General features: G+C 33.6%; 1 protein-coding gene across 1 annotated transcript; it reads left to right on the top strand.

The window, feature by feature from the left end:
- Window positions 1-44,465: 44,465 nt before the first annotated feature.
- Window positions 44,466-131,121, top strand: LOC108911668. Its single transcript, XM_018716657.2, has 2 exons — window positions 44,466-44,731; window positions 125,787-131,121. Exon 2 carries the CDS (start codon window positions 125,863-125,865, stop codon window positions 129,373-129,375), a length of 3,513 nt encoding a protein of 1,170 aa, XP_018572173.1. The 5' UTR covers window positions 44,466-44,731; window positions 125,787-125,862; the 3' UTR covers window positions 129,376-131,121.
- The last annotated feature ends 13,058 nt before the right edge of the window (window positions 131,122-144,179 follow it).

Genomic DNA, 144,179 nt, shown 5'->3' with positions numbered 1-144,179 from the left:
AGAAGTGCTCTTTCGATCCACAGTTTGCTCAAGTAAATTATCAGTTTTAATCTCCAAAAGACGTAGTATTCGAACATGACATTTCTGACATCAAAGTAGCCCCCTCCCCGTTTTAAAAGGGGCTCCTTAGTTAGATATTTAATTACATAACTCTTAATCCTATATTCTTTAATCTCGCAGCAGCAGTAAACTTTTTCCAAACGTAATCTTTCTAGCTCCAGACTTGTATTCGTCGACCCAGATCCCATTTTCCTGCGTTCCCATCTGAGAAAAAATTATGCGAAAGTCAAATGAATGCGGGCGCCCCTCGTCTACAAAAAACGACTAGCGTATCCAGATTTTCTCTCCGACGAAACCCTGCTCGTTATCCGAGGGTTAGAATTTCCAGACGCATGAGAATTTAAATTCCTCCAAATTGGGCACAGAACATTTATACGCGACGTGTGGACGCACAATCGTTATTATTTGGGGTGGATGCGGGGATGAAGCTCACGCGACGTCGTAAGGAGATTCCGTCGCGACTCTCGTGGGATATTCCACGTTTTGTGGATTTGTTTTGTGTTTCCTTATCGAATCGGGGGTTGCATTTTGCGAAAAGCGCACACATTCGGGACATCTTTAAAGCCGGAGTTATGTACGCGTGAATATCCGAGCTAGTCGCGGGGGAAGGTGGCGTTACTGTTGAAATTCGCATTTTTGATGCTAGTATGGCGGTGCGGCGCTAGATGTCGACAGTTATGGCTCACCGACGGTGATTTAAGAGGCTGTAACTAGATGTCTCGTGTGTTGTCTACTAATACCACATTCAAGCCGAGCCCCACGTTGGGCGCCATGGCGTCTAAATACATAATTCTCTCACGAATTAACCTCTAATCTAATATGAGGAGAATCCGGCATGCCGAGGCTCCTCGTATAAAGAGGAAGAGGCAAACGGAATGTTGAATGTTCATCTAATATAACGAGCGTTCAAATAAAAACGTGGTCGAAGTTGGCTCTGACACATTGGACGTAGGGAGTAGCTTATAGCGACCAACTTAACCTCATTTCTCAACGAGCTGTATAGCATCTGTCAGTTTCAATAACGTTAATGACTATATAACTTTATTTTAAAGAATAATCGTGATAACAATAACAAACAATTAAAGGAGCTGCGGAAAGTGTCCCCCTCCTTGTTATAACAATAAATTAAAGCAGCTGCTGAAAGTGTCCCCCTCCTTGTTCCAAGCACTTTTCACACCTGTTCCTCAAAGAATTAAAGACATTTTCTAAGATGCTCGGGGTATTGTTAATTTCACGAATCTTGTCTATAAGTCGAGCCTGCAGATGGTTTAAATCAGAAATAGGCAGTTCAAAAATAGTGTTTTTAAGGTAAGGCCACAAAAAGAAATCACACGGCGTAATATCACATGACCTCGGTGGAAATTCATGTTCATCATTGAGACTTATTAGTCGATTTTGGAAAACTTCCCTCAACATATTGTTCATCGTCTCGCCTGCCGTATGTGCCCTTGCGCCATCTTGTTGAAAGTAAAAGTTTGTAATTTCGTTTTCTTCCAGCTGGTTAACAAAAGAAACGATAATTTCTTCTCTATACCTTTGCGCAGTAAGAGTACCATTAAAAAAAATAGGTCCATAAATCCTCTTTCGATTGAGAGCACACCAAACTCAAATTTTTTGAGCGTGTAGAGGGCCCTCGACAAAAAAGTTATCTGGTTTTTCAGAAGACCACATTCTCATATTCTGTGAGTTTACGTAACCACTTAAATGAAACCAGGCTTCATCAGAAAAAAAGGTGATATTATGAAGTTCACCGTAGTTGTTTAAAAACCATTCACAAAATACAGCCTGTCGAGGAAAATCAACTTCATGAAGTTCTTGCTGACAAGTTAAACGATAGAAGAACAAACGCAAATCTTTTTTAACACTGTGTTGCAGGTACCGACTGATACTCCCACCATTTGTGATAAATCACGTACAGAAGTTCTTGGCGCATTTTCCATTAATTTTCTTTTAATTCTTCAGTCCGCTTTTTAGGTCGGCCGCTTCCTTCTTTTCTTGTTACACTGCCTGTTTCACGAAAAACATTAACACAACGCTGAACTGCACTTTTGTACTCAACAACGCCGGGAAATTGATTTTGAAATTCTATGAAACATTCCTCAATAGAATACTTCCATATTCCATCAATCTTGCGTCCATTTCTAAAGTAGGACTCTATGATACACTTTTTGTTCTTGAGAAAACACCATTTTAAACGCTTTTTAAAACGAAATTATTCAAATTGATAGCGGCGATATAGCGCTTTGACATATGACGTTTAAGTTCATTTGCTATACGCTACGCCCTACGTCCAAATTTTCAGAACCAACTTGACCACGTTTTTATTTGAACGCTCGTTATTTCGTTTTTTTTTCACTCTTTCTGAATGCAGTGAATGCACTAAATATGACAATGCCAGGGTAAATAGGGACTAGAACTGAACTCTAGACCGATAGTAACGTTTCCGCAAAACTTTGTGAAAATTTTTAACAATCTTTCGAATTGCAAAAATTCGTGCCGTATAGATAAAACTATTTACAATAAATGAATATAGTCTTTGCAAAGTCAGTTGAACATGTATAAAAACGCCTAGCAATAAAATTTAATGAGTTTCATGGGCGTCCCTAAAAAGTTTTCTGCTAAAGGTAAAAAATAATAAAAACTAATATATTATAATGCCATGGGTTGATTAATAAACGAATTATAAATAAAGCTGTAAACAATATTACTGCACTGCACTGCTAGGCAATTTGTCGACAACTGAAATTTATGGCTGGTCGCCCAGTCCGGCTGTGTTTATGCTCCGTTTACCCACGCGCGCATTCTTGTATATTGGTGTGGCTAAATAAATATGGGAACAAGTTTTTCAAAAGTTTCAATGCGAATTGTTGCGTAGCGACCGAACCTGATACATACCGCCAAGCTCTTTGGTCTTCAATTAAGATCGGAATGACTATACTAAAATTGTTAAATAATGTAATCGTGTTTCTAAAATACTGAATTATTTCTTTGATTTAAAAAAAATACAATTCTTATAATGCCGTCCCGCTCCTTCCACGAAACGCCCTTTGTCACCAGAAAAAGAAACCCCTATAAATATTACCTATTATGCAACCAAGCCCCCCCCCATTATTTATCCGCGCTTTACCAGGGTCGACGTTCTATCTCAGGCCTCGATAGATCTGCAGAGATCCCTTAACGAAGTCCGCCTGAGTTATAATAATTGGCCTGTTTGGATTTTACGCAGTAGTGTAGTTTTGTATTGCGGTTTCCCAATTCGAAATTCGTATTTTTCGGAGTTTTTATTTTCCGAATTTCGAATATGGGGTGAATTTTCTATTTCTGCACTGCGCTTGGCGGCTGCTCCGCCGACAGTATCAGCCTCCGGTGGTGTCGTCTGCTGTGGCTCCTGTATCTGTCGAGTTCGGGGCAAATTTTCGAAACAGTCGAAAATGTTATCGAAAGTTGGGCGAAATTTGGAACAGGACACATGCCAGTAAGTCCCAAAATTAAGCTTGCACACTGCGGTACTGTTATGAAAAAAGGTTTTCCGTTTCAACCTGAGTCAGCCTGCTGCTTATTCTTCTCCCGCAAGCGTCAGCGAAATACATTTCGAAACTATTTGTTTAAGCAGGCGCGCTCCTTAAAACAGATCCTGACGTTAGATATATGTGAGCGCACAGTGAAAGGAATATAATTTATTGCCCTCCCGCCCGAGAAGGTGCTACAAATATGTTACGTAAGTATTAATAATGCAGAAATGATAAATCGTCCGTGTATGTTTCCGGTGGTTAATGCGAGGTATAGCGTTCGAGGAGGCTTTATTTTAATGGCCCCAAATAACTGTTATTAGCGAGGTATTGGTTTTCGAGAGAGCACGCGATTGGCTTGTGCCCGTTTTAAAGCCGTGCGAGATATAGTTCGCTCCGCGACTACAAGAAATACGGAATCGATGCGGAATCGGTAACAGGCGCGATTCGAAAGAGAAGAGGAATACGTATTGCCAATTGCGGTTCGAATAGGAATAAACTCACAAATTATTATAATTTGAGATGTAAATCATATCAATTTTCGAATAAAATGGAACATACAGGGTGAGTCATTAATAATGGTACACAACTTAATGGCAGATTGTTAATATCAAAATATAGCGATTGAGCCAAACATGCCTTAGTCAATTGTTGCTCCTCCTTTTCGTTCTACAGGGCGTTAAAGGCGTTAGTAAAATATTTTCAATTTTTTGCTATATTTTAAGTATGTTTGGGCCGATTGTTTTGAAAATTTGTAGTTTTACGTTTTTTGAGGTGGCAAATACGAATATGCAAACAGTGTTGGGGTCACGTCTAGGGGGCGCTAGTTATACTGTCCTATCACTGTAAAAATATGTCTAACTTTTTGTATTTTACAATTTTGAATTTTTTAACTAGAAATTATTGAACTCTGTTCAATTATAAATAAAAAAGGTATACTTGTTACAAATCGATAAACTCGGCCGGTTTCGAGATACAGACATTTTAAGTTATTGAGATTCGGCGGGAATTAAATTAAAAAAGTATTTTTTCCAAAGTAGTTAAGCATTGACATAATACATTGACAGCACATTACTCAAGAAGTAAGAGAATATCTTAATAGAAATTTCTAGCACCGTTGGATTGGACGCGGTAGCGAAGTATGTACCTTAGCCTGCGCGTAACTCTGATTTAAATCCGCTGGATTTTTTTTTGGAGCTATCTTAAATCTCTAATTTACAAATACATTATTATAGTCAAGAACAACTGTGGACAAATATTCAAGAATCAGTTCATGTTATCAAACAGAACTTTTTTTAACAGACAAAATTTAAATATGTAAGTGTAAAAAATCGAAAATATTTTCTCAACTTTAACACCCTGTAGAACGAAAAGGAGCAACAGTTGACTAAGGCATGTTTGGCTCAATCGCTGCATTTTGACGTCAACAATCTGCCATTAAGCTGTGTACCATTATGACTCACCCTGTATAGGATGTCCCACTAATAGACCGTGAGCTAGCGCACATGGGTGTGGCGTCATCGAAAAATGTCTGGCATTTTGAGGTCTGAAAAAGGAAAGTTAGTTAATGAAAATAAGGGAGGTTTTAAGGGCTGACCCGTGTTAAAAAAATTGGGAAATTAATTTCCTTTTGCATAAAATAATTAGTTTTTCACTCATCTTAAAGTGCCTGGCAGTTGATGTAAAAATAGACATTAATAAGTACCTAACAATTTTCAAATACCAGACAGTTTTAAATAGCCGAAAGGGTGGTTCATAAGGGTGAACTTGCAAGAAGAAAAAAAAATCTTCGTTTACTTTTTGTCTGGCAATCGAAACAGTGAAAATTTTTATTACGACGGTTTCCAATGTTCGGAGTCGAGTATCTCTGCGGAAAATTATGTGAAAATTTTTAACGTTTTTCAGTGATCTTAATGATGTACAAAAAAAGGACCTTTGTGTTTGCGGTATTATAAAATTTCAATTAGAAATACGCGTATAAACACAATATATAAATGCCACACAAGTTGAGATGTTCGAAAATGTATAAATGAATTGAAAAGTTACAAAAAACTTAAAAGGAAAACTTGATTTTCTTTTTTTCTAATATAAACGATTTATTTTTGTCTGGCATTTTGCATTACTATTGAAAATACATATTTATACTTCAGGTTAAATTCAGGTTAAAACGCCAGACAAATTGGGTTGTTCGAAAATTAAAAAAAAAATAAATTAAATAGTTGTCAAAAAATTAATGAAAATTCAGTGTCTTATTTTTTCTGGCAATTCGTTTTATAATAAAAAAATACACTTACAAACTCAAATTAAAAATGCCAGACAAGTTGGGCTGTTCGAAAATATATAAATAAATAAACAAAGTTGTAAAAAAATACAATGTATCATTTTTTCGACTTTTTCTCTTTGTTGTAATTACTCGGGAAACATACTCGAATTAATATTCCCAACGTAAAATTTCCTACTGAATTTGATGCTGTCAACGGAAGTAAATAATTGATGACATCGTGCCTTTTAGTAGGGACACTAGAATGGGCCAAAAATATCGACTATTTTTATTTTTTTTTTTTTTGAAAAATATATCTAGAAAATCATTCAGAACGACGAATAAAAAAATATCGTGAGAGTTTGAACCCTTAATAATAGTTTTAATAGGTCTATGATCGCTAGTTTTGATTTTTTATTCCTGATCCCATTTTGTGTCAAAACTGCCAAACCGTCGAGGTAAAAAAATGCATTTACATATATTTTTGAAGGAAATGGAATGCCCTACAAAAAAGGTCTGAAAATTTCGGCAGACGAGCCGTTTTCATGTAATCAAGCCTTGAAATTTGATGTTTTTCGATTTGACTTTTTAACTTTGGAATTTTGTAAATAACGAACAAATTAATATCTGAGAACAAACAGAAAGCAAATTTAATACTCTACAAAAAAGGTCTATTAACATTTTTGCATAAATTTACTCCTTCAAAAGTTATTCACGATTGAAGTTGAAGTAAAAATAAAATTTTTGTTTTTTTCATTTTGGACCCCATTTTTTTCACTCAATAAGGATATTTACAATGATTTTTTTCTATATTTCATTGATACTATTATTTTATGAGCCATAATCATTTTTCTTTCATATAAATGTATACAATATTGTAAATACATAATTTTCAACGGTAAAACTACATAATTGTTATTTTTTAAATTATTTTGATACAGTAAAACTACGTTCTTGTAAAAAAAATAGCTATGGAGCGAGAATAAATTTGAATATATTAGGAATTTTGGATATTTTTGGTGATTATATTGATAGAATAATAATTGTCGATGATGTATAATATCAATTTGTTCCACTGAGTGAAAAAATTGGGCCCAAAACTAAAAAAACAAATATTTAATTTTTACTTCAACTTCAATCGTGAATAATTTTTGAATGGGTAAATTTATGCAAAAATGTTAAAAGACCTTTTTTGTAGAGCATTAAATTTCTTTTGAAAATCTGTATTGCTCTTTTTCAGATTTTAATTTGTTCGTTATTTACAAAATTCCAAAGTTAAAAAGTCAAATCGAAAAAACATTAATTTACAAGGATTGATTACGTCTGCCGAAAATTTTCAATCAGACCTTTTTTGTAAGGTATTCAATTTCCTTCAAAAATAAAGGTAGATAATTTTTTTTACCTCTATGGTTTGGCAATTATGACGCAAAAATGGAATCAGGAATAAAAAATCGAAACTAGCGACGATAGACCTCTTAAAACTAATATCAAGGGCCAAACTCCCACGATATTTTTTTTTTTCGTCATTCCGAATGACTCTTTGCGCACTTTTCTGAAACGAGCTATACCAGATCGACGTCGGCCTGCGCCGAACTTCCGTCGAAACTTTGGCGGATTAACATGCCACTCCGAAAAACGTCTTTCCAGCCGAATAGAGATGAGAAGCGTCAGTGTTTGGTTGAAACGAAAGTTTTCGGGTAAAAAATCAAGGCGCTGGTATGGAGATGTATCCAAACAAATCTGTAACTTATTTGAATTTCATGATTTCCCTTCGCCGGCGTGTTTCCCGGGAATTATTCGGGGCTCCTCTTGGAAGTTGCTGCGAGCGATCCACGGGTAGTCGCTTAAGTTCCGAGCAGGCCGGAACTTGGAAAGCTTTTCGTTTTCGGCTGAAGTGAAATAAGACCTTTTCAGTTCACTATGTTTAGCTTTGATTTTCGAGATACTGGGTGTTGAATCTAAAGAAGAAATATTTTAATAAAGTGAAAGATATTTCTATACTTAAATAATCGATATACAGGGTGTCCCTATATACATTCTGGGATATTCTAGGACTCTACTTATTTTTTAATACTTTCGGAGAAGCCATTCTATTTAAAAAATATTGCTTTATTGAAAAACAGATACACAAGTTTGTATATTAATAATTTATTTTTTATACAGGGGGATCAAAAACCTCAAAACATCAATCCAACATTTATTTTTAGAACACAGCAGAATCAGTATGTACGCGCCAGTACAAAACTATTCTACATGAAGTCCACCAAGTTCAACACACCTCCAGTCTTTTTCTAAATGCAGCGTAGGTCGAATGTATCATTTCTTCATTTAATATAAAAAATAAATTATTAATATGCAAACATGTGTATCTGTTTTTCAATAAAGCAATATTTTTTAAATAGAATGGCTTCTCCGAAAGTATTAAAAAATAAGTAGAGTCCTAGAATATCCCAGAATGTCGAGTATTAACTAGAAGGCCATGTTTTCATATTTAAACATAAAATTTATTTCCAAGGAACTTTTTCACATAGCGTTAAGATTTAAGGTACTTTACTGTTCTTCACTGTTTTTACCTTTTCCAAATTTTTGAACACCCTGTACATTAAATTGAACAAATGACTATCAAGGACAAGCAAAAATTTTTATGAAGAATGATTTTTTTTGACAATTGAAATTTTGTATCCATTTCAGGTATAGGCAACCCGAATTGGGGACACCCTGTATACTTCTGTTTTTCATGACTTATCATTAAAGCCCGGACAATAGTACAGGGTGTCCCAAAGTTCGCGTCTCGGGCCCATAACAGACAAACGAAAAACGACGGTAAAAATCTGTTTAGATGGCGTGAAGGGACTCGCTAAGGTCCGTTTTGCACTTGAAAATCATTTTTTCAAAATTCGGTAAATAAAAAAAAATATTTCATCAAATTTTTTCCACGAACATAGTATGTAGTATGAGTATGATACCCATTTTTTATGATAGCTAAAATCGTCTACTTTTTATGAACATTTTTTGTGCAGAAATTTTGTCTCTATCTCTTCTCCTAAAAAAGTTACAATAACAAACATTATACAAAAATGTATCCTATTGTATTTGAATTAGTCACGATTTAATCAACATTGCTATGAAAACAATGGCTGCAACTGCTGTCACAAGTCTGTTTACATATTAGTTTGTCAAACGCCATTTATTGCATGATAAACAAACTAGTAAGTGGTTGCCAAAAAAGTTGATATGATTTTAATTTATTTCACTTTTTACGATAATTATTTGGGTAATTTTACTCAAATTTTGGAAAAATAGATTTTTTGTTTTATAAACATATTTGCTTGTTTTTTGCGAAAAATATACAGGGTATTCTGAATGCACAATCCACTACATTGTTTCTGCAGATTTTTTTGAGGATCGATGATATTTTTGGAAAATGATCAGTCATTTTAACAGCATTCAATATTCTTTAAAAAAAGTATCCTTGTCGCATATGTGTAATCTACCGTTTTTGAAAAATTGAAATCGGTTGATTAGGACGGTCACAGTAAGTTTTTAAAGCTAACAGTCTTTTTTTATTTTTAAACAATTAGATTACATTTATCAATTTGCAATTCAGTTTTTTTCAAAAATTATAAATTTTAAAGTACCCGGAACGACTTCTTTAAAAAAAAAGTTAAATTCAGTTTATTGATTCTCGAAATATGGGCGGTCAAAGTTTATCGGCATTTACCGTTAATTTATAAACAATTTAGTAATAATCTTTGATCCAGTGGCTTCGTTTTTCCGAGTTTTAAGCTGAACAAAATGTTCATATCCATAAGTTATCGGCAACATAGATAAATCAGCGGAAAAGCCCACGCGAAAAGTGACTCAAAACACAGAAAGTGGGGGAGGGGGCTTTCACTTCGAGACTGAATTGGGAGGTTCAAAATGCGAAGGTACGAAAAAAATACTTTCTTGGTTGTGAAAATTCGAAATATTTGGAATTATTCAAATTTCGTGGCTGAAAACATGTATAGGTATTGTATTTTTGAAACCGAGAGAGTTACACGAAACTAAATTTGTACAGGACATAGCTAATACGATGCGAAACATCGCCTTAATGTTAAAAATGTTGTCACCGCCGTTCTTGGTCGTGAAAATTCGAAATATTTGGAATTATTCACCTGATTTTTACGGCATATGACATACATAAAATCTTGTACTGGTAACAAGGATCTTCTTCAGCTGCGTTTAAAATTTCTGGTCGGTCTGATATCGTTTTCTTGCAACAGCATCGTTTTGTCCTGACAAAAGTAGGCTCTAACCATATCACTTCTTTCTTGATTTGTATATGTACACGCTTTTTCATACGTATTTTTTTGCCTTGTTAAAAACAAAACATACAGACCCGTTAAAAGAATTATTCCCGCACCCCCGCCTATGGTTTCTGACGATCGTTTTATCCTGAAAGCTTCTGGAGACAAGACAACTCACCTTCAAGGGCCAGTGACCAAATTTTCTCTTATTCTCAGGTCATAGAATGGTCTGGTAAAATATTGCACTCTAGCTCCGTGACTTTATTTTCTACTTGACGGAAGATATTTTCTATGCACGTCTGTTTCATTATTTATCGCACACAGAAATTTAGATAAATAAATGTAAGTCAGCGATATTATAATTCATACTCGTGTGAACAAGCAGAACTGAGCAAAGCCAATCGCCTTATATCGACCAAGCAGTCTTATGCCTTTCCGGTTTGTATCTATAAGGAAGCGGCGGAATCAATACAGGCCAGATTTTGTTAATAAAAGCATCGTCGCCATCGGGTCTGGAGAAAGTTATTTGCTAGTGAGATCTTAAAATTAATGACTGAAAAGAAATTAATCATCCGCGGGAATACAGGGTAAAAATAGAAACCCTTCGGTGAAAAACCATAGTGCCGATTGGAATAATGAAATGTCGATCAAAATGATCTTGAAGGGGCTAGGATTACTGAACAGTTGCACTTTCTGTTACATTTCCATTTTTATATCATTAGAGATAAAAAAAACCTGGTCTACAAATGAACACTTTTTATAGTAAGCAGAGTGATACATTTTTTTTTGGCAAATAATGATCGATGATACCCACATCTCCGCCACTGGTAAGTTTCTAACGCTGGTAATTTTTTATTTAATACCTACTGTCATACTAAACATGCACACCGAATTTGGTTAAATTATCTCGAGCGTAGGGTTTCTGGTCGAGACTTCTCGAAGCGAGAATTCCCGGGAAATCTAGCCTTACTCGAGATGAGGAAAAATGTGTCGAGAAATCGAGAAATTTAAAAATCACGCGCGTCTTAAGTTCTTGACTGGAGTTCGTTTCGTTCATGCGTTCAATTCGTTTCTCGATAAATAACTGAGCGGTTAAAGTGGTTTCTCTACCAGCTCATGATTTATTTATTTTAAGTTTTTAAGGCTTTAGTTTACTTTGATGATTCTTTTTTTTTAATGTACATGGTGAATCACTATATTTTGACCCCCCTTTAACTTTTTTGTTTTAAGAGTTATAAAAAAATGTGAAATACAAAAGTTGCACGATTTTTTATGAAGTTTTCGAAAATGATAGTAGAAAAACAAATGAAGTTCAAACAAAATGGCCGCGGATGTTAACTTTGTTAATTTAAATGGAACACCCTGTATATTTTTACATATTTGGATAGAACGTTCCTTGTCGAGCATAGTCATATAGGGTTTGTTGGGTCCATCTCTAATAATAGGCGAGATAATATTAAAAAACGAAATGATGTTTTTTTATTAAGAAAATAAGACATCTTGTAATTGTTAGACCTCTTTCAGGCATTTCTGCCTTTTTTCCAATTACGTAAGGATTTAGATTTAGTTGTAATATATTTTGACATATCGGACATTGATATAGTCCAAAATGCGTATAGGTATTTTAAGTAAATCTCACTAATTAGACCGTGTGAGGCCAATTACTCATGGACAATCTTATATATGGTAGGTCGTGACAGTGACAGGTAGTAATGTCATGATAACATTGTTATTGTTTGACAGTTTGTATTAGTATTTAATTAAAATGGGTTACACAGAAGTAGAAAATTGAAATATTATTAGGAATTAAAATAAACTATGGAGAATATCTTAACTACTCTATCTTAATTCCTATAATATTTAAATTTTCTACTTCTGTGTAACCCATTTTAAATAAATAATAATACAAACTGTCAAACAATAACAATGTTGTCATAATATTACCTGTCACTGTCACGGCCTACCATATAACATTGTCCATGAGTAAATAAGCCCCTCACGGACTAATTAGTGCGATTTAGTTAAAATACTTATACCCATTTTGGACTATATCAATGTTCGATATGTCAAAATATATTGCAAATAAATCTAAATCCTTACGTAATTGGAAAAAAGGCAGAAATGCCCGAAAAACGTCCAACAATTACAAAATATTTTATTTTCTTAATAAAAAACGTTCTTTTCGTTTTTTAATATTATCTCGCTTATTGTTAGAGATGGACCCAACAAACCATATATGACTGTGCTCGACAGGGAACGTTCTATCCAAATGTGTAAAAATATACAGGGTGTTCCATTTAAATTAACAAAGTTAACATCCGCGGCCATTTTGTTTGAACTTCATTTGTTTTTCTACTATCATATTCGAAAATTTCATAAAAAATCGTGCAACTTTTGTATTTCACATTTTTTTATAACTCTTAAAACAAAAAAGTTAAAGGGGGGTCAAAATATAGTGAATCACCCTGTACCTAGTTATAAGTCTGTGTAGAAATTTTATTATAAGCAGATACCTAATGTTGAAGTGATAAATTAATAGGAAGAACGCTTCTGTATCTTTAAATTAAAGCTTGTTTTTTTTTAAGATTTCGGTTAAATTCCTTATTTACTATTTATTTAATTAAAAAACTGCGTGATTAATGATTATTAATAATTATTATTGGAAGAAACCTACGATTCAAAAACATTGAAATAAACATAAGTATATTGAAAGTGTTTAATAAAAAATCAAGTTAAAGGTTTTTAATAAGAAACTCAACGTTTAATTTAGTTTTGTTAGTAGAAGTAGAAATATAAGTAATTAATATAAATAAGTAATAAATACTGAATAAAAAATAAATGTTAATGATGATTGTTAAGTATAATAGCATGTTTATATTTCGCATTGCAATACCAAAATTATTACTTTTTAAGTTTTAGAAATTTCTCGAGAATTCGAGAATTCCCGGGAATTCCTAGTCGAGAATTCTCAAGACCCGAGGAAAAAAATTGGCCGAGAAATCAGAAACCCTACTCGAGCGGTTTAGAAATAAAAAATTTAAAACAATTTATTTTTTTTTTTTCATTTTTGACACGCTGTAGCTGGACAATGGCTGTCCTAAGACCCCACATTTACATAACAACAAACCCTTATTTTTGGCCACAAAATACGCCCCTAGATTTTTGACCTCTACTTAAGAAACACCCTGTATAAATAAACTATTATAAACGCAATTACTGTAGTTTATTTAAATTATTGATAGACGCTGGTTCATTAATTTTCTTGTTGTATTCGATGAATTGCTGATGAGAATTTTTCTTCTGTTCAATGAAATTTTCACATTTTCAGCGACTGTTTCCTAACCTTTGTGTCGTTTCGCTGTGGACAAATAGCATAAGATCTGCTTTATTGTGGCGAAACACTCGTATCGAAAACTAATCCAGTATTTGTATCAAGGAAGGAGCAAAGCATAGAAGTTCGAACACGTATCTATATTTCTTTCATTTGTTCCAAATCACGTTTATAATTTACTGCATTGCTTGCAGTTTGTGCCGAAAATGGCCATCTCTACCAGCTAGTGTCAGCTTGACGGTCATATAATTTCGATATTATTTATTTTGTTGTCCTAGACAGAAGCACACAGAATTTTCAGTGCAGATTTTTCCAGTTGTTTAAGTAAAATTGCTGTCCAAACACTTGCGCTTTGTCGTGCTTTGTTTATATAATTGTCACAGGTGCAAGAAGCCGATGCTCCTTAATTTAGATATGCGGATTGTTTCTATATTTGTGCAACTGTACTTATCGTCTGCCATGCTTTGTTTACGCAAATCTCGCAGGTGCAAGAAGCCGATGCTTCTTATGGGTGCAGGGTGTTTCTAGATGTATGCAAGTTCTGCAACAAATCCTAGCGTAATTAAAATTGTTATACTAGGTGTCCGGGAATATGTGGGAAATCTCTCGAGTACAGATAGAATTTGAAAAAATAAATAATAAATAATATGAAATAATAAGATAAGATAAAATAAATAATACAGGGCCCCCTACGGTGATATGTGTCCCTGAAGGACGGTCCTGGAAATCGGTTTTTCTTGAATAACTTTTAAAATACTTAATATAATTTAATAAAAATTTTATGTGATGGACACTAGTAAATTCCTCTTAAAATAGCGTCCTTGAAACACATTTAGTTTTTTTAGTTTACCAGGGGTGGGCTAAGTTTTACAACTTAATGCCTAAATTTTTTACACCCTGTATGATAAAGAGTTTAAAATAATAAATCTGGGTAGCTTCAACCTTAGACTAAAAAAATTGTACTCTTGTTTATTCTCGATAAAATGGACCGTTTACGAAAAAAAAGAATAATAAACGAGTGCGATACGAATGTCATTCAAACAACAGAGAAGTTTCATTTTAAGATGTTTAATCCGAAAATATACGAAATTAAAAAAAACGCAGTGGTGTCCCAGGAGGCACCTTAACGAAATTATTGAAATGCTTTCAGAGGTTTCAACATGGGCTCGGTGAAATCTAATACACTCGCGGGCTTGACGAATTGAGGACTGCTGTACCCGCCACAATAACCCAGCATTGTTCCTTATCACATCACAATGAAACGTGATTCTCTGTAGAAGTTGTACCCTAGTGTTGACCGAGTGGAATACACCAATTGTTTGAGGTGTCCCCACCGGTAAAAATCCAAAGGCGTTAGGTCGGGAGATCGAGGAGGCCAGGCAATAGGTCCTCCTCTACCCATCCAACGGATTGGATAGACGTTATTCAGGTGCTCCCGCACACCAACGCTGAAATGAGGTGGTGACCCATCGTGCATCAAGTACATGTTTCGGTGGGTTTCAATTGGTAAGGGTTCTATTAAATCTTGAAAAGCGTTCTGAAAGGAACTCCAAATAAAGTTGTCCATTCAACCGTAAGGTTCAGTAAAAAAATTACCAATGATTCCTGCCCAAATGTTAATTGATTGGAACTGATGTTGATGATGTGAAACAATAGTGGCATGAGGATTTTCATCAGCCCATAGGTGCATGTGTGTTGTGTAAATTGGTGATACCGTTTTTGATACACCTTGCTTCATCCGTGAAAAGAATAATGCTAATGAAGTTTACATTATTTCGTTGCTGATCCAATAGCCAGTTTGCAAACTGCTTTCTGCTAGGAAAATCTTCAGGAATCAGTTCATGTATTTTTTGCAAATGGTATGGATATAACGGCTGTTCTTGAAGAACTTCATGTACTATTGTTTTCCATGTATTAAACTGTGCTGATAATTTTCGAGTGCTCGTTGATGGAGTGTCTTCTACAGCAATTAAAATATTTTCCTCTAAATGCAACGTAGTACGGTTCTTCTAAGACCAGCATCAGTACTATTTTTTCCAAATTTTCCTACAAATATGAAGGAAGTCAATAATATGTAGTACCTTATTAACTGGATTCGCCCACCATTCTTCCTTAGACGTTGGTCAACTCGTTGAAATGTCTTCTGGTTTGGCAAAGCACGATTAGGAAATCTGTCGTGATATAACCTGGTTTGTAAAACATGATATGTATATCTTCATATTCAATAAACGTGTATTCCATATTTCGAATTAATTCACAATTAAATTCACCACGAAATCCAAAAATCAGTAAATTAATAACGAAGTAAAGGATCAATTGTGTCATCTATGTCACTTTATTGTCGAGAAAAAAAATAGAAATCATGGCCCTTTTTATTAAAAATAAAACATGAATTCGTTTATTATTCTTTTTCTTGTAAACGGTTCATTTTATCGACAATAAACAAGGGTACCTTTTTTTGTCTAAGGTTGAAGCTACCCAGATTTATTTTTTTAAAGTCTTTATCATACAGGGTGTTAAAAAATTTAGGCATTAAGTGAACCCCTGGTAAACTAAAAAAGCTAAATATGTTTCAAGGATACTACTTTAAATGAAATTTACTAGTGTACATCACATAAAATTTTTATTAAATTGTATTAAGGAGGTATGTCGGGTTTACTCAAATGTACAGATGTACTTGAAATTTATATAGCGTATTAGCCTCCCTCTGTGCGGCATATTTTTTTGAAATTTTTTGAATCTAGATTTTGAGATATTGTTGTTGAAAGTTGTTCATTTTAACATAGGTTTATATGGCGAAGATGGACGGTGCGGCTCTTCTTTTGCCAATAACTGAGAAAAAATGTAAAAATTGTGAACAAAACTTTTCTATAGATAGTACACAGTATTACCTTATTTTTGATGTAAAACTACTGTATATTTTGAACATAGTGCAGCTGTATTAATTAGAAACAGAAACCAATAATTGCATTTCTGTCTGACTTGAGGATTAATGTGACAACATCGCAATCAGCTGACAGCAAGGAGGGAATACATTTGAAAGACTTGATAAAAACGAAATTGATTTCAAACATATACATTTTTCCTAAATCCCATGTACATTGTTATCAACAATAAATTATCCACAACAGATGATTTTTTGTAATGTTTTTAAAAAACTAGATTAATTAAAAAAGACTAGGAAGCTGTGATATATTTATTGGAATAAAAAATACAGTTGATAAATCCTTTTAATATATTTAATGGTTTATAAAAACATCGTAATCATTACCCAGCAATATTTAGGGTTACATAAAGTTTTCTTTACTTGATTAATATAATTAGTAATACTTGAGATAAAAGCATTTGTACGGAATAACAAAGGAACATAAATATTTCTCAGCAAACTTTATATCTAAAAAATTAGTTATAGTTGCAAAACTTTTGTAACATTACTAAAATAGAGATTAAAAACACGAACAGTGAGTAATAATGTAATTTCTATCACAGAACCTTCAAAATTGCATCCAACATTTTCTTTGACTTGGACGAGAGATGGGCGCGAGTGTCATTTCATTTCTTTAGAACTAAATTAACATAATTCTCGTTGTTTTACCAGTTCACATGATTTACGGATTTTAAATAAAGGATACAAATCTTCGCGAGGATAATACGATATATTTGCTATATATAATAATTATATTGTACATAGTTTACACACAATACATTTTTGAACGCGTACGCATCTTTACCCGAATTTGACGCGCAATATCTCCGATGTCCGAGGTCTGTAGGTTCGCAGTGTGTACAACTGCTAGTCAATTATTAGCGCTGTTGCCACATCTACATAGTCTTTATGCGTTCATTAAATATAATTTAAAACTACTTAAATATGATATTTTTATGTTGTTAATTAGTCAATATGTATGCTATGTGCATATGAGTAGATTTCTTTGCTATATAGATAATGTTTATCGCAAATAATTTCAATAGGATTTAATTTTTTCAAATTGGCAGCGGGTTTTAGTCCCATAAGAAAAGCATAGGACCCCCCCTGCGCTCCTCACTTCCCTCGGACCCCAATAAAAAAGTTATTCAAGAAAAACCGATTTCCAACGGCGTCGTTTAGGGACATAATTATATCTCCGTAGGGAGGACCTGTGCAAAAAAAAATTATAGGAACTTGTCATCTTATTTTTTCTATTGGCCTATTTGCACCGGAGAGATTTCCCACATTTTTCCGGACACCCTGTATATTGTACTATTTCTCGGTTGAATTTTTATTTAAGTCATAAAATTGAATGCTGTTATGGTCATAGAAAACCGTGAAAATTATGAAAATAAACTAACAGCTGCGCAAGTACCGGCTATGCTTTGTTAAAATTAAAAATGAATTATATTTCGCCCAGCATCGCCGCCTCTACCCTCTAAAATAATCGCATCGTGCTTTTTGCAATTTGTAAAACTACTTGTAATTTCCTCCGCGTTTTCCGCGGCTCTGTCGTCTATTGTGCCACGCACGGTCTACAAAAACGACCATCCGAGTATCTCGGCTCACTAAATGCCATAATTAATAACCCCTCTAGCGTGAAATTATAATAATTTTTACGTCGTAAACTCGAAAGAATGTCCTTCCATTGTGTCGCCGGAAAAAATAGTTCGTGGAGCGATTCGAATGCCTCTATCATTGTACTCTAATTATCGGGTAGATACACGGCTAAGTAAGTAATGAGGCTAGGACTGATATACGGTGGACGTTTTTATTATAAAATTACTCCGGAGCGGAACCGAGGAAGAATAGATAAACGCCGAATGAAAGAGACGGCGATATCAAAGGCCAATCCTGGAAATGAGGGCCGGCTCCTTTAGTTCCCCTCTGATTTTCCCAACTATAAGCAATTGGAATTCTTATTACCGTGGTGATATCCTCAGTGAGCAGCGATTATTATTATTTTGCAAACGTAAAGAAACATTATTTTAGTTGGGACAGATTATTATTTATACAGGGTGATTTCACTTTAAATACAGAAACTGCAGGAATAGATTAGTTGCTAATAAATAATAAGAATTTGCTCTATAATAGGCTATTGATTATTAGACCACGCAAATTAAATTTTTACTCGAAAAAAGTCCTATCCGCGAGATTATTGTAAAATTGTCTAAAGGAACATAATACAAGACATCTCTCGTCTCGTGAGTCAAAAACTTTTATTAGCTAACTTTTCTATTTAAACAAATAAGTGAGGAAAACAGTTTTTTCACTTTGCAGGGAAAACCATCAATTTTAGCGAAAAGTGACTCTCAGACAGCTTATAGGGAGTAAAATTATCTACAAAATGAGACTGGTTAAATTAAAATCGGTTAATAAACAAAAAAGTTATTGCAAAAAAACAAGAAAAGTGCCCATTTTTTCATTTGTTTATAACTATCGCATTTATTGTTAAAATTTTATAAAACCTATGACAAGTTGAGGGTTTTGTCATACTTCAAAAGTGTGCCAAAAGTGGGCGCTGTAGGTGCGATAGTTTTCGCACAATTCTATTTGTTTATAGCGGAGGCTCCAAAAGTTATGAACTTTATGCCTCTGTACAGGCCTTAATTTTCAATCAAACATGATTCTGAAAGCGTCATTGTAGTCTTAAAGACGCAATTAAGCGACCTATTAAAAAATATCGCCGCTTTTTTGACATTAACATTCTCAAATTGTGCATTAAAAAACCGTGCGTTTTTCGCTTATAAACAATTTGAATAACATTGTTGCTATTTATGCTATCTCACCGAAAATAGGTGCAATGGATAGCTGGAAAAAAAATACAGTTTTAAAATAAAAAAAGTGCCCTCTACGACCAACAGGAGCCAAGATAAGAATCTTTTTTTAAAAAATCGTAGCGCAATTGTTTATAAATATTAAGACTTGAATTTTTCGCAACATGAAGTTTACGACGTAAACTACGATTTCCCGTGAATTGCATTGAAAAATGTGGAAAATTAAGGACTCACGAGCCCTTTAAAGAGAAGATACTCGCTAAATAAACTGTCCGGCGGCCGGCGGCGTGGTGGTTCAAAATTCATTCAAGTTCAAAAGTTCAAATTGATGCGCGCTGTAAATTTTGCAATACCTCCGGTTCTATTAATCGTAGAAACTTATTATTTTTTAAAACTGAGGTAGCTCGACGAGGAAATAACAATGGGCATATTTACGAATTCGTTGAATAGCCCTGAACCCCAGAAAAAATGCATCCTTTATACTAAATTTTTTTTAATTTACAAAAATGTCAAAAATTATTGTTAAACGAAATATTAATTATAATTTCAATTTCGGAATTATGTTATTATGGAAACATGTTTTTTCAATATTTTGTTAGCTATTTAATTACGATTTAAATGTAAAATTTTATGCAAAAAATCGTTAATAAACAATTTAAAAAAAAGCAAAAAATTCGATTTTTTTATTTTTTTACTTTTTTACCTCTAGTTTTTTTTTGAGTAAAAATAGGTATAGGTATTGCTTCATAAAAAAAGTAGATCAAATTTCCTTCAAAATAAGAGGTAAAGTATTTTTGGATAAAAATTGACTGATATATGGCCTCTCAAACTTAGCCAATTTTTCGATTTTCATCGAGTTTACCTTATACGTTTTAATTCTCATTTTTATAAATAATCTAATATTTAATAATAATCTAATAATCTTTAAAATAAGATTTTTTATTTCTTTTACGTTTTTGACTCTTATTTTTTTTTTAAGTAGAATAGGGCAAAGAAAATTGCTGTACAAAAAAAAACTAGATGAGATTCCCTTCAAAATGAAGCGTTTTCAAAAGTTTTAGGACTAATATAGACTTAGTTATAACCGGTCAAACTTAAATATTTTTTAGGTTTTCGTCGTTTTTAACATAATAATGATTATAATTCTTATTATTTGTACAACAAATTGGTTATTTACTTAATAAAAAAATATTTCAAAAGTTTTATTTGTTAATAATAAATAAATATAATTACAACTTAGAGTTGGACTTGTTGTAGAACTCGTTTCCTAATTACTTACTCTACCTATTTGCTAATGGTATTTTATTATTTGGTTCTGATATTTTTTTCAGAAATAAAATAATTTCTACAAAAAACCGCCAGTGGCGTATTCTTTTCTTCCTGGCTAAAACCAGGAGGTTTTCATCGAATAAAAGAATTAATTTATAAGGAAAATTCAATAAAATGTAAAAATGGATGTAATCATATTTTATTGGTTTGGTGGCAGGAAATATTAACCTACGTTCATAAAACTTTTATGCAAGATCACATAGGTCTTAGGTTAATTTGACGCAANTACTCGACCTATTTGCTAATGTTATTTTATTATTTGGTTCTGATATTTTTTTCAGAAATAAAATTATTTCTACAAAAAACCGCCAGTGACGTATTCTTTTGTTCCTGGCTAAAACCAGGAGGTTTTCATCGAATAAAAGAATTAATTTATAAGGAAAATTCAATAAAACGTAAAAATGGATGTAATCATATTTTATTCGTGGCAGGAAATATTAACCTACGTTCACAAAACTTTTATGCAAGATCACATAGGTCTTAGGTTAATTTGACGCAACACTAGGTAATGCAGAATCAGTATTTATTAGTTCAAACACTATACTATATTACTACGCGACAAATTTAATCGAAACATGTGGTCTCTCTCTAAACACACATATACACAATAAGACAACGCTACTGGTCGATGTCGCTACGACTTTTATCGCTCATGATATCACAGTGTAAACTAGGCTTAAGAAGAAGATAAATTCCACGCATTTTTGCGAGTTGGTAAACAGTATTGTTTATTTTTCAGATTGACTGCTCAACTAGTCACCTCATCAGGTTATCTTAGGATTAAACGGTATGTAAATGCTGTTATTTTTAAATTTAAAGAGTATTACTTCATAGAGACAAATGATTTTTTTAAATATTCTGATATAGCGTTAATATAACTTGATAATGCTTTCACGAATTTTTTGTTAATGTTCATGTTAATGTTAATCAGATGGTTATCTAAGGCTCAAAAAGTCAGGGTTAAAATAAAGAACACAATTTACTACCCCAAGAGTTTTAATGAAAAGCTCAGCTACCCTACACTGTTAACCCTCGTTATTTGCTGCAACTTTCATAATTTAATATTTTGGGTTATTTTAATGCTGGGAACTTTTTAGCCGCCCCTCTAAGAACTCTCGCACAGATTTCATTGCGCGTTCTTTTGTTTAGGCCCTTTTATTCGATTATTATTATTTCAAATATACAGGGTGTTTGGAAAAGTTAGTACAAAATATAAGGTGGTGAAAATAGAGCCAAAAATAGTAAAATAAATTTCTATAAACATTGGTCCTCTGGAGCACCGTTACTGAGATATGGCCCTCCAAAGGGATCTTATCATTTGGATACTTTTTAAAATGAAATTTTTCGAATTTTTTTTATTCCTTTGAATTATCAAGCAAATAATGTTATTTTTAATGAATTAGACTTTTTTGAAGAAAAAATGTCACTACTATTTTTCAAATTCTGCGTAGTTTAGTCAGAAATAATTACTCGTATGTTTTAAGTAATGTATGGCTCGGAACAGTAACTTTTTTGTAACATTTTCACATAGTAGGCATCTTTTATAGTGTCAGTTTCTACTATGATTTAAATTCTTATGTTTCTTTATTATCTTAGTTGTGATCTTTGTGCTCAACTTTGCATTTCATTCGATTTTTTTACTTTGCTTTTAGCAAAGCTTTTACTAACCGTGAATATACCGATATGCATTTTATTTATGGTTTCTGTAATGGAAATGGTCTGGCGGCTCAAAAAGAGTCAGCTCTATGTTTTAGTAGATTGCGCCCCCTAGCGACCTAGCTACGAACTTGAAAACTATTTCCAGCGATTTCTATTGGTCGATCAATTTTTTTTCCCGAAGTTCTAATGCCTATACTTTTTCTAGTATATACTCGTAGTATAAATACAATTTTACGCATTTGTCATGTACTGTTTGAATAAGCAATTTTTATTCTGACGATTATTGAGGAAACTGTTAGCTAGAACTGTTTTTTTTTACCTTGGGTGATTTATATAAATGTAGGATTTCCATTATAAGTAGCAGTGCAAAAGAACTAAAGGCCTGCAAAAGAACTAAAATATGTTCAAGATTTCCGACGTATTCCATTGTTTAATGGCGAAGTTGTCCTGCTAACAGGACTATACGTTATGATATATACGCACGATATGTTCATATACGTACCTATTTCCTTTTCCTTGAACGCTTTTCCTATATTAGCGCTGCTTCTACTGTGAAATTGGGTCAAGAAAAATTTGAGTCGTCTACGGGGGCGGATGTAACCAAAATTTAAGTAACTTTGTCCATATTTCGCCAAGAAAATCCACGTTTTATTACTTTACACCGTATTTTTTTAATTTCCCCAATCAATGATTCGTCAAAATCAGCTTATAAGCTTCAAAGATTTATAAACAATTGGGAAAAAGTATCAGTGGAATTTAAATACGACCTAGGTCAGAATTCCATTTTATCACCAGAAATTAATTAGTTATATTTCCCATGGTCATATTACTCTCATACTTGGAAATAAGACGATTTAATATGACTTTGGTACTTTTACTAGAATGAAAGCTTGTCCACACTTATTTTCCTCGCATACACCTAAAAATTTAGTCATAAAGTTCATATTTATAGCGAAACATATGGTCATATTACCCCGTGTTTTCTCAGTCACTTTCAAATTGTCCCTCTAGCCACCTCGTATATAAAACAAACGACCTCCCGCTGAAAAACATTACATTGCAGAAATGTAAAATAAAAGGTACCTAATCGGTGGCGTGCGTGAGCGGAGCCACTTCCAACATAGAGGGCAACAAATAACCGTCGTGGTAGCAAAATGGCGGTACACAAGTTTTGATTAGGAGGGTCATTATTTACCGGGAATTATAGCCTATCGTTTGCAGGGTTGGATAATATTTAATATTATATTAACATTAACGCAATTGATTAGTAAAACATACACTAGAATGCATGTAAAATTAGTTTCCGGTAGTAAAATTACAGTAAATAATGTAATATTTATCATTCAGAATGTAAATTTATATCTTTGGTTGAGCTGAGACAGTTCACTTTTAATATATATTTACAATACATTAGAAATTGCAAAGGATTACGACTAATGTCTTCCACAAGTAAGATTACATTAGGTATGTAACTGTAAAATTACATTTGGTATATAATTTTAAATTTTTGCATGCATAATTTAAAATGTATATGAAAGCATGCAATCTAGTTGGTTGGGTCGAGGTAATTCACTGTAAATTTACACTTACGCATGCATATTTACAATACATTAGAAATATTAAAAGCAGAAAAAAGATTAGGATTAATAGAAGTATTTTAAAATGTAATATTTACTCACATATTACAATATATTTTGAAGCCGTAGGATATTGGTGTAAAATTATTTTGCACTTCTAAAATTGCATTAGTTATGTAATTTCACACTGTATATTTACAATACATTGGAAAAGCGTACAAAGGATTACGACTACATTAGAATATTTTGAAGTCACATAGTATATTCGTGTAAAATATCTACCACGAGTAAAATTACATTGGGTATTTAATTGTAAAATTACAGTAGATTACATTAATACGACTACATTAGAATATTTTAAAGCCACATAGTATATTCGTGTAAAATCTCTTTCACGAGTAAAATTACATTAGTTATGTAATAGTAAAATTGCAGTAGATTACATTAATCAATTTTACACAACAATTTAAAACCTAAACTTCCATGAGAATATATAACCCAGTTGGTTGAGTCGAAATAATTCGCTGTAAATTTACACCTATGTATGTATATTCACACTATACTCGAAAAATGTAATGTTTACCCCCGCATTAGAATATTTTGAAGCCACAAAGGTTTGTTCGTGTAAAGTTATCTTACGCAAGGTATGTAATTGTAAAGTTGCATAATGTATAGATTTGTAAAATTACATTTGGTATGTAATTTTTCTCCTTTGCGAATCAATTTAAATGTAAAACATATGTATCTAGTTCAAGATCTGATTCGTTGGGATAAAAGAAGCATTAAATATTAGACTAATACATTTTACAATGTAGTGATATCTGTAAAAAGTAACCGCACACCATTAGAATTACATGGACTTGAATATACGAGGTAGTATGTTTGCTTTATTTTATTTATATCGTTTTGGTGTTTAAAATGTAAAGTATACTTCCATAATTTTTATCAGTAGCTTTGACACAGCACGTTCTGTAAATACCCAATTTATAAAATACAAGAGTATCAATTTCCATGTATTTTATAAGTGTTAGTTAAGTATATAATAAATTATGTAGTTCGAAATATGATATTCCGTTGGAGTCGGGATCATGTTTTATCACCTTTCTGCATGTCTTCTAGATTTCAACCGCCAATATGGTCGTATGCTAATAGAAGAAAGTGCCATTTTGTAATGTTCAGTAATAAATACTCACTCGTACGTTATTAAATATTGTAAGAACACGGTACATACTTTGCTGTATTATATTTGTACATAGTTGATAAGTTTCTATATTGCGTAATCCTTGCATATTTTAATCTCACCCAGCCCAAATGTTTACGCTGAGAGAACAGTTTATTTGTTAATAATAAAATTCAAAACATGGTTGTTATTTAAATGAACACAAATCTATTACTTGTATGTTCCTCGTCTGCCTGAGGTTTTTTGTACAAATTCGTACTCCGTTGTAATAATTATCATCAATAAGATAGCATTTCACTGTGAACTTTTTTATATAAAAAATGGCGACGTTACTGTGTACAGAACCTGTTCAAGGATCTTGCGAGACAATATGTTCGGGTGTAATGTCTGCTACTCATCACTCGTTAACACTCGTTGTAAACAAGACGACTTTTGTATGGATAGTGATGAAAATACCAGCAGAAATAGCACGCCAGATTGTCTTCTCTTTTAACGCGAACATTAAATACTGCCTTCGTATATTTCTCCTACAACAAACACATGGACAAGTGAACGCTACGGCCGAGAAAGTAATTGTTTCTGTTACGTGGAAAGTCTGGCGATTGTACTAAAATCAGGGTACCTCACAGTTCATCCAAAAATGTCCATAATTATCTGCACGCAAAACATTTGATTTTAAGGTGTCGCACGTTTATACATGGGCCATAATACAGAAAAAAAGTTTATATAAAAGTTGTACAGAATCAAGAAACCTAAACTACAAAATTAATTTGAAACATACAGGGCGATGAGTAAAAACGGGACACGCCAAATATTACATTTTTTAAATGGAACACCCTATATATTTCTAAACATATGGATTTCCGAGAAAATTCTATATATGGCAATATAAACAGTTTATCATTTTAGTGCGGGGTTGCCAAGTTATGTAGAAAATTCTTCGAATTTTGGAAAAAACATGACGTCAAAGAAGTTGCATTAACTTTCAGCTACTAACACTTGGAACAAAATAATTAGACAGAGTTATAGGCAAATGTTAGACAGAGGCTCCTATACTAGCTAATATCGATATTTTGTACAGGGCATTTTTTATAATACGATCATTTTTTGAAAGTTTTAACTTGGTTTTTTAAAATTTTTCAAATGGAATGGACATATCGGTCTACTTCAACTTTTATTAAACATGTACTATATGTAAAATTGTTAGTTTTTAAGATATAGCAACATTTCTGAAAAAACTTAATTATTATTATTTTATAGGATACCACAAATAAATATTAAATAATAAAATTAACTCACAATGGAATAATAAATTATTAACTGACAAGTTGACACAATGTGACAGTTTTTTCCAAAGCGATTTCGTGCAACCGAAAATAATAAAAATTAGGTTTTTCCAGAAATGTTGCTATATCTTAAAAAATAACAACTTTAGATGTAGAACATACTTAATAAAAGTTTGTGGACTGATATGTGAATAAAATAGGACAATAAAATACAAGGTGTTCCATTTGAAAAATTTTCGAAAATCAAGTTTGAACTTTCTAAATATGATCGAATTATAAAAAATGCCCTGTATAAAATATCGATATTACCTAATATCTTTGCCTAACATTTGTCTATAACTGTCAAATATTTTTAATCCAAGTATTAGCAGTTGAAAGTTAATACAACTTCTTCGAGGTCATGTTTTTTTCCAAAATTCGAAGAATTTTCTACATAACATGGCAACCCCGCACTAAAATGTTTAAACTGTTTATAGTGCCATATTTAGAATTTTCTCGGAAATCCATATGTTTAAAAATATACAGGGTGTCCCATTTAAAAAATGTATTATGTTGTGTGTACCGTTTTTACTAATCGCCCTGTATGTTTCAAAATTAATTTTGTCCTTTAGGTTTTTTGATTCTGTACAACTTCTATATAAACTTTTTTTCTGTATTATGAACAACAAGAGAGTTATTTTACTGTGTGTACGCAAGAAAATATTTTGTTCGTTCAAGAAAATTATTTATTTACATATTTAAATACTTTAAATTTCCACCCAGAAATATAATTTCTTACTTAAAAAATAGGCAGCATTTAAAATAAATATTTGATACTTACGGTTAAACGAATTCTATTCTTAATTTTAAGATCTACACGTAGATTTTATAGAAACATGTTTTGTATTGTATATTAATGTATCGTTTGTTTAATACAAAATTGAATTAGTTTCGGTCAAATGATTTTATATACTTATTCTAAGAATATATTTGGATATAAATATTTCTCAGTAAGTGTCGTTACTCACAAGGATATACAGAGCGTAAGTGTTACTTCCCACCTACGCCATTGTGTGACCTACAATTTTCTTTCAAGAAAATATAAGTTTGATTATAATATGCTACATTTGTCTTGAATAATTCTTACATTAATACTAAATTTTAAATATATGTATATATGTATTTTAAGGAACTGGTAGTTTTGAAACAAATATGTTTGAAGTTTATCATGAAAATTTCGTACTTGGGATTTGGGCCCTTGGAATAATGAGCAGAGCTTTTCGAGAACAAGTTTATTGCGTGCTTGATACAGACTGGCGCACGTGAAGCACACAGTTGGTTTTATACCTGCGGTGTGCTTCCGTTGCATTTTCTTTTGATAAAACATTACAGAAGCTACGTTACTTATATTACGTGATAAAATATAATAGGAAGCAAAAAAATAGAAAAGCATAATATTAAATCGGTCACATGATTTGAACTTTAAGAGATATTGTAGCTAAGTCCGAGATAATAAATTTCAAAACTATAAAAGATTCGAATTAAATTATATATATTTACAAATAATATAAATTCTTAGAAAAATTATAGATTACAGCAAATATTTCACATAGTTTGACGAAAGTATATACATTAGACTGGAATAAAATAAAATTCTGCTCATTTGATCCAAATACTTTTTTTCAGTGTGTCTGCATTAAAACGTAGCTTCTAAATGCTTATTTACTCAGTATCATTGTGATTTGCGTAGTGCTCGTATTATCATGGTTTATTGTTTACATGAGCCTTACAAGTGCTCTAAGCTATGTATATAGCAATTGATATTATTTTAATTTAAGGCGAAGCAATACAAAATGCACTAGCAGCGTCTTTCCGAGGAACAAATTTTCAATATCGTGGAAGAAAATAACCGTTATATCCCGTATATTTTCTATAATTTGTGAATCGTTCTGTATATTTCACGTAACGTTTTTTTTAATGGAAAAAATGCAATCTGTGCATGCGAATGGATGCGAAAATTGCATAATAGCAATTCTGGCGGATAAAAAGTATTGTGCGCCGTGCGCATTTCCATTTTCCATCGGAAAATGTTATTATCTCCCGGCTTGATTACACAGAGAATTAAAAAAATGGTTTTGTAGCAAGTGTATTTGTTCCGAAATGAGGTCGCGGAGCTTAGCGCGGAAATTATCTGGTCTGGAGTCGAAAACATCGCAATGAAACCGTTTTTCTTTGCCTGAGACATTCGTAAAAGTTTTCTGTGAAATTACGGGTTTTTAACACCGCATATAATGTATATAATATAATAATTGTAAAATTATATACTTTATACATATTCGGAAAATTTATGAAAAAAGTTTTAAGTTAAAAAAAATATCGTCAAGATTCGTTGAAAAACAACGGAGTTATAGACTGTCAAAATTGACGGCCTATTGTTAAACAAATTACGTTGGTAGCGGCAAAAATAATACTGTCATAACCGGCAACCCGAGTACTTTCCCAGATAGAAATATTTTACTTGTGGAAGTATGTTAAGTGCATAAGAAATATTGTCAAAAGTCAGTGGGTCGCTTGATTTTCGGCGAGCTGTGGCGCGGCGGAATGGTTGGGGAAGCGAACGACAGCGAGTCCGAAGAAAATGACGATAATATTCATAGTCCTGCCGTTAAAAAAGCGAAATTCGCTTGAAAATAATATATTTGACAGTCTGTAACTCAGTTGTTTTTCAACGAATCTTGACGATTTTTTTTTAACTTAAAGTTCTTTTCATAAGCTTTCTGAATATGTAATAATATATAACTATATAACGCTCGTGCGTCGTATATTTCATTTTGCAACTAAGGAATAAAAAAATATTCCAGGTTGCAAATTTGAAATTAAAAATAAAATGATAGATTTTAATGTATTATTATGAAATCTATCATGAAAAAATCAGTGCGATTGTGGAAGGTCCTCGGGATCGTCCAGACTAATAATTAGTTAATTTGTTTATAAGGCCATAACTTGTAAACTATTCAAATTACCGATTCCAGATTTCGTGTGAGTTACTAGACAGTGATAAGGAATGAGAGGATGCGATGCGAAAACGTTCTGGTAATAATAACGCACTTATAAATGTTTAAATCAAAAGTCATAAATAAACTTCTTCTGTTTATAACTTTTGATTTAATCAATATTTTTTGACGCTCGAGGGCTAGTTTTGTAGCTCTTTTGAAGACGAAAAAAGTACTCTACTGTTTTCTCGTGGAAATTTCTTTTTTTGTAGCGTTGAGGTTGATGAAGTTATAAATGTAATACAGAAACTGAAAAACACAAACTCTGTAGGCGTCGATTGTATTCCTACAAAGATTATTAAAAATATACGAAATGAAATTGCTCCAACATTATCTTATATTATAAATCTATCTGTCCAATGTGGAATATTTCCCGATAATCTAAAAATTGGTGTAGTTACTCCTATTTACAAAAAAAATGATCCTTTCTCGATTGAAAATTATAGAGGTATTACTGTCCCATCTGTTTTAAGTAAAGTGATAGAGAAAGTGATTTATGATAGGATGCTCTTATACTTGCATAAATATAACATAATATCAAAATGTCACAATGGTTTCTGCCCGAATAAGTCAACTGAAACTGCGTCTTTTGATTTTACCAATTTTATATATAAACACTTAGACCAAGGTAAATATGTGGGAGCATTATTTTTCGATCTATCGAAAGCTTTTGACTGTTTGGACTTTAGTTTTATAGCAGAAAAATTGTCTGCTGTTGGTTTTCGTGACAATTTCTTAGCATGGTTAATATCATATCTGCAATATAGGAAAATATATGTGAAATTAAATAATAAAATGTCTCCTATAAAAGATATTGAATTGGGAGTACCTCAGGGTTCAATACTTGGCCCACTTATTTTCCTGATATTTATGAATGATCTCCCATTGCATGTTAATGCAGACTGTACAATATTATATGCAGATGATGTCACCTTTGCAGCGGCGGCAAATAGTCTTGTGGAGCTTAAAAATCAGTTAAATACATTATCTTTAGAATTTATTAATTGGTGTTATAAAAATGCACTGATATTAAATGCAGAAAAAACTGTTTGTATGCAGTTTTCTTCTCGCAGAAAAATCATTGATCCTCTCCAGATAATTGTAGGTAATACGACAATCGTAGCCTCACAGTCCTGTAAATTTTTAGGAACTTTTATACATTATAACATGACCTGGATCAGTCAAACCGATTACATTTGCAAAAAATTAAATTATGGTTATTACACTTTACTGCAATTGAAAACAATATTTAACACTAAGCAATTACTTAACATATATCACTCCATAATTTACTCACACTTAACCTACAACGTTACAGTCTGGGGTAACGCATGTAACAACAGCGTTAAAAGAATTTTAATCTCCCAGAAAAGGATAATCCGCCTCATATTTGGTATTTCCCAAATTGATTCCTGTAAGCCATACTTTATTAGTAACAATATATTAACTTTTCCTTGCATCTATATATATAAATGTATTCTACAAATTGCCAAAAATAAAAGTTATTATGAACGTAATTCTGATAGTCACAATTACCCAACCAGATATGGTAATCTCTTGCGCATTCCTAACCATACCTCAAGTTTGTTTGAAAAAGCGCCTTATTATATGGGCATTAAGTTAATAAACATCTTACCAGTCGATATTAAACAAGAAAGCAATTTTAACTCATTCAAATTCAAAGTAAAAAAATACCTTATAAACAAATGTTTCTATAGTGTATCAGAAATGACTGATCAATAATTCAAAATTTTTTATCTTTACTGTTATTTTTTACCCATGTTTTATATCTTGTTAGTTACCCTGTTTTTATTTTTGTTTTCTGTTTATTTAGTTTATACATATGTATGTGTACCTCATTATGTTTTAATGTATTATATGTATAATACTATACTGTGATAATGTAATCGTGTAGACTGTAGAATATGATATATGTCTATTAGCATAGGCGTGTACAACTAAACTTGTACACATGACTTATCCAATATCATTTGTTGATCTAAATGGACTAATAAATTATTATTATTATTATTATTATTATTATTATTATTAATGAACGGAAAAAAGTTATATGCGAAAAATTATACAATTAACCACCCTGTAAACAATGTTCCCCCCATTTTTATGACTGTGGAAGCTAATATGTTATTGTACATAATATTTAGCATCTATAGTGATAAATTCAGCTTGTCGAAACAAAAAGTCGCGTCCAACTCTATATTTCCTGGTCTAGTACTCGTGTCCCTGTTGCAGAGCTTCTTTTTTTGTGGAGCTGTGTTATTTAAATTGGATACACTCCCATTGCCATCTAGGATTCTGTTCTAATTTGTAAAATCTTTTATTTATTTTTCCACAACTTCAAAGACCTGTGCATTATAGAAATATAGTTGCAATGCAGCTTTCTTACTCGATTCACTTTGCTGAAATCCAAACTCGCAATAACGGGTAATCTGACGTGGCGTTTCAATTTTAACGAAACGTTCATCTCGCAGTAATCTACCTTTTTGGCAAACGGAGCCGTAGTGCATCCCGAAAGCTGCCAAGTGCAATTATTTTGCTCTAGTACGGCTCTTCTGGTGCAGATAATATGCTCCGGATTAAATTCTCTTAGGTTCTCCGAGTTCTAGGTGGATATCTGCCGTTTAGCCTTTAATAGACCTATAGTGTTGAGTTATTAGTTGGAGTTTAATATGTCGGTATTTGCCTTACTAGAAGGACGGTAAATATTCAAAATCGTCGACGACTTTCTATTCATACTCGTATTAGTCCAGACGGTTATAAATATTTACTTATTTTACCCATTGCTGTTGCCAAATCCAACTTTTTTTATTTGCAGTTGTTGTAACTTTATAGAAAATCGTCAAATAAACCAAAAATAAAAATGACTTTTTTCTATTTAGGGCTTATTTTCAATGTTATAGGGAAAAAAATGTCGAAAAACCGGTAATTTTTCGGTCTTTTTGTATGTTTGTTGTTATTGCTACATTAATTTTTTAATGTCACTTGTAAAATAGAAAACTTCTAGTTTTCCCTTACTTGATCTGCACCTTTTCCAAATATTTCAAAATTCATTAACTTTAATTAAAAAAAAAAAAATAATAAGTGGTTGATAGTTAAAATGCGATTTTTGTCAAAAAGTCGAAAGTGTCGATCGATGTGATGGCGCATTATCGTGCAACAAATAACAACGTCTTTCTGCGCGATATTGTGGCCGAATACGAGAAATTCGAAAAATTTTCGAAATTGAAGTTTTTTTGTTTATTTGGAAAACAAACTACTTAATTTTTGTGCAGTCTGTAATCACTTTAAAAACAGTTTTCCTCTGAAAAAAAATAAATTTTTTTTCATCAATTTAAACGTTATTTGCGGTAAAAATGCGAGAAAACTTCAGAAAATATTTTTTTCCATTTTAATTATGATCATGAAGTGTTTAAGCTCAAAAAACATGACCCCTTAATTTTTTCGAAAGTTTGACTGTTTGAAACAAAGAAACGAACCCTGTGAAGTTTCATCGAGATGAAACTTCACAGAGTTCTTCTGGGTATATCGAAAATATGTTTTTGGTCGCAAATTACTTGTAAAAAACTGAAATGAGCACAGCTTTTAGTATTTTGAAAATTTTAAAAATCGCCCCTACTTAGGGGTTGAAAAAATCCCAAATATGAAGAATTTGAATATAACCAATTGATATAAAATCATTAGCATGTGAATATATATTTTTTGGAATCTGTACAATTATTTCTGATATTATCTATTGTTGGGGATGATTCCACCCCCTGAGCGCGCTTAAGGGTGGGTTTTCTAATTCAACATGCTTATTTCAGTCATGAGAATAAATCTTTCTTTGTATCAAGAATCATTCAATACAAAAATTCACATGCTAGTAGTTTTTATATTTATTCATAATATTCAATTCTTCATTTTGGGCGTCTTTTCAAGCCCTAAATAGGGGTGATTTTTGAAAATTTTCAAAAAACTAAATGCCATGCTCAGTTTAATTTTCTACGACGAGTAATTTGAGACCAAAATCATATTTCTATCTATTTTCTTTAGTTCTCTGCGAATTGTGAAAAAATAGGCGATTTTTGCGGTCACTCTTTCGACCAAAAGCTCTAAAAACTAGAATCTAAGAGCTACAAAATGCTTTTTTTTTAATTCCCGATACGACCATTTTTCACCTAAATACAGTCTCAAAAATCATGAAAAGATTTCGGAAATTCTTTTGATTCTTTAACTTTCTGCATTAGTTTATATATTTTTAAATTTACTTGAATCAGTTTAATACCATTGCAATAAAATAAACTAATAATAGAATATGTTGTTTTTTTTTTCTAATATTTATACACAGGGCAACTTGTCAGAACAACTGCAGTTTGCAAATGAACATTTTAAGACCACTTTAAGGCTAAACAAATATTTTGTGTTTATACAGTAGGGTGGCCCAAAAAAACGAATATTTTTTTCTTGTCTTGTGAAAATATGTTAGTTTATCATGTTTTATCAGTCCCTCAAAAAAAAAGGTCGTTCAAGACTTAAAAATTTCTAAAATCGTCAAAAATTGAATTTAAAAAAATTTTTTTTTCGTTATATCATTTTTTTTCAACCTACAAAAATGATAAAATAACGAGAAAAAAAAATTAAAAAAAAATCAATTTTTGAAGATTTTGGAAATTTTTAAAAATCTTGAGCGACCTCTAAAATTTTTTTTTTGAGCTGATTTTTTGAGGGGGATCTTAAAACATGATAAACTAACATATTTTCGCAAGAAACACGAAAAGAAATATTCGTTTTTTTTTGGCCATCCTGCTATACAGGGTGTTTTTTATATCCATGTGACGACTCCAAGAGGTTGGACCACTTTAGTATCTCAAAAGGGCCTCGTTAATCACTGTGGTGTCTTTTTACAAAATGGATAGATGAGAAATTCCAACAAAACTTAGTTTATTGTTTATTCACTACAAAAATTAAAAAAAAATCCACGTAAAACCCCAGCATTGTCTTAATAAAACTAAATATGATAAGAACGTTAAATTATTTCAGGTATGCGCGCTTATAGAAAATAACATTTTAATATTCCCCAGGCGCGACACTTAAAAGTACGTTTTTTAAACGTTTTATCGTGCTATATAACCCATACTAAAAGATATTTATACAGGGCCTAAGCATTAGACAGAAATAAAAAATGACGTGTTTATAATAATAAAAGGGATATAAACGCGGTGAAAATTATACTCCCTAACGGTTCGTAGCCTTGTAGGAAACGCCGCTTTATCGGAACTGTCAAACCGTTCCACAGGTCGGTTCTAATCCCGGCTATTGAATTTCAACAACATAATCGAGTTGGTAAGTGCCCTTTCACCGACTATTTAGTATTTCTCGGTTGATCACGTCGCCGATAAGTTTATGAATTTAGTGTGCCGAGGTATACCTACACCGTTTTATGTAAATTAAATAGGTAGTTTTACCGTAGCTGTTCGAAAGATTCCTAAAAATTTCGCGGTGGGTAGAAGCGGGTTAGGCGCTATTGAACTGTGATTAGTTTTCCGTTTCGTAATTGTAAATATTTAAGGATTTCAAGAAAATGTTTAAAGCTGCTGTAGCTAAAAGCAAAAGGATGTAGTGTGTGATTCTTGACAAATGTCCACTTATTTAGTATTACTGTGGTTTTCATGGTGCTCTTATTACCGTGGTTTATTGTTTACATCAGCCTTACAAGTGTTAAACATGATTAATGCAGAATAATATATGCGTTCCAAAATAAAGTTTTCAAAAATAGGTATTTGTAGTGATGCCATCTATTGGCAATTACTTGCATTGGAAGTGTAGATTCTTCACTGATGTACTGTCAAAACTTTATATGACAGCGACACTTTGTAAAGAGTTACTACGTGATCCATAAAAAACTTCAGGCATTTCGAAAAACTAAATTTGATAACGTTTTTGCTTTATTTTAATTGATTTGGTGTTTCTCACATTCAATCGTCATTTACTCGAAAACTTACCTATGTAAGGTGGCAATAGAAATATTTGATGAACATCATTTTATTAATTATTATGAATGAATATTTATAGTAATTGTACAGTTATTACATTTAGTAACATTTATAAAATGGATCTGACTGATCCATTAAAACAGCATGATGCGACGTACTACTAGAACATGGAGTTGAGGTGTCATTGTACTTGTTGGCTATTTCATTTTTGTTACTTAAACTGTCAGCAACATAACTTTCTGCAATTGTGGCTGATTTCCACCTACCATGTCTCTTGATTGCTAATACATCAACTCCTGCATTAGCCAGTAACGTTGCCGATGTTCTTCGGAATGAATGGCCTGTATATGTTTCAGGATGTTCTAGTTTCAAAAACTGTGCAATCTTATTAGGAATTATGGAAAGGGTATTCTGTACCATTAAGGTAATCGAATTTCAGATACCTACGATCGAATTTTATTGAAATATTCGGTTTTATACCAAATACAAACTTGATATAGAACGGACTACTGTTAATAACATAGAATTACATCGGTGGCAACGCCCCTTTAATTCCATTCAATTCACTCTTCCTCTTCCATTCGATTCGGTCTAGGAATATACGAAACGAGCTAATTAGATTATTTAAATTCTTAATTCGTGAGCGACACTTTAATGTCGGCACATAACAAACAAGCTTCCCGTGGCAAATCAAAAAAGGGGTCTTCTGGGGTCAGGGCTCATATTTTCCATATTTTCGATTACCCGACCCGCTCAGGTGTGATCCGATTTGGGTTTTTGTGCACGCGTCCCTCGTTTAAAGGCGGCGGTTAATTTTTTTTAAGCACGCCGGTGCCCCGGGTGAATGAAGACGTCGAACCCGGGAGTTTGAGGTGTCCTTTCAAAAAAAACATTCTTGTGATATACATTCTGTCAAAAAAGTATCCTGAATTTGTTAATAAAACACAATATATTCAAATAATCGTAAAAATTTATTTTATCCACGATCACCTTAGAATCGGACTTTTATCCAACACATACGAACCGTCTCAATTGATACTTTCTTCACATGTGGAATAAAGTAACTTTATTTCACTATAGTCTGTTTAGAAATGAAAGAGAGTAATAAAAGCTCATTATGTATGCAAATCGTAAATAAATGTAGTACTGGTGCTTATATTCAATATTTTTATATTATGTATTTTCCGTATAGATGAGGTCTACTTTTAACAAAACTTTGTGCGATCGGACTGTACTAAATTGTAGCAGGTAGCTAAAATTTAATCCCCGACAATCCGTCTTTGTCTATGCCGCTTCAATTTCTCGGTCCATTTCTTTTATAAGTAAACAATATAAAAACAGCATTTCAAAACATGAGGCTACTTTAAGCATCATAACCGGGTTAAGAGGGTTTTTAGTAATTCAAATAAAATTATTCAATATTATTATCAAAATATTTATTTAAATTTAATGAATAGACTTTTATTCAACACAAAAATATATGTATTTTGAAAATTCAAATTATGGTGAGTAAATGTAGTGTTGTATAAATGTACAATAAAGAAAATAAAAAAGTAGGTATATTAAAATTCATCCTCTGAATATTCTGATGAATTATCTTCGTCTCCTAGATTGATAACGATAGGTTTCACAGTAACGTCAATTAAATTATCGAGTTCCCACATTTTCTCCTCTTCTTTTTGTACATGATGTATACATCTTTGCCAGTTATCTGCAGTTACTCGTTCCAAGGATTTTTTTAACAAAAATTTCACGTCACTTAATTTAAACGTCATATTATTTCGCGCTACATCTCCTTTTACCTGCGCCCAGACTAATTCGATTGGGTTAAGTTCACAGTGATAAAGGTGGTAACCGTAGTACCGTTATTTGGCGATTTGTTGCCATTTCATCGATAACATATTTTTTCTGATCTTTATTAAGACAACAAGTGTCAAAAGTTCCTTTTTCACCATATTTGTTTCAAAAGAAATGTTTTTTCCGGATAACCATTGAATTATATCGGCTTTCCTCCAAGCAGTCGTAGGCGTCCGCTCGGTCTGCCGTGAATGGTATTATCCATAACAATTACAGACCCCGGAGCAATAAGATCCTACAACTGTGTAAAATACTCTTCGAAAACATCTGCGTTCATGTCTTCGTGATAGTCACCTGTATTTTTAGATTCAAATAAAAGTAAACCGATACGAAACCAGTGGCACTACCTATATGTGTCACTATTAATCTTCGCCCTTTACCTGAAGGTGCCTTGAACCCTGTTGAAAGTCCATCCAAAAATGCTTGTCGAAAACTTTTAACATTTTTATCTTGCCATACTTTTGTTACAGTATATCCCTCGTTGACCCAAGTTTCGTCTAGATAATAAATATTCCTCCCTTCGTCACGGAATGTTCTAATTGATCTTAAGTAGGATCTTCGCCAACAAATAATTTCATCTTTATCGATAAGAACTGAATTTCTGTTCTGTTTTTCCCAGCAAAAATTCAACTCTCGTAAGACGGCCCATAATTTTCTTTTACTGACTTTTGGCAAATCGTTGTCCTCTGAAAGTTCACTTAAAATTTTGTTTAGCGTTGGTATTTCTTTTTTAAAATAAAATGAGTGTACTTTAGTCACTAAACACAAGTCGATTTTACTCTACTGCACTAGCACATCTTCGTATATTCAGCTCTAAGACTGGATTGATCTGTCACAATACACTGGCTCCTGCCCTATGATGTATCCATTAAAATATACTAATATACACCCATTACCTGTTACCATTAGTGTTACCCGATAATTACCTGAAACGAAATATTAGCACGCCCATGGCCGGTTCTTATCTCGGGGTTTTATTACTCTCTTTCATTTCCAAACAGAGTATAGTAGAATAATGAAAAAATAATAATGCTATAATAAATCAAATTTAATTTATTTACTTATTAACATTAACATTTACGTTTATAGTAATAGACATTTCGGTTTTTGTTTTATCACATTTAACTTCCTTTCCGTTGATAACAACCCTTGTAGCATTGTTGCCAAAAAATTGTTAAAATCGATAAAATAATTTCATTGAAATGTCATGAAAAATATATAATCTATTCCATTTCAATCAAAAAGCCATTTGCAGCTGTTAAAAATGTAACGAATAATTTATTTTATCGTTTTTAACTTAAACAAACAAACATTTTGTATTATTGCTGTGTATGAACGCATCTTTTTCTGTATACAGAGTGTTAAAAATTAATGGAAAATTGTGGTTTATTTTAGATTACAAAATAAAAACAGTAAATAATACTTAATTCTGTTGATGGATGTCATAATTACTTGAATAGTGATTATTTTTATTTGAACAGTAACCCGATGTTTCGACGTTTTTAGCAATTTATCTCGGAAAAACATTTTTGGAAAACGTTTCGTACTCTGTTGTGATTGGGATTTAATTTGAAATAACTTGGAAGAAAAAAAATAAAGCGATTACTAAGTCCACCCCTAGAATGTTTGTGGATAATCAAAAATTAAAATTGTATGCTAAAGAACTAAATTGCTTCAACTGTTTGTTTGAAATTTGAAAATCGATTATTTTCTTCAAACTTTAACCCTTTATCTCGAAATCGAATCTTTTCCGTACAAAAATAATATTTTTTAAATTGTGGCATAGAATCCGTCATTAAAGTTCGACCAATCATTTTAATTACGCCCTGTATATAAACTTGGAGGGATATTTGAAAAGTAAATAAATCACAACAACAAATCTGCAGCGACTCTATTATAAATGGAATCATGTGTTTGTGTTATATAATACCTACTGGATTACCTCAACAATACGAAAAAAACATTTTTGAAACCGCTGACTCCATCGATAACTCTGCTGGTTACAGTTAACGAAGTGTATGTTCATAAAAGGAAAAGTAGTTAAAAGTAAACATTCAGAAAAATGATCTTTCACTAATAATTTTGCTTGAAACTTAAATGTTTCTATAATAAAAACTAAAGAAGAACTTATGATAACCTAAAATCGACCTAAAAAAACGTCGCAAAAAAGGTAATAGCCTTCTGTTCGTTACCATCACTATTGACATCTTTTTTTGTAGCATGTAAGTCGAGGGCGATACCTGAAGTTCTCAATAAGTTCTCAACAATTGCGATTTTATTAATGAATTCAACTTGCCACTAAAAAAAAATCACCTTTTTAGACAATATGCGCAAATAAACGTATTATCGATTCAATAAAGAAGAATTTACAAATTCCTGGCAGACGTGGCGCAGCGGTGATATTTTTTCATCGGATTACTCCTGTCGAACAAAATATCAGAGGTTAGCTTGTGTGATTTATCCAGACGATTTAACTTGGAAGTTAATACAAAACTGGTAATTTTTCATGCGTAAAAGTAATAATGAAACGGCGGCTCGCGGAGTTATATTTTTATTTTCCACCCTAAATATAGGCCTGGGGAATAAAGAGGGATATTATGCAGATGCCGTCTTTTTATTTTTATTGTCTTGGGCCCACGCCCTTTCGTGTACTTTTAAAAATGTAGGTGTAGGCTATACGTTTTCGTTACTGGTTAAATATGGACATTATTCCAACTAAATAGATAATCTCAAGGGAATTGTGGTAATTTACATCTTCAAACTGTAAATAAAAAAATTCCAGCAGAAAAAACAACTTTTAGACAAAAGTTCATTACATTCACAATTACTCAAATTTGAAAAGTTAACAACACGAAATTTATTCAATTTTATACTTGTTCTTCCTGAAAACTATTATGATTCTCTATCTGCATTCCTGAATGGTCTTGAATTGCCACTAGTTCTTGCTGAGGAAATATACTTTTTGAAATTTTCAACTTTTTGACGATGCTTTCCTTGATATACCCTTCAGCCACACTAGTTTACTGCCATCTTCCATGTCTTTTAAGTGTTTGATCACATAGTCGCACACAGAAAAAGTTGTCGGTACTTTTCATGCGACATATGTTATCCGTAGTATTTTTGCCTCCCTCCTGATCACGAATCCGGTGTCAGAATTGAGCTATCACATCACAGTATTTTCCTAACCTCAAAAAATAAGTCTAAATAGCAAAAATTCACGAAAAAGTGCTAGGAAAAATACAAAAAAATTTTTTTTCTATATTCAAATGTTCATTTATATGGTAAAGACCCCGCCGAACGTGAATCCGCGATCAAAATTAATGTTTTTTTTTCTAAACTCAAAAAAACGGGTCAAGATATCACGAATTTTCAAATATAACACATTCGCGCCAAATTTGGTTTACGGGGGTTTTCAGGGCCGCTGATCACGGATCCGAGGTCAATTTTGCAATATTCAAGATGGCGGATCCAAGATGGCCGAGCAAATTTTCAAAAAATAAGAGATTCGCGCCAAATTTGGTATACGGGGGTTTCCGGAGTTGATGATCTCGAATTCGAGGTCAATTTTGCAAAATTCAAGATGGCGGATCCAAAATAACCGACGAAATTTTCAAAAAAATGTTATTTTAAAATCTGACTTATCTCAACATTGCAAGGAGACACCTTTTGGGAACTGTTGATTTTCGTAGAAGATGTTCGATGTACCCACCATTTGCTTGCACACAAGCTTCAGCGCGACGTATCCAATTCGCTCGCACTCGTTGCAACATTGTCACGTTTTGTAAGTACTCTGCGATAAAATACATGTATTTCAGCAGTTCCAAGACAGTTTTAAACATATTAGCTATTTTCTTTATGACCTTAAAGTTCCGATACAAGTTTGTTAACTCAGTTCTTGCCCCTTTAAATTTTTGACATAAGTTCATTAACACCCTGTATCCGTTTAGTAAAATTTTGCTTTTCTAAGCTTGTTTAATATACTACTCTGGAGCGACAGCAGAAAATAGCTTATTGTTATATTAGAATTAAAAGTGTTGCTTTTGTGCGATGCAAAAATGGGAGAAAAAAAGGACACTTTTAATCCGAATAAAACATGTTATTTTTTCTCCAAGCGAAATCCTCCATTTAATATTAATTTGTGTTTTGAATTAACACTTTTAATATAAGGATTAAAAGTGTCGACTTTAGCTCCTACTATTAAAAGTGAATACCATTTTTTTTCTCAGAATGGAAAATGTCAACCTTAGATCGAAATTTTTCCACTAGAAGCCGTGATGATGCAATTTTTTTCGTACCTTCCCATTTTTAGCCTCCGAATTCAGTCTCGGAGCGAAAGCCCCCTCCCCCACTTTTCGTGTTTCGAATCACCTTTCGCGCGTGCGAGCGACAGCTTTTCCGCTGATTTATCTATGTTGACGATAACTTATGGATATGAAAATTTTTTCCAGCTTAGAACTCGGAAAGACTAATCCACTGGATCTTAGATTATTGCTAAATTGTTTATAAATTAACGGTAAATGCCGATAAATTTTGACAGTTTATATCTCGAGAACCAATAAACGGAATTTAACTTTTTTTTTTAAAGAAGCGTCTTTCCGAGTACTTTAAAATAATAATTTTTGAAAAAAACTGAATTGCAAATTGATAAATGTAAAAAAAATGTTTAAAAATAAAAAAAAGAGTGTAACTTTAAAAATTTTCTGTGGCCGTCCTAATCAAGCGATTTCAATTTTTGAAACACCATTTGAAAGGTTGAGCGGTCTTTTCTATGTGAAAAAATTTTCAAGTATCTAGATGCTTTATTTGAGGCTGTGCAACATTTTGAAAATTCGAAATTTTTTTTTTCAACATTTTTTTAAGAAATTATTTTGGGAAAACTATCGAACCGATTTTAATGAAATTTGGTGTGTTGTTTCATTATACTCTAAAGTTTTTTTTACCAAAATTAGAATGCCCTCGGAGCAATTAAAATATAAAAAAATATTAAAAAAAACTTGATTATTGTTTTTTGTTCATCAATTATTGTAAATTTGCAACATCGGTAATAAATTTAAACATTTTTAACTTCAGTATATTCAATTCTAAAACATTTTTCCTCTTCAATATTCTTTCAAAATGCATAGGTTCGAAGATATGTCAAAAACTCAGATAAAATAGGTATTTTTTAAACATTTTTGCAATTTTGAAAATGTTCCGGACCTCTAATACCTATCCAAGAAGTGGGATATTTCGACAGATCCACCCCGGTCTATATAATAGGCCCATTCAGTGATATATAATTTTAAACTTTTTCTTTCATTTTCTGATAGTATTTAACCACCTAAATATATCTTAAAAAAATTAGGTCAATAGGATTAATAATAAGTGATATATTTAATTTTGAATTTGTAAGACCCTTAAAAAGGTCAACACTGCGGGAGAACAGGTAATGACGTCACGATACCGGCCACTCGACGATCAAGTCGCGAGCAGTCGGAGAGATGTGTAGATATTTGCTATACTTTTACCTATATTATATACCTATATTTTTAAGTGTATAAATAGAGAGTGTATAAGAGATATACATCAAGTCTTGTTGAAATGCATTTTCCACACAACATATTTATTATAAACATAGAATGTCTTGGAATATCTAAATACATTTTCGGATTTTTCTCAATGACGTAAACATTAATTTCTACATTTTCTGTTGCTTTCCATTTTTGTACAAATGTACCCAGCGTACTAGACTCGGTACTTGTGGATGTATGCGACGACGTGTATGTGCGAGCAACTCAGAACCACCCTCGTTTTTCTTTGATTGCCCGTCTATATTATTATTTAAATAAATTACTTATAGGTGCCTCTCGCAACGTATTTCGAAATTTTTGTGGACGGGAACGTTTAGATGGGGTAGAATTTATTTTTTCGACATAAATTTGAAAATTCTGCTCTAAATGTTTAAATAATAATATTTATAACCTCTTAGACGGGCAACCAAAGAAAAACGAGGGTGGTTCTGAGTTGCTTATAGGTCCCTCTCGCCGACGTATTTCGAAATTTTTGTGAACGGGTACGTTTAGATGGGGCAGAAATTTTTTCCAGCATAAATTTTATAATTCTGCTCTAAATGTTCAAATAATAATATTTAAAACCCTCTAGATGGAAAACCAAAGAAAAACTAGAGTGGTTCTTAACTGCTTATAGGTCCCTGTCGCCGTCGTATTTCGAATTTTTTGTGAACACGAACATTTAGATGGGGCAGAATTTATTTCCGGCATAAAGTTGAGAATTGTGCTCTAAATGTTCAAATAATAATATTTTACAACCCCCTAGACGTGCATCCAAAGAAAAACGAAGGTGGTTTTGAGTTGCATACCGTGGCTGGGGAAACCGTGGATAACATCACACAAACTTTTCATTTTTCGGTAATGAAATAAATATTTTATTCGGAGTCGATCCTGAGGTACTTTTGCAGCCTGGAACTATACAATATTTGTACAATCCTCGGTTTCGACCCATTTAGACATAAAAACAATAATTAACGAAACTGCGAATCGATCCACATATCGTATGTATTAACACAGAATGGGAAGAGAGCGAGCGTGAGCGGAGTGCTCTATTATGACGTCAGGCAATGGTTGCTCAACGTTTTTCCGCGCTCTGTTTTCATTAATTTATTTCACACATTTCTCGTTGAAACAAAAAATTAATTTGTGGCATACTAACTAATTAAAGGGTAAACTTTTGAAATATGCAATAAAAAAATTTTACTGAATGGGCCTATTACGTCAATTTGACATTAACTGGTTAATTATGAAAATTTATTACGTATTTGCATACCCCGTAAAATCATGGGGATGTACTGATGTCTGATAACCATAAAATACTTTCCATCTGCTAATTTTTAAAGAAACACGTCACTCCTCAGACAGACAAACTACCCAGCGACGACAAATTCGAAAAGATCTCGCCCGCACCCAGACCGTCTGCGAGCAATAGTCGAAAGCGAGGCAATTTTTCAGAATGCCCCAGCCGCCTCGTCCACCCCCTGACGCTAGACGTCTTTCCCACCCCACCGTAGGCCCTAACGCCCCAGCGGCCGGAGAGATTCCCGAACCTCGGCGCATCACAAAATTCGAAAGCCAAACCGAGTTAAAATCGGATAAAAGTATTTACCTAACGCTTGGTGTTTACAGTCGAACAGCGCGCTGGGCACGACAGGGTCGCCCGCCGACGGATATACCGAGTGATAGTTTATCGTCGCTATCGCCTCTCTGCGCTGGTATTTTTTTTTTTAAATGGGTCGACCCGGTCTGTCAGTGTCGGTGATTACGAGTGTTTCGCTGTGCGCCTCGTTGGATATTTTCGAGTGTGTTTCGAATGTTAATCTTCGCCCGGTTCTAAAATGATTGGGATATTCGGGAGAGTGCATTTTTAAGTGTGTACGAGTGTGTGTGTGGCCTGTGGTTTTTTGCCCTGACGGTGATTAGTTCTGTGCTTGTCGAGAGTTACCGGGGGTTGACAGTTTGTGGAATAATAGCCCTCTTGGAGGATCCGTTGTTGTCTTTGGCGCCTTTAATGGATTACACTTGCTGCATGGGGTCGTTTTGACTTGCGGGGAATTAGCCAGGTTTTAGAAAGGGTAGGTATTCGCTTGTGGATCGAGAAAAAAAAAATACGGGTGCTATGATGCTGTTAGTTTAACAACTCAAAATACTTATAGGAATGAAGGAAAATTGCCAATAGCAGTGACGTGGATGCGGGTAGTTTGACGGGTGTAATTGAGGGAAAAATACGTTAGTCACGAAAATGAGAGCATGGAAAAAATATACACTGTGTCTACTTAAGTTGGAACCATATGGAAAACTTTTTTATTATTGGTTTTATGAAAAAAAGTTATTCTTCATAAAAAGTTCTGCATGGTCTAAAACCTAAGATGCAACCTTCAGTTATCAAAATTTCCCAGTCATATACGAGGCATATCAGAAATTATGAATTTTGCTCAAGAGTAAAGTACCTTTATTTTTGACAATACAGAAGAATATTATAAAGAAAAGTTATTTGAATTAAAAGTTATTTTCAAATATGCAAAATTATGTTTGTTTTTGTATAAATATGTATGATCTTTGTATGGATTTTCCTATTTCTTAAATAAATAATTATTATGCATTCGTTACGTATTTAAATTGCAAGGTTGTTCATAAACATTAACAAATTTAAAGGCTATCATATTTTTAACAGATAAGAGAGATAAATACAAATAATTTATAATGTAAAACGTAAATAATCACAAAACCATCTCCATGCTGAATGGCTGTAATTGCATATTTGAAAATAACTTAATTCAAAATAACTTCTTTATAACATTCTTCTGTATTATCAAAAATAAAGATACTTTACTCTTGAGCAAAATTCATAATTTCTGATATACCTCGTATATGGCTGGGAAATTTTGATCACTGAAGGTTGCATTTTAGTTTTTAGACCACGCAAAACTTTTTATGAAGAATAACTATTTTTCATAAAACCAATAATAAAAAAGTTTTCATTAAAAACAATCTTTAATAATTTTTGGGTATAAACAGTAGGAAATAAACAAATAAATTATAATTTAATGTTGCAAATCATAAAACATTTATTGTATTGAATTCATTGGTTTGTCAGTGCATCCTAGATTTAATGTCGATTTTTAGAATAGAAAAAATAGAAATCAAGGCAATTTTTATTAAAAATAAAACATGAACTCGTTTATTATTCTTTTTCTCATAAACGGTCCATTTCGTCGACAATAAACAAGAGTACCTTTTTTTAGTTTAAGGTTGAAGCTACCCAGATTTATTATTTTAAAGTCTTTATCATACAGGGCGTTAAAAATTTAGGCAGTAAGTTGTAAAGCTTAGCCCGCCCCAGGTAAACTAAAAAAGCTAAATATGTCCAAGGACACTATTTTAAGAGGTCCTTACTAGTGTCCATCACATAAAATTTTTATTAAATTATATTAAGGAGGTTTATCGGGTACGGGAGTACATCTAAAGTCTAACGAGAGTTTCTGTAGATTCGCTAGTGACTAAAGTAGTAAGCCTTTAGATTCGTCAACGTTGCACTTGGCTGGCTCGCTCGCCTCGGCCATCGCTCGCTCGCGTTCGATCATTCTGTTTGCTTGGACACCTGCAAATTTCAAATAATACGCTACGTCGAGACCGAGAAACAAATCTTGTAAGATAAAATCTCAGTTTTTGTTTTACGTACATGATTTCAGGATCCCGCTTTTTTAAATTAATCAAAGACAACTTCGAGACTCACGAATTTTTCATTTTAGAAGAACACGTAGATACGAATGCAATTTTGCTACAGATTCGAATGATGCGAGTAAGCAATTTTTCGTCAGTCGCTTCTGTTTTAAACGTGAAGGTAAATTAAATCTCCCTCTTCGGTAAATGTCGCGTATGCTGGGCATATTAACTCGCATCAACTTGTATAAACAGTGTATTTTCCTTTGATTTAAACTCATAATCTTGAAAATTGAGTTGTAACCCCGAGAATATCGCGCTATGTACCATATTAAATTTGTTAAAAATCGCAACGTTCCTTTCACTTAAAGTCCCTGTTTTTTAAACCATTTCACAAGACAGAAATTTTTATTTCCTTAACCGTTCTACATTTAATATTGGGAATTAACTTGTAAGTCCAAGAAACCTACCTGCTTTCCATTCTCGTTGAAATATAAACATTGGGCCTTAAGATGCTGACAAAGTCCCTTAACGCAAGAATTTCCATAACTTATTGACGTTGGGGAAACGGATCATGTTTTTTGATATTTGCAATGCAGAAGACGTTACTGGGACTTGTAATTTAAAGTAAAATATATTTTAATGTAGGAAAGCTACATTTTCGTTGCCTAAATGTATTGGGGTATAAATGTAGCCAGTATTATTCGAGTCATTACCATATTAGTCATTCTATTCTAGCTGACAGTCATCACAAAAAAACAGTAACCTCGCCCAATTCAATATACCCGTTAGTTTGCGTTACAACAACACTTTGAAGACGATTATAATAACGTTTGGCATTATTCCGGTGTCCGTAGGTCATATTTTGGTAATTCGGTATGTGCCAAAACAATAGGAATATTATACCCATTCACAAAAAGGCACTGACAATAGGAGCATCATCAATAGCACTTATCTCGATGTGGAAAACAACCGAATGCAAATCATGTATAATTTCATGAATAGAAAGAATAATGGAAGAGGGTCATTTCTTTTTGTTATGATTACAAGCGGAGTCTCGTACGAAACAAGAGGTTATCAAAACAACTATAAAAGTATCATAAAAGGAATAGCTTATAGTTGACTGGCTGGATTGTGAAACATACCTTGCAGTTTTTTGTGGGCACGTTTGTCAGTTGTATTGTGATGAAATAGAATGTAGTAAGCGCACAGAACTTTTCGACGTTCATTCTTCTTCATAAAATCATCAGTGACGACAATAAAAAATTTTCTGTAGGTAAAATCTCGGAAAACGTACGAATTTACGACTAATGTGACAGAAATTCCCCACGCTAAAGTCACACTAGTGCAAATTCGCACCGATTGGATTTTTCAGGCTCTTTAGTTTGGCCGACAATAATAGACTGATGCCAGGTGTGGTACGGCTCGATTATTTGGTACACATACACCGGGTTCGATCCCCGGTGTCGGCAGTGGCAATGTCGATGGATAATGGGTGTTTGTCCGCGTTTTTTCAAGTGTAGTCCCCTTCCGCACAAGCCTTTGGCTTTTGGATTTGGGGGTTGTCTCATTTCTGTGGTGTGTTTTATGTTTTTTTTATAGAAGGTGGGAGGTGCTCTCGGCACCTGAGAAATGCCAGCTGTTAAAAAAGAGGTGGTGCGAATTCGCACTAGTGTGACTTTTGAGGGTTGAGGTAACATTAAATGTAGTTAATAATGTTAATATTGCAAATTATACTGAATTAATAGCACTACTTATTTGAAGGACTAGCTTTTCAAGAAATAATAAGTTGTAGCAGACTAAGAAATTAACAATTTTCTCCAAAATGATTCAGACAGCACACACAGGATATCCTAGAAATAAGTGTCAAAATTTTAGCTGCAATTGTAACCATAAGTAACAATCAACATGATGCGCAATCACAACTGCTAATACCTCCTCGTGCTTCTTACATTTGACACGTAGTGTAGTAAAACACTTGTAAAGATATTGAATCATTCATAAGAAATGACAAAAAAGTTGTTGCTTTTTGACTTAAATATGTTTAACTTACTTTTGATGCAATTATATTTACATTTTATTTTAACTGACGCTCATGATGCCTGTAGCTAACAAAATCTGAGAAATATTAAATGTACCTAAGTGCATAGAAGGTACAGATTCACCCTGTATAAAAGTTGTTTAGGTCATGGAGTGTCTCTTTCTAATACCAAATGGCAGAAATAAAGGATACACCCTGTATAAAAGTTGTTTAGGTCACGGGGTGTCTCTTTCCAACACCAAATGGCAGAAATAAGGTGAAATCTGAATAAAAAAAGCGCAAATGCTGGTTTGAATTTCGTCATAGAAAAGCTAGATCGGATTTCAGGTGTCAATTTTGGTGGGAAACCGAAAAAATGTCCACCGCACCACACAAATTCGAAGTTTTCTAATACCCCCTGCTGAGAAATCGCGATACACACGACCGTAGCTACATTATTCCCTTTTAATTGTGAGCATTTTCCGCTGCAGCAAGCGCAATTTAATCCGCAACTCCACCACCGTAAAACAAGCTGCGCTGCCTGTGTCATTTGCCAACAAAGTTAAAGTTTACTGCCTCGAGTTTATAACAAACTCGGTAAGTTAAAGCATGCAAAAGAATGGCCGCTTGTCGGGTCGACAGACGACCAAGACGTATTAAAACTACAATAAACTTCGACTTCGCATTTGAATAGGAGCAGCAAATCTTCCGTGCGGAATTAATTGAAACAAACAGCTAGATTTATTGGATGATTTATAGTCGCGGCGGTTTTTCTCGGCGCGAAATTTGCGGGGTAAGATTTACTAACCCGAATTTTTTTATGTTTATGTCTCCTACAAATATGTATAGTCTACATTGATATACAGTATTCTGTCGTTTTTGTAACCAGGGTTACGTCATGTGATGTACACTAATAAAAGTTGTATGTAAAATTACGTACGATATAGATCATTGGTTATTCTGATACCACAAACGTATCTTGTATGTTTAATTATGCAAAAAAAAACATTGCAAATATACAGGGTGATCCGTTAACGGTACGGAAAGGCTGTATACAGGTCTGGCCAGGTAATTCTTTCGTATAGACTAAGTAAATTACACCAAGTTCGGGTGGAAGGGGTCGCACATGACATATATCATCAAGACTGCGACTCGGACTCTCGCAATTGGCTGGCTGTGGGAGCGCACGTGCCCCGTTGCATTTTTTGTGAACCGACCGAATACCTAAAGCGCTTTGCTGTTTGTTTAGTTTTATTTTTATTAATATAATTCCACACAAACCTTTGGTAAGAAGTAGAATATTACAAAATAAAAATGGTGTACAGTGTCGAACAAAAAATTAATATTATTAAGTGGTATTGTCGTGCAGAATCGTTGGTCGATTTATATTTTTATACCCCGACGAACCAGTCCTCACTGCTAGAACTGTTTTGGATATTTTTCATAAATTTGAGGAGTGTGGATGTGTTAATGGGTGTACGAAATGTAGCAATCAGGAACCTCGTCAAATTCCTGAAGCAGGGAGAGAAAAAGAGGTTAATGTCTGTGCTTTCGTGGAAGTAAGTGAGCCGTGTTCTTCCTCCCAAATCTCCGAAGAACTTGACATTCCAAGTCGTACAGTTCGTCGTATCTTAAAAAAGAATGGTTACAAAGCCTATACAATGCAAACTTCTCAAGAAATTATTCCTGGTGATCAAATAAGGCGTTTGGACTTTTGTGGATCCATTAGGGAAAAAATAGATGAAAATAATGAATTTGATTATTTGGAACAAACTTTTCCTGAAAGGTTTATTTCCACAAGAGGTATCATACCTTGGCCTCCTCAATCTCCAGATCTGACTTTTTTTATGGGGTCATTTAACTTCTCTACAAACATCGACACGAAAGAGCCGAATTATGGCTTAAAATTAGAAATATTTTAGAATCAGTTACTCCTGAAATTTTGTCAAATGTTCGTCAAGATTTTACGACAGTATAGTTTTACAATTTAATTTTGGCTTGGACTATGTCGATGTTATTTAGAGAACGAAATAAAGGAGGATGTTCTTAACACAACTTCATTGAAAAAAACCTATATCGGTTCATTTAGTTTTTTTAGTAAACGGAGACAATTACAAAACTTTTCTGATTAGTGTCGTCTACCGTTGCGCAGGAAAATAATATTTTTATTCCCATATCGTAAATATAAATTGTATTAATGGTTCTTCAAAATAAGCCGTCGTTGCTTGAAATTGATTAAGGCATTCAGAAGTTATGACAATTTAAAAATTTCAAGATGGCGCCCTTCATACTGGCGTTGCTATGGTAATAACAAAAAAAAAGTTCTTACAAAACTTGTGAAGGATTTAACAGTGTATCTAAAAAGTGTATTTTCGACTTAGGTTATATAAGCAAAATTTCGAAAAAAACAATTTTCTGTAGCACTATAACAGTAGCGCCCTCTAGCGGTGAAGTTACAAACTTTTTGGATGTTCTTGTTAAACTAGTCTAGTTTCCTAGCTGCTGCGTACGGTTAATGGATCACCCTGTATATAAATGTTTATTAAAATTTTTTCCAGGGTAAATTTCTGTGAATGTTTTTTTTTACACTTAATTGATTGACTATAAAGGGCGTATAAATTGTTTACTAGTTGAAAATCAAAGAACCCAATGTAAATGGACGATATATAACACGCAACATGTACAGGGTGTCCTTATTTCAAGTCGCATCATTGGCATCTCGGTTATCTTAAAGGCTACGAGGTCGTTCAATTTTTACTCTAGTCTTAATTTTTTCATATTCGTCGAAATACCAAATCAATCTCTTTTAGAAATAGTTCTTAATTCCAAACTTATCGATTAATTAATAATTTTTCGAGAACACCCTGTTACGTAGAGTTGCTCGTACCGAAAGAACCCAATTCCTGTCGTATTTCCGAAACACGTCACGAATATGTCATATACGGTTTTATTAATTAACTAATAACCCGATATGTACGATGATCCGTACATTCGGAGCATTGGGCTAATGCAAATTTCATATGTAACACTAGAAATGTGTAGTTTTCGCCATCGCTTTTGATCCGACCTGGATCATCCCAGTTCTCGGCCTGGGAACAGTCCACATTTATAATTAGAATGTATTTTACCATCGATTAAACCGAGCAGACGGTCCCTAGCGAACGTGCATTCTTGGGTCACGTCATACGAGGGAATTGACCCTCAAAAAAATTAAATTTAAAAACAGGCCTTATTGCTTAAGAGTTGCTATAACAGATATGGTTTTGTAAAATGTAATGATAAGGTTCTAATTTCATTTTTTTTTTGAGGAATTTCTGTGAAACATATAGACCAGGGATATGAAGAAAATTCTGTGACTGTTAAGTAGCCTGGGATCTGGAGTTTTTCATAAAATTTGGGTGAATTTTAGTATAAAATGTGCAAAACCCACACACCATCAGGTCAGGTTTTTTAATAATTAACACTTTATAGATTTAAAATAACCTGAAATATCACTTTTTTGCCTACCAAAAAAAAACGATAATTATTATTATAAGAAAGTAACCAACTTGTAGGGAATAAAAAAACCTTTAAAATGGCGATTTTTAAAATCCGATACGATAATTTATTGCTCGGGAAATTGCAAAAAACTGTCAAAATTCGATTATTACTAAATAAACAATAAGTTTTGCAAAAGTCAACCTACGACTTTGATATTGCACAAATAGTTGGCTTTTATAGTATTTGCCCCAAATTAAGTTAAGTTAATTTGTGTAAAAATACCAGCTTTATGAATTTGGAAAAGTAATCTTTCTAAAAAGCAACTAGCAACAAATTTATTCTAATTGTTTATAAGACAAAAATGACAGTGTTTTTGTGGTACGTTTTTGCAGTGGTAAAAAACAATTTTTTGCAATAAAATAATTTTTTCCAATAAAAGAAGTCTTTCTCTTTCATATGACACCCGCAGAATTAAAATATCTTAGTATTGTAATTTTGCATCTCAAGTTATTGCAAAAATAATGCCTCTGGGACTAACATTTAGAGTTTTGCAAAAACTATTGGATGAATCGGTCTAAAATTTTAATCATATATTAAGGACTATAAAAGCCAACTATTTGTGCAATATCAAAATCGTAGGTTAACTTTTGACAGTTTTTTGAAACCTGAGCAACAAATTATCGTATCTGATTTTAAAAACCGTCATTTTAAAGGTTTTTTATTCCTTACAAGTTGGTTACTTTCACATTATAATAAAAATTATCGACTTTTTTTGGTGGGCAAAAAAGTGATATTTTGGGTTATTTTAAATCTTTTAGTGTTAATTATTAAAAAACCTGACCTGATGGTGTGTGGATTTTGCACATATTATACTAAAATTCATCCAAATTGTATGAAAAACTTTACAGATCCCTGGCTACTCAACAGTTACCACCAGGTCATTTATTTTCCTCATATCCCTGGTCTAATAATGGACAAAGTAATTAAATAAAAGCTTTCTATAGTGTAACGCATTTTGGCACTATTATCTTCAGGGGAGTTTTGCAGAGGACATACATGGTGATAAAATGGTTACAAATAAATGTTGTAATGTAAAGATAAACCAAAGGGGACAGTTTCCTATTTTTTACTCTATTTTATGGACATTAAGTTAATTCCAATAATTTAAAAAATATATTCTAGTCATAAAATGAGTCAAATACTGCTCTTCAATATCATACAGTTTATCACAATGTTTGTCGTTTCATTTAATCTTATACTAGCAGATAGAATAACATATAACAACTTCCGTACTACACCAGATATCCCAATGAAAAATAAAAATTAATTTAAAGAAATGTGACTTTACAACAAATGTTCAATGTGACCACCATTTATTTCAATACATTTGTCTATTTTTTTCTAAACGATTTTCTAATTTAAACAAATATGTTTGGCTTATTGGCAATGAAATTAGTAGAGTTGACGATTTGTTCATCATTTAAATGAAACACCCGTTAACTCCGTAAGGATCTAAGCGTGATGTGTCAATTCTTAATATTTTCAGCCCAGGGTTATCCAGTTAGCGTATGTACAACTATTAATGAATCACCCTGTCTATCCCAGCCTATCTTTGGGTGAAGGCCTATTAGAATATTTCAGTGACCACTTCGATTTGAATTTTGAAATTTTGGTCCTTGGGGGTTTTCGGGGGTGCTGTCTTTAAATAAAATAATGTCATTGTCAACAATTATTTGTAAGTTGGCAGTCCTTGTCATGTATATACAAAGGTATACAGGGTGTAACTAAATAAGTGTAAAACATTTAAGGGGGTTTAATTTTTAAGAAACTTCATTGGAGCATCCCTTGTTAAGATGTTAGAAGCTTCTACAAGATATGCTGAAATGTATCCTCAACGGCAGCATCCTTCACATAGAATATTTGCCCGACTTCATCAACGATTACGTGAATATGGTTCATTCAACAAAAGAACGCAGGATTGTGGTCGCCATCGAGAAGTAAGAACACCACAGCTTGAGGAAGCAGTACTTAATTTGATAGAAGAACAACCTACTACCAGTACTAGAAAGATTGCTTTCCAGCTAAATGTTGATCATATGACGGTATTTCGAATTTTAAAGGAACATCTCTTATACCCTTACCATCTGCAACGAGTACAGGCACTGTTACCGCGAGACTTTCCGAACCGTCTTGAATTTTGCAATTGGATGCTGGAAATGATTAGAAGAAATCGTGACTTTCTGAAGACGATCGAATTCACAGACGAATGTAGTTTTTCTCGGGACAAGATTATTAATTTTCATAATTACCACATATGGGCTGATGAAAACCCTCACGCTATTGTCGAAACTAACCATCAAGAACAGTTTTCTCTTAACGTGTGGGTCGGAGTTATTGGGGATTATTTAATTGGGCCTCATTTTCTACCTCCTCGATTAAATGGTGAGGCATACGTTCAATTTTTAAGAGAAGTGCATCCCGTACTGCTGGAGGAAGTTCCTTTGGGCGTCAGAAGGGATATGGTTTTTATGCATGATGGGGCTCCCGCCCATTTTAGTCAAGTAGCACGTCAGCATTTAACTGAAACATATGCAAATCAGTGGATAGGTCGAGGAGGACCACAGAATTGGCCCGCTCGATCCCCGGATCTCAATCCTCTGGATTTGTCTACTTGGGGCCATTTGCAGCATTTGGTTTATCGTACTCCTGTTCGCGATGTAGAGGACTTAAGAAACCGCATTATCGATGCGTGCAGGGTAATTAGAGAGACTCCAGGAATATTTGAGCGAATACGTGGCTCAATGCGCCGACGTCTAGACGCATGCGTAATGTCTGAAGGTAGACATATTGAACATTTACTATGATTTCTACATGTTGTATGTTTTGTTATTATTAAATTAGTTTTGATTATTCCCCTTTAATCATTTAATGCAGGTAGTAACTACAAAATAACAGTAAATCCAGTCCGCATTTATGACGATGTATCTCTGTAGTTGTTCGTAAAATAATTTTTTACTGCGAACTGGTTTAATTTGGGCAAAAAATTCAAGAGACATTTTTTTTTAGAATGAAACAGGCTATCGGAAATAATTTTTTAAATGGTAAAAAAATAATAAGACAAAAAATTACGTTGGAAATAAATTTTAGGGGTTGCGTTTTCCACCCCTTACTACCATGGGGTAAACCAAATAAATTACTGGCTAAGTGTCTTTTTGGTAGTAGAAAATGTCAGGTTAATTTCAATATTGTAACTTGTTTAGTGCTTGTGAAAAAAATTGTTAAACAAATTTTATGTACCCCCTTTAAGGGGCTGTATCTTAACAAGGGATGCTCCAATGAAGTTTCTTTATATGAAAGATCCTATCTTTTTTTCGATGAGGAATCACCCCATAAATGTTTTACACTTATTTAGTTACACCCTGTATAATACGCTACATGATCGCTCGCTCAGCTGATTGCTTTAACGTATAAAATGTCGGATGAAGAACAGTCGGTAGAAAGGAAAATTTGTGACCAAAAGAAAGTATGAGTGCTTGAGAATTAGAGCAGAAAATAGCAAGGCAGGAAAAAACGCTGTTGAAGGGAAGATTGTGGAGCCAGAACCTCCGCACACCGTTCGAGTGTATCAACTAATCGACAAAGAATACAATTTATGTTAAATATTCAAATTTTTGGCATTAATTAAACACAAAAACAAATCGGCAAATAATTCGCATTGCAAAAATAATATATCTCAATGATACGAAGTTAGCTGCACTTTTTCGTGGCACCCGATCCTTCTTAAGCAGATATACTACCATCATATAACGGGTAGGGTTTCTGGATAATATTCCAAACATCTAACGATTTCAGACGTTGCGTAAGGAGGTCAAGGAACACCTATAACGTCGCGCCACTCCACGTTTTCCAGCAGCTCGCTCGGAAAATATCGCCCGACTTAATCTGTCCACATTTAAATATCAAAATTATAAATCACAACCGCGCGGGGCGAGGCAGCGGCGATATCTCATTCCTTTCCACGTTCCTATGGTGTCAAATAAATAGCGGAGAGAATAAATTTTTTATCCGACCGACTCCCTCGGCCGAGGAGTTTCGATAAATATTAAAGGAGCCAGCCCCGGCCGCCCGCGCGTCGTACTATTTTACGTGGAAATCGCCTTTTCAATTTTTGATGCGCCCGTTTCATAGAAAGTTTGGAGACGCGATATCCACGCTCGAGAATTCAAGCGGCGGCGGCGTGCCGAGCGTCAAGTGAGACAATGAATAATTAGACAATGGAACACCTGCCTTTTTTCCGTGCGACGGCTTCTTATCGGGGTGGTACAGGGGAATCCTAAAGTTGACCGTAAATCAGTCTGTAACTACCCATCTCAGGTGGCGATGAAAATTCATAAAATCGGTTTCTTTGATCAGACACGTGACTGTCAAGTTTTAATAAGACAGGAAAAATTGCGAGGGGTATGCCACTTCACAAAATTTGTACACGTATTTATAAATATTTGGATATTTAAAGTATTTATGGTATTTAAACGTATTTAAAGGTAATTGTAAATACCCTGCAGGGATTTAATTGTATTTATCCACGACTATTGTATAATGTACCCATTATACGTCTGTTTGCTCGACCTTAATAATACCCATTAATCACGGCAGTGATTAATGAGTCATTAATCACTACTGCAAGATGCTTCCTTAATTTAGCTATAATATTATATTGTTCTGCTACAAACAATCCGTTTTTAAAATTTTATCGTGTAAACCACTAAATATTTTCAATTCAGTGCTGTACATATAAAAAAAAAAAATTAAAAAAGTGAATTTTCCTAGACCGGATTCGAACCCGGGACCCGCGGTTGGAAGGGAAAGAGCATCTACACTGAGCCATCAGCGACTTCATTTGTGCGAGTCGTATATCTGTTTCTTAACATACCATGTTTTTCGAAACATTTCAAAAAAAACTTCTACAAAAATTTTTAGTAGTCGTGTATAAAGTATAGTATTCTACTCCCGTATAATGGGTATTATTCACTCGGTGATTTAGGCCACTCGCCTGCGGCTCGTGGCCGTAAACTTCACCTCGTGAATAATACCCATCATTATACGCTCGTTGAATAATATACTATTAAGTCTAATTATTAAGATTTGATTATTTTCATAATTTCATATATAGGTACAATATTTAGGTCTACGAAATTTTAAAAATAAATGCCTAGAATATAATTATTGTGGAACTTATTACGATTACCTGCTGATGTTTCAAAAATTATTTTATGATTTTTCTTAACCACATTAATCACTTAAAACCCTAGTAATTCAAATTTTTAGAGAATTTTGAACCTACTTTCCGTTTTTGTATAAAAACTGGCTTTTTGAACATTTAAGGAAATGCAAATAATAATGATATACAGCAATGCAGAACAAGTTATTTATTTGATAAATATAACTTACACAGTAATGTATGTAAAAATCGATATAAATACATAATTAAAAGGTTTTTTTTAAGTTTTTATATTTTTTTTATATTGCTACTTTGTCACGACTTTTTTTTAAAAAAAGGGTGAATTTCCTAATAGGTTGATGGGCTCATAGAAAATAAACTTTTCCCGAACTACCTACTCTTCGTTTTTTGCATTGATCCAAGCCTTTTTTAAAAACTTTATTTCAACACCATTCTGGTTTTCAATTATTTATTCGTCCTAAAAACCAGTCTTCTTCATATAATACTGCATAGTACTTTTCGATTTCTATACAAAATTTTTTCCGTGTCAACACAAGATTTGAAAAATTTTTCAATCTGAAGAACACAAAACAAGTAATATAACACGAGTCGGTCTGCTCTAAATTAAGTGATATCTGTTTTATTCACATTTAGTAGAATATTTTTCACTCTAGCTTCCACGCCACTTTGTAAATTAGTAAATACATAATTCTTGATCCATCTAATACATTTTTGCACTATTTATTTTTTCTCCGTCAGAAATCTCAAATTTCAAGATATCGGTTTTAGTTTTTATTGGTGTTATTTTTCTTTCCTTGGTAGGCACAACGCATTCAGAATGTGGAGATATTGAGGATTGATTGCTAGATGCAGAGGTCGTTGCAACATTAAAATTTTCTTTGTTACGATTTTTAGATACTTTATTTGCATGATAATCTTTTGCAAATTTTGAGAAAAAGTTTCTTATGGTAAAAATCAAAATTGTTCTGGATTATTAGAAAATTCTTCTAAGTAGTCAGATAATTTTTCAGGGAAAATGTTACCTACTAATTTGTAGACGAGCAATTTTTTCTATCTCATTAATATCATTTTCATCAATTTCATGCAGGATATTGTCGTTATCAAATCCTGTGAATGATAATAAGTTTTCGATAAAAGGCACATTTACTTCAAATTTATCCTCAAACATTTCAAAAATAGATTTTTCAATGTCTTCCTGGTATCTTTTGCACCGAGGGTACATCTGAGGGTACACAGGTGATAAGGCGTTATTCGAAGTCATTCTGTAATACAAAGTAAGAAGTAAAAAATGAATTATTTGAAAGATAAATACTATTCACAATGACTGGCAATGATTCTGTGGGTGTCTACAAACATGTAAATTTTAAGACAAACGTAAATTAACTTGAAGCGGCTTATTTATATAACAGTTATTTTAGCGACAACTGATTTACAATAAGGATCTAATATATATTTAGGTTGATTTTTAAAAAAATTGATTAATTTATATCGAATATATTCATTAACTTATGTTTGTAGGTATGTATATGTACTCGTATATGTTTACATCATTTGCCTAAAACTGAGTTTAAAAAATATTGCAAAATTACTTACCTTAATAAAAAATTTTCAGAAAAATTGGGCAAATTGTAAACTTATAAACACATATCCAAGTTTAGTTAACCATATTTAAAAGTATTTCATTTAATTTAATTGTAAATAAGTGTATTTAATGGTATTTAAATTATTTAAGTGTATTTAAATATATTTAACTGTATTTATGAGTATCTAATGGTATTTAAAAGTATTTAGAACAAAATTGTACACGTATTTAAAGAGTGGCCAACCCCTTCGGTAATTAATATTAAAATGCAACCAGTATAGTCCAGGAATTATACAGGGTGTTTTTGAATGGAGTAGCATAAATGATACCAGTGAATCTACATTTCAAAAGAATTTGATCTGTAAAAAATCGCCTTAGTAAAATGTTCACCCCTGAAGAGATATGGCCCATCAAAGTTTCCAAAAAAATTATGAAAATTGGCTGTAATTTGAAAACCGAACGAGGTACAAATAACAAATTTTTTACAGGTTGTTTACTAATACAGATGCGAGTTTTCAACTATTTTTCGAAAATTTTAACCCCTCGAAAGGGGTTGAAATAACCACCCCTCAAGCCATTTTTTGCCATAACTTTTATATTTCGTAAAAACTCGATATCCAAAAATACGCATTAGATAAACTGGTTCTTTTAGAAACTTTTACCTCTCTAGCAATTTTCCTTTAAAACTTTTCGTTTATTAATAAAAAAATAAAATGTATTACCATTCACCTCACACCGTATATGATTGCAATCAATCAAAGAAAAACTAAGTGTGCTGCTGTCATGCCAGTTGTCACAATTAACTCTTCTGTAAGTTGTCACTGTTATCAGCTAAATACTTTTTGGGTGTAAATTAACAAGAATTATGCCAAATTTTACTAATGATGAATATGTGGACATGCTACAAGTGTATTTTGAATGTCGCAAAAACTGTGCTGCGGCAACAAGAGCGTATAATGAGAGATATCCAAATCGTCAAGTTCCCCACAGACAAACTTTTTCGGCGGTAGAACGAAGACTTCGGGAAACTGGAAAAATACAGCCGCATATTGAGGGTACCGGCCGAAGACCTACTGTTCGTACTATTTATCTTGAGGATGCAGTACTTGAAGAGTTTGACGAAAATCGTCAGACTAGTACGAGAAAAACAGCAATGCACTTAAATGTGTCCCATAGTGTTGTTTGGAATATTGTCCATGATAATTTATTATATCCTTTTCACCACCGGCCAGTTCAAGCTCTACTTGAACCAGACATGCATAAGCGAGTTGTTTTTTGCGAATCGTATCTTAATATTCTAAGAAATAATTTGAATTTTGCCTCAAAGATACTTTTCACAGATGAAGCAACTTTTCAAAGACATGGTTTAACCAATATGCACAATCTTCATTCCTGGGCTCATGAAAATCCTCACGAAGTATCTATGACAACATTTCAACATAATTTTAGTTTAAACATTTGGGCAGGAATTGTAGAAAATGTGCTTGTCGGCCCTTTTGTTTTACCTCATCGACTTGGTGCTGTTGAATATTTGCAGTTCTTAAATGAGCATCTACCACCACTTCTGGAGGAAGTACCATTAAATGTACGTCAGGCCATGTGGTACATGCATGACGGGGCTCCTGCTCACAGCACTGTAGTAGTTAGGCGGTGGCTTAATTTAAATTACCCGAATCGTTGGATAGGTCGCGGCAATGAGGCACCTATCTCTTGGCCTGCACGTTCTCCCGATCTAACGCCCATGGATTTTTTCTTTTGGGGACATATAAAAAGTATTGTTTATGCGACCCCAGTTGACAGTGTTGAAGAGCTACAGGAAAGAATATTCGCGGCGGCTGATGAGATTCGCAACAATCCCATAATTTTTGCTCGAGTCCGTAACAACTTTGATAAACGTGTTAGGTTGTGTTTAGAAAGAAATGGCAATTATTTTGAAAATGTCCTTTAACTAAGTTTTTTGTTTTTTCTCTTTTTGATAATAAATTATTTCTTAGTTTCGTTTTCATTGTACTTCTATTTAATAAAAGTTTCTGCGACATTCAAACAGTTATTTGTGCAACTACTGTAAAGAGTGTGTATTTGTTGTACGATGCATGAAGTTTGCAGCTCGAGACGAAGTTGAGAGCTGCAATCATGTTAAGTGCAACAAATATGCTTTTTGCACATGTTGCACGCAACATTTTTTCTACGATTGTTTTTATTTCAAATTTTATTTAACAGTATTTTACATAATATTAAAATTTTAACTGACAACTGGAAATTAATTGCGCAAATTGTCAATGTCAGACGTTAGGTACTTATGGATATGCTTAGATTAAACTTGTAATCAATATTTTTTTTGTACTACTGTAAAAAAAGTTAAACTTTTGGCACAGTAGGTAGTGCAATAAGTAGTAAATTTTGCACGATCGTAGAAAAAAACACTTGTAGCATGTCCACATATTCATCATTAGTAAAATTTGGCATAATTCTTGTTAATTTACACCCAAAAAGTATTTAGCTGATAACAGTGACAACTTGCAGAAAAGTTAATTGTGACAACTGGCATGACAGCAGCAGACTTAGTTTTTCTTTGATTGATTGCAATCATATACGGTGCGAGGTGAATGGTAATACATTTTATTTTTTTATTAATAAACGAAAAGTTTAAAAGGAAAATTGCTAGAGAGGTAAAAGTTTCTTAAAGAAATGGCAAAAAATGCACTTAACATACTTCCACAAATAAAATATTTTCATCCGGGAAAGTACTCGGGTTTCCGGTTATGACGGTATTTTGTTTGTCGCTACCAATCTAATTTGTTTAACAATAGGCCGTCAACTTTGACAGTCTGTAACTCCGTTGTTTTTCACTGAATCTTGACGATTTTTTTTTAACTTAAAGCTCTTTTCATAAGTTTTCCGAAAATGTAATAATATATAACTATATCACGCTCGTGCGTCGTATATTTCATTTTGCAATTAAGGCTAAAAAATAATTCCAGGTTGCAAATTTGAAATTAAAAAAAAAATGATAGATTTCAATGTATTATTATGGAATCTACCATGAGAAAAATCAGTGCGATTGTGGAAGATCCTCGGGATCATCCAGACTAATAATTAGTTAATTTGTTTATAATCAATATGAGGAATAATATAAAGGCTTTAAGGATAAGGACACGACTAGTATTAATTTAAAGTAAATAAAAAATAACTTCCATACAACAAAACAAAGTAAAACTAAATTTAACGGAAGATAGTTATTATCAAATACCTACATAGGTAGTTATGTAGCTAATAATGAAACTCTCTCACAAAACTACTACTCTAAACAAATTAAAATCACTAATCACAGTATTTCTGAATTAAGAAACGAAGAAACATTTAGAAATATTTTTAATATCATTTTTCATTTTAAAATTAATATTTCAATACTTTCAATATATTTTTTAGAATATTTTTGGCTGCGAAACATCGTATCACACTCGCAGGATTTGGCAACCTATGACCTGCGGGTCACCGAGTGACCCATTTACTAATTTCTAGTGACCCACTTTATTTCCTAAAAAAAGTATAATATATAAAAAATAAATTATAAAACATAAACATGAAACGAATATTTTGAGAATAAAAAAAATTAGAAAATAGATGCCTCTTTTTTGCTTTTTGTTTGTTCATGGCAATATATTTTTTTAAATAATAATTATTTCACTTAGGTAACTGCTAAATGTTTCTTTTTATAATAATTAGAATTTTATTAGTTTTTATAATAATAATTAAAGTTTAAAAGCGTATCGTAATTATTTTCTTAATAAAATGTATCTTATTATTCACTAAAAGACTGTTTTAAAATGAAAATATCACTGACCCAAACGTCNAAATATCTATACTTTGCATCACAGCGCATATAACAATCTTATGCATTTTGATAAATTGTGACATTTTTAATATCATTTTCATTTTAAAATTAATATTTCAATAATTTCAGTATATTTTTTAGAATATTTTTGGCTACAATAACATCGTATCACAGTATAATATGTATATCAAATTGTATTATACTTTCATAAATGCCATCGCTTAAACCCTTGTCTTATAAGGAACATTTGTATTCACAGAAGTTCATCATAGTATGCTATTTATACATGTAGCTAAATCGTATTTAAACTTTTCCACGCCAATCACTTGACAAGGATTGTCAACTTACAATTAGAAATAATAAAGTCGGCATACTTATGCGCTGTTGCCAAGTTTCTGTTGCAACTTTTGGCATTTATTTATGCATATTGGGTAAAAAATAGTATTTGTGAAATCGATTACATTCAACTTGTATTAATTTATTTTCCCGAACAGCGTTTTTCTTTTAAGTAAGTTTTGTTCTAATTTTGTACACAGAACCTCTGGTTAAGATAAACTTAGAAGTGAACATTTGTTATTCATTCAGAATTTAACACGCTAATACACCTATTATTTGCCATAAACTTTATTTTTATTCAGTACCGTAACCAACGAAGCATAAAACTCACATTTTGTTAAGAATTACCTTTCCTTCATACTTAATTCTACGATAGAAACCCGTAAGACCATTTCTAGAGTATCCAAAGTTAAAAAATAACAATTTACATTCTTCTTTATGCTTCAAATACCTGTAAACATCCAAATTTTCATCGAAAAAATCCGAACAGTTCTTCTGTACCTCGTCATTTCGCATTATGTGACAGTATCATATTCAATCCTACTTTGACATAAATCTTTAGCCCCCTGCTATCAGTGCAAAAGTTTTAGGAGGGATGGAAGAATAACGGCCACTCACAATGGGGCTAATGATCTGCTTTTCCATTGTATCTGGCGATCGCAAAACTTATTGCGCAACTAAAACAGCAAAACAAACCCTCTTTCTCACTCTTTATTAGCTCCCCGAGAATTGTGTTGTTATAATTATACAACAGGCGTGTTGTTTGCGTTTTGGTAACAATGTTGACTGATTCGACACTTGTGTGGGCAGAGGGTATGCAGTTTTATGTGCGTTTTATTGGTTCAATCACTGGTGACCAATTTTTCTATGTCACCAGTGTGACATGTTTATTTTAATATTAATATGCCTTCATCAGTTGCCAGCAAACTTATTAAACTAGTTAGAACAAAAGCCCATAGGAATTTTGTTATTTTTTGTTGTACATCCTGTATACCTGGTAAAGTCTCACGAATACAAGTACCAACTTAACCGTACAAATTATTCAAATAGTCGACCAGCGGTCCATTAATTATATTTCGGAACGGGCTAATTATTTCGCGCTAATGACACGATTTACGCCGATCCTAAACATCGACCATATTAATTTAAATATTTATCCGGGTATTTACGGCTCTTCTATACAAATCCGGCATAATTTCGAACCTACGAGCTCCGCGGATATATTTAAATGGAGGCGACCGTTGACACACAGACAAATATTTGACGATTCGATGAGCTGGAAAACGTGCCCGATAACATTTGCGGAAGGAGATTCGGGAAATATATAAGGGTTATTTTAATATTTCAGATTTTCCGCGTATTTAACCGGGGCCGCCTGCGACCCTGAAACATATGGAGAAGCAAGGGAATGCTAAAGGAAAGGCGTGGAGGGTCGGAAAATAAATTGGAATTTTCCGATGGGGGTCGGGAAGATGTATATTAATTTTTCGGGTTTTATTCGACTCCTGAAAGCGTGGTTTGAAATTGGTACCGTTTTTTGTGTAATAATTTTGCTCTAAAATAGAATATTATAAGTTATCGACTTCCCGAAAGTCGTAGCGAGAACAGAAATCCTCAAGTTCATAATTTTTTTTTCAAAGTAGATGGATAATCCTTTCAAAGGAGAATAGTATGTATAGTGTGTATATATTTATAGTCCAACCAAATTACACTTGGAGAAAAAAAAAATTGTTACCAGGACTTTTATTAGTGGAAGTGGTAAAAGGGCTTATAATAAATCAAAAAAATAAATAAATACGTGAGCAGGGGCGGCGGAGGGTTGATTTGGGGGGTTGAAAAGTTATGAAAAATTGTATCATTGCGATTTCTGGCGAAAATTGACGTCAAACAAAAAAGTATCCAATACAAAAGTTGTAGATCATGTAAAAATCTACAACTTTTGTAGAAGTCACTTTTTAACATAACCTAAAAAATCAAGAAGTTTCTTGAGATATTCATTTTTTTCGGCCTGAAACACTTTTTTTCATAGAAAAATTCTACTTAAAAAAATCATCGTACAGAGTTCTGCGGGGAATCATTTTTTCGTTTTTACATATACTTTTTGGTGAAATAAAAAAATCTGTAATAACATTTCAAAAATATGCTCAAAAATGCAAAAAAAAAATAAAAAATTACTTGGAACAATGAATTTTTCAGTTATTGTTGATAATTTGTTTAATTAAAAAATATTCAAAAACTGATTACACCATTCATTTCATTCATTTTTTACTTTTTAGCATTTTTGAGCATGTTTTTGAGCTGTTTCTGTGTGGTTTTTGACAAATTTTTTTATTTCACCAAAAAGTATGTCAAAACGAAAAAAATAATTACCGGCAGAAGTCTGTACGATGATTTTTTTAAGTAGAATTTTTCTAAAAAAAAAAGTGTCGGGCCGAAAAAAATTAATATCTCTTGTATCTATAATATCTATCTCTAATTTCTTGATTTTTTATCTAAAAAAATTTTAGATTATTTGAGATAGAGGAAAGTATACTTTCACCAAGTTTCGTCAAAATTAAATTATTTTTGCGGAAATGAGAAGTAAAAAACGAAAAATCAGAAAAAAAACTGTTTTTCGCATTTTTCTCGGAAATTTTGAGGTTATGTTAAAAAGTGACCTCTACAAAAGTTGTAGATTTTTCCATGATATACAACTTTTGGATACTTTTTTGTTTGACGTCAACTTTCGCCAGAAATCCCAATGATATAATTTTTCATAACTTTTCATCCCCCAAATCAACCCTCTGCCTTTACCATTTCCACTTATAAAAGTCCAGGTAACAATTTTCTTTTTTTTTCCCCTCTAAATGAGTTATTTTGATCGGTCTATTAAGCCTCTCGTAAGGAGGTTTATCTGATTTGGAATAGACGAACAAATATTCATAAAAAAAGTTAATATAAGCTTATTAATATGAAGAAAATCCTCAAAAAAATTATGACTAGTTTGGATACCTAAGAGACGAGATATTAATAAAATAATTTTTCACGATTTAATACGGAATCTTACAAGAACGCAGATTTTTTTGGTCTTTCCACTTAGAATGCGCAACAATTGGCGAACAGTTTCCACAGCAACTTGTATAAATAGGAAACCGATATCTAAGGAACCGTATGCCAGCTTGTAGAAATCGATTAGGTACTTGTAAGATACATAATTTATAATAATTCTCCTTCAAACTGCTGTCTTTGACCAACTTATCCTGCATATGCGTAATAGGGGCAACGCCGCGGTCTCGACGTAGCGTATTGTTTGAAATTCGTAGGTGTCCAAACAAACAGAATGATCGAACGCGAGCGAGCCAACGCCGAACCGAGCGCGCCAGCCAAGTGCAACGTTGCCAAATCTAAAGGCTTACTACTTTAGTCACTAGCGAATCTACAGAAATTTTCGTTAGACTTTAGACGTACCTCCGTACCCGATAAACCTCCTTAAAGAGATCCCAAAGTCTATTCAATTTTGGTTGAATATAACCCTTACAAGAAAATTGCGAAAAATTCAACAAAATTTGTGCAAAAAATAATTCAGAATAAAAGCAATTATTAATCGCTAGAGCTGTCACAATCCGTCCGCGATTTCTTTTACGATTTTTGTTGTCTTTTGATGCATAATTATGTTAGTGCTAAAAAAAACAGCAAACAGTTCATACTATACTGACTTAAAAAAAAACAAGTAGATTATTTAATTATGCAAATATTACATCAGTAGATGTCTAATGGTCGTTCTCTTCAGATCAAGATATTTTATCACCACCCCGAATAAGTTTCGCTGCAACAAGGGTAGAGACGTATCTGATGATGCGATCTATAAAGGATCCTATCCAGATTGTGAAACCGATGGCAACGATACGTAAAACAATTTACGTCTTTCACAATGATACAATGACTAAAATCTTATAATCATTGTTCATTTTATTTTATGATGATGATCCGCACGCCTTTGTGCGCGGCCAATTATGACAGTTGACAGCTGTATTAATCACTTTTACGAAACATAAAACTCTTCAAAGTAAAATAAAAACCTCGGTATGCAATAATAATTTCAAGATCAAAAGAGCAACATCAAAACTTCTATAAAAAATCTCGAAACGCCTTTTAAAATAATTAAAAAAATATTTTGACAAGTATTTGACATCTTTTAATGAAAAAAACATTTATATTTGCGGAAAATGATATTTTCAATTTAAAAAATTAATAAAAGATACAAAAATCCTTTTTTAGCAAATGTGACGATTTTTATCACAGATCACAACGAAAGAAAAATCGCAACGGTTTGATTTTTTGAGGGTTTCTTGGAGGTTACAAAAAAACGAAAATATCCTTAGTTTATTCATTACTTGTGAAGTTATCTCAAATTTAGCGATAATCCTTAAATAAGCAGTTTTTTACCCTTTTTGAATCAAATTTCTTGCAACGACAAATATTTTTTTTATCAGAAAACGATATGAAAGTCTTATAAAGGATGTTTTGAAATTTTCTGTATGATCATTAGTTCATTAATTGCCAAAGCCGAAATGGTATTTTTTTTTTAACGACAATAACTGCGACAAATCATCGTACAAAACAACTCAAATTGAAAAGGATGAAACAAACTAGAAGAGCTGAAGGGAGGGATTGCCAAAAAATTATTGAAGCTCGTGGACGTTTTGAAAGACAAGCGAAAATTTTGAAATTTTTTTCCGCCGGATTTCTCATGATTACTTGAAGATGGTCAACGACGAACATTTTTGACTTTCAGATCCAGAATCTAGAAACTGCAAACTTCAATTCTCTTTTTTTTTTAATTTTTGTACGACCCTCTTCGCCAAATTACAGCCTTTTGAAAATCGTGTAAAAATTTAAGATTTTTTCTTTGTTTTTTAATTTTTGTGATGAATTTATACATATTGTAATTGGTTTTGTAGACTCTGATTGGGGAAGCAATGAAATTGATCGAAAATGCACAACTAATTACATTTTTCAATTATTTGAAACTAATACAGTGTGTTGGAATACAAAGCGACAAAATTCGGTTGCAGCTTCATCTACTGAAGCTGAATACAAGGCACCCTTTGAAAGTGTTCCGGAAGCTTTGTGGCTAATATATTTTGTTCTTTTTTTTATTGCTATTTCAGCATTTGTTTATATCTGTTACTTTCCTTTTTTTTTTTTTGGACCGCTGACCTAAAAAGGTTTATCAAGATGAAACTTGACCTATCGTATTGTTCGGTCAGTAACCTAGTTTTTACTACGTTTTTAATACGTAGTGAACGATAAGGAAAAACATAAAGAATAAGATATTTTTTTACATTTTAAACATTAACAAGGATTATTTATTGGTTAATTAAAACAAATGTATAACAATAACAATTGTTTTCGAATGTTAGGTTATTACAATTTAGTATTTTTAATATTGTTAACGTTTTCCTTGTTTTATAATCGAATATTAGTTTTTATTATTATGTTCAATTACTTAATTATCCAGTTTATAGTACTATATCTAGTGACTTATTGCTTTTCAAAGAATAGTATGGTACCTATCTATTTAAAATGCCAGTACGGCAAAAAATATACTCATTCGTCCATTGCACTTTGTTAATAAAGTTGGGATCTGCTGCACGCCGATTTTGAGACCAATTGCAAAATTCAACACGACTAAGGAAATCAGCTGTTTCGCTTCACCGTTCGAACGTTCTGTAGTCCTCAGGGAGTTCCCTGTTATAAAATGTGTTGGGAAGTAGAGCGCCGAATCAACGGGAGTCAAGGGGTAATTTGCTTATTTTTTTAAAAGGTCTAGTAATTTTTTTTTCGATTTTCTGTGTTTATTAGGTCTTCCGAATACGAGGTTAAAATTAATGACATTATGACTAAATCACCCTGTATAACCAAATAATACGACGAAGATTTAGCATATTCATCAGCTTAGAGCCGACAAATTAACACACACAAAATTTCAAAGTGATACCTCGGTAGATACCAGTTATACATTTTCGATAAAAGCCAAAAACCCCAGTACGTAGCTCGTGGACAGGTACATCTTTCGGCCATTAGTTAAAGAAAGAATAAATCAGGATTAAATTTGAAAAAAATTCCTTTCCATATCGACATTTATGTAAGGATTACCATTAATTAGCGCTACTTATAGCGTTGTGCAACTACCTACACCAGCGAAGCCCAACACGTAACAAATTTTCAGTTTTCCGTTAGATAGGAAGGCGCAAAAGTTTCCTGTTTAAAAAAAAGTGAAAGTATGTGCGTACCCCAAACGCGCTTTCTCTCTTTAAAACGCTTCTAGGCCTGCTCAATCCGCATCCACGAAGTTATTCGCGTTATCATAATCATAACCTTACTTAATTAACGGACACGTCATGATTATTATTCTAATGTTCGCCCGAGCTCCTCGCTCGACGGCAAACCGTTTATTAAAATTAATTTTATTGATTACTTTGGCTAGAGATGTGCAACTATTAATTATAACTTCGAGGCTGTAATCACGTTTATTTGAATTTCAATTCCCATTGTCGCAAGAGGAGCTTTAATTGTTAAGAGCATTGTTCAGTCGAACGGAAAAATGTAAACAGCAATTATATCGTCACAAAGTGTATAATTCGTCAAATTTAATAACTGGTTCTCTGTAATGCATCTATAGATTTGTTTTAAAAACATACGTTTTTTCTAAATCCAATTAATTCTGTCGCTCGTCGCAGTTTACGGATTGCGTTTTGTAGACAAGAAATCGCACTTAGTCAAACAATGATGGAACAAAAAAATACACCTGAACTATAAAAAATTAATAATAGTAATATTTGTACCCCTCATTCTAATCTCAAGAATTAGCCCTGAAGTCGGAAACTTGTGTGGTAGAGGGGGCGGCATCAGTAGACCGCATATGCGCCTGAGGCCGACTTATCTTGTTGAAACACAAGTATTCTTTTAATTCGAAATGTACCTTTAAAGTTTTATCGAGAGTTTATTAATATTTATTGTTTGATCCCAAACTGTGTATTTTTCTTTTTATTTTGACGAGTGTGCAAGTGTCAATGTTCTGTCCAATTTTTTTTTGACAACCTCCGTAATTGCACATTCTGTTAATATATATTTTAGTTGTTCATGTAAAAAACACGCATCTATAACAAATAAAAGTCTTATTACAAGCGGTCTATCTATAGGCATAAAAAGATCAAGAACCAGCACCAGAAGATCAACGGATATCAATACGAGTTGCAACATTTATTATTATACAGGGTGTCTCATAATTAGCTGCCAACCCTGAACAGGCCGATTCTATGATCAAAACTAAGTAAAAAAAGTTCATATGAACATGGGTCCGGAAATGCTTCCTAAGGGCACAGGGACCCATTGAAGAGGGAGGAATGGAAATATTTTTTTTGCAATATCTCTCAATCGCGTTGTGATAAATGAATGAAATTTGGTATACACAGCTAAATTTTGATGAGCAATTTGATGGACTAATCCATTTATTTCCACAAGGTCCATTGGGGTGGGTACGGGGGGGCCCTTGGTACTTTGCGTGTGTAACTTTTTCATCTTTGACTTTTTAACAAATTGGACAGCAAATTCCGTTTTCCCGAACTGTTTTACGTTAAAAAGGTACTCTTGTTTCAAATCGTTATCTTTAACGGTTTCTGAGAAAATCGCTCTTGAATTAATCCCACTTTGGTCAATTTCATAGTAATTTAAACAAAAAAAATTTTTTTGTTTAAATTTAATCTAATTTTAATAAAAAAATAATAATAAAAAATTAAATTAAATAAAAATTAATCCTTTAAATGGAAAAGAGAGGAAAGGAAAATTATTATTATTATTTTTTGTTTAAATTACTATGAAATTGACCAAAGTGGGATTAATTCAAGAGCGATTTTCTCAGAAACCGTTAAAGATAACGATTTGAAACAAGAGTACCTTTTTAACGTAAAACAGTTCGGGAAAACGGAATTTGCTGTCCAATTTGTTAAAAAGTCAAAGATGAAAAAGTTACACCCGCAAAGTACCAAGGGCCCCCACGTACCCACCCCAATGGACCTTGTGGAAATAAATGGATTATTATCAAATTGCTCATCAAAATTTAGCCGTGTATACCAAATTTCATTCATTTATCACAACGCGATTGAGAGATATTGCAAAAAAATTATTTCCATTCCTCCCTCTTCAATGGGTCCCTGTGTCCTTAGGAAGCATTTCCGGACCCATGACCATATGAACTTTTTTACTTAGTTTTGATCATAGAATCGGCCTGTTCAGGGTTGGCAACTAATTATGAGACACCCTGTATATATTATTTACTAATTCACAGAGCCACAAAATGAAATTGAGACTTGCCTTCTCTCACGCCAATTGACTCTTATGTTTTTGAGGTCGCTGATCACGATCCCAGCACCCATATAACTCCAGCACGTCTGGTTCGAGGTCAAATGAAGGTCAAATTTCGTTTTTTTGAACGATGTAACTTTTTTGACCCCGGATTCCGAAAGTGCGGGAAATTTTACGTCCACATACGTGTTGACCCATTAGTGAAAGTGACCTCTGGAGGTCATTTAAAGGTTGAATCTGAGATTTGAACGTCGGATCTCGGACTAGTTCAGCTTTATATTTTTTGAGTCGTTGATTACGAATCCCATGTTCACGTGACCCCAGTACTCTGGAATTTGACCTTTATTTGACTTTGATTTAGACGCGCTGGGGTCACGTGGACATTGGATTCGTGATCAGCGGCCCAAAAAACGTAGAGGTCAACTGGTCCGAGATCCGACGTCCGTTTCGAAGCGGAAATTTCAGCTGGTGGGTTCAGATCTCATATTCGACCTTTAAATGACCTCCAGATAATCTCCAGATGTCACTTTCACCAACAGGTCAAAACGTATTTGGACGTATTTCTCGCCGTTTCAGATTCCAGGATCAAAAAATTTATATCATTCCAAAAACGAAATTTGATCTTCATGTAACCTTGATCCAGACGTGCTGGGGTTATACGAATACCAGATCGTGATCAGTGACCTAAAAAACAGGAGGGTCAACATGTTTGAGAGAAGGTAATCCTCAATTTCATTCTGTGGCCACGTGTTAATAGTTTCATAAAAACATTCTTCGGGGTGTGATCTAATTTAAAACGAATTGCCGAATTATTTGAAATATAAAAATAACTTGAAATCACATATTAATGTATTCCGTGACTCCAGATATGTTTATTTAAAGTCGCGAGTCATTTGTTGTTTTGAATAGTATTTTGAAATAATACAACGTAAATCGGTCAAGGCACGTCCACGCCCATGTCGGGCAAATAACCATACTGAACTTGACTTACAGTTAGTTACCTTACTGTAAACAGTTGATTAAGTGAGGCGTCGCAGGGTCGGCCTAACTTTCGCGTAATAATACTTAATTTTCTGGAATACATGACGTTTTAAAGCACAGGTTGTTTAAGGAAAATTGTCGATTCTTGTAGCGGAAGAGTAGGAAAGGTGAAGAGAAACGTAAATAGTATAGGAAATAATGTGTCCATTATTAGAACCCTGTAATCACTAATAAATTAAACGTGCATAATTTAGTATATTTTATAAATGTTACTATTGCATGGCTGTCCTATAAAACAGTTTAATTCTGTTTGTAATGCAACTATAAATTAACACTCTGTCCAACAACTATTTTGCTGGAAATAATCTCATTAAATACATCGATTGATTGAAACGTACCGGAAGGTTTTTAGAATTTCCCATACCTATGGTTTATTACGCTTTTGTTTGAGCCCTTTTTTTGTCAGGGGCAGTATTTTTCGAACGTATCTCAATAAGGAGTGGTCTATTTAAATTCGGTGGTTCATCGAAACCGTCGACTCATCCAGTTTTTCAGACGTCAATTTCGTGCGATCCGAAATACTTCTTACGTGTCACTTCTTGAAGAAGATAATGGTATTTGAAATTATGCTTCAAATATTTGTTCAAGCCGGTGTTTTACAGCATTGCGTTCTTTGTTCTCGAGCTCTGGCGAGCACCTAAAAAAAGAATCGTTATTAACTTTATTAATGAAAGGCTATTAAAACGGGAAATTGATTACCAATCAACAAAAAAAGAACTACGCTAGCATTTTATGAAGTCATGTTAAACGAGTAAGTGCCAGTTTTTCATTGGTTGTAATAAAATGACAATAATTACGGTAATTGCTCATTGCGAAAGGAATTACTTTTAATTTCACACCTAATTGGATTTTTTTGTTGGCGGAGTTGCACAACCTGCGTATGATATCCGGAAAAATCAAGCAAATGTCGCCTTTGAAACTGCGATGGCCGTTCGAGTCTAGCTGGTAGAATGCGCTGAACTTTCGAATAGCGGGAAATTACTTTTACGTTAAAGGCCCGGCGCGATTTGCGAGCTTATACGCCGGTTGTCACATCTTTGTGCGAGCTACAGTCACACATTTCAACTTATGGGCTGTGGCAAAACAACCTTTCTCTAATAAGCATCTAATTTGTTATGGTAATGCGACGAATTGAAAGGGTTGGGTGTGAATAATTCCTGCCTGCGTCTCAAAAATTAGGTATACAGGGTGTCCGGGAAAATGTCGGATATAACATGAAAAAATAAGATAAGTTCCCATAAAATTTTTTCGTACAGGCCCTCCCTACGCACTTCATTTTAGCGTAGAGGAGGACCTATTGCCTGGCCTCCTCGATCTCCCGACCTAACGCCTCTGGATTTTTACCTGTGAGGACACCTCAAACAATTGCTTCGGAAAATTTTCACATTTTGAAATTTTTTGGACGCCCTGTATGTTTTATGACATATTGGATTACTGTCTATGGCTTCCTAAGATAAGCAAAACTTTTTGACAAGAATAACTTTTTCTCGAAAAATCAACAATAAAAAAGTTTACAAGACAAAAGTGATCTATTTCGTGCGTATCATTAGCGGTTTAATTTTCTTGATGTGCGTTGTTTCGGATTAATTTAAGATGTCTGGCACTGATCCTAGAGATGTCATTGATATGAAATTCACTCTATATTCACAATAAATGTTCGAAGAATACTGAAGAGAGCGTAGCATTTCTCTGCGTATCCACTAAAAGATAATACGCCTTTCATTCGTCGAATCCTTAACGTTGGATGATACTTACGATTTGAAAAAGCAACAATGCGGGGGAATCATTATTCTCTATACGCATATAGGAAATTGTAATCCCTGACATCGTGAGACTGATTGCCTGGGGGGCAAAAATCAATTTGATATTAAGTTTATTCACAATATACGTCTGATAGGATACCGGCGATATTGTTAAACGAAACAATTCGGAGGACGTAAAAATACATTACAGCGAGATCAAGCTGTTTTAAAAATACATTTTTTAATACCACTACAATTTTATAGTATGTAACTAAGGGTATTGTATACAATATCAGAACAGATAGATACATATAATAGAAACAAGATTGTAAACAATAATGCTTTGCTGCCGCAAATGCGGCCTGCTTAATAATAATAATATGCCGCCTCCTCTCCCGCACAAGTCTTCGACTTCTGGGCTAATTCTCGTGGTTAGAATGAGGAGGGATATTAATAATAATAATAATTATTATTATTATATGACGAATAATTATAAAACTGACGTGAAATTGCAAAACTTAGATCCATAAAAGTTACCAGCACGGGTCTTAGTAAAGTTCCCATAGAAATTATCCTTAAAAGCCCGATTCACAAACACATGTATCCTGGACCGCGTAAGTGACGGGATTAAAATCCCATCTACCGTCGACAAATTTGCACTCTTTTTCTGTGCCATCTTGCTACCTAACTTACGAGAAGCCATCCTAAATCTCAAACTCAAAGACGCCCTTTTAACTTATTTACGACTCCGGTTATTACCAGTTATGCTTTATTGCGCCCTTTTCTTCCCTCCATCGGTTTGAATTTTTCAGACGTGCCGTCGGTGTTTGCTCTTCCTAGAAAGGCTTCTCGTTGTGTAAACACTTAAATTGCGTTCGGTTTTACGTCTCGCGTCTCGCGAAACGGGTCGTCTTGTCGGGCGGCGAAGTATTAGGTATTTTTTTAAGGGCGGCGTGATAAAGTGATGATACATCTAAATTATGGTTATGGAGTGAGTAAAGGTGTAAGTTTCACGGATAGGACGGTGCATGAAGAATTGTTTATAAAAATTAACTCCAGATGTGGAAGTATGGACATACTTTAATTCTTGTCAGTCGTAACAACGACAAAGTACGTTAAAATTGCTCAAACACTGTCTCCAATTGCTCATTTAACATTAATTTCATACTTGTTTTGTAAAGTATTACTTGTCGTTTTATAGAATTTAGCGACAAAGTATGCAACTTGCTTTTATTTCATAACAAAGAGTGGTAAATTACATTATTAGAGTTATCTAATATAAAATATAATATTCACATAACTCGATTTTAGTTTGTGACCAACTTTATTGTCATGTTACACTAAACTTAACGTCAAAGTATTTGGTGACTTTACGCTAACGAAAATACTTTGCCTTTTCCTTTTGAGCTGTAAAATAATCAAAGTTTCTATAACAAGTGATAAAGTACTTCATCAAAGACTTAACATTTTATAAATTTGTTAGTACTCTACTTCCTATTTATAGCAACGAACGGTAAAGTATACCACTAGGCATGGCATTCCACTTTTTATATTTAAAAATATATTATGTGCATTTACATTTACGGAAAGGATACTGCTTATCCACAGAGCCATATTTTTGTTACTTTATTTCATGGGAGAAAGTATCCTTTAGAAGTAAATAGATTTCATATAAGCTTTCCTAGATAGTACTTTGCCGTTGACTTTTAATGAATGGTTAAGTACCTATACGAAACTTAACAACAAAATACTTTGTCACTTTGCGTTAACAAAAATACTTTGCTTTTATTTAACATATCTTATTGAACAAAGTTCATACTTTACCTTTACTATTTTACAGTAAGTGATAAAGTACTTAAAGTACTTCGTCAAAAGCTTAGGATTTTATTAATTATTGTTCAGTAACAAAGTATCTATTCTATCGCGCTGTCCCTATGTGTAGCAACCAACGGTAAAGTATACCACCAAGTATGGGATATGGCAACGGGAAAGTATATCGCATTAAAATTTGCCACTCTTTGTATTTAACCGTATTATTACTTTACAGGAACCATACTTTGTTACTTTATTTTGTGCTGTAAACACATCGATTTTCATATAAACTTTTCTGTCCAGAATACTTTACCATTGACTTTTGCAGCAAAGTATGTACATAAAACTTAACGTCAAAGTACTTTGTCGCTTTGTATTAATGAAAATACTTTACTCTCGTCTTTCAAGCGGTAAAATACTCCATTTCTTGGTTCATTTTACATATTTAATAATAAAAAATATCTACTTTGTCACAGTAACGGTTGTAGCAACGAATGGTAAAGTATACCAAGTATGACATTAAAATAACAAAGTTATACTTTTCCACTGTTTGTATTTAAATTTATATTAAGTATGTACATTTCTGTTTGCTGAAATTATTACTACGTATTCCCAAACCATACTTTGTTACTTTATTTCGTGCTGTAAAGTATTCGTTAGAGGCACATCGATTTTCATGTGAAATTTTCCGACCAGAATACTTTAACCATTGACTTTGCAGTAATGTATGATCATTAAATTTAATGACAAAGTACTTTGTCGTTTTGCATTAACGAAAATACTTTTCTCTTGTCTTTCAAGCGTTAAAGTACATATTCGACAAAGTACATACTTCACCTTTCCCGTTTTGCAGCAATGAGCGGTAAAGTACTGCGCCAAATACTCCGCGTTTTATAAAGTATTATTTAGTAACAAAGTACCTACTTTATCACAGTTGCGTTTGTAGAAACGAATGGTAAAGTATACCACCAAGCACTGCAATAAAATATCAGCGCTACACTTTTCCGCTTCTGTATTTTTAAGCGTATATTACCTGCGTTTTTTGTTTGCGGAAATTATTACTACTCATTACCAGGGTCGTAAGGCATTGAATACCTTAAGTACTCTAAGTAATTGTGACAGACACGCACCGTAGGCAGTCGCCGCCGCCGGGGGTCTTGTAAGATTTATTACGGGGTGGCGAGTTCAACGTTTTTATCGGGCATCCGTACTGATTTATCATACCTTTTGTGGGGGCGCGTAACGCCCCATTTATTTAAATTTGAATTGCCTCGTAGTCCCTCTCTGAACGGTAGGAATTTCAAGAAGGGACGGGCATTAAGTCCGCGGTAGGCCCTTGGGGAACAACGCATCCATTTATGACGCATCTCTCGGTACAAACCGTAAAATTAGGATGTTGTTACGGGAAGTTGTCAAGCTGGGGACATACGCACTTGGATTACTAACTGGGCGTTGTTGGTGGTATTTTTCTGTCGTAATTGCTTGAAGGAAGTTTTGAAAGAAAGCAGCAGTTGGGGATTTTTTGTCTGTGGGGTTATATAACTTTTGAGTATCTATCTATACTTGTGGTATCGAAGAACATTGTACGCTTTTTAAAACGAAATTTAGTGAGAAAGGCTCATACTTGGTATCGAAATGAATATCGGGGCGGATCTACGGGTTCTAATAGCTGGTACGCCCCCAGAGAGCTTAGCCCGAGAACAACAAGTGCAGGTCAAAGGTAATTCTGTAATTGGAGGCGACCTATACCGAGAGACAGACCTTAACACCTTTTACTTTCTTTAAACGTTTGTGTTTCTTTAGAGTTTGTTAAAAATAAGTGAAAATTTAGTCGGCAAAAAAAAATTTGATAATACTCAACATTAATTTGAAAAAGTGCAAAAAATTACTTTTTCTGCTGTTTTGGATAATAAAATTTTTGTAGGTTTTTTTAGCTCAATACATGCCCATACGAAAAAAAAAATTTTGAAAAAAAACCAAGATTTTCAAGTTTCTTTTTTAATTAAGAAAAATTTTTCTCGACAATTGTAAAAAATAGGACAATGTAAAATTTGATTTTTTTTCAAAATTTTGAGTTTTCTTTTTTCGATATTAATTGATGAGTATTTAACTCGAAATTGGGAGAAAAATAACGCAAAAAGTTTGTTTCATCTTAATCATTAATTGATTTTAAGCCTGCTCCTTTAATTTTTTATAAAACTTTGACGATTCAGAAAAATGAGAAGCCTTATGGACATGTATAGGGTGATTCACTATATTTTGACCCTCCCATTAACATTTTTGTTTTCAGAATTACAAAAAAAATGTGAAATACAAAAGTGGCACGATTTTTTATGAAGTTTTCGAAAATAATAGTAGAAAAACAAATGAAGTTCAAACAAAATGGCTGCGGATGTTAACTTTGTTAATTTAAATGGAACACCCTGTATATTTTTACATATTTGGATAGAACGTTCACTGTCGAGCATAGTCATGTATCATGTATAAGGTTTGTTGAGTCCATCTCTAACAGTAAGCGAGATACTATTGAAAAAAGAAAAGAAAGTTTTTTATTAAAAAAATAAGACATCTTGTAATTGTTAGACTTCTTTCAGGCATTTCTGCCTTTTTTGTTTTGAATTCATACTAAAAAAGGTCACGCTGTCAGCGACTTACCAATATATGCCGATATGATAGCAGATAGACGATAATATTAGATTTTTTTCTGGGGTGGGCCGTACACACCCCTGCTCCCCTGTAGCTACGCCCATGATTATTATAATCAATATATGGTCAAATGTAAAATGTATTAAATCCATAAAATCTAATTCATATGAATTTAAATGTTTTATTTTGTATTTTTAGATTCAATGTATTAGTTTGTTGAAAAAGAATAGATGGCATACTTAACCTCAAATATGACGAAAAACAATGTTTTTTGCACTTTTAGGTTAGGATATCTCAAAAACCTGACGCGATAGAGCAATTCTGCTGCCAGATTCGGATTCAGGGTACCTAAATCCTTCGGAAATATATATTCAAGTTTCTGCTTCCAAATAAAAGTTAAATTTTGTTGGTTTGTGTTATCGATGATCAAAAAAAGGTAATTTTTCACTCGATAGCCGATAATCTCAATGAGAAATAATCGTAAAGAAAATTAAATTGAAGCTGATGAATCAGGCTAAAAGACCCTGACATTGATTCAGCCAGAAAAAAATTTTCTGAGCCCTTGGCCACTTCTGAGATAAAAAATTGTAAAATTTTTGCCTTGCATTATTTCTTTTGCGTCTTGAAAACATTTCAATTTCAAGATTTTAAAACTAGAATCTTCAAGCTTGAAGATGCTTCTTTTATTTTTCTCGATGTTTTCTTCTCTTTTAATTTTTTTACTGTGTATGTCATAGTATAGGACTGTTTTACTTGGTTCCTGACCAGTTTTGAATTAATGCTCGTTAGACGTAAAAATGTAATCAAATTAAAATTTCCTTTTCAGACCTGCACAAAAGAATCGCAGTCGCGGAAAATTTTATTATAAAATTCTAGAGAGGACGTAAAGCTGTTGCAGCGCTGAAAAAAACTTGCGACATTTCAGTGGAAACATCATTAACAAATGAAACGCGCGCGATGCTCCCATTCGCTCTATTTCCACGTAGCGTTAATTACGTGCAGGTTTTTTTTCTATATTTGTTATGCTCGGTTAAGATTAACCAGAATTTGTCAACGTTTGGGGCAGCTGTTTTCGCGTACGCCGACATCAATACAGCCGTGACACGAAAACATACGGCGTATCATTACGGTGCCGATTTCGTTTGTTTTTTAGCTCCGGACCGAGAGTCATAGTCGTAAATCAACGGATATGAGATGGTCCTGTGCAATCACCCTAAATTTTACGGCAGAGCTGAAAGATAAACGCCAGTTTATCTAATGGGCTGACCGAAAGGCCCAAACATCTGTTTTCTGTCCATGAACCGGACAGGGGCGGACTGGCCCGGACGGAATTCCGCCGAGGTGAAATCAAAGCCATGGTGATTCATAGCGAATGTTAAAAAAATCAGTGGCACACAAAACATCAACGCTGTTTGCAACCTGTATACAGGGTGTTTCTGAAATAAGCGCGGTGCTTGAAAAGGGTGATAGAGAGCAAGAAATTAGGCAGCGTTTATTAACTAAGTGATGGTCTAAATGCCTGATTTCGAGAAAATTTATTAAGAAAATTAAAAATAAATGTAAGCCCACCCTGTGCATCTTGTGCACGTGCGTTGTGCGTTGCAGTATTGCTTAGCCGACTAACACTGTTGTGTGGCGTGTATTACGAACGTACTTATTTCAAAAGCACCCTGTAGAGAATGACACCACCGAAACGAAAAGGTAAGTTTTAGCTAAAAAGTGTCTCCACGCAGAAAACTGCATCTAATGCCAGTCCTTGCATTTGATTTAAAACGATTATATGATTACAATATGTACGTATGTGAAATGTGTTGCAAATATTTATAATTACCTTAATGTTAGAGTTAGTACAATACTCACAAAAATTAAAGGATTAAAAGAATTCTAAATTTTTAGGTAATTTTCAAAAGGCTTGCTTGAAGTTTCCAGTTTCCAAAAAAATTCCAAAATGTTTGCTTCTCTTTCAAAAAGTTCCACGGGCTTCAATAACATATCTCCACAAAAAAAATGTGGAAGCTTTGAAAGGCAAGACTTTGGTGTCCATATGTTCTTAGGGTCGCTGGATCCGAATTGGTGTCCGTTTGACCCTACCACCAGGTCTGGGTTAAGGTCAGTTCAAGGTCAAACATAGAAAATCAATTACCAACGAAGTAAACCAATATATGCGGATTCAACGACACCAAAAACGTATGGATACGTAGGTTTACTTTGCTGGCAATTGATTCCCTACATTTGACCTTGAACTGACCTTGACTTAGACCTGATCGGGTTAAACGGACACCGGAATCGGATTCAGTGACCCCAAAAACGTACAGATATGTGGGTTTACCTTGTTGGCATTTAATTCTCTAGATTTGACCTTGAACAGAGCTAATCGCGTCAAATGGACATAGGATTCAGATTCAGCGCACCCCAAAAAACGTATGGATATATGGAACTCATTTTTTTTGTGGGGCCGTGTAATTTTTTTGGCACCAGATGTCATCATTTTTAATTTGAGCTGTTTCAAAAATTGTACGATGTTTTGTCACACAAAATCGTGAAAGGCCGCTCCTTGTGAGTTTTATGAATGTGCTATGCACAACCATTTCTGCTGTAATTCCACTTTAAAATCTTTGAAAACGGCTCTGTGTGTCGGATCAGGAGTTTTGCAGCAAATTGGATATCCAATTCCGACTTGGATTTTTACTTATAGACCAGGGCGGATCTGCCGAAATATCCCACTTCTTAGATGTTTAAAAAATTTAAAAAAATACCTATGTTATCTGAGTTTTTTACTTATGTCTTGGAACCTATGCATTTTGGAAGAATATTGAAGAGGGAAAAAGTTTTAGAATTGAATTTTGCACAATATACTGCAAGTTAAAAATGTTTAAATTTATTACCGATATTGCAAAATAGCAATAATTGATTAATCAAGTTTTTTGGATATTTTTTTTAAAATGGTTTAATTGCCCCGAGGGCATTCTAATTTTGGTACAAACAACTTTAGAGTATAATGAAACAACACACCAAATTTCATTAAAATCGGTTCGATAGTTTTCGCAAAATGGTTTTTGAAAAAATTTTGAAAAAAATGTTCGAATTTTCAAAATGTTGCACATACTCAAATCTAGATATAAATTTTTTCACATAGAAAGGACGGCTCAACCTTTTAGATTGAAATCGATTGATTAGAACGGCCACAGTAAATTTTTAAAATTAACACTTTTTTTATTTTTAAACAATTAGATTACATTTATCAATTTGCAATTTTGTTTTTTTCAAAAATTATAATTGTAAAGTACTCGGAAAGACGCTTCTTTTAAAAAAAAGTCAAATTTCGTTTATTGGTTCTCGAGATATAAGCAATCAAAATTTATCGGCATTTACCGTTAATTTATAAACAATTTAGCAATAATCTTTGATCCAGTGGCTTCGTCTTTCCGATTTCTAAACTGGAAAAAATTTTCATATCCATAAGTTATGGGCACCATAGATAAATCATCGGAAAAGCTGTCGCTCGCACGCGCGAAAAGTGACTCAAAACACGAAAAGTGGTGGAGGCGGCTTTCGCCCCGAGACTGAATTCGGAGGTTCAAAATGCGAAGGTACGAAAAAGATTGCATTTTCTCGGCTTCTAATGGACCAATTTCGATCTTTTCATATCGTAATGCCAACTGCCTAATTTGCACATATTTTGTTATAAACAAAGTTTATTATTTATGCATTAAATATACTGTATATTTTACCGTATGCTATTGTATTTTTTCAATGAAAAAATTTGTTTACGTATATATTTCAACACTCTAAATATGAATATAACGAGCGTTCAAATAAAAACGTGGTCGAAGTTGGCTCTGACACATTGGACGTAGGGAGTAGCTTATAGCGACCAACTTAACCTCATTTCTCAACGAGCTGTATAGCAGCTGTCAGTTTCAATAACGTTAATGACTATATAACTTTATTTTAAAGAATAATCGTGATAACAATAACAAACAATTAAAGGAGCTGCGGAAAGTGTCCCCCTCCTTGTTATAACAATAAATTAAAGCAGCTGCTGAAAGTGTCCCCCTCCTTGTTCCAAGCACTTTTCACACCTGTTCCTCAAAGAATTAAAGACATTTTCTAAGATGCTCGGGGTATTGTTAATTTCACGAATCTTGTCTATAAGTCGAGCCTGCAGATGGTTTAAATCAGGAATAGGCAGTTCAAAAATAGTGTTTTTAAGGTAAGGCCACAAAAAGAAATCACACGGCGTAATATCACATGACCTCGGTGGAAATTCATGTTCAGCATTGAGACTTATTAGTCGATTTTGGAAAACTTCCCTCAACATATTCATCGTCTCGCCTGCCGTATGTGCCCTTGCGCCATCTTGTTGAAAGTAAAAGTTTGTAATTTCGTTTTCTTCCAGCTGGTTAACAAAAGGAGCGATAATTTCTTCTCTATACCTTTGCGCAGTAAGAGTACCATTAAAAAAAATAGGTCCATAAATCCTCCTTCGATTGAGAGCACACCAAACTCCAATTTTTTGAGCGTGTAGAGGGCCCTCGACAAAAAAGTTATCTGGTTTTTCAGAAGACCACATTCTCATATTCTGTGAGTTTACGTAACCACTTAAATGAAACCAGGCTTCATCAGAAAAAAAGGTGATATTATGAAGTTCACCGTAGTTGTTTAAAAACCATTCACAAAATACAGCCCGTCGCGGAAAATCAACTTCATGAAGTTCTTGCTGACAAGTTAAACGATAGGAGAACAAACGCAAATCTTTTTTTAACACTGTGTGGCAGGTACCGACTGATACTCCCACCATTTGTGATAAAACACGTACAGAAGTTCTTGGCGCATTTTCCATTATTTGTTGGACATTTTCTTTTAATTCTTCAGTCCGCTTTTTAGGTCGGCCGCTTCCTTCTTTTCTTGTTACACTGCCCGTTTCACGAAAAACATTAACACAACGCTGAACTGCACTTTGAAAAATTTTGTACTCAACAACGCCGGGAAATTGATTTTGAAATTCTATGAAACATTCCTCAATAGAATACTTCCATATTCCATCAATCTTGCGTCCATTTCTAAAGTAGGACTCTATGATAAACACTTTTTGTTCTTGAGAAAACACCATTTTAAACGCTTTTTAAAACGAAAATATTCAAATTGATAGCGGCGATATAGCGCTTTGACAGATGACGTTTAAGTTCATTTGCTATACGCTACGCCCTACGTCCAAATTTTCATAACCAACTTGACCACGTTTTTATTTGAACGCTCGTTATTTAATTATAATTATTACAATTATTTAAATATTTTTTATTTAAACAAATTAAAGGAATTTTTTTTACTTGGAAATTAATTTTTATGTTAAATACAGATAAAAATAAGAAAAGATAGTACCTTAAAATTATAATTTTTGAAAAAAACTAAATTGCAAATTGATAAATATAATCTAATTGTTTAAAAATAAAAAAAACAGTGTTAACTTTAAAAATTTACTATGGCCGTCCTAACAAACCGATTTCAATTTTTCAAAAACCATTTGAAAGGTTGAGCGGTCTTTTCTATGTGAAAAAATTTTCAAGTATCTAGATGCTTTATTTGAGGCAACGTTTTGAAAATTCGAAATTTTTATTTCAAAATTATTTAAAAACATTATTTTGCGAAAACTATAGAACTGATTTTAATGAAATTTGGTTGTTGTTTTATTATACTCTAAAGTTTTTTTTAACCAAAATTAGAATGCCCTCGGAGCAATTAAAATATTTTAAAAAAATTATCCAAAAAAACTTGATTATTTTACCTTTTTTTCATCAATTATTACTATTTTGCAACAGCGGCAATAAATTTAAACATTTTTAACGTACAGTACATTGTGCAGAATTCAATTCTAAAACTTTTTTCCTCTTCAATATTTTTCCAAAATGCATTATATCCGAGATATAAGTAAAAAACTCAGATAAAATAAAAATAAAACATTTTTGCAATTTTGAAAATGTTCCGGACCTCGCCCAGATCTAGGAATCTACACTTTTATTAAGTGAGTTGTACTGAAGGTAATCCAGAAAAAAATTGCTAGCCTCCCTCTCACATCCACCTCAAAACAGATCCGCCTTGTTCTAAAGTACATATTCACGTAAGCAACGAACACTTTTCGTGGGAAATTCAGTGTGTATGTAGGACTTATTTATTCCGGTCGTATTCTAAACGGGTCCTATACGTGCGTTATGAATAATAACAAAATTTTCAGAAATTGTCAATATATCGCCGGGAATATTACGTCTAACGAGCTCCTTCAATACTTTTATGTTAGAAGCACGTCAGGTATATTAGAATTATAAAAGATATTTACGAGTTTATGGAAATCTAATCTTAGTTGCACGGGTGGTTGCGCATAAATAGTTTTTTTTGTGACGCAGCAGGCCGTGGAATAATGTGACGCTCCCGAAACGCGTAGTCGAGGAGGTTTAATATACGGTTTTTTTTTTTTTTGTAATTGAACTTTTAACATCAACGTTATTTACGAATAAACTTTGTCACGGTATTTTTCTAGAAAGGAAAGTGTATTCCTGTGTTCGAAGAATAATAATAAACAGTTCCTCGAAATTTGTCAACATCCTGCTGCTGTAGCAAAAAACAGGAGTTAAATGATGCCTGTTTCTTGTTTCATTGTCGGACTGTCCACTATTTCTTTGCGAATCCGTTTCTAATATTCCTTTCGTATCGGAACAGTTTCCACATTTACACTGAAATAAATTGTCCCTCACTTTCTCCTGTTTACTGAACACGGAATCTATAAAAGGAATTTGTATCCTTTTATAGATCTATATCCCCTTTTCCTTAATCCTTATTGATTAATGGTTATACAAAATTAAATAAAGACCCAACGAAGTCAATAGAAAATACAGTTTATATGTAAATAAAAACAAGAACTTTCAGATGAGAGAAAAATGTTAAATCCGCACAACACTTTTATGGTTCACCAAAAGTTCATAAAAGTGATATTCCTTTATGACCAGCAGCTTCCATTGTAATCCTTGTAATAAATTGGTAAAATGTTTACTGGAAATTGTCAAATCTTTATTTGGACATTCTGTTTGATACATTAGAAATAGTAAACATCCATTGGAAAAAATGTCTTTAAATGATTTTAATACTAGTCATTTAATGGTGAGTTTTGATGTGGTTCTATTCACAAATGTACCAGTATATAAAACATTGAATATCATCTAAAATAAATTAGAAAATGACAACTTAAGGGTGTCATATTCTTTAAATAGTGTTTTGCACAAAGAAGAATAATTTCAAACATTTAATAACTTAATAATCTAAAGTTTATCAAATAATAGAAATGTTATGTCATGTCACGTAAGTATTTTCAAAGACGCCGCAGTAAAACGAATAAACAGGTGCAAAAAACGATCAAACCATCAAGGTTTTAGGTACTGAAATCTACGAAAATACAAACTTTTTTATATACAACTCCACATGTAATAATCTTATAACATTTACTTGCGTAGTCCTACATATAAAATTGTTTACTTTTATTTATAAGCGAAAATAATTCTTAAAATGCGGGGTTAGGATAACAGCAAACGCATGTTTTACAAACGCTTTTTTTAGTTATTATTTCATTTGAGTAAATTTAAATAGTAACAATGAATAAACAGAACATCAAGGATTTTATTTTTGTGATTACTTTTGTTGTACACGTTTTACTTTTCAAGATTTCAGTACCTAAAAACGCCAGAAATTTGACTATTTTTCGGCCAGGGATATGGCCACCTTAAGGAGGATAGGGTGCTTCATCGGGGTGGTAAAGCGGGACACGGGGGGCCCTATACTTACCGTGTTATAAAATCATTGTCAATGCAAAGAAAAATGTGCTTTATGACTAGAAAGTAAGTAGATTGAGATACTTGCTTGTAGATATTGAATAAAATCGAGTTTAAAATACTTAAAATTATATATTTCCATTTCTCAATTATTTTTTTTACCCAGTATGCATAAATAAATGCCAAACGTTGCAACAGAAACTTGACAACAGCGCACGAGTATGCTGAAATTATTATTTGTAAGTTGGCAGTCCTTGTTATGTATATACAGGGTGCGGCGTCGAAGTCTTCGTTGTTATAGAAGATATCAAAAAAAGTTATTTACAAAAATTGTAACCAACTTAAAACTGCACATATTAAAATTATTTTCGTATGTACAGTGTTACGTATTAATAGGGTGAACGATTGATTGGTTGATTTTCGAAAAAGTCGTCCGCCATATTTGATCCGCCATCTTGATTTTTTAAATCCGACCTCAGATTCGTAATCAGCGACCTCGAAAACCTCTTTATAAGAAATTTGGTGACAATCGGTTCTTTCAAAAATTTCGTCTGTCATCTTGATTTCGTCGCCATTTTGAAATTTTCGAAATGGTCTAGGTCATATCTGAACGTAAAATTTTCCATTTCCGGGGTCAAAAAGGTAAAAAAATGTATACTTGTTACAAATCGATAAACTCGACTGTTTTCGAGATACAGACATTTTAAGTTTTTGAGATTTGACGGGAATTAAATTAGAAAATTATTGTTTCCAAAGTAGTAGGCATGGACATAATAAATTGACAGCTGTCACTACAATACCATATTGTTTTCTACTCAATTTGATTAAGAAGTAGTATTTTCCTTGTCGTTATTTTTTAGAGAAGAGAATATCTTAATAAAAGGCTAATAGCTGTTTTACGTTCACAATTTATTGATCAATTAATTCATGAAGTCGCTTCATCAAGAAATTGGACAAGTGTAATGCACCAAATTGCTGTCAAATAACTTCATCAATTTATTCATCATGTTCTTGACGAATTAGAGCATGTTCTAATTTTCGTCAATTTCTTCGTGAAGTTCAGAAGTACCAACCCAACAGATTTCCAGCCTCAGATCAGTAATGACGTTATGTTATTGGAATATGTAAATAATTGTGTGGCGTCGTGCTAGTTTTGCATTGTTTTTACTGATTTGTTACTTACAAAAACTAATATTTATATAATATGTCTTAGAACGGTACCGCTGTTGTATCACTACAATTATGAGTGGAAAGGTGACATTTTTGAAATTTGTTTGCCTCTTTGCTTCATTGGTAGAACTGACTCATACGTCAAAAAACTACACTGTTTACCAATAAATTCGTGAATTAATTCATGAAGAACTTCGTCAATTTATTGATGAATAAATTGTCAATGTAAAACAGCTATAAGAAAGTGCATTGAATGAAGTTGCTGGTAGTTAATAATTTGTTAAGATATGCATAATAAAATCTTTAATTGCTGTAATGTTTGTCTTACTTCAGGCTTGGTATCTTAAAACCTGTTTTTTCTAATTTAATTCCCGCCGAATCTCAAAAACTTAAAACGTCTGTATCTCGAAAACGGTTTAGTTTATCGATTTGTAACTATAGTCTGTTTGGAAACGAAAGAGAGTAATAAAACCCCGAGATAAGAACCCATGGGCGTGGTAATATTTCGTTTCAGGTAATTATCGGGTAACACTAATGCTAACAAAAATGACAGGGATTGGAAAATCGACTATCTACAGACTTTTAAAGGAAACAAAAAATGAACAAGATACTGTAAATCCCCCAAAATCATCTACAGGGAGGTCAAAAGTCGTTATAGATGATTTCTTCAAAAATGTCATTCGCAGAAAAGTACACTCATTTTATTTTAAAAAAGAAATACCAACGCTAAACAAAATTTTAAGTGAACTTTCAGAGGACAACGATTTGCCAAAAATCAGTAGAAGCAAATTATGGGCCGTCTTACGAGAGTTGAATTTTTGCTGGGAAAAGCAGAACAGGAAGTCAGTTCTTATCGATAAAGATGAAATTATTTGTTGGCGAAAATCCTACTTAAGATCAATTAGAAAATTCCGTGACGAAGGGAAGAATATTTATTATCTAGACGAAACTTGGGTCAACGAGGGATATACTGTATCAAAAGTATGGCAAAATAAAAATGTAAAAAGTTTTCGACAAGCATTTTTGGATGGACTTTCATCAGGGTTCAAGGCACCTTCAGGTAAAGGGCGAATGTTAATAGTGACACATATAGGTAGTGCCAGTGGTTTTGTAGATGGCGGTTTACTTTTATTTGAATCTAAAAATACAGGTGACTATCACGAAGACATGAACGCAGATGTTTTCGAAGAGTATTTTACACAGATGTTGGATCTTATTCCTCCGGGGTCTGTAATTGTCATGGATAATGCCAGTTACCATTCACGGCAGACCGAGCGGACGCCTACGACTGCTTGGAGGAAAGCCGATATAATTCAATGGTTATCTGGAAAAAACATTTCTTTTGAAACAAATATGGTGAAAGAGGAACTTTTGACACTTGTCAATCTTAATAAAGATCAGAAAAAATGTGTTATCGATGAAACGGCAACAAATCGCCAAATAACGGTACTACGGTTACCACCTTATCTCTGTGAACTTAACCCAATCGAAGTAGTCTGGGCGCAGGTAAAAGGAGATGTAGCGCGAAATAATACGACGTTTAAATTAAGTGACGAGAAAATTTTGTTAAAAAAATCCTTGGAACGAGTAACTGCAGGTAACTGACAAAGATGTATACATCATGTACAAAAAGAAGATGAGAAAATGTGGGAACTCGATAATTTAATTGACGTTACTGTGGAACCTATCGTTATCAATCTAGGAGACGAAGATAATTCATCAGAATAATCAGAGGATGAATTTTAATATACCTACTTTTTTATTTTCTTTATTGTACATTTATACAACACTACATTTACTCACCATAATTTGAATTTTCAAAATACATATATTTTTGTGTGGAATAAAAGTGTATTCATTAAATTTAAATAAATATTTTGATAATAATATTGAATAATTTTATTTGAATTACTAAAAACCCTCTTAACCCGGTTATGATGCTTAAAGTAGCCTCATGTTTTGAAATGCTGTTTTTATATTGATTACTTATAAGAGAAATGGACCGAGAAATTGAAGCGGCATAAACAAAGACGGATTGTCGGGGATTAAATTTTAGCTACCTGCTACAATTTAGTACAGCCCGGTCAGACAAAGTTTTTTTAAAAGTACACCTCATCTATACGGAAAATACATAATATAAAAATATTGAATATAAGCACCTGTACTACATTTATTTACGATTTGCATACATAATAAGATTTTATTACTCTCTTTCATTTCAAAGGAGACTATAGTACACCTTTTTTAATTAGAATTGAACGTAGTTCAATAATTTGTAGTTAAAAAATTCAAAATTGTAAAATACAAAAAGTTAGACAGATTTTTACATTGATAGGACAGTATAACTAGCGCCCTCTAGACGTGACCCCAACACTGTTTGCATATTCGTACTTGCCTCGTCAAAAAAATCAGTCCGTATGTAATTAAAATTTAGATGAAAAAAGAAAATATTTTTTCAACTTTAACACCCTGTAGAACGAAAAGGAGCAACAATTTATTAAGGCATGTTTGGCTCAATCACTATATTTTAACGTTACATTAAGCTGTGTACCATTATTAATGACTCACCCTGTATACAGAAATGGGAAAAATCTCCCGCCCCTAAAAACCTGGAATTTCGACTGCATGTATTTGCATCTTAATGGTACTTTTAAGAAGCAATATATTTTCCTTTCTCGCGACAAAAGGAGTACTTGTTGCCCAGATGAAGACCCGCACTGTTCCTCAAACACCGGAAACGATAAATCCCGGTATCAATCGGACGATAATTACCCGATGGGATCGATCCGTCGCCCCGGTTATTGAATAGAAACAATAAATTAAGATAAATGCACTCATAAACGTACGACCCGGTGATATATCGAAGTCATTAAGGGGTTAGAGATCGAGACGCATCTGGTGGTCCCGCGTAATTTACGACGTGTCGCTTAAGCGTTCACTTATTTCGCTCTCGGCGTCCGCCTCCCTCGATTCGGCCATTAGGATTTTTTTTTAACTCGCCGCGGATCGATCGCGGCTAATACGAAACCCACGGGAGCCGCAAGACGAAATTTTTACGTCGAGAGTTATCTTCGAGAATAATTTTCGTCGTCAGTGTAACTTCTTAGGCCTGTCTTGTTAATAAATAAATAAAAATTATACGATAGAAGCACTTAATCTTCCCTAATGCCCGGTAGAATAACGGAGAAATTATCTCTGCCGGCTTAAAATAGCAGATCATTTAAAAAGCGCCCACAGACAATGTTGTCCCGACGGCAAATCCCGTAAGCTGAAAAAAGGTTCTGTTGTTGAACGCGCTCGGGCGGGCGGGGTTCCTTCACAGCGGGAATGGACTCGATCCATGCATAATTCACGAGTATTAATTAAAGGGCAAAACAATACGTCCATTAAAAAACTACCACTCACTACTTGGGTCTGTGTTTGTTGACCCGCGTCTGCTACAAGCCTTTATTCAAACTGGCGAAATCGATAAACAGCCCGAGGCTTACGTTAAAACAATAAACAGTCCGTAAATTTCTATTAACACCTATAACACCGTCGAGATTTTTCTCCGAACACATACAAAATTGTAGCTGGCGAAAAATTTTAAGGTAACAGCCCAATTATTCACTTACATATAAAACTAAATCCATAAATACTACCTATACTGGTAATGATCCAAAAAATTGTACGGAACGGAAATAGTACCAATGATTATTCCTTCATTGAAATAATTTTATAAATGTGCGCGACTGACTGTGCTCTGACCGAAATAGTGCTGCGCAGAAACATACCTACTGTAGCAGTGATCTAAAGTAATCAATAACATAACTCGGAGAAAGTAATTTTTCAATCACCTAAACAATTTCATAAATATCTCCAAATCTTGCATTGACTGTGCTTTGACCGAAATAGTACTGTGCAAATACCGCTCCGAGACAACTTCTAAACTGGCAATGATCTAAAGAATTGTGCCCATAGTTAGTCATAACACTAATTTTTCCATCACTCAAACAAATCATACACTGACTGTGCTCTGACCGAACAAGTACTGTGTAAGGACCGCACCGAAAAAATATATATTGTAGTAATGATTTAAGGAATTGTATCCAGCAAAAATAATTTTTCAGTCACTCCAACAATTTTATGAATATTCCCAAATCTTGCATTGACTGTGTTTTGACCGAAATAGTACTGTGCAAATACCGCGCCGAGAAAACTTCTAAACTGGCAATGATCTAAAGAATACAAAGTAATAATAATTTTTCCATCACTCAAACAAATTATACACTGACTGTGCTCTGACCGAACAAATACTGTGTAAGCACCGCACCGAAAAAATATATATTCTAGTAATGATTTAAGGAATTGTATTCAGCAAAACTAATTTTTCAATCACTCAAACGATTTTATTAATATCCCCAAATCTTGCATCGACTGTGTTTTGGCCGAAATAGTACTGTGCAAGTACCTCGCCGAGAAAACTTCTAAACTGGCAATGGTCTAAATATTGTGCCCACAGAGACTTATATCAATAATTTTTTCAAATCTCAAACAAATCATACACTGACTGTGCTCTGACCGAACAAGTACTGTGCAAGCACCGCACCGAAAAAATATATATTCTAGTAATGATTTAAGGAATTGTATCCAGCAAAATAGATTTTTCAATCACTCAAACAATTTCATGAATATCCCCAAATCTTGCATTGACTGTGTTTTGACCGAAATAGTACTGTGCAAATACCGCACCGAGAAAACTTCTAAACTGGCAATGATCTAAAAATTGTGCCCACAGAGAGTAATAACAATAATGTTTCCATCACTCAAACAAATCATACACTGACTGTGCTCTGACCGAACAAGTACTGTGTAAGCACCGCACCGAAAAAATATATATTCTAGTAATGATTTAAGGAATTGTATTCAGCAAAATTGATTTTTCAATCACTCAATAATTTCATGAATATCCCCAAATTTTGCATTGACTGAATTGACATTTTGAAATAGTACTGTGCAAATACCGCGCCAAAAAACATCTAAACTGTCAATGATCTAATCTAAAAAACTACCAAACGAAAGAATTAACAGTGATTCTTCCATCACTCAAATAATTTTATTACTATGACCGAATCGTGTATTGACTGTGCTCTGACCGTACTAGCACTGTGTAAGTACTGCGCCCTAATAATTTAAAAAATTACACATAGCGAAAGTAATGACAATAATTCTTCCATCACTGAAATGATTTTATGAATGTGCACCGAATCGCACACAGACTGTGCTCTGGCCGATTTTTCTACCGCGGAAATAATTGTAAAATATGTGTGAATTATACATTGACTGCGTTCTGACCGAATTGCTACTGTGTAAGGAGCGTACCGAAAAAATATCTACAATGGAAATGACCTAGAGAATTGTACCAAGCGAAAGTAATAAGGATTTTTCACTACTCTAGTATGTGGTATTGCTAGTTATACATTGACTGTGCCCAGACCGACTTAAAACTGTAACGTATCAACAAATATAAACAGAATTAGACTTTATGGATCTTTTGTTTCGTTTTATGATGACTTGTTCTCTGTTCATAAATTGTGCCAGTACTGTGCAAGACCGCGTCAGGACATTTACCATTGAATAACGACTATGCTCTTGTGCGGCTTCTGCACATAGTCAACACTGTGCGCAGAGTCCTGTGCAAAAACCGCGTTTAGATACACATTTCTATCCCTTTCTGTCGCAACAAAAGAACACCGACTGATAAATTAACTCTGTTCCGCTACTTGACGGAGATAATTATGAATTTCTATCGCTAGCGTTGAAATTAACGAATCCCATTACCGCGGCTGATCTCGCTGGAAAAATCCGACAAAAACACGGCCCGGCGATTGTGCAGTAATTACACAGAGCGGAGTGTAAATTGTTTCAATCGGAACTAATCCGGCGAAACGGCGACACAGCTTTTGATTTCGCAGAGGGGCGGAAAATTACAGCCAGTACAATTAACTTGTCCCCGATTTCGACCGTAATTTTTGATAAATTGAAACATTACCCCGTAGACAAGTGCTCAAGTAACGGTGACGAATCCTCCGAGTACGCAGCAGGACCGAGAATATCGATTCTCTACGGCACTAAGCCACGATTAATAAGTCGTTCCCGTCGAACGAATAATAAAATAATAAAGAAAAAGTTCTCGTGGGCGGTTTTCCTCGAGACGTACTTCAGTTAATGATACGTCGAATACTTGCATTACTTGCCTATTCTCGGAAAAGTTTTATAAAACATACTTAAAAAATTATATAGGAGGAGTTCGGGGAATACGGTATCACTTAAATTAGTTACGAGGAAAGGAAATATAACTTTGAACGACTTTTGAATGCGATAGCGACTGACTGGAATGAATAAGTCAGTGATGAGTAGAACCTACTTTTACTTTATAACAAATTAGTGTGACATTGATCGCCTCAACCCAGACAAAAAACATGCTCTATATTAGGGTGGAACAAAAAAACGATTTTTTTTCATGGCTATTGTGAAAATATGTTAGTTTATCATGTTTTAAGAGCCCCTTCAAAAATTCAGCTCAAAAAAGTTTTTTTAAAGGTCGCTCATAATTTTCAAAAATTTCCAAATTCGTGAAAAATTTATTTTTTTTTAAATTTTATCATTTTCTAGGTTGAAAAAAATCTCGATTAAATTTTAAAAAATTATAAATATTTAATACTCACTGCGGTAGTAAATTTTGCCTCGAGAAATTTTTCAAGTGTCACTTGATTTATTTCTATTCCTTTGTTCCTCAAATTCAATAAAAAAAATTATTAGTTCGTTGATATTTATTTTTAGAGGTCGATCGAAAACATTTTAGGTACACTACTTTGAAAGTTAAAGTAATTATGAGTGACCTTTAGAAATTCAAATATCGATTTGAAATTTTCAGAACCGAACCTAGAAAATGATAAAATAACGAGAAAAAAATTAAAAAAAAAATCAATTTTTGACGATTTTGAAAATTTTTAATAACCTTGAGACCTAAAAAATGTTTTTTGAGCAAATTTTTTGAGGGGTCTCTTAAAACATGATAAACTAACATATTTTCATAAGAGACACGAAAAAAAATAATCGTTTTCTTGGGCCACCCTAACCTATATGTTTTCAGCAACAAAAATTGAATAAATTAATTTTAAAAATCTTGAGCGACCCCTAAAAAATTTTTTTTGACCTGATTTTTTGAGGGGTCTTAAAACATGATAAGTTAACATATTTTCACAAGACACGAAAAAAATATTCGTTTTTTTTTTTTTGTTCCACCCTACTGTATATTATTTGTGGACCGTAATAGTTTTCAAGGAAAAAATTCATGAAAATTCTTTGCTTTAATTTTTTCAAGTGCAGTTTCCAATGTTGTAATAAATAAAACTTTATTGTACTGAAATTCTCAAGTTTTTGCTAAATTATTTTATGGTAAAAAAAGAAACATCATTTTCCACATAAGTAATAATAATATGATTATCTGTAATTTCATTTGAAAAATCCCACATAGTTTCATACAGTTGTGAAAATCTTTATTTATTATTAACAAATAAAATTTTTTAAATAATTTTTTATAAAGTAAAGAACCCATTTTTTTGTAAAAATAATAAGAATTACAATCACTATTATGTTAAAAACGACGAAAATCTAAAAAATATTTAAGTTTGACCGGTTATAACTCGGTCAATATTAGCCCAAAAACTTTTGAAAACGCATCATTTTGAAGGGAATCTCATCTAGTTTTTTTGAACAACAATTTTCTTTGCCTACTTCTAAAAAAAAAGTCAGAAAAGTAAAAAAAAAACAAAAAATCTTATTTTTTGTTTTCTTTATAATTGTTTATTAACGATTTTTTGTATAAAATTTTTCTTTTAAATTTTTTAAATAAGCCATTTCCATGGGAAATTCAATTCTCTACAAAATTTTTCCTATTAACTATACCGCAATTTGGCTTCGTTTTCGTGCTATATTTAAAAAACTGTAAAAGTGCATTTTCACCCCTATCTTCAATTTCAACCCTCTAATTTAATAGCATCCCGCGGTTTCTTCATTTTTAATGGCCCCTCGAACAAGTCATGTGATGAAAATCCTTGAACGTCTTATTTCCTTCCTTTTTTGCAAAAAATGAGAATTAAAACGTATAAGAGTAAACGCGACGAAAATCGAAAAATTAGCTAAGTTTAGGCAACCATATATCAGTCAATTTTCATCCAAAAATACTCTACAACCTTTTATTTTGAAGGAAATTTCATCTACTTTTTTTATGAAGCAATGGCTATATCTATCTTTACTCAAAAAAAACTAGAGGCAAATAAATTTGTGGGTCTTACATAATTTTTTACGTTAAATAACATGGGCTACTCCGTTTTTCGACATGCAAATCATGTGCGTCCCATTTATGTTGGTGAAGGGGGTTTTCGGCCCGTAATTTTTTTTATTTCAATTTTTTTTACAATTTCCTCTACAGATTTATAAAATCTCAACAATTTTACGTAATAAATATTATCTTTGTCCAAATCGATATTTCCAATGGTTTTCGAGTAAATTGAGTTTGAAAATTTTAATCCCATTATTTTCTATTTCACATTTAGCTATTGTGTGCAGTAGTAATTAGTTCTTTAATTAGTAAGTGTAACTCTAAATTTAAATAGTCTTAGTTTATGTCCTAAATTATTTATTAAATGATCAGATCCTTCGTAACTGCAATTTATTTGAAAAAAAAAACAGTTTTGTTTGAGCCCTTGTAAGGGCATATAACTTCCTAAGGGTGCGTTTTAGGGCACATGTTAATAGGAACTTTTTGGCTTATTTTAATGAGTTATAAACGCAGCAGAAGTTTGGAACCCTATTTTAGAAACACCCTGTATAATCACTAGTCTATACATATATCAAATTGTATTATAAATGCAATCTCTTTATACCATTATATTTTAAGGAACATTTGTATTCACAGAAGTGCATCATAGTAATACGATAAAGCAAATAAAAAATTACCATTACAGGTTGTTGTAGAGAATCTATTCAAGTTTTCAAAACTACCCTTAGATTTACTGTGCAATAGTTTCTTGCAGAGATATCGATGATTAAAAACAAAAGTGTAATTTTACATTCAGCCTTCGATATCTCGACAACCAGTAGTCTCACGGAGGCCTTTCCAAAATCAAATGGAAGCTGAAAAAATAAGTTAACTGACCTGTGTATTGGCTGAGTTTGAAAAAATTTTCTTGGGTCTATGGACAACCCTAAAAAAAAAATTGGATAATTTTTTTCGAGGTACTCCTTTGGATTGTTCGATAACCGTAACTCAAAAAAAAAATGTCTAAAGGTATTGAAACTAGAGACTTAAAGCTTCAAACTGCTTTTTTGTTTTTCTCGGTGTGAAAAATGGTTTTCACTGAGATACAGCCTTTCTAAAATCACTAAAAAATTCGTAAATATTTTTTTGTATTCGTAATTAAATTATTACGTCAAATTTCATGTAAGATCCGATTTCAGCTGTGACTCGAAAGACACAGAAACACCGCGGTGTTCCGAACGGGAAAACTCCGGGAAAAATAAAGAAAACCCGACCACCCAGACCATGAAATTAGATTTCAAGCGGGAATGCCATAAACTCAAATATTAAAAGTTAAATTAAGTTGTCGGTGCGAAGTCTGCAATATTATGTCGAGTTTTTTTTATGGGCCCCGGAGGGATCGATATAAATAGTCGTCTGTCGGCAAAAAATATTTAATTTCTTCGCCCGTGATTGGATCCCCGGCGCGATAGGTTCGTATTTGATATGAAATGGGTTTTTGGTGGGTGTGTACTAGTTTACTAAGCCGATGAAAAACTTTAATAAGGCATTCGGTGACCTTAAGATAAGTTTTTAAAACTGAAGCGAAATTGCTAACGCTTGTGGACCCTCGCATCTATTTGTACCGATTTAAAAGACACTCGAAAGATTGGTGAAAAAATGCAACACTTAAACCACCTTCAACCTTAAAATTTCGGTGATTTGATACCAGATTTCTTTAATGTTTTTAAAGTAGTAAATTGAGAAAACGATAAAGATTCATATACAGGGTGGCCAAATGAAAACGAAACAGAGCCATTTTCAGGAACTGCGTCAAGATTGTACAAAAACACTCAGACCCGTCGTTTTAGATTAAAGGGGGACATTCTTTGCTGGTATTTTTTACTCCGCCACTTTCACCTCCAAGCAAGGGTAAGCGTCACCCCAAAATATTTAAATGGCATTGGGGGTTGAGTAATATTTCTTTTGAAAGCTCTTACAATTCTCTTTACAACAGACTTTAAATTTTATAATTCCGCCCAATACTTTTTAAGAATTTTGATTTTAAAGTTGAAACTTATGTGTAAACAATTAGTAACGATAAAAATGTCAGTCATTCGAGTTAAGTACGCCAATGGTATACATTTAGTTAAATTGGTTTTTGGCGATTTGTTATCACTTTCGTAAAAAAAACACAATTGTAAAAAACAGAAATGAATGCTTTACACACACAATAAACGTAAAATTAGTGAATTCCAAATTATTTTCTAGTATTGTTTGGAAACGTTGGTTGGTAGTTTATTTAATTGTGTTTTTGAAAATTAAACACTATGGTGTATTCCATTGCGGAAAGGGTAGATATCATTTCGCTTTACTTTATGAACAATAAATGTGCGAATGAAGCTAGTGAAGTTGCAGTTTTGGGACAAGTTCATCTTGATCCTGCATTAAGTACGAGGCAGCTGGCATCTGTGTCTGGGATCAATCGAATTAGCATACAAACTATTTTGAAGAAGAATAAATTCCATCCATACAAAATACATTTGTTCCAGGAACTTCATGAGGATGATTATGACCGCCGTTTGCAATTTTGCGAAATAATGAGAGAGCGAGCAGGGAACGATCCACAGTTCCTTTTTAACATCTGTTTTTCTGATGAATGCAGTTTTTCCTTGAACGGGACGATAAATCGTCACAATTGCCGCTATTGGTCTGATTCAAACCCAAGAGTTTTTCACGAGGTGCAAACACAGCAACCGGAAAAATTAAATATATGGACTGGAATGTTTGGTGACCGGCTGGTGAGTCCTTTTTTTCTACCTGGTAATTTGAAATTTGAAATGTATTTGCAATTACTGACTGCCTTGACTGATATTATTGAAAATGTTCCAAAGTATGATGAAGATCAATTGATTTTTCAACAGGACGGTGCTCCTCCGCATTATGCGTTAATTGTCCGTCAGTATTTGGATCAACGTTTTCTACGGAATTGGATTGGGAGAAGAGGTAGCACTGAGTGCCTCCACGATCACCGGATTTATCGCCTCTTGATTTCTTTTTGTGGGGATACCTAAAAAGAAAAATCTATAAAACACAACCAGCATCGCTGGAAGATTTGCGTCAAAGAATCGTCGACGAATGCCGTCGAATCACTCCGGAAATGCTTCGGAATGTGCGCGAATGTTTCGAACAAAATCTTTATTTTTGTATGGAAGCGGGCGGTCATCAGTTTGAACATTTAATCAACTAAGTAGTAAGTAAGCAACTAAACATAATTTAAATTTTAAAATGTAAATTTTTTTCAAAGTATTGGGCGGAATTATAAAATTTAAAGTCTGTTGTAAAGAGAATTGTAACAGCTTTCAAAAGAAATATTACTCAACCCCCAAAGCCATTTAAATATTTTGGGGTGATGTTTATCCTTGCTTGGGGGTGAAAGTGGCGAAGTCAAAAATACCAGCAAAGAATGTCCCTCTTTAATATAAAATCGACGGGTCTGAGCGTTTTTGTACAATCTTGACGCTGTTACTGAAAATGGCTCTGTTTCGTTTTCATTTAGCCACCCTGTATTTCATACATAAGGAATTACTGGAAAAATAGGTGAATATTTTCAGCAATGTTTCCAAACGTTGGTGGCATAATATCGACGTAGTGCTGAAGTTCCATTTTTGCATTCATTGTTCGTAGGGATTCGTTTTAAAACTGCACAATATTATCGAGAAAGCAGTGTTTTACACGTGCCTTTATTCTTTTTAATGAAAAAATTCAATTTAGCAACTTCACAAACCGATTTGTTACGAATCGTCGATGACAAAATATTTTAAAATCTGTTTTCGCATTGAAGTGAAAAACAATTGATTTGCCGCTGGTTATACGGGAATATGGGGAAAAATAATTTAAACATGTATGGTTCACATGTATGGCATTATATAGGGTGTTTTGTAAAATAGGCTGATCTAACCCAACTTACCTTAGTGTATTCTTAGTTCCTTAGTTGATATCGTTAGCAACATCTGTTTTCGAAAAAAAAAAGGAGTTTTACTCACAACAAGTAACCATTAAAAAAATCAAGTTATCTGGAGACGAATTTTATTGTCAATAACTTAAAATTTGGTGGTTTCTAATATATATATTTTTTTAAATCACGATTTTTTTACTCTTGGATGACTAGCTACTTCGTTGCACTTTTATTATTTAATTCATCATTCTTTTCTTTTCATTTTTCATCTCTGTGAAAAAATATCACTAGTCCTTATGATTTTATTTATGACCTATTTCATTAATAATTTTGATCGAGCTAAATTAATATTTTCAATTGGTTTGTTGAACCCAATTTTTGTTGCACTATTTAGATCAAAGGTAAAGGCAATGGACGTTAATATCAAAATGCAACAATTACATTTCGCTGTCCTCATTAATAATGTTCAAAATGGACGATTAAATTTTCATTTTCAAGTTGACCTACCCCGCACATTGATGGGAATCGTACGAAGTTGACTAGGTCGAGCGGCGAGTCCAAGTGTACTGTGGTAATGGGGGAATTATGTACTAGACAGTTAAATTTATCAAGTCCGCAGAAAACATTTAGGGCTCGATTGGGCGGCCATATACAGGGTGTATGAAGCTTGACTTGCCATTACTTCAATCGTAAATGAACAAAAAAAATGTACATTACAGAGGCGTAAGATTAACAGTTTTCAAAATACAGCGAGTATTAATATTGGGGAGTTCCGTCACAACGTGACAACAGCGCTTAACCTGACGCTACACAGCTGGTGCATACCACGTGTGCACGCGGCAGACTTGTCCTATGGAAAAAATGTAAACAACTATTATTGTGAAGCATTTAGTAAATTGTCGATTTTGTAAATATTTTGTAAATCGATTTTGTAGTGCGAAGATAGTGGTGTGCTTAAATTTTAGATCGAATTTTGGTAATTATGAATCTCTTAAAACAGGAACTTAACTTTTAATCATATTATGAATTTGAAAAATAAGTAATTAAAGTACCCAAAGATTCACGTCCTCCAAAAAATTACGTATTAAAAATAATTTAGGTACTCACCAAAAAGAAAAATTCAGTAATTTTTAAACGCACAAGTACAAAACAAACTACAACATATCCTCAAAATTAAGGCAGTCGAGTTTCTAACACCCTGTAATTTCTGATACGTACTTTTATAACTGAGGATACAAAAAAAAAGATAAATTGTTACGCTTTAATTCAATCCAGGTGTGTAACTGTTTTTTAGCTGTTGTTTTGTAATTTTTTTTTTATAGAAATTTAAAGTGTGATGTACTGTAGATATATGGAAAATGTCTGGAGGCAACGTAAGAAATCGTAGTTGGGGGCCGAATATGATTCCATTGTACGGAGAATCTTGTAGGATTTTGAAGTTTAACTTTGTTTTCTAATTGGGTTTAGCGCCCCAATAATACTACGAAAACGATATATTTAGAAAAAACTTAGGAAAAAATCAATTTTGACTCAAAAGGGTTAGTTTTCACTCAAATAGTGAGCAACATTATACATGACTTTTCCCCATTAATTTTCGTCGTAAAATTTGACCCATTCTTTAACGGAAAAAATAGAGGATCGGCACTAAGACTTTGCAATAGTTCTTTTTCTATCGTCATCACTGATAAGTTGCTCTTTTGTCATCGTATTTCTAAGCCTTAATGCGTGTTTAAGACACAAAAAGTTTCTTTCTACCAAGAAACTTGTTGCAGGAATTGTTAAAACTGGGCAAAACAATTTGTAAGTTTCCGAAAATACCATTTTAAATTCCTTGTATAATATTTCTGTCGTTTTTTGAACTTCTAAATTACGAAATTGTTCGTCTCTGTACAAAATATTAAGTTCGTTTTTCAACCTATCTATTTCAAAAACGTTTGGATACATTTGTAAAAACAAACGAACGATTTTTCGGGAAATTTGTTTGCATGTTCGAGAAATTTAGAAGAATCTATTAAATCAGAAAAATTTAAATTAATTAAGGGGAAAATTCCAACGAATTGGAAATGTACACAAATCACGAATGAAAAATTACCTGACCGAACTTTGGATCGTATATAAAAATTAACTATTATTATAGCAACAATAAAATAGTATAAACTTGTTAATATAAAGATTCTCAATATAAAATAAGTAACAATTAAGGATATCACATAGTATAAAAATAATATTTTTAATTTAATTCACAAGTACAAAATAAATTTTTCAAAAGAATGCATGACATTGACACCTGTTAACACTCAGTACACTGAGAAAACAGAATTTAAACCTAGAGTGACGTATATCAAATAAAAGCTCAAAATCTATAGATGAATCTGGTATACATATCCTGGGAAGACGAGTAACTACATAGAAGATATCTCAATTGAACTTAAGTCATAGTATGAAAACTTTTATCAATTGTCAAATTAAATTATAATTTTTCACAAATGTTAATACTAAAGTTGGCTTTACAAGTACCTGGAGATGATCTATAAAAAACATAAAATAAGGAATATTTTAATAATTAGTGATAGAATTGTATGTTAAAAATAAAAGGGCATTTGTAAAAAATGTATTAGTTATAAGAAGTGTAGTGAAGTGTTGTTAAAAAAAGGACATCCAAGGACTGAAAATACTGTGAAGGGACCTTAAGCAAAAATTGGACCAGAAAAATCCAAAAAGGATGAAAAAGTAAAGTTTGTTGATTGGTTACGGCTTGGGTTTTTGGAGAATGCAGAGTAGAGAGGCAGCTCCAAGAAATTTAAATTTGTACAAGAAAGAAATAAAAGAAAATTAAACTTGCCAGAAAAGTTAAAAGTTTGTTTGTTCTCAAAACCACAAGAACGAAATTTGCCATCAAAAAGAAAATTTCCGTTACCAGTTGTAAGCAATCCAGAGAGGTTTCCAGTGGCTCCATAAATGGTATACCGGACATCTACGTAGTTTCCAACAAGGAAAATTTCAAGTTAGCAAATTTGAGGTACCTAAAATAAAAATAAAGTTGCACTATAAACAAAACAGATAGCTATAACCTATAAATGATACTTTTCTATCGCATCAAACCTTAGAAAAAGGATGCAGAATAAACTATAGAACTTATCTGAATAAAAATAAATACAAGCCAAACAATCATATTTTTAAAAACTTCACAAAGTCCAAGAGCTCGAACCAATTTATAAATAGGGACAGCCATGTTTAATTAGAGTTGAATTTTCTGTCAGTAAGCAAGAGATTATGCCCTGTAAGATAGGCAAAATGCAATACAAAGAGATGTATTAAACATTGAATAATTTCAATTAATTGTTAATAAAGTAAAATTTTTCTTAAATTATAAAAACAATCCTTGTATTTAATAGTATTAGATTAGAAAAGATAACAAAATTAATAAAATATTCTTTATTATTGTTAGGGAAGATATTCATAATTTGAGTTACAAGTTGTAAGTTTTAAGTCAACCCACAAAATTTTTGGAATAAAGATTGTATTAAAGTTTAATCTCTATTTTTTTTTTTGGTGTGCTGCATTGTACTTGTTTGTGTATTAAAATTAATAGAACCGACTCCTGAGATCACTAACAATAAAACAAACATCCAACATCAGCTGGCAAGGGAAAAGGTACAGTACGGGGTGAGACAAAGAAAGGTTTGTATTTAACAATCAGCAGCTAACCAACATAAAAAAAAATATTTACACAAACAAAACATAACACAAACACAACTTTGGCAAAAAAATATTATTACACAACAACTTTGACAAAATTATATTTCACTACAATTTATTTCGAAAATATTTCTAATTCGTCGCAACTTTCGCCCCGTTTACTTGGTAGTCCAGTAATGTTTTTCGCATAATTAAAAATATTTTTAAATTTTTCTTCGTTTCTTAATTCAGAAATTCTTTGACTAGCGATTTTAATTTGTTGAGAGCAGGAATTTGGGTCATTACGTCTGTGACATAATTTCATTATTAGCTACCTATGTAATAAGTATCTATTAAATTACGTTAAATTTAGTTTTACTTTGTTTTGTTGCAAGGAAGTTGGTTTACCTTAAAGTAATACCTGCCTTGTCCTTATCCTTAAAGCCTTTCCCTCGCACTGATATCAGACACTATCTGAGTACTATGCGACGCGTGCATTAACCGCTAACTAAAACACTGAAACTATAAGCAGGTTTGAGCCGGCCTCAGTTCCCTCCTAACTCACGTTATTTTAACCGCCTCGCGTGGAGGGGGCATATTGTACGCAAGTGTGACGCACCTACAAGCACATAATTTCCTTCATACGACGCCGACGAGCCGCCACTGTTTGAGAAGAAATCTGTTTCGGTTGTCGATTTGAATGAAGATTCTAGGCAGCTTATTTAACTGAAAATCAAACACGATTAAATCGTCCAGTGTATGGAGACTGTAGTCAATACTCAATGAACGATGAATTAATAAAAATGACCATAATACAAAAACAAATACACAGAAAACGTTTGGCTTTGTCGATAAACTTAATATAGAATTATATAGAAAATATTTAACTTTCCGAACTATTTCTTCTTACTGTACAAATTTTAAAGGGCTTTATTTTCGCTTAAAATGTCACTTTAATGTGCAGATTGAGTGCGAAAGATGCTCGGAGCGAATATTTAGAAATGTAATTTAAACGTACCTACCAGTGTTGTTTTTTACTTAAAAGCAAACCTTTCCATTTAAACTACACCAAAATGGCACATTCAAACAATGGAAACAATCGCCGCGACTCTTGCGCTGACAGACGGCTAATTCAAGCTGCGAAATGCAATTTGCACAAATAAATCAATCTTTGTACAAACAAATCAGCCTTTTTGTCTTATATGATCATCGATCGCTTCGAACAACGCAAAGTACGACCCGTCTCATCCATTACACCCATCACGTCACCATTCATTCCCTGCCATTGAGCTCGACCCTTTCAGTAGGCGAACCGTTTGAAGGGTCTATCGATTCCACAACAAACATGTCGTTGTAGGAACAAGAAATACTAAGAGGCCGATCTCGGGGTATCGCAGTGAGAATAAAATAGGTCGTTCGACTACATTTCATGGTCCTCCACCTGCTCGTTGTGGAGATACTTGTGGAGTGCCCACCAGCGCCTGTTGTCCGGTCAGATTTGTTAAGAACGAGCAGGCGAAGGTCGGTTCTTTCAGCTGTGGAGAGGGTCTCACTGGGTTTTTGAAAATTCGTAACTAGTTACTAGTTAGGCGAGAGGGAAAATGTTGGTTTGGTAATAAATAGCTAAAAGCCAATTGCCAAAGTAAAAATTAGACTAAAGGGCATCTTTTAAATTGTAAGTGTGAAATGATTAAAGAACACTTTCTTCAAAACATATGTGATTCTTCAGCTAATTAAAAAAAGTTTCTTTTCAAATATACAGGGTGTGGCGTGTATAATCTATAAAAATGAAACTACAGCTTCCTAATGATATTTATAATATAAAAGTCTTATACGAAAAAGTTGTATCTTCGCGTTTTTTTTTGTAAATTAAAGTTCATTTATTCAACGAAAATGAAGGCCGATCCTGTGTTATTTATTAAAAACTTTGGAAATGTTTTTATGCGACCCGAGATGCAACCTTATAATTTAATTCGGTGTAATCTAGTAATACTAAAAGAAGGTTAGGTTACATTGTCAAAAAAGTTGTGCAGTCAACCGATTTTGTACTTGTATTGAATTCATTATTCATTTAATTATTAAATATTAAGCATCGTCCATCGACCCATCAGTGTTAAAAAGTGCAAGATTCCAGACACAAGTTTTTATTTTGCAATTCAACAATTGTGACAGTGTAATTTTTATAAAGAAGTAAAAAATAAGAATAGCGTGCCGATTACATTAAAAACGAGATTCTTATTTCTTACTTTGCTTAATTTTTTAGTTTGTGCACAAATTAGTTTTACAATGAACTGAGAAAACAATGCATTTACTATTTCCGAACATGTGTTGAACATATGGTGTTAGTGTATGGTGCAGCCAGAGAAAATGCTCTCGCGACGACTAGGTTGTACCGGGAACGATGGCCACAACGTCACCCTCCATGTGCAAATACAATCCTATAGTGCTTTCAGCGGCTGCGAGATATGGGAAGTGTTATTCCTCGAGGAGAAGGAGGTGGTCAGCAAGTGAACCTTAATGTTGAAGATGCAGTGTTGGAAAATCTTGACGAAGACCCCACAATTGGTACTCGACGACTCGCACAGCAAGTAGGAACCTCATCTCGTACCGTACATCGCATCTTTATCTCTGAAACTATTCATAGGATCACTTTGAGTCCATGACAACTTTTGATCAGAAAGTCAAAAACTGTAACATACTGTAATTTCAGCAAAATCGACTGGGACCCATTTTCCACTGATTTTGTGCGGGGTTCTTCACATTTAATAAAAAAAAATACTCATAATGAAAAAGTACCTTGACTTTTGCAGAAGCTCAAATTCGAAATCTGGAGTAAGACTACTAGTGACAAATGATTTATAACATTAGTCAATATAAACATTAAGAGTAGGTACCTTATTTTCAGACAGACTTGATAGAACTAGTATTTTTCTCTATACATATTTGCCTTATATCTAGAGTTCGGGGTTTTCGTCGGCTAGTCATAGGCTTGTTCGTCGTAAACAAATAAATAAACAGGTAGGTATAAATAAAATTAAATTAATTTGCGTATTTTATCAGCGAAATTACGTTTTTTACCCCTTGGCGCATTCGACAATATTAGAATATTAAAACACGAATACACGAAGCAAACACGAAACCGATAGCTGCCGTTATTACTGGTTTCGTATGATGCGCTGTAGCGAAAGGCCGACGCGACGGCGACGGCTATGTAGTACAGTCATTGAAACTGAAAATCAGCTGTAACCTCCGAATTCTTTGAAACTGCATGGATTTGCATGAAAATTTAGAATAAGGCTCATCTTAGGCTCAAGTTCAAAAGTGACATAAGCCCGATTGACGCTTTTTGTTTTTTAGGGGTAAAAACTACACCTAAGTGAAAAAAATTGAAAAAATTAAGTTTTAAGCATTTATTGATAAAAATATTATTCAAGCACAAAAATTAAATAATGTTCCATGTTCTGGAACATGTTTTATGATATATTTGATCTTTTCGACCCTTTATTTAACCCTTAAAAACTACCCCTATGCAAAACATAATGATAAAAAATTACTTTTTAAAGATTTGAAATGATTAAATCGTGCAATTATTTAAAATAAAAGTTACCTTATAGCTAATAAAAGAATTTTTCCCTTTCAACCCCTAAAAACCACCCCTGTATTGACAAAAATTATAAAAAATTACTTTTTAAAAGCTGGGAATGCTTTATCGGTATTTTCCCTCTTTGCTTATGAAAGAATTTGTATCTCATAACACTTTTCAACCCTTATAAATGACCCCTGTGCTAAAAATGATAAAAAATTACGTTTTAAATCTTGGAATGCTATAATTGTGCAATAATTTAAAATAAAAATTGCCTTATATTGTTTATGAAAGAATATGTTACTTTTGCCATTTTCAGCTCTTATAAACTACCCTTTTACCAATATTAATGTAAAATATTTTTATTATAATCGATTTTTAAATATAATCAATCAAAAAAAATTGCTACGCTGCATATAAATAATCACACTAATTTTTTTTACTTTTTTACTTGTATAATATACCTAATATATAATATGTATATAAAAATGAGAAAGCCTATTTTGCTCCGAAAAAATGTCATTGGTTTTTTACCATAACTCGGTTAATTTTGAGGCTATTGTATGCTACAAAAAAGCATTTTAAAGATAATTTCAAGAGCTGTAAGATCGTTTCTATATATATCTCGTTTATTTTTTATGCTATAGGAACAAAAAAAGCAAAATATTTGTTGAAAAAAAGCTACATTTTTGTTGTCTATCATTTTTTACGTATCTTTCATAGTTTCAGAGTTATTATATATATAAGGCAATTTTTTTTGAATAATGGAAAATACGTTTTTAACTTTTAACGTACATTATTCAAAAAATACGGATTCTAAACCGGTCTAACTTCAGGATCGTATGAAAAACACTAAAACAAAACTAATTGTAAAAGGTCTACGATTAATTTTAATTCTGATGGAAATGGTACAGCGTTTACTGCTCATTTTTCCTTAAAAAATATGAGCAACCCATCTGTTTTTGACGATAACTCCTTCAATTTTGCCCTAATTAACTTTTATAGTACTCATTTTGTAGGTCTTTTTGAGTACTACAAAAAACTTCAGGAGCGTTATACACGTAAAATTAATCATTTTTCCGTTATTTGACGTTGAATACTTCGATTCGAATATTCCCCCCAAAACAAGTCCCCTTCCACTAACCATATTTCGCTTTGTATACGACGTACAATAGTTTTTAAAAAATTCTTTGTTTATTTATAAGCTACATTTTGGTTCACTACACATTTTTTTTTGAGTTATTCGTGAAAAATACTTTGAAAAATGTTTTTTTTTTCACTCAAAATTCCAAGTTTTCAATAGTGAATAACTAAAAAGCTATTGATTTTTCGAAAAAATTCTTCGTAAATTTTTTGCTCAAAATTTGATTCTCTATCGGTTATATTAGAAAAAAAATATTTCCACCCCCGAGAGAAGGGGTGTCAACTCCCCACAGGGTGGAAGCGTCAATCGGCGCTATGTCACTAATGTTCATTGACCTTTTCTCTAACTATCTGCCAAATTTCAAATTGATCGGTTCAGTTTCAAAGAATTCGGAGGTGAAAAGCTTCAATGACTGTAGTAATGATCATCCGAACGAGTCTCTAACTCTACTTATATTTATAGAATGAAAAAATATATCGAAAAAGTATTTCAATGGAAGTTGTTGAGAAAAAATATGACTTTCATATGTAAAATAGTATATTACGTAATAAGTGTTGTAAAAAGCATTTTACGCACGAATGGAAAAGTTACGCATGACGCCGCGTAGCGGCGAGTGCGTAATTCTATGAGTGCGTAATTGCAATACACCACGTATTACGTACTATACTTTACCTACGACCACTACTTTAAATACTTAAAAACACACCGTCTGCGATAAATGCAAGATTCCTATTACGTCGTACGGTAAAAAAAACGCACAGCTTGGTAAAAAAATCGTACAGTTTTCCTAGCAACAGCCTAGCAACGATCAATACAAACAGTATTGTATTGGCCGTTGCTAGGCGGTTGCTAGAAAAACTGTGCGATTTTTTTACCGTACGTAATAGGAATCTTACATTGATCGCAGACGGTGTGTTTTTAAGTATTTAGACTAGTGGTCGTAGGTAAAAATATTTACGAATGAATGAATTATGATTTTATAAAGAATTTGTTATAAAAATCCAAGCTAGTGTTTTCGGAGGACTAGAAACGTCTAAATTTGTGCTAGCAAGTAAGTCACTTCTCTTTTTTTGCGACCTAGTATCGACGAAATTGTCGACGCGAGGGTAAAAGAGCTTTAAAGCGCTCATCCGACTTCCATAAAACCGGCGCAGGCTTCGAAATTAGCGGTGTCTCGCGCCCCCAACAACGCTTCAGACAAAACGGTCACCGCTTCAGCGGCCCACATCGGCTGTTAAAATTGCAAAAAACAATTGCCGGCTAACGACTGCGTTATTACGCGGGCCTTACATTTGCCGGAGAACAAACGCCACTGTTTAATAACCCGCAGAAAATGGGATCATTTTTTTTTCGCCGGGGCGCGAAGTCCCGCGAATTCAATTAATTTTTTTAACGGCCCCGCGTTCGCATTCGAGACGTTTATGAAAATTTTTGATGGATGCGATTGTTCGCATGGCAACGCGGCGGATTCTTGGACTACCCAGTTCTTTACTTTCGAGGTTGCCTAAATGATTCAGTAGTCAGTTGTGACTCATTTTCTGCCGCTTTTATGATTTCCCGAACTGGTGATATTGAAATAAAAATTCCACAGTTCTATTTTGTAGCCAACCGAATGATGTTATTAAAAAATCAGTCATCGTCAATGTATGTACAACTTTTTGGAAATAAAAGTTTAAACCTTTCTTTAATTGTCCTGAAAATCCCGTTCCTTTGTCGGGAAAAATATTGTAAGGGTATTTATTTTTATTAAATTTATTAGTTGTCTAGTTGCACTATTTAAAATAAAAATTAATAACTGAAAAATTTAGATATTTGAGTTTAATAAATAAGTCATTATGGAAAGTTATCATTTATTTATAAATAAAATAAAAAAACCATAAAATCGCTACAAGTGATAAAGAATTAGCAAAATATGGGAAATGTTTGCTAGCAGCACGTATTTACAAAGCAAATAATCCAAATTTACAGAGATTCCCACTGTTTTGAAAATGTGAAGGAAAGGTTTGAATGAACAGCAAAAAAAGCGAATTATGAGAAAACTGCCAGGAGACATGAAAGTAACAACGATAATATTTAGTTTAAAGTTGTGGCGTCTGCTGTTGGAAATCCAAATATTAGTGCCAGGAAATTAGTATAGTAACCTTGGAGTTTTCAAAAGGTTGACAAATAAAATATTGAAGAAGAAGTTTCATCCGTGTCATATTGAAAATCAAGCACTGTTACCGTAGTAAGGAAAGTTATTAGTGAAATTGGAGATTAAAAAATTCGGATGAATATAATTTTGAAAAAAGAATACTCATAGTCGCAAGCTAACTTAAAATAAATGTTCAAACTGTCCACCGTTGTTTTCTACACAAAGCATTAATCTACGATGAAAATGAATGGATATTTCTTAACATTTGAGGCGTTATAGTTAGAATCTCGTTTTGAATCTTTTCTTTTAAGTCTTGAATATCCGTTGGTGGTACTTCGTATACTCGCTCCTTGATATAACCCCACAAGAAAAAGTCCAGACTATTTAAGTCAGGGGAACGTGCGGGCCAAGGAACTGGACCACCACGACCTAACCACTAGTTTGGATATACGTGATTTAGGTGTTCGCTAACCTGAAAGGTAAATAGGTAATAGGAAAAGTATAATAACATTAAAATAATCACATTACAGCCGAAGGAACGGGCGCAAATCCGGTATTTTACATAAAAATGTTTTTTTTGCAAAAACTACACAACTTAGGTGTAGGGAAAGCTATTAAAAAATTGTAGTCTACAGAAAGGCGTCTAATGAAATCATAAAACACAGGGTCGAGATTTTTCAAATTTTAAATTATCAGGTTTGGCACGATTTTTTTTTGCCCCCCGTATATCGCAGGTCAACTTTTGATACGTTTTTTGAAAGAGCCATCTTCACTCTACAGCTCCTGAAAAAAAAGTAATTTCTAGCTGTCATACAATCATAATTATATCAACTACTAGAAGTGATAAAACATAAGAAAACTATCAATATTTTAATAGGGATCATAACACAAAGTGCCGTTAATTTTTCACGTAGAATTCGATAATGCCATAAAAAATATAGGTTTCCATTAAAAGAAATTAAGTTGGTACCTGCCCAGGAAAAACTGAACACCCTGTATTATAATTATAATATTAACCTATAGTCTGTTTAGAAATGAAAGAGAGTAATAAAAGCTCATTATGTATGCAAATCGTAAATAAATGTAGTACTGGTGCTTATATTCAATATTTTTATATTATGTATTTTCCGTATAGATGAGGTCTACTTTTAACAAAACTTTGTCCGATCGGATTGTACTAAATTGTAGCAGGTAGCTAAAATTATTCAATATTATTATTAAAATATTTATTTAAATTTAATGAATAGACTTTTATTCCACACAAAAATATATGTATTTTGAAAATTCAAATTATGGTGAGTAAATGTAGTGTTGTATAAATGTACAATAAAGAAAATAAAAAAGTAGGTATATTAAAATTCATCCTCTGAATATTCTGATGAATTATCTTCGTCTCCTAGATTGATAACGATAGGTTCCACAGTAACGTCAATTAAATTATCGAGTTCCCACATTTTCTCCTCTTCTTTTTGTACATGATGTATACATCTTTGCCAGTTATCTGCAGTTACTCGTTCCAAGGAATTTTTTAACAAAATTTTCACGTCACTTAATTTAAACGTCGTATTATTTCGCGCTACATCTCCTTTTACCTGCGCCCAGACTAATTCGATTGGGTTAAGTTCACAGTGATAAGGTGGTAACCGTAGTACCGTTATTTGGCGATTTGTTGCCATTTCATCGATAACATATTTTTTCTGATCTTTATTAAGATTGACAAGTGTCAAAAGTTCCTTTTTCACCATATTTGTTTCAAAAGAAATGTTTTTTCCGGATAACCATTGAATTATATCGGCTTTCCTCCAAGCAGTCGTAGGCGTCCGCTCGGTCTGCCGTGAATGGTAACTGGCATTATCCATGACAATTACAGACCCCGGAGGAATAAGATCCAACATCTGTGTAAAATACTCTTCGAAAACATCTGCGTTCATGTCTTCGTGATAGTCACCTGTATTTTTAGATTCAAATAAAAGTAAACCGCCATCTACAAAACCACTGGCACTACCTATATGTGTCACTATTAATCTTCGCCCTTTACCTGAAGGTGCCTTGAACCCTGTTGAAAGTCCATCCAAAAATGCTTGTCGAAAACTTTTTACATTTTTATCTTGCCATACTTTTGTTACAGTATATCCCTCGTTGACCCAAGTTTCGTCTAGATAATAAATATTCCTCCCTTCGTCACGGAATTTTCTAATTGATCTTAAGTAGGATCTTCGCCAACAAATAATTTCATCTTTATCGATAAGAACTGACTTCCTGTTCTGCTTTTCCCAGCAAAAATTCAACTCTCGTAAGACGGCCCATAATTTGCTTCTACTGATTTTTGGCAAATCGTTGTCCTCTGAAAGTTCACTTAAAATTTTGTTTAGCGTTGGTATTTCTTTTTTAAAATAAAATGAGTGTACTTTAGTCACTAAACACAAGTCGAATTTTACTCTACTGCACTAGCACGTCTTCGTATATTCAGCTCTAAGACTGGATTGATCTGTCACAATACACTGGCTCCTGCCCTATGATGTATCCAGTAAAATATACTAATGTACACCCATTACCTCTTAGCATTAGTGTTACCCGATAATTACCTGAAACGAAATATTAGCACGCCCATGGCCGGTTCTTATCTCGGGGTTTTATTACTCTCTTTCATTTCCAAACAGAGTATAAATATTGGACTCACGCGCACTAGGTGGACACTGTGTATATTGTTGCTTTTTACAGCTTATTTAATTCAAAATTTTATATTATTTAGTTTATTTTGACAGATTGATATGTTCATCTAACGATTTGCCTTTGTATTAAACAAATATTATTCTGTATGCAGACTTTATCCTTCATTTTCACATCCCTGTTGTCAGTTTTTCTCTACATTTCTATATGTTTAAATTTCATTATTCATTTAACGTTTCAACTTAGAATATCATAACAATATGTCCTCTTTTGCATAAAATAAATATTTTTTTATATTACGTTTGAACATGTGGAATTGGAATGAGACATCCAGAACGAATAAACGCTTTTACGAGTGTAGTGAACCTCGTTAAAATGTAACCAGCGAAATACCGGAAGTTCGGCGGATCCGAGCCGTGCGACGAAAGATACAGTTTTACTGGGTAAACACCGTGCATTTGCGACATAAACACAGCCTTCTAATTCTAATAATACGCGAGGTACAAAGCTTCTTCTGTTTAATTTGTCGCATCGGACCTCATTAAATTCTCGTTACGGGACTGAAAAAAAAAACATCACGGGAGAAAAACTGAAATATTTTCGCATTGTTTCTCTAACCCAGTTCTCATTCTAGGTAGCGATAACGGAGAGGCTGCGCTCTAGAATTATGTTTTTATGAAGTAGCTTTCGTAAGAATGTTGTAGGAAATAACCCAGCGTGATTAACTATAAAGTTTACCGTCCTATTTTTAGTTCTAGTGAGCAAACACGACTTGTAATGGATTCCTACACTAAAGCGCAAGTTTTAATCTCTCAGGTGAAGTTTTAATCACCTATAGATTAAAGGGCAATAATTAGATTATTTATTTTAGGAATCTGATAGAGACTGATTAGAACTGGTGCTTTAATTCCTGATATTAGGCACTAACATAAGACAAGGTACATTTTTTATTACCTATAACTTGTAAGAAGAATTTAATAAGTAAATAAAACTAGTAACTCTTTTCTGGATTAAAGTGTATCTTTTAATCACAAGGATAAAGTTTTAGTTTTCTGATACATTAAAATGCATTTTCTGGCGGAATTTGTTTACATTTCGTGGTTGTAACAATGATTAAAATTATGTTTCGTCTGTTTGTGGTAGGGACTGATTAAAAACGACACTTTAATTTTTGAAGCTAAGGATTAAAACATCACTTGCGATACACGATTTTTACAATAGCCAGATTGTAAACAATGGAATTTAAACAAACCTATTTTTAGCGCTGATAAGTGAACACAACTACGATAATACGTTTTTGAACTAAAGTGCAACTTTTAATTCCGTGGGTGAAGTTTCATTTTTCTGATAGATTAAAATGCACTTTACTTCTAACGCAATTCTTTTGCATTTCGTGGTTGAAATAACAATTAGAAATCACTTTTTGTTTGTTACCAGTAGAGACTGATTAAAATGACACTTTAATCCCTGAAACTACGGATTAAAACATCACCTTTATTATACGTTTTTTGCAATATATAGATTATAAAAACTGTAATTAACAAACCTATTTTTTAGTGCTAGTAAGTGAACGCAACTGGTGATACATCTTTTGATTAAAGTGCAACTTTTAATCCCCTGGGTGAAGTTTCATTCTTCCAATATATTAAAAAGCACTTTTCTTCTACGCAATTGTTTTGCATTCCGTTGAAATAACAATTATAATCATTTTTGTCTGTTACTAGTAGAGACTGATTAAAATGACACTTTAATCCCTGACACAGGAGATTAAAACATCACTTTTATTACACGTTTTTTGCGATACATAGATTGTCAAAAATGTAAATTTTTTTACTGCTAGTAAGTGAACGCAACTGGCGATACCACTTTGGATTAAAGTGCCACTTTTAATCCCCTGGGTGAAGTTTCATTTTTCTTATAGATTAAAATGCACTTTGTTCCTGGCGTGATTTATTTGCATTCCGTGGTTGAAAGAATGATTCAAATCATATATCATCTGTTTGTGGTAGAGACTTAAAAACGACACTTTAATTTTTGAAGCTAGGGATTAAAACATCACTTGTGATACACGTTTCTTTTACAATCGCCATATTGTAAAAAATGCAATTTAAACAAACTTATTTTTAGGGCTGGTAAATGAACACAACCAATAATTTGAACTAAAGTGCAACTTTTAATCCCATGGGTGAAGTTTCAATCTTCTAATATATTAAAATGCACTTTACTTCTACGCAATTCTTTTGCATTCTGTCGTTGAAATAACAATTAGAATCACTTTTCGTCTGTTACTAGTACAAACAGAATAAAAACGACACTTTAATCCCTGAAACTAGGGATTAAAACATCACTTTTATTACACGTTTTCTGCAATACAATATTGTTAAAAATGTAATTTATTAAACCTATTTTTTAGTGCTAGTAAGTGAGCGCAACTGGTAATACATCTTTGAAAAGTGCAACTTTAAATCCCATGGGTGAAGTTTCATTTTTCTGATACATTAAAATGTACTTCCTTTCTGACACAATTTATTGGGATATTAGAATGATAATGATAGAATACTGATTAAAAATGGCACTTTAAGCCCTGAAAATAGGGATTAAAACATCACTTTTAATACATATTTTTAACAATGTGGGTTTCTGATAGGGATGGATTAAAAATTACACTTTGTGTCCCGGAATTGAAACGACACTTACGATCGTTAAAGTGCACTTAACGCGAGATTCGAAGTGCTATTTTAAACTCGCTTTTTCGAAGAATAAATTGTCGCATCGGGATTCAATTCCTGTGTGTAATTTTACATAACCAGAATGTCATTATAATATTTTTAATAAGCAAACTTATCAAACAGATGACAACCTCAAAGTCCAATTGCTAATCAACCTTTGAGACAATTATAAGGGTCGTTAAAGGGATCGCAGTACCCTTAAATGTACCTCCCGTTGTGCTTGTGGTTGCTTCCAGACAGGATCGTTTTAGATAAGCCACATTTGCAAGAAACAAAACGAGGTAAAATTGGACAAACGTATTACACGAGAAACGTGCACAGAATTGTATACTTATACAAAATATCCAAGGTTTTCTTGATAATTATCTTAAATTTCAGATAGAAGTAATTAACATTTTACAGACGGTTTTTTTAATGCAAGATTTGAAATTATGTCACATCTGTAATCAATCTTGTAGGAATTGTGAAAACATCTATCAAAAATTGACGTCTAATTAAAACATTGTCTTGTGTAAGTTAAATAGATCATTACTAATAAAAAAAAGTTATCGGAGATAATAATGAAATAATATTTGTAATTCAAGTTTTTTTTATTTGTTTTGTGTATGTAATTAATTGTAAACAAATTGTTGTATTGTAATAAAAATCTCAAATATTGCTTGCCTTCAGCTTTGAATTATTTTAAATTTTTTGCTCTCAATCCCCACAAAATTAAAAATAATCCCCACAATATTAAAAACAATCCCTGAAGGATTAAAAATAATCCCCCGAGTATTAACATAATCCCCAGGTATTAAATGTTTGCTCCTTCGATTTGAGGCACACAAAAAATATTTCACGACAGTTTAAGTGCATGTTAAGGTATTTTTATACACAAATATGGGCCTGTACACTCTTTGTCAGAACCCGTATTTTATATAATTAATTACTTAAAAAATTGAAAGTGAGAGGCTCAATTCCGAAAGGCAAATTAAACATCGATCTGTCCTGATTTCGCGATGTCTGCTTCCTTAAATTACAGACATCATTAATATTTTTTAATAACGGATCAATCCATCTTCTACGCAACATGGAAAAAATTGCTACGTCGAAACGTACATGAATTATTGCATAACCTAATTGGGTGAATGTGTTTTACAAATTCGTATGCTGGAATCGATCAATATAATGAAAAATCTCCAACTACATCGGTCGAAAAAATCACGCTCCACCCGAACATTTACGGCCTGTTTCTTGTGCAACAACTAAAGCTTCAAACGCTAGGTTGCCGTACTTGAAATAGCATTAGGTCAGGGTGTTATGAAAACGCTTTCATTTATTTATAAACAAAAAAAAATGTTTATGTTTAATTGACAGGTATTACAAATATGAAATTATTCAAGTGGACTGGTGTATAGAAGGTACACGATTGTGGTAATGTTAGGAATAATAATCTTGTTCTTAAATCGCTATTCAACCAACGTTTGCTTTAGGTGGTACAAACAAAGGAAAGTTGAGAACGCGGTGTTACAGACAAGGCATGGATTGGTGTGTTAATAAATATTCGTCTTAAACTGGGAATTCAATATTATACAGGGTGTTCCATAAGCTCTGTGACGAGCTTCGAAGGATGGTAGCCGGGTTAATTTCAAACCTTTTTCTTATATGGTCTGATCCGTTTTTGTTTAGAAGTTACAAACATTTTAAAAAATATTGTTTCATATTTCAATCAAAGGTGCCTGATAAATAAAAATGATGATTGCTGTAACAATAATTATTATTTGTGCCATTGTGTTTATTAATTTGACATTTCGCGCTACTAAAGTGCCAAATAAAAAATGCATTTATTTACAACTGAAGAGTATGCATATACAGGGTGGTCCATATTTTCATAGACAAACTTCGGGAAAGTACTAAACAGCAAAAATTAACATCACTTTGCTCTATGAACATAGGCGCAAAAGCTACCGTTTATGAGATACAGGGCGTTGAAATTAACAAAAATAAAACAATTTTTTTAAATATCTGGAAAACCATTTCATCACATTTTCTTTTAATAATTCCAATTCTGTATGCATCCAGTCCAAATTCAAAAACCAGTGGCGGAGAAACAAGGATATCGTTTCCCTATTTTAAGTAAAACTTCTACGCCACTGAATTAATTGGTAATACGATCTGAAACATTCCGGATGGAAATATATTCTTATATTTTTGTCGAAAAGTGAGTGGTTTACGAGTTATGAAACATATTATCCAAGTAAACATCTTGCCACCTAGACTAAATCCCGGTCTGATTAAATTTTTTGGACAATAGCATCTTCCAGTTAATGGAGGACATACCTTCGGACCAACGAATCGGGACCTGGTTTCAAATGGACGAGGCGCCAGCACATTCTGGCCAGGTAGTCCGTGAATGGCCGACAAACAACTACCAAAACAGATGAGTTGGTCGGAATGGCCCCATATCTTGGCCACCTAGATCACCTGATCTAAATATTTTAGATTATTTTATTTGGGGGTAACCCAGAAAAATGACGTTTATGCCGTTCTTATAGCAAATAGAGACCAGCTAGTGCATAGGCTAAATGAGGCCTGCACTAATTTGAAGCAAAATCCAGTTTTAATCAGAGCTGCTGTGGATTCTAAAAAGATGCCAAAAGTGCATTGAGTTTGGAGATGGATACTTCGAGCAATTGATTTAATTTATTTGTTTTTCATATAACTTTACTTGTTCGTGGTGAAGTGGTTTTCCAGATATTTAAAAAAATTGTTTTATTTTTTATCATTTCAACGCCCTGTATCTCATAAACAGTGGCTTTCTGCGTCTATATTTATAGAGCAATGTGATGTTAATTTTAGTTGTTTAGTATTTTCCCGAAGTTTGTCTATTAAAATCTGGGACACTCGAATTCGTTTTAATTTTCCCTATTTCAACGTTTTTTGGATAATATGTCTCATAACTCGTAAAACGAGTTCGACAGAAATAAAAGACTGTTTTTTGATCCGGAATGTTTCAGACCGTTATAAAATGTATTCATATTACCAATTAATTCAGTGGCATAGAAGATTTACTTTAAATAAGGAAACGATATCCTTGTTTCTCCGCCACTGGGTTTTGAATTTGCACTGTTTACGTACAGAACTAGGAGAAATATTTGAAAGAAAAATGTGTACCAAATTTGGAGAAATTATGAAGTGGTTTTTCAGATATTTAAAAAAATTGTTTTATTTTTGATAATTTTAACGCCCTGTATCTCATAATAAACAGTGGCTTTCTACGCCTACGTCCATAGAGCAAAGTGATGTTAATTTTTGTTGTTTAGTAATTTCCCGAAGTTTGTCTATTAAAATCTGGACCACCCTGTATTGTCTTTGTATAAGGGTATTCCAAAAATGTTGTATATATTGTATATTATGTCCTTATAGACAAGGCGAAAACCTCGCATTCGTGGGAGACATTTTCCGACTCGATTTTTTTGCACATTCAGATTCGTGAGATGTTTGTTCCTTAACATGAATCAAGATGATGCCGGCCGGAAATCTGGTACCCATTTGTTTAAACAAACTTTTTTTAAACAAATTGTAAAAATTGGTTTTTTCACTCCGGAAAAAATTTTTTTTAGGTGTTTTGGCACATTATAAACAAAAAAGTTCCTATGCACTAGGCCTCTAAATTGATAGTTTTAAAGTTATAAACAATTTAAGTTGTTAAAAATGCGAAAATGACGATTTTCAACGGCCGATTTCCGGGCTAAAAATTATTATTTTTGATGTTGCCAGGTACCTAAATTAAAGTTTAAACATCCCCCTACAAGATGCTGAAGAGTTTTTGGGACTCTCATTATTTTAAAGCCTTGTTTTTTAATTGTGAATAATGCGCTATGAGCATCTTTACAAACGTACATATGGAAAAGTTCCATTTTTCCTCAATATCAATATTTGGATTTCACAGCTTTTGGTTATCAAAATGAAACAGGTGAATTATTACCTAAAAATATTACCAAAGATCCATTACCCAAAGACTTAGTTAAACAATGTAAATGTACAAAAAACTGTAAGACTAAAGCTTGTTCTTGTATGAAAAGACTATGTGGTTGTTATGTGGTTGTAACATAGAACAGTGTGAGAATTCATATGATTGAATAAATGTGTGATAATAACAAGGACATTTAAATAACGGGTACTATGCATGTCACAGTCTATCTCATATGTTGGGTGAAGCTAGACAAGGGGAAAGCAGAGGGCTTTATTTTCATCCAACTGATGCGCGCGATTACATCTCCAATGTCGTACATTTTGGATGGGTCAAAATAATAGTATATTATTCAACGAGCGTATAATGATGGGTATTATTCACGAGGTGAAGTTTACGGCCACGAGCCGCAGGCGAGTGGCCTAAATCACCGAGTGAATAATACCCATTATACGGGAGTAGAATACTATACTTTATTCACGACTACTAAATATTTTTGTTGAAGTTTTTTTTGAAATGTTTCGAAAAACATGGTATGTTAAGAAACAGATATACAACCCGCACAAATGAAGTCGCTGATGGCTCAGTGTAGATGTTCTTTCCCTTCCAACCGCGGGTCCCGGGTTCGAATCCGGTCTAGGAAAATTCACTTTTTTAATTTTTTTTATATGTACAGCACTGAATTGAAAATATTTAGTGGTTTACACGATAAAATTTTAAAAACGGATTGTTTGTAGCAGAACAATATAATATTATAGCTAAATTAAGGAAGCATCTGACAGTAGTGATTAATGACTCATTAATCACTGCCGTGATTAATGGGTATTATTAAGGTCGAGCAAACAGACGTATAATGGGTACATTATACAATAGTCGTGGATAAAATATTTTATAGTCCTAAGTCAATATATTTCAACAGCTACTCAGTATTTTTATAATAAATATATATAATATTTTTATAACTTCTTGGAATCCCAATAACTGTAACCATTTCTTTCTTGTTGCACCATCCCCAAGCATCCTAAAAACGTTCACATTTCACTTTTAGAATACTGAGGCAAATTTTCAGTGAGACATAAAAATATATTCCCAAAGGAGAACATCAAATGGTTGAATGAATGCAACTTTCAGTCGATTGCATCTTCGGTATTTTTATGTATAAGTGAACCACCACCATATTTTTGCTGTTGTATTTATTCAGTTTTTATTAAAAGGTTTTTGTCGTAGAGGAAAATGAAAATGATGAATGATTAAAATTTGTAATGTTGGGTATAAGGGATAACATTGACCTATAAATATATTAAATATAAATAATGTCTGTAACTTATTTGTGGTGCAGCATTTTCCTTTGATTTTAATGGCCAAACTTGGTTCATATTATTGTTTTCTTACTATTTCAGCAAAATTTTTTAAAAAATACCAAGTCAGTTTTATAAAAATTTACCGTTATTCAAATAAAAGTTACCCACACGCACGACAATGGCCACAGTTGCATATACATTCCAAAGTCACCTTCAAGCACGCTTACCTGTGGAAGGATAGCTGATGTGGATGTTTATAATCCAATTTCTTACAATTTCTGCACTGTCTAACCATATTCACACCTTATAAGTTTATCCAAAATGCATGTATAAACACTAATCACGTTTTACTTACTAAAATCACAACTATTTTCTAACAAGAGACGCCATATTCTGCCAACCACGGCAGAACGAACGAGGAACACGCTACAAATTATTGCGTAGTTGCCAAGTCTTCAAACATGGCAAATATGAAAAATGAAAAATAGTTTAATATGTACAGAATTTAACAATATTGTATGCATAACTTAATAATACTGTCGATAATAATAATTTTCACAATTGTGATGAAAATTGCGATAAAAATATTAAGTACATTTCCAGTATAATTATACAGCTGACAACAATGATACAATTAGACTGTGAATAGACCAGCATTCATCTAGAAATGTAAATAAATAAGTCCCCTTTATTTAAATGTCCTTAGATAATAATAATATACAGTATTAAATTAATGTTCTTTAATAAAAAAATAAATGTATTTGATACTATTGCCCTTTTATTTTTTTCTGCACTCTATTCGTACAATTTTGAATTAATAAAATAAAATAATTATGAATTATGAAATTTAAATAATCAATTTTTACATTATTTTATGAGTAGTAATAGTACTTAGAATGCTAAATTCAAAGAACATAAGCTGAAGCCGCTAGACGAAGTAGCGAATCCGCGTATGAGAGAGGCGCGCGCGCGGTTCGTAGCGCTTTATTAACAATTAAAAAACAAGGCTTTAGAATAATGCGAGTCCCAAAAATTCTTCAGCATCTTGTAGGGGGATGTTTAAACTTTAATTTAGGTACCTGGCAACATCAAAAATAATAATTTCTAACCCGGAAATCGGCCGTTGAAAATCCTCATTTTCGCATTTTTGGCAACTTAAATTGTTTATAACTTTAAAACTATCAATTTTAGAGGCATAGTGCATATGAACTTTTTTGTTTATAATGTGCTAAAAAAACTAAATACATAAGGAATGAGAGGATGCGATGCCAAAACGTTCTGGTAATAATACCGCAGTTTATAAATGTTCAATATAAAAGTCATAAATAAACTTCTTCTGTTTATAACTTCTGATCTAATCAATATTTTTTAACGCTCGAGGGCTAGTTTTGTAGGTCTTTTGAAGACGAAAAAAAAAAGACAATACTGTTTTCTCGTGGAAATGAACGGCAAAAAGTTATAGGTAAACGAAAAACGTGAATTTACGTAAATTTAACAATTTTACATTTTTACCATTAACCAGCCTGTAAACAATCTTCCCCCCATTTTTATGACTGGAAACTAATATTTAGCATCTATAGTGGTAAATTCAGCTTGCCGAAACAAAAAGTCGCGTGCAACTCTTATATTTCCTGGACTATGTGATAACATCTCGATTTATTATTGTTTATTTAAAATGGCATAATTGGCGGTGTTTTGCAAGTAACTTTTGACCGGATTGATATTTTTTGACGCTCGAGACATCGTTTTGTAAATCTTTTAAAGACGAACAAAAAAGTATTCCACCATTTCTCTGTACACCCTGTATAACAGTTAATTTATCTGACGATGCGGTCGTTGTAGCGGCTGAAAACCTATCGCTTTTGCACTCTGCAGCGCCTAAAAGCTAAAGTTAGACCTTTTGCAACGTTTTAATCCCAAATTCCCGACCGTGATTAAACTTCTTCTAGTGCCAATTTTAAATGCATTAGCGAGTCGCGTCTGCATCAGTTAATTTACTGGTATTTTTTGTTCATAAACAAAGTTCAGTCCGATGCACTTTACCTAGAATTAAAAGCTCTCAACGTTTCCGTTTTACGCAACAAATTAGTCTCTGGAACTACTCAGACCTCATGAAGTATTTGCAGCCGGAACTAAATGGGTTTCTCATATTATCTGCAACAAATGCGGATTCCGTGATTATTTGTGAAATTCCGCGAAGAGATCATCAAGGATTTAATTGCGGAGTCATTAAAAATTCGCCTCGATGGTGTCTGGAATCTGGAATTGGCGATATAGAGGCGTTGAAAAAAGGAAAAACTTAAAAGTAGCTGCCCAGTTGAAGCATAGACAAGACTTTAAATAGATATGAATTATGTCTGTTTTTAGAGTAAAATTGTAATATTTCATATTAGGGATTTTTTGAGGAAAAATATATTTACGCCACTGGATTCACTACCCCCCAATACGGGCCAATACCAAATTTTATCAGAAAATTTTAAATGATAGGTAACGATTTTGTGGCCATATCAAAAATTCACTAGTCTTTACTTTTTTTATTAATTTATTGTTGATATCAAGTTGTCCATGAAGCAAAACAAAAACAAAAAAATGAAATTAATTAAACTCTAGTATTATGGTTTTATAATAATTATTAATAATCTTAGTTTTAACAAATTTAAAAATAAAATAATGAAACTGAAACCAACAAAAGTTAAATAATTATATTCCTATCATTTCTATCAATCAACCATTCATTTCTATTCACTTCTCAATTCTTTTACGTACGTTGGTAATTAAAGTACAGTCATTGAAGCTGAAAATCAGCTGTAACCTCCGAATTCTTTGAAACTGCATGGATTTGCATGAAAATTTAGAATAAGGCTCATCTTAGGCTCAAGTTCAAAAGTGACATAAGCCCGATTGACGCTTTTTGTTTTTTAGGGGTAAAAACTACCGCTAAGTGAAAAAAATTGAAAAAATTAAGTTTTAAGCATTTTATTGATAAAAATCTTGTTCAAGCACAAAGATTAAGTAATGTTCCATGTTCTCGAACATGTTTTATGATATATCTGATCTTTTGACCCTTTATTTAACCCTTAAAAACTACTCCTATGCAAAAAATAATGATAAAAAATTACTTTTTAAAGATTTGGAATGATTAAATCGTGCAATTATTTAAAATAAAACTTACATTATAGCTCATAAAAAAATTGTACCTTTTCAACCCTTAAAAACCACCCCTGTATTGATAACAATTCCTTTTTCAACCGTTATAAATCACCCCTGTACTAAATTACGTTTTAAATCTTGGAATGCTATAATTGTGCAATAATTTAAAACAAAAATTCCTTTATATTGTTTATGAAAGAATATTTTACTTTTGCCATTTTCAACTCTTATAAACTACCACTTTACCAATATTAATGTAAAATATTTTTATTATAATCGATTTTTAAATATAATCAATCATTAAAAAAAAACCTATTAAAAAATGTCATTGTTTTTTTTACCATAATTTTGAAGCTATGGTATCCTACAAAAAAGCATTTTAAAGAAAATTTCAAGAGCTGTAAGATCGTTTGCATATAAAACCTTTTAAAACCTTCGTTTTTTAAAGGGAAAAGATCGAAGGGCTCGAGACAGGTCGGTTTTTCACTAAAAGCGGCCATATCTCCTTTATTTTTTATGCTATAGGAATAAAAAAAGCAAAATATTTGTTGAAAAAAAGCTACATTTTTGTTGTCTATCATTTTTTACGTATCTTTCATAGTTTCAGAGTTATTATATAAATAAGGCATTTTTTTTTTGAATAATGAAAAATACGTTTTCAACTTTTAACGTGCATTATTCAAAAAATACGCATTCTAAACCGGTCTAACTTCAGGATCGTATGAAAAACACTAAAACAAAACTAATTGTAAAGGGTGGAAGCGTCAATCGGCGCTATGTCACTAATGTTCATTGATCTTTTGTCTGACTATCTGCCAAATTTCAAGTCGATCAGTTCAGAATTCGGAGGTGAAAAGCTTCAATGACTGTACTATTACTTTTTGTAAATAAAAACAATACAATTTTGTTTTGCTTCATGGACAACTTTATATCAATAATAAATGAATGAAAAAACAAAAGTACAGACTTACGAATTTTGCTACATCGTAATTAAATTTTTTTGATAAAATTTGGTATTGGCCCGTTTTGGGGGCGTAAATATACAGGGTGATTCATAAATGGTGACCAAAAATGAATACTCGTATTCTCTGGTGAATTTTAAGGGGAGTATTTCCTATAAAGTTTTTGTCTAGGACGCTTCGTTAAAAAGATGCAGGGTGTTGAACTTCAAAAGATATTTTTAATTTTTTTTTAATAATTTAAATGCCTCAGAAAAGCCCTCAGATTTTGGATAATGTTTACATAAATACATGTGTCCAATTTAAAATTATTTCACTTACTAGTTTTTAAATTATTTAAAAAAGTTTGACACCCTGTATCTTTTTAACAAAGCGTCCTAGATAAAAATTTTACAGGAAAGACCCCTTAAAATACGAGGTTTTATTTTTGGTCACCATTTGTGAATCACCCGGTATTTTTTCTCAAAAATCCGTAATATGATAAGAATGTTATTCCTAAAAGCGGACGTAGTGTGCCTTGAATTTGGGGGATCACGCTCATTTTCCTTCAACAAAGCACACTTCATCAAGTCCTACATCTTAAAAAAAAATCCGGTTAAAATCGCACGATAAATAAAGATTTTATAGGGTGGCTAATAAACAAATGGGTCAGATCTAATTTTTCAAAAGTATGGACCTAAACAATTCTCGGTTCTTGTTTAAACTTTAATAGCGAATTCCACTTCCCATACAACAATAAAAAGTTCCTTCCTTGTTTTCGATATACAGGGTGTTCAAAATTAATAACATATATTTCAAATTAAAAAAAAAACACTGTTTAAATTTATCCCTTTGCTGAACGTGGTTTGTTTTGTTGCAGGTCGCCGATCTTCTTCACATGACCCACCTCTAACCATCCGTCACGTCACCCCACCCGCGTCCATCATGAAACTCAAATGATCTCTTCACCGTCACGGTATGGCAACGAGGACATCTCAGCAACGCCGTTGACTTCCACGCCCCCAGTGCAATTCGGAAGACGTAGAAATATGGACGCCAGTGATACGTACCCCAGTGGCGCTGGCGTCACCCCGTTCAATGAAACCCGAATACCAGTACGCCATCCTCGAGGTGACCCTCGAGATAGGGACTCTGATATGCGTCATGACGCTCATACGGGCCTTCCCCCTGGCAGTGAACGTGCTGGAAGAGCTGGCGCTGGCAGCTATCGCGCGCGCCACCCTAGCGGGTTAGAGGACTGCTTCGCCGACCGCGGCGAAATCGTTATCTGTGATTGTTTACATTGTGAAAAAGACTGCACCCGTTACTTTAGTCGTATTGTAGTATTCACGTTTAGTTTACTCAGAATTTTTACGTGCCTATATAAAAGTCAATGGTCAATTGTGAGGAGAGACTCCGGTTGCGGCTACGGCCGCCTGCTGCTCGCGGCGCTGCTGTTCGTGTCCCTCGCCAGTGCGCAGGCCGCCGCCAGCGAGTTCGACAAGTGGGTGCAGGAGAAGGACATCGCGGCCGTCTTCAACAAAGTGGCTTACGGCAGCACCACCAAGAGGTCCATCCCGGACAACGCCTACCCGGTCACTACCTTGGCCACGCCGCTGCTCACCACGTACCGTTACTCGGACGGGAACGACGAGTGGCTGAGGGTGGACCTGAAGAATTCGGACTCGAATCGGGAGAGCGGACGGGCCAGCGTCGACTTTGAACAGCCCGACTTCCAAGGCGAGAATACTCGCAGGGATCTAGACGGCGGTTACGGAGCGGACCTGGAGAAAGACCACGTCCTGCCAACTTCAGCGCCGGCCGCCGACATCCTGAAGAATAACAACAACAAGAACTACAACAACCCTAACAGGTACAATAACGACCGATTAAGGCCGGATTTCGCTCCGAACAACCAGGAGCAGGTCACCGAGAACGTGTACAAGACGACCACCACGTACAACATACTCAGAAACGTCAGACCGACAAAGTCTATGTACAGCAAGGAACCACCGAGCTACGTACCCCCTAACAGGGCTTTCTTTACTCCGCCTCTACCTCCCGAGTACCAAAACCCCTTCGCCGACAAGCCTACTCTAAGGGGTACAAACTCCGACAGTTTCGTGAATCGTCGACCTATACCCCCGCCGAGTTTAATGCCGAACAGACAAGACAGGATACCTTTTAGGCCCGACCTGCCCAAAGTCAACGCTGAAAGGGTGCCCGAAAGGCCTAACGCCAACAATAACAACGAACAGTCGCGACCCGCCAACCCCAGCCAAGCCAACCAAGACAAGAACGAGAAGAAGAAGTCGTTGAACACTCCCTCACAAAACGTGCGAGGGGAGTTCTACGGCTTGAACAGGAACGTGAACGAGAGCAACTTCGAGTACGAAAAAAGTTACGTCCCCTCCATCACCAGGATTCTAAGCGGATCGAACGGTAGACACGACGATATACCCGATATACTTCTACGGACGGTGACCGCCACACCTAATGTGCCACGTTACGAGCCTAAGATACCCAAAACTAGGGTCCCGGCGGCGGAGCCCAGTTCCAAGGTTCAAGACCCGGAAGTAAAAGACCCGGAACCGCCGAAGGTGGAGGAGCCGAAGAACGAAGAAGTCGTCGTTTCCAAAAAAGAGGTGGTCCAAGATTCCAGACCTCCAGACCGCTCCGAGAGCGTCACAATTAAAAAGGAGATTCCCGTACCGGAAAAGAAGAACCACCCGGAGGACGTGACGACGCAGATGTCGGACATGGTCAACATGCCCAACGTCAAAGAGAAGGAGAACAACGTGACCAAAGCCAACTCCGACGAGATTTGGGTGATTTGTTGGAATGTGCACGTGTACCTAGTAGTCTTCGGCTACATCCTCCTAGCCATCTTCTCCATCTACAAACTCATTCGATACGAGAACGACCCCCACATGTTCTCCAAGAGTTACTTCCTCACCATCCACCTCATGTTGACCGTCATCTGCGTCCTTCGCATCTTCTATCTCATGTACGACCCCTACAACGTCTACAACTCGTTCTCCGTCTTCCTCTACGATTTCCTCCATAGCTTTCCCTTGAGCCTCCTCGCTACGACTTTCGCCGTACTGATACTGTTCTTGCTGAAAAGGACTTTGACGCACCTGGAGGTCAAGACTCGTCCGGTTTTTCTGGTGGTGTTCGCTTTGCTGCATATCGTCCTGTGCTTGTGCCTGAGCATCGTCGAGGCTTTTGGACACTTGGAAAAAGCTAGTTTAACTATATGTAAACCGGTGTTCGTGTTGCTGGCTTGGGCGTTGGGCTTTAGCTACCTGTACCTCTACAGAATCATCAAGAACGTACTGGCGAAGAAGAGTCAGAACCTGTCGGAAATGTGCACCCAAAATATATCCTACGCTAGTCATATAACCATCGCCGTGGCTTTACTCTTTGTGCTGCTTGGGTTGGTGCAGTTGTACGCTTTGTTCTTCATTAAAGTTGATCGATTTAACACCGAGATAAAACACCACTGGATACTGTGGAGTTTCGAATTGTCCGTTAGGTTCATAGAGATTTCCATCATAACGCTCTTGGCGATAGTGGTGAGTTTGAAGATGTCCCAGAGGGAGAAGCAATCCGCAGGTGGTTTTCCTTTGTTCCCCTGCACCACTAGCGATTCCAGCACCGATAATATCTATCCCAACAACTGCAATACCAACCCCAACGCGTTGAATTACAGTAGGCAGGAAATGATCATGGATAACATTCCTACGGAGACGGTAGAGAGGCCTAACCTTCTGAAGAACGCCTTCCAAAACGATTCTTTCGACAAAAAATCGACCTTGGAGCGCTACCAGAGCGACGGGGAGCGCGGTAGCAACTTCGACAGGTTCGAGAGGCCTAAGTGGGGTTCGGACAGGTTCGACTCGCGTCAGAACATCGACGGGGCGAGTCTGAATAATTTCATCCAGCCCAACTCCGGTAATTTCGAACGCGGGGTTCACAACTCGGCTCACAACTCGGCTCACAACTCCATGAGGAACGAGAGATCGTCGGCGAGGAAGGGCTTCGACTCCGCCAAGTACTACAGCAAGCCGAAGTACGACGTCGAGTACAACAACGACGATTACCAACACGACATGTTCGCTAACCCCACGGAGAGGAACATCTACAGCGAGCCCGTGGACAACCCCAACGCCCAACACCAATACGAGCGCACCAGACACGAGTTCGAGCGGTCAGACTTCGACAGGCGTTCGAGGAACAGTTCCAACACCTCCGGTCGCAGGTCCACCGGCCGCGCGAGGAAGAACCACCCCCGGCCCCACCTGGGGGTGCAGACGCTGCCGAACCACGACCGCCACCAGATTCCCGACTCCATGCTGGTGGACGAGCAGGGCTTCGTGCGGTTCCGGCACATGCAGGAGGAGCTGGAGAAGCCCAAGAAGGTCAAACGCCAGACCAGCGACCAGAACCACTATAGCGACGCGTAACTCTACGTTAGGGCTAGAAAAAAACGCACAGACGGCGAGGTATTTTTATAAAAGTGAGTACAGGATGGATTGGGGAGCGGGTGGGGCAGTTTCCTAGCTGGATTTGCGGTGTCGAGCGGGGTCAAATCTGGACGGTGAACTGGACATAGATATTTATTTATTTTTTATACGCAGGCCTGTACTTAAAAGTTTTAGCTAGTTCCATCGATTATTTACAAAAAAAGAGGATATATCTGTTTTCTGTGTGTTCTTTTCTTGCCGCCCGTTGGGTGAGTGATGGATGACGCGACAAATTAGATATTTTGGCCTAAATTTCGAGGAGCCTTTCGTAGCGTAAGCCAAGCCAAAATTGAGATTGTAAACCTAACCATGACGTTTTATATACTGAGAACAAAAAAGACATTATAGGCATTTATCGATGTTTTGTTTTAATAAGTGATAAATATGAAATACTCTTGCATTTTTCAATGTTGAATATTGAAATATTAAAAGATTAACACTAATTGTTAGAGATAGTGTATCGTAAATATATTATGAAAGAATATACTTTAATTAAACAGGTAGTAAAACGTGTATATTGCAAATTTTGTATATATTAATATTAAGTGACAACTATACTTTTAATTTTTTTATATTTTATACATTATTTGTACGATACAGGGTGTTCGTGTTATAAAACCTGGCAGCTGCAGCTAGAGCTCTTAACTGTTACATTAGAGTGAAAGAAATCGGAGATTGTTCCCTCTTCAAAGCGATCCTCTGTGCCCTGTATGGAAATTTTATTTATAGAAAAAAAATGACTGAATTTTCATATTTATTAATTTCGGCTGAATGAACAAGATAAATTAATTGACCGTCCTAAAATTTAACAGAGAGTCGCGGAAAATTAGTATTCCGTGAAAACTGATGTTCCGCGATTGCGACCTTTTCAGGGTTCGTCGGCTTCACAGTCAAAAATTCCATTCTGTTACGTAAAGTGTGAAATTGGAGCGTTTCCGTAGCGCCGAATTTTTGATCGTGGGACGACTAGATGTTTTTTGTATATATGTACGAATATATTTGCCAACATTTAAACCACTTGCCATTTTTTGTATTACTGGGTTTATAAGATAGTGGACTTTATTTTTGTATATTTTTTACAGTATTATTAATGATTTTACAGTATTTATTATATTAACGTATAAGTACGTTTTCTTTTTTTTTTTCATTTTAATTTACAACGAATTTTATCTTTTTAAATTAATTTATTGTGACGAAGAAGCGATGATGTTTTTAAGAAGATATACAGGGTGTTTCGCACTCTACGCGATCGTACAACACGATCGAAAAACTGATATATGTGATAGTAAAGCAAAGCACGCTTTGCGTAGATTCGGAAGACCCTGTATATCGACTGAATCTGTGGAGGATTGTAATCTGTTTATTGCCCCGAGACTTTTTTGTTTTTGACGTACATTCCTTTGTTTTTGCCGTATGTTATGCCACTAGTTATTTGTTCCTACGCAACGTACTTATCAATTAGCTTTTCAAAGTCTTTTTTTTTGCCAGTATTTTCTCTGAAAGCTCTATTTGTGTAGTATAGAAGAAATGACGTTTCTTTTTTGGATGTCTCACAAGAAAATGTTTTTAATATATGAGAGGATATGGCGATTTTTAAAAACGTTCTTAATTGTATATAGGCAGTTTCAATTTTTTAAAAGTCGCGATATCGACCGAAAATTAAAATTGTATTATATAATTGTAAAATATAAACAAATGATATGTACCTACAATCTTTTTTTTTGTTGCTTTGCAAAATTCCCACCTCCCAAAATCCACCCAGTATCTTGCAAAACTGCGTTTTGTAATAAATTTACTGTTAATTGTATTAGAAGTTAAAAAAATAATAGTATTCATTGGACCATACAAACCATTAATTACCACGATTAAACGCAAGAAACTAGTTACTGCAATTCCTATTACTTTGTGGTTATGCTCTTGAACAGGCCTGAAATTATTGTACAAAAGGTAAGTAGGTAAATAATCCTGATAAATGCTGCTTTAGCAGTAGACGATTTGAGGTGGATGTGAGAGAGGGCAAGCAAATTTTTTTCTGGAGTATAAAGGCGGAAATACACATGCCTCTTGCTTGCATAATAGCATGCAAGTAGCTTGTAAGAGATAGCTCCTGGTATGTGTATTTATTAAAAAGCATGCCTGTAGAAGGCGCGCAAGTAAATTGCACATCATTTGCTTTTTTGGCATGCAATGTGAGGCGGGGGGTTTCGGGGGCGTTCAAGCGGCATATCGGAACATGTCTACTAGTTGCTGACACTCCAGTAGCTATCACCACTATAAGCGATTTTGTTTTCTACTTTGGATGACTGTATGGGTATCTTTTTCTGAATGTTGTTTCCAGTTTTCAATAACAGTTCATTAAATTTTCTCTTCTTTTCTTCTCTTCTGCTAATCCAGTCTTTCACCCAAATATCTCGTTTCTTTCTTCTGATCCTCTATTGCTTAATATTTTTAACTACCAATTGAGATGCAAGTAATAGGATAATATTGTTTAATTCATTTCGCACATTTTCCATAGCTAACCTATTATTTTCCGTCTTGAAAACTCTCTGATCACTGAAACACTGGCACGTGTATTACCACTTGCTGCCTACTGACATGCCAATAAGCCATATACTAACGAGACATTCCATTTTACTTGCAAATGTATCAGCAGTGTGTCATCCGCCGGCATATGCCATTTCTTAGCATACAAGTTACTTACCTATTTTACTGGTATGTGTGTTTCCGCCTTTACTCACATAAGATCTGGGCGAGGTCCGGAACATTTTCAACATTGCAAAAATGTTTTATTTTATCAGAGTTTTTTACTTATATCTTGAAACCTTATGCACTTTGGAAGAATATTGAAGAGGAAAAAAGTTTTAAAATTGAATTTTGCATAATATACTGTAGGTTAAAAATGTCTAAATTTATTACCAATGTTGCAAAATAACAATAATTGATGGAAAAAAGGCATAATCAAGTTTTTTGTATAATTTTTTAAAAATATTTTAATTGCTCCGAGGGTATTCTAATGTTGGTAAAAAAAACTTTAAGTGTAATAAAATAACACACCGAATTTCATTAAAATTGGTTAGATAGTTTCCGCAAAATAATTTTTCGAAAAAAAATTTGAAAAAAATTTTCGAATTTTCAAAATGTTGCACCAGTCTCAAATAAAGCATCTAGAGATACTTGAAATTTTTTTCACATAGAAAAGACCGCTCAACCTTTCAAATGGTTTTTGAAAAATTGAAATCGGTTGATCGACCACAATAAATTTTTAAAGTGAACTCTTTTTTTTATTTTTAAACAATTAGATTACATTTATCAATTTGCAATTTTTTTTTTCAAATTTTGTAATTTTAAAGTACCAGAAAAGATGCTTCTTTTTAAAAAAATAAGTTAAATTCCGTTTATGGTTCTCGAGATATAAGCGGTCAAAGTTTATCGGCATTTACCGTTAATTTGTAAACAATTTTGCAATCTTTGATCCAGTGGCTTCGTTTTTCCGAGTTCTAAGCTGGAAAAAAATTTCATATCCATAAGTTATCCGCAACATAGATAAATCATCGGGTAAGCTGTTGCTCGCACGCGCGAAAAGTGACTCAAAGCACGAAAAGTGGGGGAGGGGGCTTTCGCTCCGAGACTGAATTCGGAGGTTCAAAATGCGAAGGTACGAGAAAATTGCATTATTTCTGCTTTTAATGGACCAATTTCGATCTCGAACCAGATCCGCCCTGGTCTAATATGGCACCACACATCATATCTCATCGATATGCAATTAACGGAAAGCCTAGACGCAGACGTCAGCTACGAGATGCAGAGTTGTTTCTGTACAAATACGTAAGACGTGAAACATGTAGTTTCCACATTTAACAGATGACAAGTTAATTTAAGTGTAGCCACAATAAAATGAATAATATGAAGATGTTTAAGCTGCAATAGCACTAGAAATGTAATTATTTGAAAAACGAAGGAGTTGTTGCATCTTCATACCCATATATGCCTTTGAATACGTTAGGAGTCTCGTTAGTGACGTCACCCCGTGCTTTCAGACACCATTCACCCGAAGTGAGTGGATTATCTACAGCTAAGTCTTCACTATTAAGATGAAACAGTCTAGATTGGTTTCATTGAGACTGTCGAATCTCCTATACTTTAGTTCTTTATTATAAATAAAGTAATTTGCAGTAAAAATTCAGATGTTTCACCTGTCTACTTGACTTTTTTATTAAAATTATAATTATATTCAATATCCTGGATATTTATTTATGAACACCTCATAAATTATGGATCATTATGAAGAGAATTTCCGTTTTCTTCTAATAAGGCAATAATTCAATATGGCGTCCGTAACAAAAACAAAAGTCAACTACCGCTCACCGCACATTTCAAGAGATATGTTAGTACTGACAGCAAAAATCGATACCTAGCATCATTCAATATCAGACCACAGATTTTTGTCTTAATATTTTGAAAAACAAGTGTAATACGAATAAAAAAAAATAGCATAAAAACTGTTTCCTTCGAATATCTCCAGAACCATTTGGAATATTCTAAATTTAAAAACGAATCCGTGATTGGCAAATTCTGCACATTTTGCTCATCTAACCATTTCTGTATCTCTTAAAGTAAGAAAGGTACCTGATACTGGACAATTAAAAAGTTGTAACCCTGTAACAATAATTCTATAGCACATCAATTGCACAGCACTTTTAATAAAACTGCCTATCTTCATTGATTATTATAAGACAAAGTTGTTAGTATTTACCAAATTGTAAACTTAGGGGTATTCTGAACAAAGTTATTCCTCTTGGTCCAGTAGAGCAAATTTTAGTCTGAAAACAAAAATAAACGTAGAAAATATTAGTAAAATTCGCATACGTTAGTTAATATCCAATGAACAGTATTTAACATCAGAAAGATTACCGTTCATCGGATAAGGTTACTTGAATTTAATACTTTCGACTTTTGGAAAATTAATTCGTATGATTTATTAAAACAATTAGTTGATATAAAAAAAAGTAAACTGAAAAACGTTATAATATTCGTTGAACTAAACTAATACATTGCTGCCCATAAGATAAATAGAACCATTTATTAACCACAATTTCTCACTGTCGGTCAAGAGTACGAAGGTCATGATAATAATTAAGCTATTAAGTCTGTCTACTTAAAGAAATTTACATTTGTAATTACTAGACATTTTCTCCGTAAAAAAATATAAGACCGTCTGGATATATTTTTTAAAGCAGAAAGCGCTTCGCTGTCTCGAGGTAAGTAACGTGAAATAAAAAGAAAACGCAATTATCAAATCAGACTGGCGACTAGCAACTTAATTTCTATTCTTTACTCGATATTTTTTTTCATTCCATATTCTCAGTCCCGAAAAACGAATACCATAGTATTCCAGTGTCAAAATCGAAAGCAGTGACTCATTTTCAACAGGTGTAATTGTAGATGTTTCTTAAAATTGTTAAATAATCTCAACAAAAAAATTAAAGGGGCAGGAAAATTTCCAAATATTTGATTGGCTGTAACTTCATGAGTAATAGTCGTATCAAGAAACAAAAAGAAGCATCTTGAAGCATGAAGATTCTAGTTTTGAAATCTTGAGATTAAAAAAAAAATCACATTTTTCAACTTGTTTTATAAATATCGAAAAAATTTTTTTTCGATATTCGAAATATTTAATGTAAAATTATAAAAAGAGCACGCGAACAAATTATAAAAATTTTTGAAAAATTTGATTTTTTTTTTAAAATTGATTTTTTTCAGTTTTGAATTTTTTTTCGATATTTTCAACTCCTCTAATTTTTTTCCTAAGTATATAACAACAGACACGTCGAATTTGGTAAAAACTTAAATTATCCTGACTAATACATTCACCTATCCAACAAGCAACTGGACAAAAGGTCCCTGTGAAAAGTCTACTCATAGCGTGTCCGTAAAACAACTAAAGCTTCTAAAAGTACAAGCATCACAAGTCTTGAACACCTGTCCACATTATAGGAGAAAATAACAACACGTCTTTCCACTTGTACGCCTATGACACGCACGGACATGCTTCAACTGGAACCTGAGACGCTCAAGAAGTCAAACCATACAACCCCTTTCCTTCCGCACACGATACGCATCTGTAATAGAACGTTCCAGCTGAACATATCGGAACAATATGCGAAATGAAACGCACATTACAGCCCCATTCGTTTATTCATAACTCTTCTGTCTAGTATTTGGATGCTGAAGCATACACATAGCTTATTTTAAAAACGTCCCAAATGCTTGTTCGCTAAAAACTGAATCCAACCCTTGTCAATTTCAAAATCGACCACAAAAATCGATTTCGTGTTAACTCTGACATCTCTAGCGTTAGTCTCGCATCTGTTCTCGGGTGAAAAACTTTCGAAGCGGATCGACGCCGTCGAAGGCGGTTTTGCGAAACTTTGTAACTATTTGAGGAGCGCCTATCCGAGTATGATTAACATCAAACGGTTGGTCATACGGGGAGAGAGAAAGGGTGGATTCGGCGTAAAGTTGACTGCCAAGTTCGACTCGATGAAACTATGTACATGTGGTGAAAATATGTGTAAATTTAGATGCGTAAGTATGTCATGTCATGGTGGTTTGGACCTGAGTTACAACGAAGGGGATGACGTCTGTTTTGTTGAATTTGAATCACTCTAGTAGGAGAGCTCAATACTGCATTTATGACAGAACAATGTACGTTTTTTCTTGTACAATTATATTTAATACACTACTGGCAAAAATTTAAGGAACAAGAAATTTTCATAAATTTTTTAGTGATTTTCGAAAAGTTGTATCTCAGTGAAAAATGATTGTATCGAGATAAAAAAGAAAGCTTTTTGAAGCTTTAAGTCTCTAGTTTCAAGGTCTTTAGATAAAAAAAAAATTATGCTGCGGTTATCGAGCAATCAAACGAATTTCCTCGGGAAAAAAAATTCCAAAAGCTCAATCAATAGAAAGATCCCTTATTTATTCAGCTTCAATTTGATTTTTGAAAACTCTTCGTGCGTCTATTTTTGCCGAGATATCGATGGTTGAATAAAAAATAACACTTGTCATTTGTCTCTGCAAAAAATTATTTCACAGTAAATCCAAGGTCAGTTTTGAAAACTAGAATTAGAGTTTATGAGAAATTTGGCAAACTACGATAGACTCGATTTACGAGAAAAAAAGGTAAGATTTCAATACTAAGACATACAAGGCATTTTTCAATTTTAGCTGTTTAAAAAAATATACAGAGAGATAAGTACTCTATATTTTTTTATTTGTAAAAATATTTGATTTTTGCAAGTAGGTTTTTTTTTGTAACTATGTTTCTTAACATAGTTAAAAGTACCATGGATGTTGTCGAATGTTTCAGTTAATGGGAAAAAAACGCACAGCAAGCTATCGTAAAACAGAATTAGAAGAAAATAAATTTTGATGTTTATTAAAAAAATATTTTACATAATATACAGTAGGGTGGCCCAAAAAAAACGAATATTTTTTGTTTCGTGTCTCTTGTGAAAATATGTTAGTTTATCATGTTTTAAGAGCCCCCTCAATCAAAAAAAATTTTTTTAGAAGTCGCTCAAGATTTTTAAAAATTTCCAAAATCGTCAAAAATTGATTTTTTTCAATTTATTTTTCTCGTAATTTTATCATTTTCTAGGTTGAAAAAAATCTCGATTCTGAATTTTTTAACTTTCAAAGTAGTGTACCTAAAATGTTTTCGAGCGACCTCTAAAAATAAATATCAACTAATAATTTTTTTTATTGAATTTGAGGAACAAAAGAATAGAAATAAATCACGAAACACTTAACAAATTTCTCGAGGCAAAATTTACTACCGCACTGTGAGTATCAAATGCTTATAATTTTTAAATTTTTTAAAATTTAAGTGTCGTGATTTATTTCTATTCATCAAATTCGATAAAAAAAATTATGAGTTCGTTGATATTTATTGAGTTGAGTTGTTTTATTCCTAATGCGCATTCTCGGGAAGAATAGCCTCAATCCCAGGTGAGCTCTTGTTGATATGTTATCGCTGTTATCATTAGCGAATTTTCTCTTGTTTTGTTTAATCTTGGCATTTTCTAGTTCTACTAAGTATTGTTATTATTTTTCTTGTACTGTGTCAGTGTGTTTATCGAGTGTTTTTTCTGCTAGTGGTTCATTATAGACGTAGGTACTCTTAACCATAATCGAACTTTCCTTGAATGATATCCTGTTGCGAGGCTACTTGGCTTACATGAAATTATCTTTAATGCGCATGCTCAGTAACGCTAACATAATTTTAATTTATTAATTACTATAAAAGTCAATATTGTTCTATAAATTTAAGTCTATAAATTCTATAATTCTTTTAGTTTGTCATTTGGGATTTGAAACTTCTTAAATATTACTAGTATCGCGATATTTAAGGTCATGACAAAGAAGCCATCTTTTTGTCTTAAGTACATAAAGTCGAAAACTCGAACTAGTAAAAAAATTGAGAAATTCTTTACGACAATGTGCCCTAAGGGGTTGCCTATTATTTGGAGTATGTGACGTCGCTACTAAAAGGTCCTTTGAACAAAAAAATACTTGATCTTTAAATGTTGTAGGTCCGTAGACCTGCAAATCAGAACACTATATTTATTACACACGCAGGAAATTGCCTTTGACCTATTTTCGTTTTTCAGACTTGCAGCAATAACAATATTTTCCCTGCGCCTGTGCAATTTTCCCTTGCAAAACAGTATAATTCGAAACAATACCGTGCTAGCGCGGGCAATTTTCTGTAATTATTTAAATAAAAGAAACTTACGTGACTTCTTGCTGTGTGAATTATGGCATCGAGCTCGCGGGTTACCTCATAACGCGGTAATTGTTTTAATCCTATTCATCTCGTCGATTTTTTTTTCGGAGAGCGTTTATTATTAAAGGCGTAAATTCTGCCTAGGTGTACACTTGCAAGGATACACTTCATAAAAAAGGTGTTCTCGGTAGAACACCAACCCAGGTATTTTCTGCGATAATTAAACCATTATATTTCGCGTTCCGCGAAACGAGAAAGAGTAGGAAGGCCATAAATTACGTTTATCTACTTTTAACTTTTATGGTCTATCGGCACAGTTTCTAAGGGATTTTGAAATATGCAATAAATAACACACTGCAAAACTTAAATCCTTTTGCTTTATATCATCCCCGCAGTGTATTAAAATCAAATAGTTTTGTTGATTCTACGATGTGAAGTGTAGCTCTTGTTTTCAGGAACTGAGTTTTTTGTGCTCGCGAATAATAGTATATTGTTATATTAGGATTAAAATTTACTTTTTTTAAAAGTAAACTGTGAATGTTGAAAAGTGGTCTTAATAGTAATCAGATTTCTTTAATTCTGTATGGGTTGCTATAATATGTATTAAATATTTTTGTAATTTACATATTATAAGTTTGGTTCCTATATGCGAAACACAATAGTCAACTGAATTTGCAATTGTATGGATAATGTTGAGACTAAATTGGACTTACAAGTAACCCTGCACCTTCCTTTTGTGACTCCGTGTAGAAATACAGGACGAATTAGTTAGTTTCACTTAATCTATTCTTATAGCTTGCAAAATCCGTCTAAAAACCAGCTATTTGATCTATTATTATTTTCCTCATAACATTCTAACAATTTATTTGAGTATCTTGGAATTCCTACGTCTTTTCGAATGTATTTCGCGCGTTATTAGAAATATCGATTTTTCCCTTACCATGGGCTAAACCGTTGATACCAGATGGTCCACACAGGGCCCTGACGGTCTAAGTCAACTTGTTCAAAAACAGTACTAAATTTCATGAGGCCTTCTCCGAAAGACGGTTTTGCAAATTTATTGCTCCCGGTGACAAAAGGCACCAGTCTTTCGATGACTTTATAACGACGCTAAACCTACTTGAAAACCCTTAACTTTTCAATAATTAGTGATGACCGAAATATTTTACTGTCTGAGTTGGCCCATCCGTTCCCAGAATTAACAAATAAACTACCACGCGTACCGGCTTCTGTTACAAAGGTGACAATCAATGTTATTTATTTCAGTATTTAGTGACGTAACAGTGTATATTTGTGTTGATATGGTTAGAGCCTACTTTCTGTCAGGAGAAAACGATGTTATTGCAAGAAGACGATATCAGGTGGATTATCCCGGAAGACAAGTACCAAATAAGGTTGGTTTAATATTAAAGAGATTATGTGAGACGGAAACGATCCTTAACTTCAATACACCCTGTACAATAATCCTCGATCGAGGCGCGCAAATCCTACCCACCTAAAAATCTCGTCCCCTTTCCGAGATTTAAAATTTCGAGTCGTTCCTTTCGGCAAACGATACAGTAAAAATTCAAATTAAGCCATTTCCGGTTAGCCGGTAACCGGAAGTAACGACCGCATTATGCCTATCCTGCCACTTTCGATGGCGCGTTATTGGGGACGCATGATATATGCCTCTCCCGCGACGATTCCCGGGGCCGGAAGCAAATCCAGTATAAGGATGATTAGTTTCGGCAGAAACTCCATTTAAATTTAGACTCTGTCCTGTGACGAACACACGTCAAACGCCAGAGGTGGTAATGGTTATTTAGAGAGGACTGCTGCGAGTTTTTAATCGAACTTAACCGATTTTTCTCCAGGGCATAAAATATACAGGGTGAACCCTAAATTCAGTGTCCTAAAATGATGGAATATTTGTTTTCCAGTTGAAATTTAAAAAAGTCGCTAAAATAGGTCAATTAGTAAATAGAAATTGTAATTTTTCTGCAATATTTTCTATTTTTTTGAGCCATGTTTGACAGACCTATAACATTTACCGAAATTTTTTTTAATAGGACGCTTTATATTTTATAGTATAAAGCGATATATGGTTATACTTTTTTGTCATAGTCAAAATTTGGAGGAATTAAATGAAAACAATATTTATTACTACTTGTTTGATTGTGCACGAAGCACCTTCTGATATTATCTCCTTTTGCCTGCCCTGGCAGACAGGATTATTACGGGGCACTGATTGATTTTGTTAATGAAACCCTTGGCTTGATTTTTCACTTATTTAATGACTTATAATAAGTTCTGACAAGGTGTCTTAACACTACTCTAACCTAAACTCATCTATCTATATGTGTGTAGGGCTTGTGTGCCCACACCCTCGCTTTCGTCCCACACCTCAAAACAATGAAGAGGGGGGGTTGGCCGGAACCTTATGGCGCATGGCGAAACACTACTTTTTATTTTATTTTATTAGTATCACAATAAATTCCAAGTAATTTGGCACTAGCTTTCTGTACTGGTTTATCAAAAGTAAATAATAAATTCTGTGTCTTGGTATTGTTTAATTTTAATAGATTTGATCAAAACCAATTTTTAGCAGTCAGTACACAGTCATTACTCAATTTTGGACATGGGCTGACCAGAGTCGTATCATCAGCAAACAAAATACATGAATTTTCACCAATGGAAAAAAGCAAATCGTTAATATAAACGAGAAACAAAATTGGACCTAAAACAGAGCCTTGAGGGACTCCGTTATTTATGGGGAGTAGACCTGACTCATGATCATTCATGCTAACATATTGTTGTCTGTGGTAGAAGTATGATGATAGCAAACGATACCAAGGAGTTCCACAATGTTTGCAACGTATTAACGAGTCAAAATTTACGAGAGAAGGTATTTTTAATAGACATAGTACTCTTTTGTGGTCATCTGAAAATCCTCATGTTATCCAGGAAAGAAACATTCAAAACAAATTTAGCGTAAATGTTTTTTGTCTAATTAAAGATAACCAAATTTCTTACCATATCTACGAAGAAAATTTAAATGCCGACAGATATCTCAATATTTTGCAAACGGTTGTGGCAGATTTCCTAGACGATATACCTTTAGACTAACTAAGGAAGTGTTGGTATCAATTAGACGGGGCTCCACCTCACTGTCACAATCAAATCGATCAACAGCAGTCTGAAGTGTTTGAAGATAGATGGATGAGACGCCTAGGACCGTGGAATTGGTCAGTGAGGTTCCCCGACCTCACTCCATTAGATTTTTATGTTTGGGGAGTAATAAAGCAAAAATTTTATTCTACACCCGTTGGTTCAAAAGAGGATTTGATGGCTCGAATACGAAGAGCGTTCCATGAATTGCTTGCAGCTGAAATAGCAAAAGCGGTGGCTGATGGTGTTATCTCCAGAATCCACAAGTGCTTAGCTGTTAATTGAACACTTATGACTTTTTTAAGTCATTTTTTTATCTTAGTGCATTATTATTATCAACATATATAATTGAAATTGTGTATTACTATGTATGAAGTTAATTTTTTAGAATTCTTCTTAACTTTATTTTGCTCATTGGTGGAAAATTGGGATATGATAATTAAAAACTGTAAATGTTCTGCTTAGAATTCCATTGCAACGTCTATGAATAAATAATAATAAATAACGTAACGGGGTTTTTCAAGGGGTTACTCAAAACGGGTAAGGGCTAGAAAAAAAAGTGTAGTATAAAAGTTGTAAAGCATATAATTCTACATAAAAATGGCCTCTTGACTTTTTCTTGTATTAATAAAATTAACAGAGTTAGGGAGGCTAGAAGTGAAGGGAAGATTTCAGAAATTTAAAAAAATCATAACAAGCAGAAAAACGAATGAATTTTGTAATTTTTTTTCGATCTACTCCAAAAAATGTAACCTTTCTTTTCAAAGAAATAGATATATTTTTTAATTTTTAATAAGATAGTTATAACAATTTCTAATTTGTTGTACATCCACCTAAACAGATTTTAACGAAAACCCCAAAACAGGTCAATTTAATTTTGTCAATTTGTTTACATAAAACATATTTTTAATTCTTTTTGAGTAAATATGATTTTTTTATAAATAAAAAATTTAGTTTTTCTGAAATAAAAAATAAGGGTAGCAACCCCCAAACTCGGAATCACTTGCGAAATATTTGTTTCTTATCATAAGTAATTTCCATTTTGTTTCATTTCAAAATATTGATTAGAACCCCAGAAATTTTGAAAAAACTGTTTTGGGGAGCGAACTTTGAGGGTGTATTTCACCCCGTACATATGTTTTTCCGCAGATAAAAAAAATACATGTCTCTTTACATTTTTTAGAGTAGATTGAAAAAAAAATTACAAAATTCATTCGTTTTTCTGCTTGTTATGATTTTTTTAAATTTCTGAAATCTTCCCTTAACTTCTAGCCTCCCTAACTCTGTTAATTTTAATAGTACAAGAAAAAGTCAAGATGCCATTTTTATGTAGAATTGTACGCTTTACAACTTTTATAAGAAACTTTTTTTCTAGCCCTTGCCCCTTTTTAGTTATCTTGAAAAACCCCTTTGTTTTATATTTTTTCACCTTTGGCCGGGGGTTGAACAAAAAAATTACCGTCACTTATTGTTATAATATACCTCAAACTAACTCATCAAAAATTCAGGAAAGTTGACCAAAATTTCGATTTAAAGGCTTATTTAATTGGACTAACATGCACAAATCAAAACATGATTAAATGTCTGCAATCGCCATTAGTTTTATTAAAAAAGGAAACCTGTCACTATTCCAATTGACGCATTTCATTTTCCTAATTGGACGCGTTTAACCATTGTTACGTAGCCAGCGTCAGTTTCAGCGGTTTCAGTCGTGCTTTACATTTACGGTCATCTCGTATTTCTCGGTATTACCACATTTAAGGCATAGAATAAATTACTACATCCATAATTCTTACGATTTCGAGGACATACGAAAGCTTTACATAATTGGATAAATAAATATTTTCGAACGATCGCCCTGAGAACATGATGTATAACTTAACAAATATCATAAACGCGCGCGCGATTGCAATCTTCGAACGAAGCCGTTGAAGTAAATATTAATAAATATTCAATAAGGTCTTAACGCTGTTTCCTTTCATTCGGTACTCTTACCTTAGCGAAAATAGAGCAGTGGCGGATCGTCGTATAAAGCAACTGAGGCCGTGCCACACTGTAAAAGAGCCCGTTTTTCACAATTCGCAGAGAACTAACGAATATAGATACAAATATGTTTTTGGTCTCAAATTACTCGTCGTAAAAAATTAAGATGAGCATAGCTTTCAGTTAAGGATAAGGCAGGTACTTTAAAGTAAATAAAAAAGAACTTCCTTACAACAAAACGAATTAAGACTAAATTTAACGTAATTTAATAGATACTTATTATATTATCAAATACCTACATAGGTAGCTAATAACACAGCCCCCCCCCCCCAAAAAAAGTATCGGATCTGGTATTCAGACCCATGTATTTCCATGTATTTTTTTTTCGCTGAATCCGAATCTGCCTTCAGATTTGGCCCAACGGGTCTGAGTTTTCGGGAAAATTCAAAAAACAGGTTTTAATTCACAAAAAATGTCATTTACGATCGACGAAAGTTATAAAAAATCAAATTATTCGACCAGCTCACTAGACGTATGATTTTTCACTCGTTTAGTTGCAATTTATCATCACAGAGTCAGACAAGCTGGTCGTTTTCTTTTGTTTAGAAAGTAGAGTATTCTACAAGTTTTATTGCATTCTTAATCTTCTAGGCTGTTATCTCATCTTCCAGCACAAAAAGCAGACGGATAGATGGGTGGGTTTTATAGGTGGTACAGGTGGATGATAGAAAGATGTATGATTTCATAAATTGGTGGGTGGATAAAAAGATGGAACCAGAACTCTGCAACACGAATTATGCCATGAAAATGGCGTTTTTAAGCA

The sequence above is a fragment of the Anoplophora glabripennis genome, unplaced genomic scaffold, assembly GCF_000390285.2.
Source record: "Anoplophora glabripennis isolate ALB-LARVAE unplaced genomic scaffold, Agla_2.0 scaffold537, whole genome shotgun sequence".
Classification (NCBI taxonomy): domain Eukaryota; kingdom Metazoa; phylum Arthropoda; class Insecta; order Coleoptera; family Cerambycidae; genus Anoplophora; species Anoplophora glabripennis.
This window is presented reverse-complemented; position numbering and strand designations above follow the sequence as displayed.

Bases quoted from the DNA above. Each gene is read 5' to 3' on its own strand.
- LOC108911668 (XM_018716657.2), top strand. From the start codon at position 125,863: ATGATCTCTTCACCGTCACGGTATGGCAACGAGGACATCTCAGCAACG.